We start from the raw sequence: 144,179 nt of genomic DNA, 5'->3' as shown, positions 1-144,179 counted from the left end.
AAGGCTACTTTTTGCTGTGAAATATTGGTTTAAATCATGACTATCTTGTACTTACCTATCTTTGTTTTTTTGAAGAAATTTAATTTACCTTGGATTATAACAACTCTGTGCAATGCTACAGGCTGGGGCAGATAGGCTGGAAGGCTGCTAAGCGGAAAAGGACCTGGGGGTGCTGGTCAGCAGCCGGCTGAACCTGAGCCAGCGTGTGCCCAGGTGGCCAAGAAGGTCAATGGCATCCTGGCCTGCACCAGAAATAATGTGGCCAGCAGGAGCAGGGCAGTGATTCAGTGATTGTGCTCTTGTATTTGTCACTGGTGGGGACACACCTGGAATCCTGTGTCCAGTTCTGGGCCCCCCCTCACTGCAAGAAAGACAATGAGATGCTGGAGAGAGTCCAGAGAAGGGCAGTGAAGCTGGTGAAGGGTCTGGAGCAGATGTTTTGTGAGGAGTGGCTGAGAGAGATGGAGTTGTTTAGCCTGGAGAAAAGGATGTTTAAGGGGAGGCCTTTTCACTCTCTACAACCACCTGAGAGGAGCTTGTAGCAAGGTGGGGGTCAGTCTCTTCCCCAGGCAAACAGGAAGACCAATGTTGTCCTGGGCTGAATCAGGCATAGCGTCACCAGCCTTCCTCAAGGGAGGTGATTACCCCACTGTGTGCAGTTCTGGGCAGCACAATATAAAAAATTAGAGCTTTTAAATCTTTTTTAAAACTTTTTTGTCCAAAAAAGAGCTATGAAGATGGTGAAATGTCTAGAGGGGAAACCATACAGTGAGCACCTGAGGTCACTTGGTCTGCTCAGCCTGGAGAAGAGGAGACTGAGGGGAGACCTCACTGCAGTTAAAACGTCCTTGTGAGGAAAAGAGGAGTGGCAGGCACTGATCTCTTCTCTGTGGTGATCCATGACATGAGGGAATGGGCTGAAGATGTGTTGGAGAGGTTTAGGTTGGATATCAAGAAAAGAATTTTTAACCAGGGGGTATTTGGGCACTGGAACAGGCTCCCCAGGGAAGTGGTCATGGAACAAAGCCTGATAGAGTTCAAGAAACATTTGTACAGTGCTTTCAGGCACATGAGTGATTCGTGGTGTGCCTCAGGATATTCGATGTTTCTGTAAACTAACAACAGAGCAAGAGGAAATGGCCTCAAGCTGTGGCAGGGGATGTTCTGGCCGGACATCAGGAAGAATTTTTTCACTATGAGGGTGGTTAAGCATTGGAATGGACTGCCCAGGATGGTGGTGGAGTCACCATCTCTGGAAGTGTTCAAGAAATGACTGGGCATGGCACTTAGTGGCATGGTTTAGTTGGCATGGTGGTGTTCAGTCAAAGGTTAGACCTGAGGATCCTGGAGATCTTTCCCAACCTTAATGACTCTATGATTTTATGATTCTATGGTTTTACTGGGAACAAGACTAAGATTCCTGTAAGACCAGTTGTGAAACTCTGACATGGCATTACATTCTGTGGAAGCATTCTAAGAGAGTACTGAGTATAAGAATTCATAGAGATTTAATGACATTCTTTGCTGCTAAAGTTAATATAGTGACTTGGACTTAATAGTTTCTTGTCCTTCAGGGCCTTGTTAGGTACTGTTTTAGGGCTCTAAAAGATTTTCCCTGCTGATATATTTTAGTTTCCAGAAAAAAAATATAGAAAACTTTGAGTCCTTTTAGGTGTAGTCATAGATATAGAAAGACATCCTGTATCAGTGGATCAATTACTCTTATGTAGTCAGTTACACATATCTCATGCTATTTTCAACTTTTAAGAACAAATGATTCTGCAAACAATTGCATGAACCTTGCCAAATAGTTTATTGTAAAATCCCTTAGAATGTAAATTATCCAGAGATTTCTAGCGTATATTTTATTATGGCTTCATTTCTGGTACAATTTTGGAGTTTAATGCAAATGGATTTTAATGGTTTGAATTTTTATGGCTTTTTAAATTAATGCCAACTCAAAAAATCTTTCAGAATCACATCTAAAGTAGTTACTGACTTATTAAAAATCAATGTACCACATTTTACAACATACATTTAAAAACTCATCTAACAGTATGCAACAGGTTATCTTACATTTTTGTTGTATAAAACACGGTTCACTGTGAAATTAGTTTGAGCCTCTCTAAAGAAGAAGCTGCCTACAGGTAGGATGAACAAGATATGTGTGTGTAATCATGTTTCCTTCTTCTGAACCAGCAGAATGGTCCTCTTAAAAAAAACACAAGATTAAAGGTAGTATTTGTTCAAAATAATTCAAAAAGCTTTGTAGCTTAAGTGATTTCACTTAAGTGATTTCACTAATCTTTTGGGTTGGGTTTGGTTTGGTTTGTTTTTCAAATAAGCCTGTCTTTAATAAATGTGTATTTTTCCTCTTGATGAGGAACAACTGAAATTCTTACTTTTAAGGAAATCAAGGTAGCTCTTTATCAAAGTGACCACTTTTATTACATTTACTTACTCACAAATGAAAAATCTAGGAAAAACACAAATCAAAATGTAAAAACCCCCACAAACTGTGTTTCTAAGTGCCGATTACAATTGTGGGTGTGGCTTCTGCATGGAGTTTCCTTCAAAGCCTTCCAGTCTCATTATGCTAGATTTTGACCAGCTATGTAGTGAAACTGTAGGATTGTAAAGTCCAAAGCTTTTCTAACTTTCTGATTCATATTGCAGATGTCAGATCGTGTCCTGAGAACAGGAGGAAGAGCAAATAGTGCACTCTGCACCATGTTTTCCCACTGGCCTACACCTTGTTCCACCTAGTGGTGTTCACCTCTGAGTAAAGGTCTGTGATTGCATCCTCCACATGGCAGAGTTGACCAAAATTGTACAGCAATGGGCCTTTACAAATTGCAAGCCTTTTTTCCCAGTATTCATGCATAGCTGGACAGGGAATTGTGACTCCTTTGGGTCAAACCTTGTTTCTGGTACAGTTCCTCACATCCAAACTTACCTTAGGTGATCTCACATTGGAAGATTCATTGAATAAATGTTCTTAAAGACACCTATTAATGCAGGAGAGCAAGTGGCCTTTACCATTTTTATTTTATTATTATTCTGGCAAACACTCTCACACAAATGAAATTCACATTTGAATTGAGATATCTGCTTTGAGAACAAAGAAAATTGTTAAGATCAACTTGCAACATACTGAAAAGAAAAACTTTAATGAAAATCCTGAACTACTTTAATGCACTGTGACACACATTATGTTGGAATAATTGTGTGTGTGAACAAACTGAATGCAACTGTACTGCTGTCTTGCTATCACTAACAAGAGATGGCATTAAATACTTCAGCGGCTTTACACATTTCATCTCTGTTACTAATACTAATGATACCTAGATGGCAACCCAGAAGCATAATTAGTTTGCCATCACCACTCCCATTATACTATATATGAAAGAAAAATGAGACCCCAGCTTTTCTACATTCCAAGCATCACAATACCATGAACATGAAGCATAACTGTGGAACTGAGAAAACATATTGAACAGAATACAAATCAAGAGCTCAATGACATAAACACAGCTCCTTCATGTGGCGAGGAGGATGTCCTCTGTGATGACTTGCACGAGCTGAACAAAATGCACTTTTATTTCCAAATGTGCTTTGCCCAGTAACACAGACACGAATTAAGCTGACTGTGATAATTTTCAGGTATGAGGTATTTAGTGGTACTGCCCATCCAGCTCGGAAAAAATTTAACATTTTTAAAACATCTACCCTAGTGCATGTATTAACTGCATGTCATATTACTCTGAAAATATGCTATTACCTATTGCAAAAGCACTTGCATGCCTTGTAGCAAACATCCCAAGTCACACAGCAAGGCTGAGTAGATGTTATAATGCCAGGGCATGCACTTTGTTGTTTACAACCAAACGTGTAATTTTTCTTGACCTCACTGGCCACTCTGTATGCATGACACTTGATGTAACTTTTCCTGCCATGGTAAAAGATCATATTTGCTGTTCAGTAATAACACCTTTGCACTTTGTGTTTGTGTCTGTGAGCATGACACACAATCTGCCTCAAGACTCCAATTGGGAGTTTTCTTTTCTGCACAGGAGATAATATATAGGTTGAAAACAGCATAATACAGCATATAGCATAGCATGCTGTTCATAGCAGAATTTACTATCAGCCATCTTAGAGAAATTATTTTATTCCTCCCTATTTTTTTTTTTTAAGGAGAAAATAAATGATATTTCTGGTCCAGCTAACGCAGTGGCCAGGACTGTCGAGCTACATTTCCTCAGTTATGGTGAGCCCAGGTGTTAAACATGGCACATGACACCAGTACGCACCATGCAGCGAGGCAGGGGCATTGTGTGCTGACAGAGAATCAATAATGAAGTGGAAAAGACAATGACACTCTATGGCATTGTCTCTCTTCCTGACAGATCTGTTCAGCCCCAGAAGTATTAATTCAATTGCTTCCGTAGCATCAGATCCTGATTTCATTCAGAAATCAGCACTCATGTGGAGTCTGAGTAGCATCTATCATGCATAAATATATTTCATGCTCCTTTCATTTTAAGTACTTAGTTATACAAATTGCTGTTACTCCTGATGAAGCCACAGTGTGTTCCAGTCTTCTCAATGATAACCTTTTCTGTAGCAGAAATTCAATTTTAAGTCAGAGCTACCACCCTTGGCTTGACTCCATACTTGGGTATTTTAGGGAGAATCTAGTGGTAAATTTAGTTAAAAGTTAATTAATTCAGTTTAGACAACAGATCTATGTTACTAGTAGCTATATAGCAACAAAGTAAGTTGCATATGTTCATTCTTCTCTCTACTCTCTCTATTCACTGTAATGACCACTGGAAATGTACAATGCTTTCTACTTTTTGTTCACAAGTACAGTCACACTCAATATTAGTTTACCTCTATGTCCTCGTTTCTCCCAAAATTATGGCACCTATGTACTGAGAAGTCTCAATCAACAAATCAAAAATGGGGAAGATCTGAGTAATATGTTTGTAAAAGACATCTGAAACATATAGTCTGGAAAAGCTTAGACAGTGTCTGCAAACAATATTTTCTTTACAGACATAAACAATATTTTTCTCTATAGATAAATAGACAACTTGATTGTATTCTTTTTTAGCTTGCACAAATTTCACAAATGAATGTTACTTAAATTTTAGATCAAAATACCTAAATTACATTTGATTTTCATTCTTTGAGTTTTCGTTAGTTGTAATGGACATGGCATCCTTTCAGAATATTTTTCTTTTTTCAAATTAAACTTTTCACACAGGTTACTTAATCTTTGGGTGTCTGACGTTTAAGGATCATTCTCTGGATACTTAGGCCTCTATTTTTGTGGGGGTTTGGGCAGAGAAATCAGAATGGTGAATTTAGACTACTTTCATATAATCAGATCTGTTGGCACTTGTGTAATCACTGTGGGCTTCAGCTCTACCATTTGTCCTCATGGTTCAGTTTCTATAGGAGGCCATACCAGAGACAGATAGCATCATTCCCACACTAGGAAGTAAAAAAATACCAGTACTGGATTTGCATTTTAGGATGTGTACTCACACAAATACTTTAAGAAATAATCTGGAATGTAAACACAATTTGTGATAGTGAATCACACAGGGCATTCATAATCTTTACCTGATGTTTTGTTTTACATTTATCTAAATTCTGATGGCCAAAGTTGATGAAAAGGTGTATAAAACCAGCATACATCTATCAGTACAAAATAAATCTGAAAAATGTTCTTGAATCAAGATCTGCTGAAAAATTCAGGAAGGGAGTGTGAGTTTTAGACAGTCATAGAGACTTTAAACAAAGCTAAAACGACACACTGAGGTTCTGAAGGCAAGTTAAGATCGTGTCTAATTGCTATTTTAATTTTAATTGAGTATATTTACTTTCTGTACTGAATATATATTCTACTCTTGAAAGTGAATATCCACAGAGAGACCTGCTTGGAAATAGTATTTCTATTAAAGTTGTTATGTATTTTTGTCTGAGTGAAACTGCCTTAATAAAGCCTTATTCTATAAGAATTCAGAGATTTTAAAACCTGTAATTCTTCCTCATGCTAAACCAGGAACCTTGCAAGATGTGCCCAAGTAAGATACCAATGAAACAGGATTATGAGAAGTTGATGTTTGCATGATTTTGTGAACATAACTCTATATAATGGAGGAAAACCAGATCATTTTTCAAATTAGTAACTCCTTTTCAAAAAAAATTATTCTGCCTTTATTTTCTTTAAAAAGAGCCTCAAAAAAGCCTGTAGCTTTGATCTACTGATAGGAAAAATTAAGATCACACTGGAGAGAGGAAAGGAGAGAGAAAGGAAGCAGGGAAGAAATGTGAGCTGCTATCATTTTCCTCTTGAACAGGTATTTCTTTTTGCAATCTGTGTTCGTATCTGTGACGTGTAAACTACTGAAAATGTGAAGCCACCTTAGGAGAATGCATGTGCAATCTTGATTTTTGTGTTAGAGAAATGAATATTTCTTACAGCAGTTGAAGGCTGGTTGTGCTGTGTAGAGCCTCATGTTGCTCTGACAAGGCTTCCATGTCAAACTGTGGAAATTATATTGTCCCAAATTTTCTCCAACAAGACATCACAGTAGATTATCTGGCTGCCACCACTCACCAGGCTGCAGCTGTTACCCTGCTCTGCTTGCCTGAACCAGCTCCCTGCATCTCTGCTGAAGTCAGATGGGATGCAGACCATGCTTGAAAGCAGGTTGGATTAGCAATAATAAGGAGGCAGACTGTGAAGCCAGTAAAGAGTCAGACATGACTGGTGGTGCAAATCCAGGCTCACCCAGACTTTTGTTTGGTGCTTTGGTCCAAGGGCTAGTGGGGTTTATCCATCACAGCATTAAAAATAAAAGAGTACATTGATGGTCTTGACCTTAACATTATCCCTTTGATTTAATGTTGACCTCGTAATTTTGCACCAAAAGGATGAGGTACTGCTAAAACATGTCAAGAATTGAGAATGTGGGGAGTACAAACAGGAATGCTGTGGTAATGTGTAGAAGCAGTGTACTGTTGAAGACTCTTTCTACTTCAAAAGGTTTCGTAATTCTGCAGCTGTATACAAATGATCCATTTTGTTAATCTGAATTCCTAGGGTCATTAAAATTTTTTTCTCTCCTCTCCGAAGTAGTTTATTACGTTGAGAGAAAAAAATCAGTTTAAAGCCAGGTAAGGGAGGAAAGACGACAAAAACATAAATTAGAGGAAGAACTTAATTTAAAAAGTGTCAAAAAGGATAGATAGTCTTAGTTCAATAATAAAGCCTGGTTCAAGAGCCTTCTATCTTAAAATAAAGCATTCGAGCACTCTATTACCTGTATACAACCAATCTTTGATTTCCAATCTAAGCCTATTTTTGCTTCTCATGTGATTAGCATACAAATGTAACAAAAAAAAAAAATGTGGCTACTCTGATGACACCTAGGATGGGTTTTTGACTTTCATGTCAGTGTTAGTGAGAGATTCTGTATAATTCTGAAGGTAAGTCTTTAATTAAAACCTCTTGTTTTTCTTGAATCTAAATATCATCACTACTGAGTCAAGTTATGTCTACACTTCCTGGAATATTTCATGCTGTGTCTTGTTCTGATTTATGGAGATGAAGAATGCCAAAGAATTTTTATTTTTTATTTAAGGGATTTGACCTTTTCTGAGCTACTATACTGTGTTTCTGAATGTGAATACCTATTGAAGTCGCACAAGGAACTGTACTTGGAGAATAGAAATGCCATCCAGAGTTGCATAAGCAACTCTTGCTTTCCCTAGGATTTAATGCTTGCTGGAGTTCTCCTTGATAGGAAATCCCTCAGGATAGTCCTTTTGAGCTACAGTCATTAGGGTACTCTTTTTTCAAGATATTATATGCAAGTATAATCAAAGCAAGATGCCACAAACTTGAGGAGAGTGCTGCACTTTGCATTATTTTCTTATAAATATTTTGCTTCTTCTTATATTATAGACCAAGCCTCAATTTTTCTCCCAAGCCAAATATCAGCAGCAACCTGTACAACCAGTTATCATAACTTCTGTGCCAAGACAAATCTTGGGTGACTCTGTTGGAGCCAGTTGATTTTCTTTGAATATATACTGATTTCCAGTGATGTTACACAGTAAAGTCATCATATTCAGAATAAGAGATGTAACCCCATTTGTAATTCCCCAACTTGGTGTAAAGGGAGCACTAACGAATAAACAAAACCAGTCAGTGCGAATAGTCAGAACTGTGAATTCCTTCCTACTGATCCATGCCATCAGCTTGCTTTTTTAGTGGCACCAATTGTAAGAGGAGATGTGTATAATTACATCTCTGTGGTTTCCTTTGGCTTTTTGCTGAGACTGGGAACAAAGATGCCTGTTATGATGGTGAGATTTGTGAAGTCTGTCATACTTTGTTTCTACTGGCCTAAGATAATAATTATATTTCACGTAGTTCATGCATTGAGATTATTTCTTTCTTAGTGCTGAGAGCAGTGAGGTCTGAGGAGTTTGCAAATAACTCTAATCTTCAAATCTCTTTCTCAAAAAATAAAATCAAACCTAAAATTAAAGTTGTTGGCTATTTGGTTATTTAATTATCTTTATAGCAACAGCTGCATCATTTGCAAACACTCAAATCTGATTAAAATTAAAGATACTGAATTTACTAGCCAAATATTTCAGTCTAATGATCACTGAAATGGCAGTTAGCCAAAATATTTAACAATTTAATTTCTGGTAGTGCATACTGCTTGAGTTCTTTAATATGCACTGTCTCATTAATATTTCATTTGTGATGAGTTTCAGAAGTTCTTTGTAGTTAAGTTGCACCACCATGAAGTTGGTTACTCTGCATTTTTTCTCATAAAGGAAATAGTCTCCTGGGGGATGATAATTGACTGCTTGGGTTGGTCTCTGATGATATTAAAGGTCCTCTTCACAAGTGCCATTTTTATCTGTAAGTTTTGGTCTTCTAAGACAAGATGAGTGTCCAAAAGGACGTGCACTCTTAAGTTGCTCAGCTGCAGCGAGGTGACAGCTCTCTTGAGGGAATGCTGAAACCCACTCTTCTGAAATACACCTTTTGGTAGGGAGGCACTTCCTCTCTTTGTCTCTAGACCATCTCAGTAGGAAACATAACTGAGAACGTGATTGCCTTCTACAAATGCCTAGGGTCAGAGTAGCTTGCAAGAGTTCCACCTAAGTTTTATTTAGGTGGCTATATTATTGCTACTGTCTGCCTTTGTTTTGCTTCATCATTTTCTTTGGCACAGTTTTGTTCTTTCTCTTGCTTGACTCCCTCTTATTTACTCAGGTCAGGAAATTTGTTATTTTTCTCTATATTATAGAGAGATTCACTGACATTATAAATGTTCTCAGGAAGAGACAAATAGATGTTAGCAATATAGAAGTCTAAATAATGAATAATGACCTACCTGATTTCTCTCTTCAATCCTCTTTTTTCATTATGTCATACAGTATTTAATTTCTCGCATAACTGCATTTTCAGATATTGTGACTTTTAACACTGTTACTTCCTTCCATTTGTGCTGTGGTGCACTGTGATAATTGTTCTTTTCAGTGTAGACATTTTTTTGCTTTATTTCTTCTTTTTTTGTTTGTTTGTTTATTTGTTTGTTTTTTCATTTCCTAAAATTTTGGTTATGGTGGTAAATGTTACCACTTTCCTGGCAATTTGTTTGAAATGGATGGAAAATACTTGATTTACAGTGTACTTGAGTGATGACAATACTTTTGCTCTGCTCTAATCTTAGTCAGTTTACAGTGAGATTTATGCTTACTCTTTGCAATTGCACTAGTTGTTTTTTGGGGCTGGGAAGATGTGTTTCCCTCCCTGATGGACTTGTAGATGAGTCTCCACTCTGTAAAGTTTAGCTGTGTAAATGATGAAGTTATTCAGAATATTGGGTAACAATGACTGGCAGAGATGCTTGATCCTCTCTATATTGCTTTATTAAAAAAAAACAAAAACAAAAACAAAAAAAAACCCAAAAAACCAAAACAGTGAAAAAATACACAAAAAAACATAGCAAACCTTCCCTGCAGCTCCAGCTCATGGGGCATTAGGAGGTATAGTACCTACCTAGCTGTGTATTTCATGCCTTCTACCCAATCATACCAACCTGCAGAAGTAACTCAGAAATTCCTCTCTCTCCAGTATCTTATAAAACAAGTCCATAAGTCCAATGAACTATGAGAAGACTGGTAAAAGAAATATGGTCTTGGAGGGTACAGATGACATCTGCGTGGCTTTCCCAGGTGCTTTACTAAATTTACGGTTTCAGTAAGCCACATTCCTGGCATCTAGAGGTGCTGTGTGGTCAGGCTTCCTGTTGCTCCTATCTTGTAGGAACCTGTGTTGTTTGTGCAAACACCACCTCTTTTTACTGCACAGTAGCTTCAAATTTGTACTAATCCAAAATTAAAAATAAACATGTCCATGTTCTTTGTAATGAAATATTTTAAGGAGAATAAGATCCTACTTTAAGTCTGAATAGTTAAATTTTGTACTGAACGCATAGTCAATTATAGCAATTTCTATATTTGCAGTGAACAAGGAAGTCTGTAAATGTAATAACTCACTGCATGAATACAATACTACCATGAATAGAAGGTAGAACAGAAAAGAGGGTTAATAAGGCAGACATTATAATAAGTATATTTTTATGTGTAAATCAAAAGATCTAAAATGTAAAATATTACCATGCATGAGAATTGGCAGTAGAAACAACAGAGCTTTAATCTAAAGTACACTAATGCAGCTCAAGTATAATCAGGGTTGAATAAATATTCATCACCTGTATTATACTGTACTCTGAAGAGGAAGATACAGAAAAAAGTACAGGTCCCTATTAAAATTCAGTTTTTGGCTTTGCAAGCTTGTTCAAGTCATTAATTTATGTGCAGCTTTATAGCTAAAGGCTCACCGGTGTTGCTGCTCAGAGCATGTGCAGTTCTGTCAAAGTCAAAATGTGTCACTGAAGTGGCCAGTTTTGCATGAATTCTGTTTGAAAAGGGAAGGTGGGGGGGGAAATCCAATTCCATCACAACAAAAAAGGTTAAAACATTAACTTCAAGCTGATTTTTCTTGTTGACATTTGGTATTGTGCCTTAATACAAAATAACACAGTTGCTACTGAATAATCAAAAAAATATATTTAGGTTTTTGTTGTATTAGCCTTTGCTTTGGTTTGGAAAAGAGCTATGCTTAGAGTCTTAAGTTTGTTTACATATTTTGCAGTCCTTTTCAGATTAAAATAAACATACATCTGACCCTTCAAGGATGAAACTGCACTCTTTCTCAAGTCCTGAGAAACAATTTCTGTTATTTTTAATATTTTACAACAACATTGTCCTTTTCTTAATTCTGGTTTCCTGCTGCGGTAGCAGTATACTGCTTCTGCTAAGAGCAGATATCTTGTGCCTTTAGAGTTTGCTTTCTGCTCAGGAGCTGAGAACAGAGACAATAAATTGAAGTGGTTTAAGAGAACCAGGTAAAAACCCTTTATAAAATTCACCCAGAACTGTGCCCTGGAAAGTCTTTCTTGTTCACAGTCTGGCTAATAATAATTAGAAACAAAGCTCAGAGAGAAGATCTGAGTTGTGCTCATCTAGGGTGCAGCTACTGACAGCTTTCCAAGCCCCTACCAAGGCTCTACTGAAAGCACATTGCACCTTCCAAGGACTGGTGTTTTCTCATAGATAAAGACGTTGGGAATTTGACATTTCCAGTACACTGAGATTCCTGACGATAGGGATTTATTCGTCACTCTGCAATCCTTAAGTGAACTTGAAGACTGCATTAATCACCAGTTGCAGATGGCTTCCACAGTTTTACAGTTTACTTCCGACCACTTTGGTTTCATGCATTCTAGGCAGATCATTTTTTAAGGTGAAATGCAACATCAACAACTGCTAAAGTTATTCACACTTAATCATTGATTTCACTCACTGGTGAAAGATCACCTCATAGGAACCCTTGAGGAAGCTGAAGTGAGATGCCTTCTAAGAATATTGTTTCTTTCAAGTATTCCATTCTTCTGAGCCTCAGTTAATTATACACATGTTACTACATTGCCCTAACTCAAAGGTAGCTAATTGTACTTAGTTATTCACTCAACTATGAATAAAGCTCATAGCTTCACCTTTAAGTAGAAGTAATTAGCTCAGAAACAAGTAATTTCCAGCTAAGGAGGTAAAAATCCTGTGAAAATAATTGATGATAGGACTAGGAGAAGAAAACAGGTCATCTAGTTCTTGGTCCTGTACCTAAAATGAGATTATTCTTCCTTCTGTGCTTTGAAATGTCATTCCATTCATCAAGTTAAATATACAGTGGATTAATGATACCAGTGTGTTCTAGCCAAATTATTTCCCTTTTGAGATTCTGTCATTGTAAATGACAATATTATGTCAGTAAGCTTTCATATTCTTTGTAACAATAGCAAAAATTTTGGACAATATTACAGATATTAATCAGATCCTTTTAATGTAGATCTGATTTGCAAATTGTTTGTTTCCTTTCTTCTGTACTAGATGAATATGTTACTGAGGAATAAATGTTTCCATTATTCAATTAGTTGTATAGATAGTCAAACAATGTTTAATTTTGTGACCTATTATCATTTTTCCATCAATTGATACTAAAATACTCACAAGTAATTATTTTCATTATTCAACCAGATTTTTAAATGATCAAATAATATTATTAAGTTAAACTCAATTATTATCAGCAAATGAAGTGTATTAGAGTATTGTTTTTCATTACTTCCTTCAATGCACTTGACTATGCCATGAACCTGGTTTGAGATGTTTCCTGTAAAAGTAAAATCTTTTGTAAACTCACATGTACCACTAATTTAACCTCAGACTGAGGAGTAAACCTGATGGACTGGAAGAGAAGAACTGGAGATCTCACTTCTCCACTGTTGGTAGGGTGGTTGACCACTTCCTTTCAACTGTGCTTCTGTCAGTAGTTTAGTATGTGATTTTTTTTCTACCATATGAGGAACCATAGACTACTATTTAAATAAATACAACATTTATATTTTAGTGATTTTAATATTGTTAGTTGAAATTCATTGTTCAGCCTGGAAGCAGATTTGTTTGCAAGTTACAGGCTTCTTTCTTTCTTTCCAAGCCAGTTTTGGATTTTTACACCACCTAGTTTTATTTGGTATATTTTAAATTCAGTCTAATATGGTGTTCAAAAACCACTGGTATAAACGTGAAGGAATGTTAGTGTAGGCACAAGAACACTGCAACGCACTTGACAGATGGAAAAAGTTTACAGTGATTGTATCATTGCCCTATGGTGGAGAACAACACTGTTCATGGATTAATGTTCATTTTATTACAGTCATATCTTAGCATCAATCTGTGTGTAGAACCCTCTGTGAAGTTGTTGTGATCTGCGTGCATCAGTAAAGGGTAGTATGTGACATTTAGGACCGTATTTTCAAATGTCGGCTCTTGGCATCTGGAAATCCTCTATCTTATATGTCCAAAATATTTATTTATACATGGAATTATTAGTGATTTCAGAATGATTTTTTCAGTGAGACAGTGAACCTGAAGTGTTTGAAAATTTCACTAATTTAGATTTACCTAAAATTGAGTTAAATTGAGCCATAGGCTTAAACCAGCTGGACTCAATGAAGCCAGTTCCACAAAATTTCCATTCACAATGGCATTAATGTAATTTTCACCAGCCTGTATGACAGTGCAATCCCCTTGCCATGTAGCTCAGGATGATATCTATGAATTTAATTATTAAATCTGTTAAATATGGGTCTATATAAACCCAGAAAGCAATGCCACATTCTGAACAAAGACTTTGGGCCTTATTGGGGCCTATGTTAACAATTATTTCAAAAGAGTTTTGCATGATTTGAGAACCTGCATTGTTTACATGTAAGCAACTTCTGTTTATCACCATTTCAGAGATCTCAGACCTCAGACAACAGAAGTAAATATGTGGTCCCTGAAAAAAGTCAGGGATAATCTCTACTTTTAGCATACAGTCAAATGGAGAAATAGTTTTGTCCACACTTGCTCAGTATGACCTCTACATTTTGTGAAATCAGCAATGACATAGGATTGTATTCTTCTAAATTGATATTATTAGAAAAGTCCTCTAACTGTTGAGATTTGAGAAGAATAATTTACCGTCAATATAATTTCCTGTGTCTCCCTTTGTGATGCTCTAATGAAGTTATTATAGTTTGGCCCTTCAGCCTATGACAGATTGAATTTTCCATGACTTGATGATGTGACAAAGTCATTGCTCAAAGGCAAATATACTTTGTAACTGATAAACTAATGCAAATTAATTTATACTTCAAGTAAAGTTTTTTAAAAAGGCATCCAATTTTATTTTCAAGCTCAAATTAAAACCCAAGCACTATCATAATTTAGCAGTCTCAAGAAAGCAATAAGTACTTATTGTGATACAATCTGTTATGGAAAAGAAGTATTACTACAGGATTAGGAAAGTTTCAGAACTTTAATCTTTTATTTTCCATATTGTTCAGCTATGATGATGGCCAATGTCCTTTTAAGAAATTTTAGCTGTATCATAGGCTGATTTAGGACAGAATGGAGAACTGGATGGAAAAGTAATTTTCACTTGTCATGTTCATGCAAAGAATATGTGAATTATTACTCTGAACAACAAAAGCTTTACCCAGATTGTCAATTCACTTATTTCATTGCCTTTAGGCCAGAACTCTGGACAAGGGTTTGGTGCTGTCACATATCCTTTTCCATCTCATTTAAGTGATCTGGCCTCTGTTTTGGGAACACATTTTTATTATGCTGTTAAGCCCAGTGTCCCTCACATGAATATTTCATATCTCTACTAAGTGCTTTCACTGAATATATTAGACCCTGGGTTTTTTGTTAAGTTTTTTTTGTTTTTTTCATGCCTGTTGCCACAAATAAGGTGGTAAGCATGCCCTAAATATACAGGAATAATCCTTTATGTGATGGGAATTTTCAGATGCCAATAATAGCTACTTTGTCAGGTTCTGGGTAGACTATTGAAAATGTTTAAACATAATCTATCCGTCATACTACGTAAGCATTTTTCTATTTATATCTGCTTTACCAGTCCACAACAAACATAATGAGCAATGAATGAAGCAGTGGCCAAAAGACACGTTTATGACTCATGCAGATGCCAAGGGACCATCCTAATATGGGCACTTCTTGGCGTTTCTGCTAGCAACAGACCAGAGTGTAACTCTTATTTGACAGTAGTTTTTAAGTTTACAGTCAAAGCCCCCAGACCTTACTCATCTTAATGTAAATTAGTGTTAAAGTTACAGCTGACTTATTCTGCTTAATATGAGAGACATCAAGGACAGGAAACCCTAGCACTTTAAACCAATATTTTGCATCAAAAGCACAACACAAACAAGAACAAAATTGGTTCTGTATTGTGGTAAAATGACAACATGGAAGAGTGCCCATTTGATACTCTTCAGACAGATCTAAACTAAATTAACACTGGAATTTAGCTTCACCTATTTTCTAAGAAATAAGCTTGGCTGTGATAATGGCAAAGATTTATAACCTCATTTCAGCCATTCTTGTGATGACCAGAATATTTCCCAACAATGAATCTCCTGGTAGTTTATGCAGATTGCATCTACAGAGCTGAAAATATATGTGTACTTCCCATGAGTGATTTTGAGATGAAGATGAAAATAGAGCAAAGAATGAGTTAATAAAAGGACAAGAAGGATACTTTACATGGTGTTAGAGAGCTATGATCTATGTTTTGGGCCTATGTAGAAACTTCCTTGCATGCTGTTCTAACCTAAGGTTTAAAAATAATGTCCTAGGGGACTTTCAACCCTTCTATTTCTCCCGCTTGCACACTGGAGTTATGAGCCAAATGTACCAGTGCTCCAGGAGAGGTTCTTGGGGCTGTCTGGCTGTGGAGAACCTGACAGATGAACTTTCTATCTTTTTCTATACATAACTTTCTATCCAGTAAAACATTTCTTATTTACTGACCATATTTACGTGCCCTTTTGCTGTGGAAACAGGGCCCCTTTTCATCTTCAGAAGGTGCTGCAGGAGCCACTTCACTAGTTTAAAATGTAGTTTAAAATCATGGTAAAATCATTTTTCCCTGCAAAATGCAAGCTGTACATGCAAGGCTTAGAAGTGATACAATGACCTTACCCACGTGCAGCTCTGAAACAGCCTGTTTCTTGGCTACACAGGAGAAAGCCATGCTAACATTCTGAGTCCTTCTCCATTGGTGTAGAACAGCTTCAGAAGTCAGCTATATTGTAATACTTCTGTCTGACAGATGAAGTGCTTTTCATAAAGTCCACTTTTGCTGATACAAACTGCTTGGTTGATTCCCTGTACTTCCAGGGAGACCAATCTCCTTTATTCCATGTGAAAAACTCCTTCATCAAGAAGTTTACGTGGAGCTGTACAGTAGGATGCAACTTTTGTTAGGGAGTCAAGGAAGCAGTGTTATTACCCAGAGAAGAGGAGCCCACATATTTATCACCATGCAAGTTTGGCATTATTGACATCTCTGCTTCAGACTGGAGTCTTGCCACCAGTTTACACTAAAAGCTTGAAGCATGCTGAGTTCAATGGAAGCTTTTTGCATTAAAACCTGAGTGCTGTGTCTCAAGCTCTAGGTGCCAATTTGTTGACTTTTCAGAAATAAACATGTTTAAAACCCTTCTTAAGGATTAGAATAGGCTACACATCACCAAATGAATTTTTTATCTATATGTTTTATTTTATATTTATTTTTAAATAATCTCCATATTAACATCTGATTAGCAGCCGGTTGTTTAAGAGAGCATATCAGGTTATCTGGCTGGAGATAACAAAGCATGTTTTCCATAGAGATTTCCAGACTAGAGGCTACACAGATGTGCCTGAGTTAAAAGGATCTCACTGTGTACTTTGAGAAGTGTAGATGGCTTCTCTATTTAGAGAAAACTCATCTGAAGCATCATAAAATAAAATGTACGGAAAATATAATATTCCATAATTAAGATTTCTAATGAATTGCCTTGTTAATCCATACAGTGTATGCATGTTGCAAAATTTTCCTGGCTTAATTAGTGCACTTGCTGATTATGTTTATTTCCTGATGTACACACTGATTAAGCATTGTCCATACACTGAGGCTTGAAGCGGGATCAGTCTACAAAATAGTACCTAGTCATTTAACTGGAGACTCAGAATGCAAATAGATCAACTTATGTAAAATTAAATTAGTTCTAATAGAACCCATTTTGACTGAGCAGCTGGTGACACATTATAAACAGAATTCTCTTGTTATGTGAAATAAAGGGCTTCTGCTAACAGATGCTTATATACTTTTAAGCCACAAAAAAATATTGTACTATGTTTAAGGTTTAAAGTTAATGAAAGAAGATAATTTCTGAGCTTGTTATGTAACACTTCTGCACTGGATCTCAGCATTCCTACTTGAATACTGTATAAGGTCAGGTAGCCCTTTGCAAGGCTCCATGTAGGAACCTAAAGGTGAGTAATCACTAAATCATAAGTCTCACAGCACATTGAACCTGCTCTATTTAGCAAGGAGTGTCTCCCAGCTGATTTTTGAAACACAGTGTTAAGATTTGGTACTGTCCCTTAAATCATAATTATTTTGTTCTTTTAATAGAAATGACTATTTTTTGTTTGACTTTTTTTTTGCAACACAATTTCAGACTTGTTATAACACTCAAACTAGCCATTACAAAGCAGTTGTGTGCCGTTCCTAGTCCACATTTCACAATGAACTGCAATTTTTTCCTAGGAATGTTGTCAGACATCCTGAAATGTGTAAAGTCCCTGTGACAGGATTTTTTCCTGGTGACAGAACGTTTAGTGTTCTGTATGAATGAGTCTGGTATGTTTAAACTCCTGGATGTACTGTTTATTTATGGTAAATTTCACCCTTCAAGAAACAGAACAAAATAACTACAACAGAAATAAGTAATTAAGCAAGTGAGTAAAACATTAAAGGTCTAAATTTGTATTTTATGGGTGTAATATATTTAACTCTGATCATGGATTTAAGATAACATTTTGTGAAGAAGGCATTATACTTACAGACTCCTTGATTTTTGTTCTGTGTTTGACAGTGCTTACCCTAGAAAAATTTCTCTCCTTAACTGACATACAGAAGCAAACAAATTAAGGCATATGGATGCTTTAAAATATTGTAAAATTAGCCATATCTTTAGTAAGTTAATTAGGAAAACAATCAAATGCTTCCTTTTTTTCCATTCATGGCAAATTTGTGATTGCATTTTGGTTTTTAGTCAGTGGCATCTACTAAGTTGAATTAAAAATATTGGTTGATCCCTTCACACTCTGGTAGTTATTCTGACTTTACAAAGTTTTAATTTAATATCAATGTATTCTATGGAGTTAGAGGTCCACAGAATTTATACTCCAGCATTTTAATCAAAATAGATTAAAACAGATCAAAATAGATATGTGGGCTGAACCTAGATGAGTAAAGACAGATGAAAGTCACAGCAATTTAAATATCTACTTCTTACTATCATTTGAAAAAAAGGGGGAAAATTGACTCAAAGGATTGCATTTGTATTCTTATTGCAAGAATTGCATTTATTTTCTTAATGCAATGTTAAACTATGAAGATGTGGATTTTCAGTGGGCAAGAAACTTGTACTACATTTGTTACTTCTTTTTGACAACGTGGAAGATACACTAGCTTCACATTTGAATAAAATCATTTGAATGTACATTTCTTCAATTGCCTATTTTTTGCATTTTGTTTGAAATTTTAAAATATTTAAAACTTTTTTATTTGTCTTAATTTTTTCATTTAAGGGACTTAATTTTTTATCCTTATCATGTGGCTGACTATTTCTGTGGGGAAATGGGAATTCAGTGTGGTACAAACACAGTCAAACCTTGATATTATAATATATGCATAAATTTATGGTTTAGATACATTATAAAAAGTACTGAAGCATTCTACACTTAGAACTGACTTTAAAACAAAATTATAATGTTTTCCATGTATGGTTGGATGCTTTATGACTAGAATTTCCCATGTTTATTCACATGTCTATTCATACATGGACTTGAAGAAGAAAAAAGTCTTACAGATTCTTCAAGACCTGATAATTCTTTTTTTTTTTTTTTTTGCACTTAAGAGTACCTAAACCAGAAAGGAAGGGGTATTGGGTATTCTTGGATACTCAAAAAGGCATGGTTCCAGTTTTCTCTGCTTGTAATGTAATAAAACCCTTTTCAAGTGTGAAATGCCACACTTTTGTGTTCTGAATAAGACTTTTGAAAAACAATACTGCTGTTTTCATTAATATTTGCAAAGGACAATTTTAACATTAAAGCCTACTCTTTAGAGTATTCTAGGGAAAGAATACACAAAAAATATGTATTATATACTTGGGCAGTAATTTTAGGAGACATTTTGTAAATGTCAAACGTAAATTTTGTCTTTAAATACAGTCCTTTATTCCATCATTTCAATTAATAAATGTGTGTGAGAATTAAATTTTTAAACTAATTTCCTCCATAGTCACTTAGGATTTTAATACTGCAGAAAAGAATTTAAATGCATGAATCTTTTAGCAACCCTCACTGGTACATTATAGTTCTGCTCCAGAGTTTCCCAACTATGCCTTTTTTACAAGTGAAGCTTTTTTGCCTGCTGTCTCCAAAAAGGCAAGAGCATTTCTACCCAGAAATTGTGCTTTTAAGTGTGGTTAGGCCCTTAATCTGCATGCAAAGCTTTTTAAATTGGAAGGATATTCTCACCTGTCATTGTTATGAAAACATTTAAAAGTGTTAGACATAACACAAAATCGAGCTCCATGGCTTTTTGCAGACATAGAAGCAATGGAGCAATAGATATGAATGGACTTAAATCTACACCAAAGTTTTGGAGACCTGACCATATATCGGAATTTATATGCAAATAAATCTTTCCTCTGAGGATGTCCATTTCACCATGTCTCATCCCCTCTGTGTTCCCTTGAAGACACTGAAAAAAACCCACACCAATATGACTTCTGATTATTTGAAAACAATCCCAATTTAAATTTGCATAATCTCATTCTTTTACTTGCTCTTTGTTGTTTGTCAGCAGCCTTTAGTGGTGATAAAACATTCAGATGACTGAAAAACATTTACTGCTGGTCAAACCTTTGTGCAATAGAAGCTGAGGCTAATAATATCATACCTGGGCACTGATTATTATGGTCACAGTTTACATTCCTGACACTGTCTCTGTGGTCTCACCCATTTTATGCCCAGAAAAAAGAAAAACAGCCAGCGTGCATTCCAGACTGAAATTTAAACAGCCAAAAATCATTCTACCGTTAAGCAAGAAGACAATATGAAGCAGGAAAACTAAATCTAAATTTGTTTAAATTGCTGCTTTAGCCTGCATGGCCTTTTTGTATGATTCATACAAATAAAAACAAAACCAAGCCACCCCCAAAAACACCCCAAAAAAGAACACAAAAACCCCAAAAACCACTAACCCCAAAATAATTTGGGATCACAGCTCTGAAAAAGTGCAAAGCTTCATAATTTTCCCTATTTCTAATACATATCAACTGCAAAATGCCAGTGTGCTAGGATCAGAATTAAAACCACATGAAGTGCAATGTCAAACTTTGTGCTCAGAAAAAACTAAGAAAGTTCCCGAGACACAACCTTAATTTAAAGAAGCAAAATTACAAGAAGTCATGCAGAGCAGTATTCTCCTCCCCTCCTTGGAAATGTGCAGCTCTTTATTATGGAAAGGCAGTAGCCCCTCTGTAGTTAGGGTTGCAATCAGCTTCCATTATAAAGCCCTATTTTAGCCCCCTGTAACTTTGGCTTGAAAAAATTGGAATACAAATTGCCATATTTTCTCCAAAAGCAAAGAAGAATAGCTGAGGAATTTTTTGTTTATTTAGTGGGGTAGACGAGTGTGATGATTAGGTTTTATTTTAAGCTTTTTTTTTTTTTAATTGAGGACAAATTGTTTAACTGTAAAAAAGTTTAAGCGAGTAAGGAAAAAAATAACACATTTAAATTTTTAGGTTTTTTGGAGTTTTTGTACACTTGCTGCCATATCTGTCCTTATTAGTTGAAATTATTTTCAAATCATTTAGTAGAAAAAAGATTGGCTTTTCTCTAGTAGGAGGGATGGGCCTAATTTTTCTGCTGCTGCTGACAGTAATAATATTTTGCTGGTGACTTGTATGGACATAGGAGTAGGCAATCTGATCAGTATTTTAAAAATCAAGTCGTGTTTGGGAGCGTGGTGTATCTTACAGAGGAGCATAATTCATGTGTTGATCTACCTGGAGTTTTTGAGCAAGTGATTAGTGTCTGGGGCTCTCTGCATATTCGTGGTTGACATTTCCAACACAGAGGGAATGACTGAGCTTTAAATTAAAAGACTGCTTTTAGAAATGCCAGAAGAAAACATATACTTAGTTACTGAGGGCTAGTGACTAATGACACAGTGGTTTACACTAGCCACTCCCAGCATTCAGCCTTATTTATCACGCTTGGCTCATTTCCTAGGATTAGGTCCAGAATAGCCTCTGGCCATGTAGGCTGCTCAACAAAGTGTGTAAGAAAAGAAAGCAAGTCTAGTCCATGGAAACATAGTTCCCCCTTTTTTCAGATGGTTGTTATCCCTTTCTGGATTTAAGCTTTTTAAATACTTCATGATTAAAGACCAGGCATTCTTGTAGATCTCATTGATTCACAGAGGAAAAAAAAAGACAAAAAACCCTCTGATGGCTCCCCTTTACTTTTATGCAAACTGTTTAGAAAAAGTTTATAGTACTATTTGCCTTCTATTAAAATTAGCTCTTCAGTGTTATTTTTTTTTTTTTGCCCTGAAGGTTTAATTAAATTATGCCTAAAATTTACATATATATATTTATAAGTTTATATTAAGTACATATTTGTATATAGATACTGGAAAGCAGAGATTAATTTGCATATGCCTATTTATAGTGGTTTGGACAGCCAAAGTTTGCACACACTGTGTTATAACATTAAGTGTTATAATTGTTTATTGCATTAAAATGGTATTTTAAAATCCTAATGAGGTGCATAAAATGCAAATTTAAATCCAGTTTTGGTCATATACTCAAAATATTGCATACACAGATTTTAGATCCTTTTCATGCAATGTTTAAGATTTCCTTGTTAGATTACTTGTGTCTTGTGGCATGACTTTCTGAATACATTTCAGTAAAGTTATTCAAAGTACAGCAACATTAATGTTATTAGAAAAAACCCCAATAATATAAATTTAGAAATTTTAACAGTGAAATCTGACAAGGTTTTAAAAATACAATAGAATTCTGTGTACTAGGAAGATGGTTCTACTGAAGAAGTCAGATTGGTTTTAGTAGGATATATCTATAAAATAGATCCTAAAAATGTAGAAGCAGAAGGAAAATCCTGTGCCAAAATCCTGGCGAATTAAAGAAGGCAGAGGATGCCAATATTTTCTTTCTTTATATCCACAAAAGATATGTTTAAAAATACTTCTTTCAACTGGCTCCTTTCATCGTGATAATTAATGTTGAGACCCCTTTGAATGTTGGTTCACCGTGTAGAATTTTTACACCCTATGAACACTCAGATCACTGTTTCTACAGTGTCATTGGGGTTTTCTTTGGAGAATAAGGATGTTCTTTGCACAAGCAGAAAGGAGAAAGGAAAATGATGTGCAGGATTTCCCTGGAGGAAGCAGCTGTCAAGGATCAGGTAAGACATTGCTGGCAATAAGTGTTGAAGTTTTGGGTATGTAGCTGAGACAGCAGCAGAAAAATTTGCCTTGGCACTCTCCCAAGGCATGGCTATCAACTACAAAATTCTGAAGAACCACAGCTGGAAGCCAAGGGAAATATGAGGACAGGAACTTAGACTGCAAGACAGATGGGTGTTTACCTGTTGAATTCCCTAATCTGGAAAACTGTGGAATGTGAGCAACAAAAACACAGCAAGCAGACATGCGTGCCTGCAGACAAGTCCAAATCAGAAAAAGAGTGCTTCCCAAAGAGAAATTGGAATGCTCCCAGTTGCCATAGGTAGGCTTTAATAAAATACGCATAATGAAAAATATGAAGTAATTTGAGGGAAAGGCGCAGTTGTCAGAGATCAGGATATTTACACAACTGTGTTGAGCTTTGTACTTCTCAAGACTATTTAGATTAGGTGAGCTTCACGTTAACATTTTCAGGGCTCATTTGCTCTGGCATAAATAATTATATTCCCAGAGTCAGATGCTGCTGATACTCATGATGAAGTTTTTCGAGGTTAACAGTAGAAGTTAAAGGTATCACACCCCTACTTTCTTACAAAATTTATGACAGTGTGTGAAAGGTACAAAGGACACATACAGTCACAAATCCTTAAAATAGGCAGCAAACAGATCAATAATTTAGAAGTCAAAAGTTCTCTAAAATAAGGTTTACATAAATATAATAATTTGGCCTTTTGAGTCAAGACTTAAAATTTACTAATTTATTACAAGATCCAACATTGCGACTCAAAATAATTTTTCCAATTGATCAGCTATGTAAAATGCAAATGAAAATCTGATAGTATCTAGCACAGAAAGTTACTGCAATAGCAATATGATTATTGTTTTATAATTTATGCATTTAATAATACAGTGATTAGGAGAAATATATGTTTGAGAGCTTTTTTTAATTAGCAGCAAGAGCTGAGAAAATTTGTTACTATTTAGCCTTATTATGAGAGTTTTTGAAAGGCTTAATCCATATTTGACATCACCTACACCTAATTTTCAGTGAATATTAAATAACTGCTTTCAGTTATTTATTAAGGCTATATATTAAAGTAAATAAGACTGCAAAAAGACAATTTCCCCCCCAGTTTTAGATCTGCCTGAATTTCATGAAACTGCAACTGTAACCAACAATATTCTAATCTCGCTTTCAGCGAGGTACAATCCCAACCATAAGCCCCATGAAGAATACTTTTTTATATCCTTTGCTTAGAGAGTTTTCCATAGTCCTTTAAGCATTTTAATAGAAAGCCTAAGAGAATTGGGTGCATGCCTGCACTAGGAGACTTCAAGAAAACTCACCTGAAATGTCTGTTTTCAGCATTCTGTGGTATAATTTATTGGCAGGAAAGGAGTACTTCAAAATTTGCTGGCTTTCTCTAGGGCAATGTTGAGCAAACATTTAAGAAAGAAATTGGCTAGAGAGAAGATGAAATCTCTCAGTTATTTCAGTAAATAGAATATTTCGCAGAAAACGTGCTGAAAACCTCTACATTCCTATGAACCAATATATAATTTTAACTGGAGAACTTTTTCCCTGTTAATATTAGTTCAGGTATCTTTTTTCCTTCCTCCTTTCTGTTCCTCTGAATGGAAACTTTGAAGTAATATGTTGTACAAACATAGTTAGTGCATTTTCTAAATGTAATTTCAAAGTTGAATGCTTAATGATTTGTAGTTTTTATGCTATGTATATATCTGCCAGCTTTCCTCAGCATAAGCTGGCTAAAATAACTCACTCCAGGTTGATTTATTATTTTTATTCAACCAGGTGCTTCACGGGTTTGGCAACTTTGGCAACGTTATTGTCTATAATGACTCTGCACTTGGTGCTTGATGATGTCAACCTGTGCAATGAATTTACTGGCACCAGGAGAGAATATTTCATTCCCTTATCTCTTTGTGAAGCAGCACGCTTCATCTCCCATATTGCTTGTTTTTCAATACGTCTCATGTAATCTCTCTGATTTCTTTGATACGTCTCCCTTTCAGGAGTGTTTAGTTATGATTCTGCTGAGCTAATAGCTGCTCACAGAAGTAGAAATACATTTGTTATGTTGAAGTTTCTTTATAATTATTGTCACTTTCTATTTTTTTGTCTCATGGTGTCTCTTAGGCATCTCTGTTTAGTTTGGGAGGAGGTATAAACAAGTTTTTCTCTTTTAAGTAGATCTGGAATATTATTTGGTAAGATGTGGGGATACAGAGAGTACATCTATTTCTGCAGAGTGCATCTATTTCTACATCTATTTCTACATCTATACTGTATATTGCAATGCACATTTGTTTAATTTGTGTTTCTGCAAAAAGCCATCACTCTATTATATTTCACTTTTACCTAAGTATCAGTTTGAGGGATAATTTAGCTTTTTTTCCCTTTTCCGCATTAATCTTAATTAGTTTTAAACTTGCAAGTTTAAAACCTTCTATCACTTAGAGGATAAAAACAGTATGACTGTTGGAACCTAAAGTTTTGCTAAGTTTTAAGCACTAACATCCTATTAAATGGATGCTAAATACAATCCGATCTGTCAGTTTCCCAATACTTATGGGACTGCAAACCATGCAAAATGCAAAGTTGTGTTAAATCTGAACTTTAATTAGTATTGATTGAATGACAAAAATTCTTTCTTTCTTACTTAGTTGTCTCAGTGGAATGTAACAAATACTTTTCAAATCCTTTTTTAGGATGTAGTTTTCAATACCAATGGCATTACCACTTCAATTATATAGATATCATAGAGGGAAAAGTAACCTGTGTGTACAAATGTTACTCATCCTCCCAGTTGCATGTTCCTCCCATGTTCAAGAGGATCAAGAATATCTTTGCTAAGTGAGCTGTATCTTTAAGGTAAATGAGGTGCTTATACTTGACCCTGGAGAAAATAAAGACAGTGACCTAATTGCCAATCCCTATGATCAATTAAGGCCATGCACAGCAGATCACAAAAAAAAAAAAATAAAAAAAAAGACTAGAAAAAAGGCTCCATCTGGTTCAGAAGACAGTGGCCAGTCCCATAAATAACACAAGCTGTCAGGAAAGCTTCATTCCTGAAGTACTCTCTGAATTGGCTTTCTGTCCAACTACTGCTCCACTACAAGGAGCTCCAGAGCTTTGCATAGGCTTGGAACAAACCTATCTCTTCATCTCACCTCAGTGCCTCATTCATGAGTTATTTCAAATTAGCAAGGTGGAGAATGAATTGTACACAAATAAAGAACATGGACATATACAATTCTAGAATCCAATTGCACATGTGCACATACATGGACACACACAGACACAAAAAGCCCATGTACACATTAAAAACAAAAAAAAGTCTGGGTTTTCATTTCAGCTGAGCTTTCCTGAGACAGGAATACAAAACCCAACTGCAACATTATGTTTGGAAAATGTAATGGCAAACTCCATACGAAAGTGGGAGGTAAAGATTAACAAAAAGCTTTACATTATATTTATTTGTTTTTCAAATCATTGTCTTGGGAGCTAATGACATTTGTACTCCAGTAGTACCTATTACTAGGTCTGAAGGTGAGAGTGCTGGGTGATGTACAATTGTAAGGTAAATAAATAAATACATAAATGTTCTGAAAGTTTATGACATTGGTGCACAATACAAATATACCTGTCTTGGTGGTTTTTTTTAGTTGGAAGACAGGTTTCATAAAAAATGGAAATGCTAACAGAGAACATGAGTAGTGTTGAGATGGTGCTGAGCCCTGACACAGCTGGAGAAGATTCCACAGTCCCAGCACTGCCTCTGTAGCTTTCTATCACTCACTTCTGAAAGCATCTGGTATCTCAATTTTCCTTCAGATGCCACTCGGTATCTCCTCTCTGGTGTTAGATTTAGGGCTCAGGGTATGTGGGCTCCTAGGAGAACATTGAAAATTGCTTTCAACAATCTTACCAATTTTGAGGAATCGTCTCATGTAAGGGGTAGCAAGTTTCCTTGACTCAGTTCTGCATTAAATCTCTGACACATGATGGAGCCACTCCTTTCCCAGAATGTTTTATCAGTTTTACTTAAACATCCTGCCCCCTTCTGCAGAAGGAGACAAAGGATTCTCCATTTTTATAAGGTCTTCCCTGGGGAACAGAACAAAAGACAAATAGTTTCTTTAAGTATATTTTCTTAGTTAAACATACAGTTTATAGCTGAACTGTATTTCTTAGGAATCAAATGGTTACTCCCACACCCAAAGTATTCAAGTATGTAAAAGTTGTGGCATGAACAGGGTGAAGAGACACTGTGGAGATTTCTCTTTCTTAGGGGTAAAATGGAGCTCGGTATTCCTGCCTGTTAATCTGTTGATGATAAATAGCAAACTGCTGCATTTACTTCTCCTTCCTGGTCTGCATTCAGAAGAGAACACACAGAAAATTCACTTTGAAACATTTTCTTAAAAGTGCATGATCAATCCCTAGGGAGAAATTCACAGCCCGGAGAGAACCTTGTGCTGGTGTTTGATAGTGACAGATAGCAATGGAATACGGTACTCAGTGCTCCGAACTAAGAGACCATTATGTGTGCAACTCACAGTGAGACCATGGCAGAATAAAGCTTCCCCCAGCCCCACCCAGAAGTGTGGCTGCCTTTGTAATTTTAATTGGTCTGTGTTTGTGGAGTGGGGCCTCTATTTACTTATGGCTTGGGGCTTGTGTTTACCAAGCCTGGTGGAGGCCAAGTGTCATATCACTGAAGCTTAGTTCCTGCAAGCTCTCCTGCTATATCTTGAGGCACTTTTCTTTTCAGTATCTGTGCCTGTCTAATTCACGAGCTTCTGTGAAACAAGCACAGGAGGGTACAAGGCCTACAGGGAGGAATTACACCTAATTACTCAAATAATTGCTAGGCTGTTGCCTTCTTAGTCACTGAAAATAATTTCCAGGTCCCTGGCTTTTATAGATAGTCTTCTAGAGGCAGGAGGACACAGCCCCCTTTTTAACTCAGCCCATTCACTCACAAAATCAGAACACTCGAGCCTGCAAAATTAATAAGCACCACTTCCATTACATATATTTTAGGTTGTTGTTGCCGTGGCGATAAAGTCAGGGACATTGAATCTCCTCTGTTGAGCCATTGTTATCATCCCTGGCCATCTGCTGCAGAGGAGTGATATTCCATCTCATTTGCATGATGACTGATATATGGGAGGTTTGGAAGGACATATGCCACAGCAATCATGTGATGAAAATTAAAGTGAAAGTTTTGGGCCCAGAGCCGAAAAAAATCTGTGTATGCGCATGAGGCTGTTGATGTGCAAATGTGAATCATATTGAGAAGGTTTGAATAGGGAGGTGTGACGTAAAGAGGGGACACAAACGCAGGTGCTTATCTCTAGGCAGTCAAAGGCGCTGGATGTCATATCATGGGAACTACCTTTCAAAGACACAGCTTTAGTGCACAGTTCAGCACACAAGGGAGGAGAAACATATAAGTTTTGGAAACAAAAATAAAGTAAGTTTAACAACTTTTTCACACTATGATCCCATTGATGTTTAAGCAACTTGTACTGTTAGTAACTTTCTGTCTTTTTTTTTGTTGTTTGTGCTCTAAGCTTGTGAAAAGCAAAAAATCCTGTCCATTTATTGATGTTAAGATCTTCTTGAGAGATTTGTGTTAAGAAGTTTGAGGGGTTTTAATCCATGTTTAAAATGCTTTCTGCAAACTTTTCTTTTTTTTTTTTTTTTTTTTTTAATGACACTAATGCTGTTTCTTCCACAATGTATGCTTGGTCATTATCTTAAATGCTATTTTGGGCCTCAATTAAAAAATAGCTACTTGTAACTGCTTTGAGACAGCTTTCTGAATAAAATGTCATGGTGTAATTGCATTTATACTGCCTCAGTAAAGCCTTTGTTCATATACATTTTACAATTGTGTAAATTTGCAGCTCTAGCTATTTGATTTGAGGAAATGATCACAAGGACTCTTTTTCTCTCATTTTGAAAAGTTACTGAACTTAAATACTGGCTTTTTAAAAAAGAGAGATAAAAAAATGAGGTGGGAGAGGGAGAGTGGGACCAGTGTATTTGTAGGAACTGTTCGATAGATGCAGGTTCATTTGCAGTTCTGTATTACAGACCAGAAAGCTTTCTCAGGATGTTTTAGAACCCTTTAAAATCATGTGTAATGCTTTTGAAATGAAAATTGTTGATCAATATGCTTATTAACTTTACTCAAAGGGGAAAAGAATCTTTCAAAGCATGGCACTTCTGTCCTTTAAATTATTTGGGATTCAGAGAGTGAATTGAGAGCTTCTGATTAAAAAAGCGAATACTGTACTTCAGAATGAATGTATGTGTCAGGAAAATCTTTAGAAAGTTAAATGACAGTAATATCATGTAAGGTTGAAGAATGAAATAGACCTTCTGGGACAACGTTTTGCAGGAGGATAATTTTTATGAAATAGCATTTGATGCTAGAGAAAGTCTGTTTAACACTCTGATCAGCAATAGCTCTCTCTCTCTCTGACTTTCTTTTGTCTTTAACAAAGCACTTAGTTCAGATGTTTGTCTTCCTTCATATGTAAATAGCAAGGCAATTTTGTGCAAGGTGCTGTGAATTTTTCATTTAAGAGATTATAAAAGCACAAATCCCAGATTTTATCCCTAAACTGTAAAACTGTATGGGGTGAACTTTGTTAGTTAAGGATCTTTGTGGGATTCAAAACGACCGTTTACTACCTCTTTTGTCAATTAAATTAGTTAAGTTAATTGCGTAGATGTGTCCTCTTTGGTTTGGCTGTGCAGTGGTTTTGTAATTTTTAAAGAAAATTACAGCATCTGTGATGAAAGCTTTTTCTGAGACAATAATATATTTCTGCTCTAAGGTGACTAATTAATAATACAGTTTTCGAATCAGGAATTTCTAAAAATAGGCTTTGCCTCTTAACTTCCCAGTTTGGAGCATTTTATTGTTACTTGTAAATATCATCTTTGTGTTATAGTACTTTCATGCCTGCAGGCTAAGATTACCAGTCTTCCTTTTTTTCCTCCTCCTTCTAAATATTCAATTACTCAATGGTAATTATTATTATGTGGCCTTCTTGGCTTACTGCATTATTAGATTAATATAGATTTCTTGTGCCAAATTAGCGGAAATCACTGTTATATACAACAACGGATCACTTTTTTTTTAAAGTTTTATTTACTTTGTTGAATAACAGGAAGACTTTTACATCATGATGTTTCATTCTTAAGACTTTTAATATAATATACCTTTGAAAGCTGAGCGGGAGAGGGTGCCTTTTTGTTTTGCTTTTTCTCTTGTAGGTTTCTAATAGAAATTTTGGCTAAATTATAACTTAAATTTTTTCAGAGATGTATGAATAGGGATCTTTGTGAACGAAATTGTAGTTCAAGCCCCCTGATCTCTGATTCTCGTGACAGAGGTGTTTAGCAGAAGTGAGAAAACTGAAAACGAAAGAAGAGGAGCTGTCCAGGGTACTGCAGCTGACTAGTATTTCCTGCTACTGCATCGAAAAACATCTTTACTGAAGTGTTTACAAAACTGCCACCATTTGTTACTTTTTATTTTCCCACTCAGAAATAGAAAAAAACCACCCACCTTACAATGAAGTCAACTATAAAAACGATGCACATGAAAAACTTAAATCAGGAGCACGTCATCTTTCTGTGAATAGCAAATACACACTCACATCACAGTAACTTTCAAAAATTGCTTAGTAAGATTAAATTTCTATGCAAAGTTTTTTGTCAAAGTTACAGACAATAAACTTTACCAGTCTAAATTAATCTATGAGTACAACACAAATGGTTTCTATGGTAGTGCTGTAATGTAAACAAAACAAAGGAAAAAAAAAAAGCAGATCCCAATCTTGCATTACTTGATTGCTTTTGAAATGAATTCTTGTCCTTATGTGACCTGAAATGTGTGGTTATAAAGCTATAGAAATCCAAACGATCATATTTGTTTGATATGAAATGAAAAAAAATAGTTAAATTGAAAGTTTAACATCATGAAATTCAAAATCCCAAGCGGTATATAAACATTAAAAGAAACTTTGGACTGCTAATCCTAGGAAATGAGTTTTATGGATTGAATTCAACAAGGCTTCAGAAATGGTTCCATCTGCTGCCTAGCAGCTGGTGAAAGGATAAATTTAATTCATTAATTCATTTGGAAAAAAGGATCCAAATAGTAAAGAGTTCATTGCTCATAATGCACGTAGGTGAAAATCAAAACTGAAATTAGGTCCAGTTGATCATCTTTGATAGTGAGAAAGATTTTCTTTGTAATTGTTATAATTATCTTGATCAGTCAGTTGACAGTATATTGACTGTTAACAGTTAATGGGTATTTTTATGTCTTAAAAAGTTGAGAATAGTTCTCAACTCTCTCGTCTTCCAGAAGGAACATCCCTTCTTGGACAGTTACAGATTTTGTATGTTCTAAAAGTTAGGTTGTTTCAGTGAAATAATATTGGTGTCTTTCTATGAATATTTGCAGATTGTCTCTTATTAAGTCAATTTAAGAATCCAAAATAGGGGACCACTGAAATTGGAAAATAGACTTATGCGTAGTTAAATCACTGTAATAGTCCAAACCCAGAACATCAAATGCAGAGTTTATTACTTTACTTTTCTATTAGAGTCACAAGTTTTCTATTAAAGTCACAAGCTTAATATTTTTTTTCTTGTCTTCATGTCTGAGTTTCATGTTAAGTGCTACAAACATAGAGTATGAGTGAAAAATTTAAGTTAACATCTGAGAAAGGGTGATATTTAAAAATTCAGCATTTTAAAGGCAAAATTAATTGGACAAATGCTTAAATAATAAATTGACATTCAAGTTCTTGTTATAAAGTTTTCCAAATTACCACAATCTCCAGATAAAGATTTTTTGAAGTGGTTGCCTCTAATTTAATCTAAATCTCAAGCAGTGAGTGCCAAGTTAGCTAAGGCTTTCGAACAGTAAGATGGTCAAGTGGAAAAATCTCTTATACCAGGCACACAGGTGAACCTGTGCCTCATTACATGTGGGGAATACAGAGAACTGATGAACCTGTTATCCTGAAACCAGCTAAATATCTTCCAATGCCTATTTTCAATGTTTCTGCTTGAGATGGTGATTTCATGAATGATATTTGGCTTTTCCCATTTCCTCTGTAGCCCATAGCTCACTGTGGTGGGTTTGTTGGATTTACTATAAAGGTTCTGTTCGCACCCTGTGGGTTGGGTTAAGAATTAGGATTTATGCATTTACTTCTACTGTTGCTTTGTTTATACAGCTTTGGTTTAGTTTTGATCCCTTTTTTTTTGCCTTTGAGGCTCTTCCACAGTGTCAGCTGCTGACTGATAGTAGGAGAACGGCCTCGTGGTGTGAATGAAAGGGACCTAGCGGTTGGTAAACAGAGATAAGGAATAAATAGAGCACAGGCAAAAGGAGATAGTTCTGTGGGAGCCCAGATTGCCGCCAGTCTGTTCAAGTGAGATGCAGTGCCTGTCCTTTTCCCAGATTAAATTAGTGTGCGAAATCTCCAGTGACCTCCTCCCCTTCTCCCCATACTCTTTAGCCAAGCTGAACAGCCTCTGCTGTAAAGTATTCATTTTATCCAGGGACAAGTTGGACAATAGAACTCTCCCTGTTACTTATGGACAGCTGTCGTGATTCATGGGGCTTTTCAGCATTTCATTTTTCATAAGAGTTAAAAGGGTTTTACCTTGTAACTGAAGAGAGGTTAGAAATGCAAAGATGCCAGCCCTGAGGTTGCCTGTAGTAAGGAAGTTAATAAATAAATATCACACACACACACAAACACATCCCCTCCCCAATGTGTGAAAGGCTGTGGTTTTTTGTTAGTGCTGCTCTTCTTATTTAAAGGGGTTTAATTGTGATAACATGATTACACTGAAGCATGAACTGCATGGAGAAATTAACAAGCAGAAACACAGCGATATGGAGGGCCCCCAAGGTTCCCTAAATTAAAGGTGACCAATGCAAACCTAGTGAGTGCCCTTTTCCCTTCTTTGCCCTTGCTTTTGCCTACAACTCCTATCAGTTTATTACCTGCAAATAACTCCCAGGAAAGAGTAAACACTCATGAGATACCTCTGTGGTCCCGTATTTTTTTTTTTTTTTTTGTGATTTACTGCAAATATATTCAGCATTTTGACTGATTAAATAGACCTTCGGCAACCTTGAGGGTCACTGTGTAGAGTATGTACATAGAAAATGCATCAGCCCATTGTACCCTGGCAGCTAATGAGATTGGTCGTTAAGTAAATGACACAAAGCCTACAAAAAAAGCTTAGCAGCTCACTAGAGTATCACAGAGTGTCCCTGCACACCACACAACGACACAAACAGTGGACTAACCTAGCCCACCCCTGCTTTATTCTACATCACTGCTTCCCTGATGTCAGCGTGAGAGGCAGAACAAAGGCTAAAAGGCACACGGTAAGTCAGTCTGACAATTATGCCCTAGGGAGAAAGTAGAGCAAATCTTAGCCTAACCATGGGGTTGAAAGTCCGTTTCTAGACAAGTAGGTCATAATGAAGGGATTTTTTTTCCCCCCTGTCACTTCATGAAGGGGAGAAAAAATGTCTCTGGAATCATGGTTGGGTTTGTTTCTTGTTTGTTTGCTTCCTTTTCTCTCTGTCTGATTTGTCAGTTTACAAAAGTTTCAGGGATTCCGAAAGTAATGTGAAACAGTATGTTTTGTGAACTGGATATTTCAATTATAATCTAATGAATTAAATATTACTTGGAGGAACTGCCACACAGTAATCATTGCCTGGGATGTACATTGCATCTGATGAACTTTACAGATAGAAAGTTTCTTTTTACTTCTCTGTAAAAATCTGCTGAAGATGTGTTACATATATATATATATGAATGCAAATTTCAATCCACTAGACAGCTACTTACACTCCTAAATCCCTGGTACAGTTTTTACAAGTATGCAGATGTAAATGAAGTTGCTACTATAATTTTGGAATTTTTAGAAAAGATTTTTACATGATGTCTTTCTCTATGTTGTTTTTTACACGAGCTGAAATTAGAGCTGAAGATTCCTTTTTAACAGTTGCACAGTCATTACTTATTTTCCTTGCACAACAGCAAAATATTCAGCTGATATCTTATAATAGCAGGTGCCTGCCTGTGTAACCAATGATAAAATCTTTTCTGGTAGTGTTTCAGTGTAGTACCTCAGGACCCTTTATTTTGCTGAAAAATGGCAACAGGAAGTTGCTGGAAAGTCTTGTTTGCATTACTAAAATGTTTCTGTCTGCTTTGCACTTTGGAGGCTCAGGGGATGTTAGCTTCAAAACAACATGATCTTATTGCAAGATGCCTGTGTGCATTAAGTAATGCTTCTTCTCTCTTCCCTACAAAACCACTGCAAACCATGTGTTTTAAGAAGTATTTATCAAATACAGACAGTTAAAGAAGTGGCGTTTAGATACCAGTCTGCATTACAATTGATCTTTTGTTGGGTTTTAGGGGTTTAGTTCTTTGTTTTGCTTGTTTTGGTTTTATTTTTTTTTTTAATTGTTTTGCTTTGCTTTGCTTTGGGGGACTTATATAATTTAGGAAAAAAGCTTGTCAATATACGTGTATTTAGACATATCAGGATAACCTGCTCACTTAATTAAAACTCTTCACAGGTCGCAGAAGTCAGTTCGTTATGATATGTCGCTTACCCAGGAACATCCTTTTTACTTCATGGGCAATAGAATTATCACCATAGCTTACAGACACTAAAATAAGGTGTGAGATTATAACAGAAACATTTGATGATACCTTGTAAAGGGGAATGAGCATATGAATATATGCGTGCATACTTATTAAAAAAGTTCACATATGCAAAAAACTATATTCACCTATATATTAGGTATATCTGCAGTTATATCTGCTTTTGTGTTTCCCAGTAATTCCAGCTTAGAAAATATAATGAGAAAGTAACCAAACTGAAGTAAATTTGTGTATCCCATTTTACTTTCCATATTTTTAAAAGTTGTGTACATCTCAGCAATGCTTTCCCGGTGTTACCTTAGCAAATATGAGAATTCAGGCATCAGAAAGCAAGCTTTCTAAGTCCTATAATTCAAACCTAGATAAACAGAGATTTAGCAAGCTTCAGTCTTGCAACAGTTTTGCTTTAAAATATGCTAACTGATATTGTTTCAGTTTATTTTAACAGAAAATATTCCAAGATATTTGATGTTCAAGTGCAGCCCCACAGTTTTTAAAAATTAGCATATCCCTGTGACACAGTCATGTATCCTTTTTACATACCTACACCAACAAGAGTAAAGAGTATTTCATATTTCAGCATTCACCTTATTAATAAGTTCAGCTATTTATACTGTTAAAAGTAAAGAAGGGTTTTATAGGAGTAATGCACTTGCAGCAGCGTTACAGAAATCATACTGCTGTAATCAGACAGTTGCACTCTGTAATCCGACAGGTTGAGCCTCAGTAAGTTTCAGTAGTTTCTCACAGCTTCATTTTTTTCCCTCATTTTTGTCATTTCTTTACTACACCTAAGAAAAAAGACAAAGAAAACTTGATTTGTGATTATTAATGTCATTCATCTGATCTGCCTGATAAAACTATAAAACACTCCAGATTTTTAGAAACCACTTTTCACTCGACTTTTTGGACATTACAATCCAGCATGAGGCCTCTACCTTTATCTTAGCACGCAGTTCCAGAGTGTGAGCTGTGCATGTGGATCTGAAAAACTTCATGGTACTATGCAGTTGATTTGAACAATTCTAATTCAGTTTTTTTGCATGTTTATAGTTTTTCAAGACAGTAACCTCAAAATATGTGATATTACTGACAAGCATCTCCAAAGTCACTGACAATCCTCATAAAGGCCTGATGCTGTCGCTCCAAAATAAAATACAGAAGATAACATGCAGAATAAACTTTATATTCTACTGTATCCACAAATATATAGAGAGAATCTAGACCAAAGTCTTTTTCTGAACGGATTGATTTTGGAAGCGTACATAAATACCTGGGTTCGGGTCACTTTATTGTTATTATGCGCATAGTTGTGGATTATTAAAAACTACATAAGCAAAGTCAGTGTTTCTGGATTTTAATTATCTTGAAGTACTTAAGATTACAGATGCTGTTCAATTAATAATAAAAAAAATTTTCCTCCTAAATTTTTTTAGTACTTACATCAAATTTCTTTGGAGTAGAGGAGAGTTGCTCTCTTTTATGTTTATGGAAGACTTTTGATGATACTAGCCACTCTTGCCTTTCTAAAGAACAGATTTTCGATTCAAGAAAAGGTGATAACCCAACAGCAAAAGTTACTTTTGAATGAAAAGGATTTGCCTTCTTGGGTAGGTGAACACTCACAAAAACATTCATACACGTGAATGATTCCACTGAGGTGAGGTCCATGGCTCACTTTAATACAGTAAAGCAGGTGTGAAAGCTGCATTTTGAAGATGAGGGTTTTATTGATTTGCTTAAGAGATTCAAATAACATTTGCTACCACATATTTCAGGTTTGGTTTCATACTTGAGCTTTTCCCTTCACTAAGAAACATTGGTGAAAAAGAGCTAGATTTTTATTTAAAGGCATGTATCTGAACTCTGCTCTGTAGGGTTTTAAATTTGAAAATATGCATTAAAACTCTTCCAAAACATTGGTTCAAATGAGGACCGGAGTTCCCAATTTCTTCTAAATAGTGGTCTTCTTTTTCCAGTGGTAGAGTCACTAGGTCAGTTCCCTAAATCTCAAGAGAAATTTTGGCACTTTCGCTGCCCTTCCTGCCCCCAAGTTGAAGCACATGTACAGCATCTGGATTGGCACAGAAAAGTAGTGATGGCTCCAAAGGCACTGTTATGGACTATCAGGTCAATAATCCTTATGTTAAGAAGGATTTACATGGTACAGAGTAATGGCACTGTCATTTCTGAAGTAAAAACCACTTTTTAATGAGCGTGAAAATATTGTTTAGCGCTCTTCGCATCAGAGATACATCGGGAGCTAAAAAGACAAACATATATAACTTCCTGAAATTAAAGCTCTCATTTTAATATTTGAATCAAATAAATGTTAAAATACTGTAGGTAGACAGTTACAGTGTACCAAATAGGGACGTTTTTGAAAATGTATTTATTGCTCTCAAATTTTTTCTTCCTTACTATATTAGAAGAATTAAAGGATGTGCATATCGTGTCTTCAAATAGAATTTTTATGGGACAGTCCAGAAATAAATTTGGCTTAGGGTTTTGTTTAAATTTTTCTACTGTGTGATTTTCTCCTCCTTAAGGCAGAGGTTTGACACAGTCTAGCATACATGATCTTGTTACAAAAGTAAGTTTGAAAGTAAAGTTGGCAGCCATAGAAAACCACAGTAGCGATTTTTTTTCCTATTAAAATGTTTTCTTCTCTCTGATTGAAAAAAATATTTAATTGAAAAAGAAAACCCAACCAAACCACACACACACACAAAACATCTTTCTTAAATATCCCACATTTAGGGAAAAAGTATTTTCCTTACTGATAATGTGGTTAACTCAGATTCCATAAGAGGCATGGAAAGTCACCAAATCCTAAACAGAAAGAATGAGCACTGCAACAAAAATGGAGAGAATGAGTGCATATGACATTTTCATTGCATCTCTAACATTTTATAAAATTAAAGACCATTTTGAAGTATGTGTCTGATGGGAATCATCCTATATATAAGCATTCAACATTTAGTGAACAGAGTGCAACTGAGCACATAAATCACACTAAATAGCATTGACACTTGGTCAAAAGAAACATATATTTATTGCTCAAGTGTATGTCCAAGCTAATCTATGGAGAACCTTGCCATTATTTTTGTGATAAACAGTGCTGTCCACAAAAAGGGTTAAAGAAAATGCATTCTGTTGCATCTGCTTACTAAATCCCTTACTTTAGTAGAAATTCAAATTTTGTAAAGATTATTCGTTTTATTGATGCATATAATTATAATCACAAGCCATCTGCTGATTTGGCAGGCATGGTTAAAATTCTCTAACTCTCATAACCTTTCAAGTACAGTGCCCTTGGGACTCTATTTCACTTTTATATTTTGGAAAACATGTAGGGACAAACAAGAGAGGTCATCTGCCGAAAGTCAGACCTGTAAAACATTAAAAGAATAAAGATCATGTTGACTGCTCTTGTTTTAATAGGGAAAAAAAAGTATTTTCTATTTTGCTTCTCACTTCAGGAAGGATTATACTGGTTTTCATCACACACTTTGGGAATTTGAATTTTTTTCTAGGGATTAAAGCTCTCTCCTAGCACCTCTGGGATCTGGGTTCCAAGTTTAAACTAAAAGAACAAATATTGTTCAGTTTGGTTGCCACAGGTGAATTAAATGTATTTAACCTTGGCCTTAATTTTTCTTTTTTATACAATTCTCATTGCATTTCCATTTGAAATGTTTTAACAAACATTATTCCAATTTTTTTTTTTTAATTTGTTTACTGAGTTTCACAGAGAGGCTCCTATCATGTATTTAGCTTTTTCCTGTGAAGCTCAAAAGAGCATTTTGATTTAGAGGGCTACATCCAATAAGGCATAACATGAATGGCTAACATTCTTTGCCATAGCCCTTTAGAAAAAAATGACTTTATTTATATTAGCATACCACTGACTGGTGGTTAGCCTCAGTTCCAAATGGTTGGGCTTTTGATCTGTGAGAAGTTTTTTTGGGTCCACCACCATGTGTAGCCAAACTATTTTGTGCTTGACTGTTCTTTCTTTTTAAAAAAATCTTTATAGATGCCATTGTGGTAAATGTGGTGTTACTCTGCTGCTTCTAGCAGAAAACAACCACAAGGGGAAAAAAACCCCAACCTCTAAGGTGCTCTCTCTGTCAAAAATAAAAGAAAATATCCCATGTAAACTAGCTGCAGTATATTCACAATGCTGTGATTTAGGAGAGTGTTTTTGAGGGAAAATACAGGAAGATGGAAAAGCTATCTGCAGAATGGGATAGTCCAGTGACTTCCTGATATTAGCGGAAGGCAAAGGCAGTAACCCTTCACAGAGTTCTCTTGGCTCATTCTGTATTGATGTGTATCTTGCAGGGACAAAAGATGCAACTCTCACTTGTGTTTAATTAGTGTATCTGAAGGCCTGTATGCAACATGCACGCTGCTTTACTCCTTTTGGAGGTTTGATTCTCACCCCACACCCTCATTATGAGAAGCAGGAGGGAAATGCACATGTTTAAAAGTGTCTTCACAGCTGAAACTAGGGAAACAGGCCGAGAGTAGCTCTGGTTTATTTCACAACCAATTAAGTATGACATCTGTTGAAACTCAGGAAATAATCTCCCTTCCCCCGTTCATATACTTAAGCTGCCAGACTTTTGTTTAGATATGATGAATTTCACCAACAAGGGTTTTTCCTTTGGGGTAAATACATGAAATAATAATAATAATAATAATAATAATAATGAAGTAATAATAATAGTAATAATAATAGTAATAATAATGATGATGATGATGATGATGATGATGATGATGTAAAATTTTTCTTAATTTTATTTTTTACACTGCATTTCACTGAGTGCATATGACTTAGATCTGTTTGACACTCACAAATCAAGCAAAGAATTGTGTTAATAATTCTTTACCTAAACACTCACATTACATAAAAAAAGGGCATATTTGTGGTAAGCAATGATAATGACATTTTAATTTTCGAAAATCTGGTTCTTAGGTTCTTATTAACTCTAAAAGGCCAGCAAAAATCGTGAGAAAGAATTTGGGTTTCAATTTATTTGCTTACATGGTTGAAAATTTGACTCAGAACTGAAGACACCAAATAAACCAGGGCAGGTGGAATCATGTATGGCTAAAACAAAGCAATACAAAAGAATTAAATGCAAATCCACTGTCACTGGTAAGATCAGGTTTCTCTGGTGTACAGCAGTTTATAGTAAAAGAAACATAGATAAGTTCTATTAGCAACTTTCATTCATATGAGACCCTTTCCATTTATCAGACATTAATCCATGTGATTAATTTACTTTAATTCCTTCCTAAAATATTGTCCAATGCAAACACTAAAAGGATGGTGTTTCAGTCCATACAAACTCTTAGAGTTCTGTTTCTCTCTGTTCTGCTTAGAGCTTGATTGTCTTCTTTCTGCTATATCTAGATAAGAAATATTTACCATATCATGCTGACCTTCTCCTTTGCCTCTTGGCACTGGGTTCTCCTGTGTCTCTGAAACCACACTGCTCACATCAAAGCTATGGCTAACTCTCCTTTTCCGTAAGTTTCACCATCTACCAGTGCTCCCTTTTATCTGCTCATCAGCTTCATGCTGTTTGCCAGTTCTTTCCTACAAGGACTGGCACTGCCTTCCTTCCTGGAGGATGCTTTCCCATCTATTTCTCTTGCCTTCCCAGCCCTACTTCACAACACAGCTCACATGGCATACATGCTATTTCAGCTTTAAGATGCTGCTCAGTGATGGCCATAGGTTCCTTGGTTAGGAATCACCATTTGGTGAAATGCCAGCGTGCACAGTGGAAGTGGCTAGACCTGAGCCAGTCATCCAGATTCCCTTTAGAGTCAGAGGAAAGAGACATTTCTTGTGTGCAATTCATCTCACCCTGAAGGGTATGAAATGAGTAAGATGCATCACACGTCTACACAGGCTCAGAGATGCCTGCAGGTTGCCTACAGGCTACCCAGAGACCATGGGCATCCAGCAGTTACTGCCTCAGAAATACATGTTTGCCTTTCAGGCACGTAAAGTTATGAAGATGAATCCTGTCTTTCCCATCCAGCCTACAAATTGGACTGGATTTCTTCTTGAATTGTCTCTACACAGAAATATTTCTCAAATATTCATACAAGACAGTGATATGGATAATATGATACACGGTAGATCAAAAGTCTCCTCTTACTCCTCTCCTCACATGACATTGGTGAAAATCTTTGTCTACTTAGCTATTGCAGGAGAGCAGAATAACAGAAGTGAGTACTGCTGTGCAGCTCAGAGGACTAAATTTTGCTTCTGAAATGTAATTTTTACAAAAGGGAAGGTTTCAGTTCCTTGTTTTCTTCTATGAAGCCATTATAGTTCCTTTTTAAAAAAGTTTTTCTCAAAACTACTTAAAAAATAAAGAGAATCAAACTGTGAAGATTTATCAATATCCATTAATTCAAAAATACTTTGAATTTGTTGTATTTTTTAAACACTGCTGATAGGAGCATTTTCAGACATTTTCTTTTTCCTGTTAGTCACCACTTAGCATCCAGAGATACTTTTAGGGGTGGTTTTTCTGTCTCCTCAGGCTTTCAAGACTCTGTTTCCTGAGCTTCAAAGTAATAGAAAGATTGATTTGATTATGGTTTTGCACTGTTTCAGTGGGTGATTATAAGGATTCAGTATTCCCCATGCTTTCATAAAAACTATAAACAAGCCTTCAGATTAAAATTTCAGATGCTGTGCATACTTTGCATAGATTTCAACTATTTTCTCTCATTTTTCAAGAGATTTGATGACACAAGTTTAGATTTTTTACAGAATTATTTATCATCCCATGATTTTAACATGTAGGTGTGTGATTTTTAAAAAAATCATCTTTTAAATTCCTAGGGACAGCTTCTCAAAGTTCCTTCAGATCAAGGCAAAGTTGTTAAATTCTCCAAGTGAGCAGTTCAAGATTCCTTCAGGCTTCAAAGTCACATGCAACTCCCCAGATCAGTGCTAACCTTTATGTAGAGGATGGTCCCTATGGGAAGTGCATGTATTTGGCCATGCACTTCCCTAATCCATGCCCCACAAGGCACAGGTGGGTCTTGGAAGCAGGGAGCAGTATCTAAATCTCTGATGCTGTTTTGCCTTTTCAGACTCTTTCCCCAAGGGTAGGATAGGCACAGGAGTAAATTCTGCTGGAAGATAATGCTCAGTTTGATCTTATTTTGAAATGATGAATTTTACAAAGGGTGAGTGACTCTGCACCTCCAGTAGCACCTCCTCAGACTCAAAGTCAATGAAAATCATGCACAAGATCTTGGGCATTTATTGTGGTATAAATTGGCAGCAGTTCAATAAACATAAACCTTTATGTTATAACATTTCTTCTGAAAACTTAAACATAACATTCTCAGACTTTTCTTCCCAAAAATCAAAAATTTAGCGTCTATCATCAGAAATTGTCTTCTTACATATCCCTAAGTCATTCTGAAGAGTATGAGAGAATAAACAGCTTTAGCCCTGAATGCTTTGGGGCCAGTGTTATTTATAGCAACAACATTAGCAAGACCAGTTATTTTTATTGTTATTAATGTGACTTACATGCTACTCTATTGTGATCATGGGAAATAGTACTGGGATATTGAGGAAGTGCAAGCTGCTTTCAGTCAATGATTGCCAGCCTACAAACAGCAAGGTCAGCATTGCAGAAACCCTCCAGGTCACAAGGCTTACTTCCCTGTATATTTGGGGCTTGGTGTCTATTTGTTAGGTGCATGATGATCCCTGTCTCTTACATTTACATGATACTTTAGGAGTAAAAAAGTAAAGTTTGTGAGAAGAAACTGTAGGGAAGACACCATGGCTTTTGGCATAATTTTTTCCCTTCTTCCTGAATTTCCTGCAGAGATCCCCACAATAGGAATATCATCAGCTCAACAGACTCTTTAGGGAAGTTCCTTCTAGCATCCCAGTTCCTTCAGTGTACAGCATCAAGCCAGCTTCTAGCGGGGAGATATTGAGCCTGGGTACTGACAGAATCCAAGCTAAGCAGACCAGATCTCAGAAAGGTGAAACTCATTCCAAAGGTGAAGCTTTTTTATTCACCAAGTGGAAAGGATTTTTTCCCTATTTCCTGCCCATGGATGAAGGAGATATAAAGTTCTTGAGAACTCAGGAAACCTAAGAAAATCCAGTAGCATGAGAAGACTTTGACTGTATGGAGAATAGTCATGCTATCCCTGGGAATTTATTTTTTTGTTTCATGAACAGTGAGTGAGATACGGTGGGTTGGAAGAAGGAATATGGTCAGAGGAAGAATCTGAGACAAAAAGAGCTTTACATAACAGTTTTCCCAGGTCTGACCTGAGTGATAAGGGGTTTCTGTGAATCATTAAACCCAATTAATGTACCTTCAGGAAATTCACTTTCACTTAATCCAAAATCAAGCAGGAGAATTGCTTCTAATGGTGCAATAAATAAATATCTGCTTTTTAAAAAAGCATAACCACACAGCTCACATTTTCTCCCTGCTCAGAGTTGTTTGAGCTGTCAATACAACTTGCACAACCTAGGATGCCTGACAGAAAGAAGTGGTTTCCTACAATAATGCTCTAAGTGCACTACCCATTTCCTAGATGACCACTGAAGTGATCCCTTGGAATGCCATGGTGCTTTGCTTTTGTGTTCTCAAAAGGAAATTTATCATATTTTGAGCTGTCAGTCCTTCAAGGTTTATCTGGAGCTGTAAGCATAAATTTCTTCTTCCCTCTTCATATTAAGATTTCTATGTTCCTGCCACAAATTTGTCGATTTCCATTATCTCATGTGACAGCTAGCAAGGAATTCAGCCTCAAATAATAACTTCACGAACAGGCCTGTTGCAGATGAAACTGCAGCTAGCTGAGCTCACTCTCACATGGCATGTACTCACATGACATGTGTGTGTATGTTGTCCCTTTGGTGTCTGGTGAAAATTTGCTTTCTCTGCTCACATCTGCTGATCTTACACTGAGGAAATCTCCCCAGATCAGGGTAACCTCCACAAAGATATTTTCAGCATAAAATCATTTTATAAAGACAGCACCAGTTTAGAGTCCTGCCCTCAGTTATACGAAAAACATTTTCTGAAGGTTGACACATACAGGGCGTGAATTTTGGAAGAGCTGTCACTATGCCTGTCTTTGGCCATAGTCTTTGTAGCCTCCCACAGGAAAGCTGAAATAACCAGCAGTGAGATCTACTCTTGATCTTATATGATGATAAAAAATACATCCTCTTCAACTTAGCTGGAAATTATGTGTTCTATTTACTTGCTACAGAATTACCTGTTGGAATTACATACAAAACATGAACAGTTTACTGATAGTCTTAAATCATTGTCTCATTTAAATTTGCCACATAAAATAATACAAACTCTCTCCCTAACTGCATTAATTCTTGTGCTATTATCACTTATACTACTCAAACCAATATTTTACAAAGAAGTTTTCTAGTTCCTAGATCAGCAAGCTATAAATAAACTTCCTCACTCAACAATCAGGTAAGATAAGCTAGATGGCTACAAGGATCTAATCTTCCTGATACAAACTGTTATGCAATATTGCAAAAAAACCCCCTTTCATTAGCTTTTCTATCCTTTGATTCCTACTCCTGCTGATGCATTTAGTAATGTGGAGAACGTGGTGTTTGCCCAAAAAGCAATGTTGTTTCCATGAAAAAAAAATAGGATTGGAAGGAGTTTTAAGTATTTCTTTTTTTAAAATTGATTTGCAAATTCTTTGCACAACAAACCTCGCCAATATGTAAACAGGGCTCTAGCTACTGTGTTTGTCCACAGCTAGAGCTACAGATGAACACAGTGTAGTTGTGTGATGACAGGAACAGCTGACTCATTAGTAGAGAGCAGTGAAAGGTAATTAACCCTGGGAAAAGTACAGCTGCCATGCGAGCTGTTCCTTTCTGTAGGATCTGATTAGAAATTAGTGTTAAACCACTGATTCTTTAAAAAAATGTCATTGATAATTCACTTTCTCTCTCAGGTGTAGCCCCTGAAAGGGGCCTAGGATAGAACCAGTGTACAAAAGGTCTTCTATCTAAAAAGGCCTTTTCTGAAAGAAGTGCCCACCTGTTTGGCTGCTTCTGGACTTTTCTTAACCATGAATACTGTCCCAGCTTTCAATGTTTTGAGGACAGCCTCCAAGTACACAGGCAGTGCAGAGAATGCACTGTCAAAATGATTTAAGGCTGTTGGTTGCCATAATGGAGTCTTTAGTGAGGCTAGTTATTTAAAAGTCACAGCTACAACTTCTTGTGTCAGGACACAGCTCTGATGCAAAATGATCAGACCGCTTCAAAAGAAAGCAAAAATCTGTCTCCTGAATAGGTAAGCACAGCATATGAAAATAAAAAGAGAAGAAAAGGATTATGCCCTGAGCACAAAAAACACTCCTCAGCCCATCCCTTCTCCTGCACATACTTTGCTGTTTGAGGTACCAACTCAAGACACAGAGCCCATGATTTAACCAGACCCCAAACAACAAACCAGACTATTACACACAGACACCTGATTAAGGCCTACTTATCAAGAATGAAATAATTATCACCTAAAATAACAAAATTTCATTTAGTGTGCTCTTGTAATTTCCAAACTGCTGTTTATTATTTACAGCTGTCACATGCAAAATAGTTTTGATCACCTCACTTTGTCAGACCTGACCAGGAGTGTGTGTGCAAACCTGTGTGATTGACACTGAGTGTGTGTGAGAGCTTTCACATGCAGGCCGCTTCTACTATTGAGGTCCACCAGAGTGTCCTGGTTCTTTTCAGTGCAGCCAGGCTTACACTAGGCAATCTGAGCTTTAAGTGACAAAGTTTGTAAGACATCTCTCCACAGGATGATTTTTTCATCTTGCCGTAGTCCAGTTTGTTACAATAGAATTATTACTATTATTTTTCCAATATAAAATAGTACTACAATTAGTACTGATACATATTGGTACTAGAAATAGTACTGATATATTCTTCTAGAGTCATTAATACTGTTTAGTGGTACCACAAGTAACTTTTTTACTACACATCTGAGGTTCACATTGAAACAAACTTTCCTCTTTCAAATTCTTTTAAATTAAACACAGCTCTTGTTGTGTGCAATATTTGAATTTAATGTTGCCAAAAACATGTAAATAAATTTAAATACCCAGAAATATATATATTTATAATCACACACACATATATATTCATTTTCACTCATAAATAAATATGCATATACACACACACCTTATTGACATTTTCAGCAATGAGAGCAAAAATATTCAAAGGAAAATATTAAAGATATTTTCTCTGAGAATGTTTCTCTATACAGGAAAACAAACAGATTTTTATGATAAGGGTCTGATGTGTAAAGATTACAGTTATATCCAGATTGCCTAAGATATTTGGAGAGAAGAGAAAGGAAATGTGTTTTAAATTATTTTGCTGTTCACCATATGTTTTTTTTAGTAGCCATCCTTCTCACTGTTGTCCTTTTATATTTCTTTTTGCTTGTTTGTTTGTTTTGGGGTTTTTTGGTTTTTTTTGTTTTATTGGAGGGTTTTTGGGGTTTTTTGGGTTTTTTGGGGTTTTTTTGGTTTTTTTTTTTTTGGTTTTGTTTTTTTTTTGGTTTGGTTTGGTTTGGTTTTTTGTTTGTTTTTTTGTTTGTTTTGTTTTTTGTAAAAAAGCCTGTAGTGAAAAAGGAAACATTTCAAGTTGAGTTTCAGAGGAAGTTAAATGAGCTACTGCTGAACTGATGAATCTATGATGATGAAAATAATATTTGCTACATTAAAGTGTGTTTAGAAATGCACAAAAGCACTTTACAGCACTCTATGTTGTTATCCTCATTTAGCTGAAAGGTGAAAAGACTTGCTGAGGGGCACAGAACAGATCAGTGGCAGAGGCAGGAAGAGAATTCTAGAATCCTTTTCTCAGTTATTTGCTCAATCATGGTGCTTTCTATTTATGCCTACGACAGAAGACAGGTGTCATTTTAGGAAATAATCTTTGTCTCACTTTAGAATCATAAAAGGCTCTGAAAAGAGAATTTGAACCACCACTCCTGGTGACGCAGACCTCTTATCATGTTTGAATAAACTGAAAATGCTTTTCCTTGCTTGATTTACCTGATGCAAACATATGATGAGCAAAACTTTTTGCTTAAGAAGTCTGTCCCAAGGAACATTTGACACGCACATTTTTGTATCTGACAAGTATTAGTCATTTTTTACTTTGATTTGCAAGGTGGTATTTTTATTCTCGGACCTTTTTTCCCTGTGCTCTTCAACGTGTTCCTAAGATCGTCAGGGCAATGCAATAGTGTAAGAAAGCCCCCATTATCTTTAGCAGTTAGGGTCATTACAAGTCTTTTAAATGGTGGCAGACTGTACTTCACATGGCACTCTTGAAGTTAATGAACATATGTGATTTGCATGTTGAGGGAAGGCACACTTCTTCCCTTTGTGTGACTTTCCCTTTCCTGGGACATGCTTGTCATGCTTAATGAGGAGAACTTGCTCAGAAAGGGCAAGATGAGTGCAGAGGATAGCAGAGTGGTAGTTTATATTTTTTAGTAAAAGTAGATTGCATTTTTAGGTTCATTGTTCCTTTTGATGCCTTGTCAGAAAATGTCAAGTCAGCTATTTAGCAATGGTTTTGTCCACAATTATTATGTCCTAATTCCGACTATTACAATATTTCTAAAAATATATGGCTGGAACAGTCAAAAATCACAGGGAATGAATAGAGGAACTTAGATGATGCCTGTGTTTGAGAAGTGACCACCTTTTCTGAACCTAACCAGCTTCAGAACTTCTACAGAGATCCTGTGCAACCATAACAGCACCCCATAAAACCTATCAATTCCTAACCCATCAATTCCTAACTAACTGGAAAAATCAGGTACAATAGAAAGGCTGCCCTTGAAACCCATCAATTCCTAACTAGCTGGAAGAATCAGGTTCAGTAGAAAGACTGTAGCAGTGGCAGCTAAACAGCAGGCAAACAGTGCAGCAAACATCAGAACCGGACCAGGATCTTCCTGCCACGGAAGAGGGCAGTAACAGAGTAATTAAACCCACACAGTTTCGCTGATCTTGGTTCTGCTGATCTGTGTGCTCAGGCATCTCCTGCTGGCCTCAATCCTGCACCTACTGGGCAGCTCTTCCATGAGCAGAGCGTGGCCATCTCTTGCTGGAGGCGGCGGCGTCCTCCCACGCAGCGCCTCACTACAGAGATGAATCCACAGGGAAAGTCATCCTGGCTGGAAAAAAGTAAACATGTTTTAGAAGAAAACAAACCCTGTGTTCCAGAGTCAACGACGCATACTCTTTGAACTTTCTTTTAAAATTACTCTGAAATCATAAGGTTGTTATGGAGTGGTTTTACTCAAAATAATGCATATCATTGTAACACAAGCCTTGAAGTTAAGTGGCTACTTTAATGAAACATAGTTGCCATAGTTACTGTCGGCGAGCAGAGAATAACTTTTAGTTCTTTTGAAGCTATAAATTAGTTTAAGAGGAAAAGGAATAAACAAGCATGCAAAAGTTTATTATTCAGTGTTTCATGCCCGATCAACTCTTAGAAAGGAAAATTCTCCCTAGACTAGGTTATTAACTTTTTCTAGTTGAAATCTATAATTGCCCATCAACAAACACAAAATTACTTTTCAACTCTCCACTATGTCTGTTTTCATGTTTTCCTCCATTTTTTTTTCTCCTGAAGAAACAGTTTTTCAAAGTTCTGCTTGCAGAATTTTGTTAATAACAATCATTTTACAGCATCTAAATTGCTATAAAAATAATGTTCTAAAGGCAATAATGTATTGCTTAACACAACACATGAAACCTATGGTCTAGCTCTATTATTCATTATGAACACTGTCTTAAAGCTGATGAGAGGGAAATGAGAATTTATCATGGTGAAGATGTCTTCTAGGACCAGCTCCATTGTTTTTCAGTTTAGCATTGAGATGTGCTCTCTCCCTGAAGTGTTAATGGAGGTCACTGCTGTTGCTCTCCTTTACTGTGTCGAAGCAAAAGAGTTCCTACATAGTTGACTATTGAGAAACAAAATGATGTTCTTTCCAGTATATCACCTTCAGCTTATGAGCCTCTAGAGCAGTCGTGATTAACAGGACTTTTACAAAGTTTCTGTGTAGTTACAAGGACAGCTTCAATCTTCTGTCATTTTTTTGCATTAGCTATGATTATGCTTTTACCACCAAAATGCATTTATTCTAAAGGTAACAATACCGACTCAGAGAATAGCTTATGTTTCATCTATATTTATCAGCACTCACTGTACATTTGTGTCTTCATTACCAGGAAATATTAAGGGACATTGTGCCATCTATTCCTGTTTACAGTTTATTATGCAGAGATAGGAAACACTTAGCATGTAAAATGAATGTAGAAATTATTCCTGGATAGAAACACGGACATTTCCCACTCGTTGGCTCTTTCTCCTCCATCACCGGATCAGAGTGTAATTGTCAGTAATCAGGCCTGCTTGCTGCTGATAAAACCACTCTGAATGCTAGCAGCCTTCTTTGTGTGATGACTCAATTATTCCAGAAGTGCCTCATCAAATCTGCCCCATCAGCTGGGCTAATAAATAAGGAGAAGAAACTGGCCCCCCAAAGCAAATTATAAATCCATTTGCATTAACCATTTCGCTGGTCCATGATCTAGGCAGAAATAAGCATGGCAGATTGCGTTAAGCTTATTTGAATATGTTTATAATGTTTACAGCTTGCAACCTTTTTTTTTTTTCACAAGGTGTTGGAATTATCGGTCATGAATAGCATCTAAATGCAGTTATGTTAATTACAGCAAAGCCTCCGGCATCTTTGAGAGATAGTTTGTTGCTTAAATCAGGTGAAAGTTAAACTCCTCTGCTTGGTGAAATATGATCTTGGCTTTGGAGTTGCTGCCCTGTTTAAAAGAGAGGATAAGTGGAAGTGAAGTTTTTTAGAGGTACTAGAAGGGCAACTGCCTGGGCTACCAGCCTGTCTCACACTGCTAACGTGACCTTCTGTTCATATCAGGGTAGAACAAAATAAGAAAAAGTTTAGCATTAAAGTTGAGAAAGAAAATGCGATTGTTGAAACAGCAATAATCCTGCTTCCTGTGTACTTTGTACTAAATGAAACAAGGGCAAAGACAAGTACTCTGCCCCAAGGAAACTCCTTTCTGAAGCTCAAATCATACACAAAAAAAGAAAATCCTTCCAAGTAGAAGGATATTTCTTGCAGGGAGTGTGTAGGTGTTGAAATTCAGTTACTCATGAGCTGAACATTTTACATGTACTTCAGGATCTCCCCGAGGCTTGTGCAGAACTTAATGTGTAAAGTCACAGACTTCAGACTGTGCAGGATAAAGATCTTACTGAAGTCCACAGTTATCTTTATTTATTTGCAATGGTATCTTTCTTTCACATGTTATTTTCTCAAATACTAAATACACCGCATTATTTTGCTTTGGGGAAGAGAATTCACTGTCACTGTAGAACCACAAGAAGTGTTCAGGGATCATAATGGTGAGCACATTGGATTTTGTTTCTTAGATATTACTTTTATTCTGAGTTAACAAATCACAAACTGAAGCCATGATTTATTCCCACATTTGCAGTATATCAACCAGAGATGTGGTAAATGAGAGAAAATCAAATTAACCTGTTGGAAATGGAATATATTATGCTTTAAAAAGCTTTTGCGATCTTTCACAAATATAGTGCAGCTTTGAGTACTGAAATTCTGATAGAGAAAACAACTTGGGACTTCCGATGAGATAATTTTTTGGTTGTACAATATGTCTTTTCTCATTTTAAAATCCCCAGGAGCTCTGGTAATCTGACCTGAATGAGTGGACTTTTACCCATAGACGATGGGTTAATCAAAATAGCTGTTTGAAGGGATTTGTCACCAACATCTGATGTAGAGGATCAGGACCTAAACTGTCATTGACATCAGTATCCTGGTATGACTCATGGATCTCAGTAGGATGGCACTTCAGAGTCAGTACAAAATCATGTAGCATTGGAAATGGCTATAAACCAAGGAATGAATTGCAAAGGCTCCAGGTGACTTCACTGAACAATTACAGTGACAAATCAAGCAACTCATATATTCCATCTTTGTGGGTTTATAAAGTTTATTATTCTAGTTGAATTGAGATGGTGGTTGAAAAGGATGGAAGCTTTCTTTATATCCAAGTAGCTTTCACCTTCTAGAATAAAAAATACTGTTCAGACACAGTTGAAGTGTAAGCATAATTTACTGCCTGTAAATTGTTTTGAATTCTTGATTAAAAAAGAGAAATAAGTTAATGCAACTAGGAATAGATTGGGCCAAATGAAGATACATGTGGACCCTAGGGGACTAACCCTCCCAAGGAGCCTTGATTGACAAATAAATAAGTTAGCTCTGCCTCATTTCTATCAACAATGGTCTTATCATCAAAGCCACCAACAATCTGGTTAGATGTACTTTGTAGGCTCTTGTGTCTGAGATCTTATTTTCTCCAGTTGGTATTGTAGATTTTTGTACTTGCAATACCTCACGATTTGGCCCATGATCAATTTCATAACTCATAAAACTTCCTAAACAGATTCAGTATAAGGCCTTGATATTCCTGCAAAATCAGCACCAAGCCTTTTTTTGCTACCTCAACTATCAGGTCCCAATGCTTATATCTGAAATATAACTTACTTCTTGGAGTGAGGACAGGGGTGACACACAGTTTATGTTACATTAAGGGCATGTCACATCCCATGACACAGCATAATCCTGCAGACCCTGTTTGTAGCATGACAGATGCATGGCATTGTACTAGAGTTTTTATGAGACACCCAATCTTCAAATGTGGGTACTCACCCACGAATCAGCTGAATGGCAGCCAGCACCCAGTAATGTGAAAAGAATCAAACCCAGCACATTTAAACTTACTAACCACTAGCAGCTTCTGCTGTGTTTAAACACAGCAGAGGGTGCAGGTTTTCGTGTTTTGCCAGAATTGCCTGCAGTTCTTCAGTACAATTTTAAAACCTGCCCCCCAGACTCACCTCAGTCCAAACTCCTTTTCTTATAAGGAGGACTTTCAATACACTAGCTTATTATGTAAAGCTAAATGTGGAAAGTTTAGTGTGTTTTTCCTTGTCCTTTGTGCACTTTTCCAAGTGGATCTCAGCTGTGCTTTCTTAACTCTCAGTCCCTTAGGATGAGAGAGACAGCAGATGGGGTTAGGGCAGAGGGCTGATGCTGCTGACAGCAAACGGCCTGGTTGTTGAGTGGAAGCTGTGAGCGTCAGGAAGCTCCTTGTCCCCAGAGAACCAACTAACCACTGAAGAAAGTTGAAAATGAGCCCTTTGAGAAACGCTATTAAAAGTAGTAAAAAATTGCAATTGTGCAGATGATGTGCTGCTGTGTGGTTATTCGGATGCTAATGAGTTTGACATCTGGGAACTCAAAGGGTTTGCAGCTACTCCCTTATGTGATTTAGTTCTTTAGTGGCAATCTTTGAGAAAATAAAGGAAAAAATATATTGTTAATAAATACTTAAGTTGCTAGAATTTTTAGACAAAAATCTGTTAAGTTTAAATCTTTAGAAAGCTTTTCTCACCATTGTAGTTATTCTCAGAGGTCTTTTGTTTTATGTTAGTGTGTTTTAAACAAAGAGGAAGAGGAAGGTAGAAGGCTTTGAGACTTCTTTTGTGGTTTTGGTTTTTTATTATGAATGTTGAAACAGAATAGCAGGAAAATAGGGCTTTGAGGATAAACATCATTTCTTTCTAGTAAAATGCAGTTTAAAAAAAAGCTTTAAAAATCCTGTTGGTATTGGGATGGTTTGCTCTGGGTTTTCTCCCATCTTAATCATCTTACACCTGTTGCCTGTTTCATTATTTGATGAAAGTGTACTGATTATAATTAAAAGTATTTGATGGGATAAAACAAGCATCCTATCTATTGGAACACAAGCAGAAATTAGTCACTCAAGAAACTCCAGCTTCCCTGTTTAGAACGAGCCTTTGCAAGTTCAGAAAAGTAACATTCAAAATTTTGTTGAAAATGACATCACCAGATATCATTAAGAGAACAGTTAAAGTTCTGAAACCTTATTTGCAAACTTTGTTCTAATTGGAATATCTTCAATGAATAGATCTATTTTAAAAAATACACTGGATGATATGTGAAACAGACCTCCGAAGTTGCAACTGATAACAAAATTTTAATGTTTTGGTCACTACTGCTAGGAACAACCTCTAAATAAACCTTGCCCTGAGTAACTGCTCATTGTCAGATTCTTCCAGGTTGCAGGTATCTAGAACTTTAAGTGTTAGGAGGATATTTCTGAAAACAAGGATCTCAGTGTTGTACACTCAGATGTGAACTTCTGCAGCTCTACTTCCCTCGCTGTCACTGTTGATTTAGCATAAAGTCCCCCACAGAAAGGAATAAAAACTGAGCATGGAGAAATGTCAAGGATTTCCTTAATTTGGCTTAAACTGAGAACATTCTCAGCTTGCCAAACTTTAAATTTTAATATTTGAAGTCAGAAAAAATAGAACGGAGGGGTTTTCTTCTGCTTTTAAAATGTTTCAGAATGCTTCTCACTTATTTTGCATCATGAACAGAGCCATCCCACTCAGTCAAAGGGGTTCTGATGCAATTAAAATACTTGGCTAAGGATTTCTACATATAGAAACGGTAGATTTTTGTCCACACAAGACGAAAAACTTTTTCTTAGAGCAGGTTTATTTCATAAGTGATCAAGAGAGCATTAATGATGTAAAGAAACTACTTTAAGAAAAGAAAAAAACCCATACTCATTACGCCTTTTAGAAGCACCATTGATGCCTCTAAACCCTATCTTTGTAAAACCGCTGAAGAAAATATTGCACCTGGATTATTTACCCATTTGATTTAAAGAGTGTCTTGTTTTATCTATGTTTTATTTAGCATAGCTGGGTTTTTTTTTGTTTTGTTGTTTTTGTTTCTGTTTCTTTGTCTGTTTTTTCCAGAGAATGAATTTGAGGATTATCTGTTAAATCAGGCAAGGCACCTTGGGCTGTGTGACAAATTTGGTCCTTTGGAATCTGCACGTATTTTCACCTGGAAACACACAAAGGTGGGATGATTTATTTAAAAAAATTAATTTGAGTAGAATATGGCTCTATATTAGTAGTAGAATACTATGTGGTTTCATGTGTCGTACCTCATGCACTAGGATTACTTTTCTTGCATAATATTTGCTGTTTTAAGAAAGTCTTCAACAGTCAGGTATAGCAGTACTAAACAGTAGAAGAGTTGAGAAATTTTGTAAATGCATAGAAATTCTAGTTGTTAAATTTGTGAACTACACTTTTTTAGCCGTACATACTGTCAGTAACACAAGTATCTTTGAATCTATATGACTCCAGGAATGAGAATATATTTCACAGTGCACTGCTTAAATTTAAAATTATTGGTTCATAACTTATTGGTGATTTTTATATATATAAGGTTTATTGGTTTGGGACTTTTTTAACTATATAGCAGTTGGGTGGGCTAAAACTTCAGTGTATTTAAAAAGACCTCAAAGCATCAAAGCTTTTATTTTTTACTGACTCTTTCTTCTAAAAAGTTATGTTTAATGTATACTAGCACAGGAAATAGTGACAACACCTTGAACAACAGAAAAAATATTAGTCTGGGAAGAAAAGCCTCCAAAAAAGTAGCCTGGGCTGAGCTGCATTTCAGCTTAGTATATAATTTTTATATAATTTTTCTCTGAATTTAAAAACTGGCAGTTGCCCCTCAATTTTATGAGGCTGTGACTCTGCCCCCTAAAGCCTTGGTAAAAAAGACTAATAGAAATACTTGGCACATGTTGGTTACCTAAGGGAATAATAGAACTATTTGCTGTAGTTGTTTGGCAAAAGGACATAAACATATGGCTTTGGTTTATATTCAGCACTGCCAGTTGTGCAAAGTTGCATGGATGAAGTATACAACAGCAGTGACAACTCAGAAATCAGAAGTGAGAATCAAAATAAATCATCCTCATTACAAAGCTATTCAAGCTTGCCTCTGATCTAAGGCTTATTTTGTCTCTGCATATTTTCAAGTAGTGAATTCAATATAAAAAAAAATCTACTTCTCACAAACGGATACACCATTCAATCACAGTATAAAATGCCAAATTGTTGATGATTTATATGTGTTATAAACATGCTCTAAAGTTTGCATTTAGTAAATGTACTTATTTTAATTCTCAAGAAATTCATTGAGCTGAACCAATTATTTCCATGTCATTCAACTTTTTCCTAGAGAAATCAGGCACAGCTTTGAGCAAGCTAAAGCAAAATTTTCAAAAATAAAGATGGGATGACTCCTTGGTTAAGAATAGTCAAAATCACCAAAAAAAGGCATAATTTTAGTGATAGTCTTTAGGAATATATTTCTAAATATTTTTTGTTTCTGGTCATCAACATATTTAAAAACAAAAAAAAAAAAAGAAAGAAAAAAAAAGAAGAGCAAGAAACTTTAACCATATTGCAAACAATGTTCTTAAAAAAGAATTGCATTTGGATTCTGGATTATTTTTACAGCCAGAAATGAAAATACATAACTTTTTCTAGAAGCTGTTATTTTTGTTCTCTGCATTTCTTTTTCTCACTATACTTCTCACTGTCAGTGTGAGATTAGTAGTTGATATTAAAAATGTTATCATAGACTAAGAGAAAGATTTAGTCAGCACACATAGACATACAGACAAATAATGATCTGCTCTTCTTGGCAGGCTATAGGAAATCTTGCTGTCAGATTTATTTATTTTTGTTTTTCTCTATGACTTTATTCTCTTTTTATGTGGTAAAATCTTACCTGAGTTAGTGAAAAGAAATATCAAAATATGAGTATCAAAATCACTGAAAATCTTGCTCAGAGGGTTTTACTGTATGGAGAATTATTTACTCTAGGGACAAGTACACAGAGTGTCCTGTCACCTTGGGACACAGTATAGCACAGTCCTGTTCATTGTCCTTAGCAGAATCTGACTTCATCTTTGAAGTTTGTGGCTTGTGTTGGAGAATGGATTGAAAATGGATTTGTGTGCTTTAAAAATCAGTGAGGTTTTGTCTTCTGACTAAGCTTGTGACAGATATAGCTCTTGTCTCAATACTAACTTCGGCAATTCACAAATTAAAAAGAGTAGAGAAAAGTGATTCTTTTTCCAGACATCTCAAAATCAGGTAAAGTTTGTCCTAGTGAAATGATTCACTGAATTTAATTTTGAAAATCAGGTATAACTTCAAGTCAGAAAGTCACAGTGCAACCATAAAGCTTATACTCCTTATCTCTAGATGAACTGGGGATTTCTATTTCTCTAACTAGTTATGCAAAAGGAAACGGACTGACACTCCAGCAGGGTGAAACCCACTCCAGGAAAGCCATGCTTGTGTGAAGACTACAATGGAAATTACAAACTGCACAGCTCTTACACGAGCTCTTTCCAGGAGATGCATTTCACTTTTACCTATGTCAGCAGCACTGGCTTCCCTAAGCCATAGTTTATTTCACAGTAATGTGCTGTAAAACTATCCTACCCAGATAGTAGTGTCAATTCAGTTTCTGAAATTCAAAATAAAAAATGTGCAAATAAACTGAAATAGTTGCTACTATTATTATTGTCATTATTATAATTTATTGCACATGCCCTATTTTCAGCTGTTAGTCATGTTCTTGGATACTATTATAACATCAGTACATGCACATGTGCACAGACAGACTCCAGGCACACAAAAAGCCAAACTCAGAGCCAAATCCTGATTCTCTCACCCAGGGAAGTATTTCCAGGTGCTGCTCTTGAGTCTGTTAACTGCAGTGGGATGATACAAACAAAAGAAGTGCCATTTGGTTCCTGCAGCCAGGAACTCTGAAATAGTTTGCTCAGAAAGTATGATTGCTGCTATTGCACCAGTAAATTAATCCAGAGAAACATGAATATCCTGTAGCAGTTAAAAAGTAAATTTTTTACAGTTTCAGCCAAGCAGAATTTGGGGTACTGTCAGTGACTCCAGTCAGTTCTCTGTGATCCAGTTGTTGACTTACACTTACGTCTCAATCAACATTGAAGGAAAAGTGGAAGAAAGATCAGAATGAAATTCACAGAGTCAGGCAAAGGGCATTCATTGACCTCTGGGGATTTGTTGGAATATGTTTTCAGAAAATAATTCAACATCAATATCTTCAGTAAATTTTGAGATCACAGAAATGGGATGTAACTGAAGCAGAAAGTATTTATTTCTTAGCCTACTTGCTTAATGATTTGGGACTGCAGAGCTGCTGCACCTCTGTCCTTGTGTTTCTGACTGTGTATTTCCCACTAATTCCTTCAGAGTCCATTAGCTAGCTTCAACTAATTTTGAAAAGAAAATGTTTAGAAGAGTTTAAAATCCATCAAATGAGTGAATCTAGATATAAAACACAAAGATTAAGTGGACTTAGTTCCACTATTCACTCGCCATTATTTTTATAAAGCTTGCCCTTAAAAATTATGGGACTATGACCTCCAATAAAATTTTCCTGGCACACATTGCATTCTCCCCATGGTCCTGATGGCTAAAAAAAAAATTAGCAGTGAGATATTGTGTGAGGATTTTGTGCAGACATGACCATTCTGTTTACCCCTTATGGATTCTTGACTCAAGACAACACATGTAGTGTGAGGGAGGGTGACCATCCCCCAGCCTTGACAGCATGAAGCACCTTCCAGAATCCATCCAACCTTTACAGTCACAACAGTAATGATACATGTCTCAAATTAACACCTTCATAACAAATACCTCTAAAAATGTTGGCTAGAATTTCTCAGAATTTAATCCTAATTTAATTCCATGGTTGATTTGAAAGTTTGAATGCTTCTTGCTCCTTTGATGTAATTTCATGTAAAATTATCACTATGTAGATGAAAAACAGAAGTAAGACATTTCATTCACTTTGCATCAGTATCAGGCAGTCTCTAAAAGGACTACCAAAATCCAAAGATAAGACATTTAAATTTTGAGCAAGACAAGGGTTTTTATTTGCTGACACATTTTATAGATTTCAGTTTTATTCAGTTACTTTTGTATTTCAAGTTAATGCATAGTGCTATTTTGTAAGTTAAGGTATCTTTTGTGCGATACAGACATGATGATTATTTTGATATGTATATGCACCAGGCTAAACTGTCTTATAAATTATAGGTTTGAGTTGATAAAAAGATATCTCATAGTGTGAAACTTTTTCAAGGAAAGAAAATCTATGGAAAAATCACCCGCATTGATTTTGTCATTGGTTTTCAATCTTTGTGCAGTTTTTAAATATTCATCACAATGCAAGCTGCTGTTTAGACCAAAGTAACTGCTGTTCAGTAGAAGCAGTGGGCACTTTTTGTTTCATAATTAAAAGAGCAGCACTGTGATTGGTGTGGTATTTATTATGAAATGATGACAAAGGACTACCAGTGGTTTTAATAGTTTTAGCTTACAGGAGCTGTTGTTAATTTTGTCTGTAGAGTTGCAGGTGAAATAATGCACAGTGGATAAATAGTCTATATTGGTTTAACTGAACATAATATATAGTGTGTTCTGGAGTTGTTTGTCTCAATAGACTATAGTAATCAAAAGTAATGAACCTATTATGTGCAGGACCTTGGAGAGCATAGAATGGCAGTAAAAGTGTGGCACATAAAAGGTTTATTAAAGGAAATTAAAGTCCATCATTGCCACACCTGCTCCCCTATTATAAGTCTATGGCAGGTCAGTGCCTTCAATCACAACTCAGCATCAGAGAACAGAGCCATGTTTCCCATTACCATTGCAGTCACATTGCAAAAACTCGTTCTCCAGCTTTTAAGGATAGTAACAAGTAAAGGCTGCCATCAGCCCCACTACATAAACAGAAGCTCTTCATGTTTTTCCCTGCTAATAATCAATATCAGATGTAAATTTAAACAGACAAAAGGTATAATTGTCTGGCTTTGATGTGCATTTCCATCAGTTTATATTTTCATTTCAGACATCATTAACCTGTGTTCTAGAATTAAACTTCTTCAAGTCCATGACTACCCTTTTCAAATGTTTGTGTTCTCTCTTTCAAATTGCTATTTTGATTCCAATATCTGCTTATAATGTTCAAGCATATATAAAAACAAATAAACCCCAGGAAATTAGAGAAATGCTTTTTATCCCCTAGAAAGGCTGACTTTACTCTTTATTTCTCAGGTCAATTTTGTAATATTCTGCAATGTTCTTTCAGATAAGACCTTTGAAACATCTCAGTAATCTGAGTCATATTGAGCTAAAAATAAAGCAAACTCAGATCTTCAGACTCTATATATGGAAAGAGGCACAAACAGGACTCCTTGCATCATTCCTCAGTTCAGTGCAGTTCAGCAGATTCTCAGAAAGAAAAAGTGAAATAATTGACAGGATCTTCTGTTGACATCAGTATTTATCTTGTGACATTTTTCAGGGAGAGATGCCTGGCAACTTCTGGTCTCCATATCTACCTATCACCCAACACAGTTTCATAAGTCAGAGACTGATGTCTGCAAACTGATCTGCAGAAGCCCATGAGAGTTGCTTTGTTTAAAATATACTTATCATCACCATTTTACAAACAGGGAAACTGAAATTCAAGTAAACACAGATAGCAAGCTTCCTTCAGAGACTGCAGAAAAATTCCATAGTTCCCAAAATTTTGCTGAGAAAAAATTCCTGGTGATAGAGTCTTTCTTATGTATAAAGAGTTACTTTTAGAAAGGAGTTTGCCTCCCTGGACATGGTCAAAATTGCACTGTTGTACAATCTGCTATATGTCACTGCAGTTCTCCACACCACAACATGAAATCTTAATCCCTTTGAATTTCAGGGGTTTGCAATAAAATCCCTGGATTGAAAGCCTACCCCTATAATTATGTGTCTGGGCCACATCCAAGACCAGAAGGTGCATATTTCCAGTTTGGGTTTAGATGTAGCCAAAAGTGTAGTGAGAACAGCTGATCTTGAAAGGATTCTCTTATTTCAGTTAGAAAACTTATGATATCAGCTGACTTCTGGGGGACACTGGGGTTTTTGATTGTTTGCGTTTGGTTTTATTTAATATAAAATACAAATATGGACACTAGATTCTCCCAAAAAAATCTATAAATCTGTAACTCACTGTCTCTTCAAGCAAAACGTCTTAAAGAAGTAGTTGATTAAGTGTTGAAGAATTTCAAAGCTGTTTATGTGTCGTTATGCATTGGCAAGCAAGAAGGTTTCATGCCTTAAGGACGAAGTAGTCAGAAATGCAGGCTCCAACATAGCTATGGAGCTATGCCTCAGTTAGAATGAAAATGCAGAGTTCCTGCAGCCATGGCAGCTTTCTGGGACCTTTTGTTTCAGGAGGTGGATGCTGAAAGCAGCACTCATGCAGCATTACTCTTTCTAACCTTATGCCTTCAGCTAACACCTGTAGACCTCATCATTAAACCTTACAGAGTCACTCATAACTATCACTTTATTAAACAAATCTGCATCATTATAGGTATCTCCTAGGTATTTACTAGATATTCACAGATGGCTTTTTATCTCTTTGACAAGATTAATAAGGCATGATTATTCTTTTTTTTCCTATTACTGTCTGGCCTTTGGAAATCTGAAAAAAAATGTATTGGAGTGTTGTTTTTTTTTTTCCCTTTTTTTCCTCTATGGCAAAAGGTATGAATTAAAGACCTTGTGTTAATATTGCAGATGGATGCAGATGGGGAAAATAAAAAGCTGCGCACACGCTCCAAAGGAACCAAGGGTGAGTTAGCAAGCACACGCCACGACCCCGTGCCCAGAACACCATGAAATATCATAGTTCTTGTGCACAGCCCTTAATGTGCGCTGAGAGACTCTGGAGCTTCCTTACGGCTGCTTTTTTTAATCAGGGCAGGACACAAACTGCTGGCATTAAGAGGCACAATGTTATTAGCTATGGTATAAAGAAAAGCCAAAAAAATCTACTGATGCTATTTTCTTTGAGTTATTTTTCAAAGACAATAAAGGCTACACTTTTTATTATCCAAAACAAGCAAACAAAACCACCACCACCAACAACAACCAAAAAAACCCCAAAAACCCAAAGAAAACCCACAAAACCAAAAATCCCCCAAATTATTTTCCACAGTGAGTTGAGTTGACAACATTGAATGGATGCTTTAAAAAATTGTGTATCAAAACTTTTTCTCTGCCATCTGAATGTTTTTTCTGTCTATTGCCATTAATTATCTATAAAATAGCTGTGTAAATGGTTCAGAGGTAAATTTTCTTCAATCAAAAGCTGCAGGTGTATGTGGGAGAAGAAATCTTGTGGGTTTTTTGAAGCGTTGGTGCTCATGTTTCATTTGCAAAGTTATGACATAGTTGTATTTCCCAGATATTACTCTCTTTTTGTAAGGAACAGATGGAAATGCAGTACAGAGAGATAAACAGGCCCTTAATGATCTCAACATCTGGAAAACCTGACTGACTAGCAGTACAGCCCTTCCAGGAAAATAACTTTTTATTTTAATTCATAACAGTTTTTGTGACTCTTGATAACAAGTGAAAAATGGATATACTTAAAAATAAATGTCAAAGTTTGCCTACCCTGTGAACATTTTTGCTTATGACTATTTTCAGAGGCACAAAGCACCCATCCTTCACTCTAATTTTAATGAGAATTGTTGACTCTAAATATTGTCAAAACGGACTACTTCTATTTGTTGTCCCAACTCACTAATTTGAATTGTTAATATTGTGTCTTTAGGTTCAAGTTATGGTCAGAATGAAAGATTAGAGTGGTTTGGCATTAATTCTCTATTTTCAAATGATCAAAGGGGCAAAAAGTGCTAAACTTCACTCAGGAAAAGAGAGGAAAAACGTTGAAGTACTGCAGACTGCATATAAGGGAATAAATTCAGACAAACCTTTCTAAAAACCATTATCATTGTCATATCAAAACTTTGATGCAACCCTCACTTGTGATCTATGAAATTAATATAAAATTCATATATATTTGAAAAGTACCAAACAGAGACCTTGGAAAGTCTCTGATTAGGGAAGTTATTCACACCCCAGCATTAGGGCATGTATTCTCTGTTGGTCAGGACTGTGAGTTAATAGAGTTTGGCTGGCGGAGCAAACTTCAGTTGTAGTTAACAGGGGTTTCATACCCTTTCACTCAAAAGGCTAATAACACAATTTTAAAACTTATGGGATTTTTTCTCCATGTTTTTATGTGCATGTGCATACACTCTTACAACAATTAATATATCAAGAACATTTTCCCCAGAAGTGGAAACAACAAAAATTGCCTCTGCCCTATGAGTAATCCTTAGAGACACCTGTTGGCCTTGTCAATATGCTGTATACTCCTGTGTGGGCAGGAATTTGTAAACACCAGCCTTTGCAATCCCCAAACTGATTTTAAATTATGGAAATTAGAGAATTTGCATTCTATTTTCAGGAAAAACAAGGGTCTTTGCTTTACTTTTATTTCCATTATTTTCCTTATTGTTCCACTGAACATCATACTCCAGGTTTCATGCATCCTAAAATAACTGAGACAATTACACCTTCATTCAGCATTTGTCACTAGTAGCTACAATCCTGTGGTTAGCATGAAATAACCACCTGTGTTTTGATAGCCACTCCTCTGTCATTACACATAGGCAGGTGCAAGGCCGCCGAAAGAACAAATCTGGAAGTGTAAACTAATTAATTCTTTCCTGCTTTTATTAACAGTTCAAGTGGACTCCATAGCTCAAGAGCTCAGGTAAGAACTTACATATTTTATTTTTACAGTTTTATTTTCTTATGATATTGACAATTTTATACCACTGCTACTGCCATAAAATAAAGAATCAAGCAAATGCATTTTGTAAAGCTGTAGCATAGATCTGAAAAACAATAATTTATGCAGATTCACTTTTTAGATATACAAAAAACTACAGCAAAATGTTAGCAATAATTATGCAAGCATAATCAAACGTAATGTGAAGTGGCCAGGATTCTGGTATGTTGTCTTTATTTTCAGCCTGTGTCAGGGCACAAAACAGAATAATTTCTGGTGAATCTTCAGCTCTTCAGTCTTCTTTTTCCTGTCATATATGTTACAGCATTTCAATATCTGAACATTCCAAGAGATATTAATATATTTTACTAGATGGCTTTTATAAAACTGGTCTGGATACCCTGTAAATTCTAAACGCAGTAATGGCTCATTCTTCCTTAAGTATTTGTTGAGATTTCATAATTTATGGAACCAGCAGGGAGTATTTCTCAAGCTTGCACAAAGAATGTCAACCCACTCAAAAACACAAACTACAGCAGGATATTTCAGATTGCAAATGTCTAGTAAATTTCAACATAACTACTTTAATTTACCTATGCATGCACCCAATCCTAATAACTGATCCAAAAGCTTAGATTAAACTCTGGAAAGACTGGCAGATGATTCTGTACCAGTTCTTCAAGAAAGAAAACATTTAGAGGTACCTACAAATTCCTAGAGTTATTAATCAGAATTAGAATTCACTACAGCTTCAGTGTAAATACTGAAAAAAAAATCTTTGGAGTTTTTTGTAAATTAACTTATATTCCCTACACTCACTTTTCATCACGTTACTGAGATGCTTGCTTAATCACAGCAGGCATCCAAAATATGTGCTTGTGGGTTCATCCGTCTTGGGAACAGAAACATCATTGTGTGATTTATTTAACCAACCAAAAGTGCCCAATCTCTTAAAATAGGACATGAAATATTTTCAGCAAGTTATTTGCAGTGAAGACATACAATATTTTAAGGTTTTGTTTTATAATAAAACTGAGGAAATTATAAGCTTCTTATAGTTACTCCATGAACAGAAGTGTAGGCTAACTTTTTGGATAAATTATTCATGGTGAGTCACTCATTCAGCTCTGCTGTGAATCTCATTTTTTTGTATGGCTTCAGTTTCCTGAGATTTAGTGCTTCTCCTTTTTTCCTCTGTGCATCGCTAATTTATGCACCAGAAGGATGCATTAATCCGAAGAGGCAGCCATCCAAAAAAAGGGATGGTCCATGTGTTCCTAAGAGAAAAATGTTTGAAAAATAGAGGATGTGCAAGTTTCTGCAACATCAGGGAAGCTGTGATTTATGTATTATCGATTGCTATCGTTTTTCCCAAGCAACTTTATTTCACTCTGTGAAACACTTACTGTCTTAGGAACTACTGTGCAGCAGATCACTGTGTGGACCTCCTCCATAAGGAAACAGGCATTGGTTTAAAACAGTGAGCTAAACAGCACAGAAAAGCATTATCCAGCCCTTAACTTGGTATTTATAATTTCTCCTGTACCAAATTCCATGTTGGGTATCTCCACAGTCAAGTGACTGGCACACAAGTCAGGTGATCAACTTTTATGGATCTACTTGTCCATGAAAAGGTAGAGGGAGAGAGGCAGGGACTGCTCTTTGGAAATGCAACCATTGGACTGCATCCCTGTTAGTCATACCCACGTTATTGTGAGAAAACCATTGAACATTCCTCAAGAATTAAAGACTGAAATAGTCTGTTGTGTTCCCTGGATACAGATATTGGAACTTTTCTGACCAAGGTTCTAAATGCTGTGTTGGCTGAGAAATTTAAATCCACGCTTAATTAATTTCCCTTTTTCCCCTGGCTTATCCTATCTGACAAAGCACTTTTGCACTCCTTATTGAGTTTCTGTTATGAAGTGCCTTGGGATACTTCTGCATGAAAGACACTACATAAGCTTACATGCTCATTTTGTATTATTATTAATTTCATAACATTGATTGGTTCTAGAGCATTTGTTAGCCTTTTCTTATTCTGTAACTTGTGTTTCACAAAAGTAGAGAATAAAATAAATGAAAAGCAAAACAAAGAGTTTCAACCACCAATTAGATTCAATAAAGCATGAAAATTTCTCTCTTCTAAATTTCATGCATTGAAATCTTACTTAATAGAATTCAATGCCAAAAAGTCTCTTGATTTAAAGAAAGCAAAGGTTTCACTAAGAAAACTGGCTAATGTTGCTGTTATCATTCATCTTCTCCTGAAAGATAAGACCACCTTTCTGCATAAAGTTATTTATTTTTAGAAAGATATTATCATAAGAGACAAGCTGGGTTTTAGAATTTTTTTTCCTTAGTAAAATAACTAAAATTTCTCCTGCACTGCACTGAATTTTCAGAGAACAGACTTTTCTTCTAGGTATACACAATGATCTATGTATCAAACTTACATTTATTTCATATAACTATATGCCCTAAGGAATCCCTTAGTAAAACTTTCAGTAAAATAGAAAGAATTTTCTTTACACATGAACACTATAATATTTCTGTGTTACTAGTTCAAATTTATTAGGGTTATTTTGACAGTATCTACTGTATGTGCTGTAGTGTTGAAGCATAGTACACTAAACTTAGTAAGTCTTTCAAAACAGATCTGTCACTCCTTGAAGTCCTGATCATTTTTATGTTAACGACACGATTTAATTTTTTTATTTAGGAATGTACTGCTGTGGTGTTTTCACTGGTAGCTAAGCTACCTTAAAAAAAGATGAATCTTTTTAACACAAGCTAAACATAGCAAACAACAATGTGTGGTAGAAGTGAGTGTTGAAGCTGGGAGATCTCTGTTCCATACATTCAAGTTTGAATCTGACACATTTTGGGCATAGAAGCTCTGTTGTATCCATCTTCTGTGAGAAGCAGAATGAAGAGGTCTTCTCTTAGACAGTTTTGTCATGGACCACTGGAAGGACCAGGACCTTCAGCTGTGTTCAGGATTGGAATGGAAACCAAAGTAAAGTGAGGAATATTGGAGTGATGTATTCTCATTACTGTGTTTTATTTAACAGATGGGATACAGTACAATGAACCATCTGTAGGTTATGGAGTGGCATCTGGGTCAGGCCAAGGAAGAGGAAATTGGATTGATCCAAGCACAGAATTGCAAAAGAATAGATGGGTTTGGCTAAATCCATATCTGAATAGAAGGGGTACCTTTTCTGAGTTACATACAGGTGAAACCAAGTGGTTTGGGCTTCTGTCGCTGATGATTAATGTAGAGTCCACAAAGGTGCTTCAAATCATGGAGAAGAGCATTGGTGTTTGGTGGGAATAGTTACACTTCCCCTTACTTTCTGCACTGTTGCATGTCTTCCTCAAAAGTAAGGAAAATTACTTTTTTTATCTGGAGCTCTTGTTCCAGGGGTGGTGAGACACTTCAGATACTCAGAGGAGTTGAACTGTTCATTGTGAATGTACGGAGTTATGAGTATCTTGAATACTTTAGCAGAGACAGTACTAACAGAGCAGAGCTATCTGGATGTCTCCTTGTTAGAAGTAGTAACTGGACAATTCACCCTTTTGTGGCTGCCTGTTGATTAGGAGGGGGAGAAACTAGCGAAACAACCCTGCAAGCAATGGAACTGAAGTATCTCGGAAAGTCTGTGTTACTAAAATATATTCCTGTAATGAAGATGTACATTAATATACTGTTGTATATGACAACATGCTAAAAACCACTTAACTAACTGGTAGTTTTTCCTTATTCTAAATTGCCAAATGCTTTCCTGATTTCCTTTAAGAATGATTAAATTGAACATATTCAATTATAACTGAGCTCTGTTTCAACCAGTAATAAAATGAAGGTAGAGATTTTGGTAGATAGAAGAGAGTTTGCCGGTCAGGAAATGCTCATGGCATGAAAGAAAAGGCCTGTTCATGCCTAGCTGCATTTAGAAAGGACTGATTGGCAACTCTTTTTCTGAACTTTATAAAGTAAGCAAATTTTTTAAGAAGTATTTGTGAAAAAAAAGCAGTAGTATGGCAGATGACTCGAGAAAGAGGTGAAAGAGGTACTCAGATGATGGAAGAACTGAGCACATGAAGAAAAATCACATAAAAAGGCTCCAAGGTAAGAGCCTTAGTAAGAACTGAGATTATGGTTGATTTGTGTAGCTATCACCTTCACAATGGTGTTATCCCACAGCATTGCTTAGAAATGAGACAGAGACTGAGAAATCTGTTTGTTCCTAGCTGGCATCTGGAAAACCTGTCGGGTTTGTCCTTTGGGCTTGGCTTCTGTTTCCACAGGAGTTGGTCAGAGACTGATTTTCTGGAAACTGTTGTGGAAAAGCACGTTTGACATAATCCTGAATAAGCACATTTGGAACAGAAACTGAGGTGGACTCTTGCATTTCCTGGTGTCTCATCTGTCTCCACTGGCAGAAAGTGTGGGACCCTTGCAGTCCTTAATGTGCTTTGCTGAAACAAATTGTAAGTCTGAATTCAAACAGACTTGGTATTAAATGTTAAATGAAGATGGTCAGTAGTTATAGCTACTGCCAGACATGTCTGAGCTTCACAGAAAGTCTTTTATTTGCAATTGAAGATTGGACGTTGACAGCATACACTTTCAGCCCTCCTCCCCAGTGCTCCCCATGATGGTAACTGGCTGGGGCAGAGCTGTGCCACCTTGGCATTAAGGTATTTCTCCATGATATTTTGGATTAAGCATTCCACTTGAGTCAAAATTCTGTATCATGCTGTGTCTATTGATAACTGATCTTCAGTAAAACAATGGGCATTAACCTTAAGAGTAGCTATTCCCAAGATCTGTTAACAGAATGAGTTAGAGTATCTCCTGCTTGCTCTTTAGCTTGGAAAAGGAGCTTCCTTCCAGCCCTAGCCATTGCAGAAATTGAAATGATTATCAGGTGCTGAAAATATTAACCTCTGTCTCTTACCGCATGATTTCTGGTACAAGCAAGTCTGTCATGTTATTATGAATCATGCTTATTTAAATTCCCATTAAATCTTGTTCATTTACTATTCTACTATTCTTTTCTGACAACATTGTTAGGTTCCTTAGGAACTTTATCTGATGTGCTAGACCTTACTCTCCTAAAAGAATCTGTTGAAATCTATGTTTTACACTAAACAAAGATGGTTTTGTAGTTGATGTTTGATAGAAAACATTGAACAGTCAAACATAAACATTGAACAATCACTATGTGGTGCCATTTACTGCCAGGCAAAGGTAAGTATATGGTCACAGTATATTGTCACAGTCATAGTAGTGACAAAAATAGTGTTAGAACTCACCTATCCTTATTATATCCTGTATGTCAATATAGTAATCATAACTAAAAAAAAAATAATCAAGCATTAATGAAAATTGTAATGGCAATCAAGTTTATAGTCCATCATGTCTAAGTTCCTTCCTTGTTTCCTTCTTCACCTCCCAGCTGCCCTCTAATTAGCCATCAAACTGTGAAATTTACAGAGCTGTCATCCCTCGTCTCCCTTCACTCAGCCTCTCCACCTTGTTTCTTTTCCTCCTTTCCTTTTCCTAGAGTTTGAATGAGTTGATGGACCCCAGGCTTTTGGCTTTTTTACAGCACCAGATGCTTTCATAGTTCAGAACCAAGTTATTCTTTCAGTACTGTTAAACCAGTAACCAAGACAACAATTAACAGCAAGAAAAAAACAGAAAGAAAGTCAAAATTCAAACATCTCTAAGTTTTCTTCTTTCAATAGTCATGTGACTGGTTTAAGGCCTACATAAAATGTTTGCAACTTGTGTACAGAGAAGACGAGATTTTTTTTTTTCACTCATATTAAAATGTCACTTTGAATGTAAAGTAATAAGGTAATAAGAACCACTGTTCTGTTTCAGTAAATGGTAACATGGTTCTGGGTGACCACAAGTAATAACTTTTAAGATATTGCAGGTAACATTGGGGTTTACAGTTCTTTGACTTAAATAATGAGTGAACTGTTCTGAATAACCACTAAGATGGTTGAAATAAGAACTCTGTCTCATAATTATTTTGAGAAAACTGTGGTTGGAGCTGTTAATTATGCTTAATAGTTTACTTAATTCCCATGCATGTTCAGACCTTTTGATCTGTGTACTGTGATCTCTACCTTTTCTTCCTGGATTTATTTAGAACTTTTAGAGACAGCATTTCATGTTCAGATTTCTATTTTACCTTGCTTTAGTTGATATTTTATGTACATTTGTTTATAGGTGACTTTTATAGCTCTGTTTAACAACAACTGCATTAGATGTATTTATAGCATATTATAGGCCTCTTTTGATGTCTACTATGCTATTTCTAGCCAAAATTCACAATCTCAGTGTCTCTTTTCACTATTATATTTGATTGTGGTTTTACATTTTTTACTTAAAGCCTCCATTTAACATTAAAAAGGGTAATTATAATTTAGTTTCAATTTATGTTTTTCTGTAAGAGGTTTTTTGTAATATATGTCAAATCCACATCATTTTATTGTGGCTGCTAGATTGAGATAGTTATTTTCAGGTTTTTCTACCTGAGAGCTAGTTGTGTCTTAGAATACTCCCTGCCTTGGAGTAAAATTTTTGTGCTATTTAATATATTACACAAGTCCTTGTCTTCCCCATCACAACTTCTGTGCTTATCAGCACATAGTAAATGTTATCCTCCTAAACCTACACAGAAATTTAGGGTTGCATATGCCTTCATGCCTTCTGCTGCCTGACAGAATGCATCAGAACATTACAGCCCCAAATGTTCATTTCCTCTTATGGCAGATCTTTTCCCTGTAGATGACCACAAGCGACACAGAGATGGAAATGCCAGCCCATAACTTCTGCCTCATATATATCAATCATGAGTTAAATATTATGGCTAGCTGAATTGCTGCCTATGACTGATGTCAAGGGTTGATTCAGCCAAGCAAAAGTGAGCAGAAACAGACTGTGTACAGCCTGGAGATAGCAAGGAAAGGGAAAGAATGCAGCCATGGGACCTCCTGCTACATTAAAGGGAGATCCTGGCTGCTGACAACGAGTTGCTTATAGTCCCATTCTCTGTTGGCAAAAAAAAAAAAAAACAACAAAACCACAAAGCTGATTTTTACTTTTTTTTTAACCAGCCTGGAGTTACCAATATGCTTTTTATTTAAGCATTTACTGGTGCTAGCAGGCTGACCACTCGTGTGCAAGGCTTGCTGGATGCAAAGGTTGTGTGGATGATCTGTAGATTTGCCTAGAAACTTAATCCATTCTAAGCCAAATTCTTGGCCCGGGTCCCACTGGAATTTATTGACCTACTGAACCTGGACAGATTGAGTGAGTAAATGAAAAAGAGGCTAGGGAGGCTGGATTTGGCCCAGATCTTGGGCATTCATTCATATTACTGAGTTTAAGAACTTCTTGAGCTCCACAAAATAATAACTAAATTTTCTCTAAACTGGCTCTTACTAAAAAGAACTTACCTGTGAGAAAAGGGTCCAGCCATACAACTTGAACCATGCTGAGTTCTTGATTTATGGAATGAAGAAGTTATCCATTTCCTTGACATGGTATTTCAAATTGAGGTTTTATATACAATATTTTTCATAAGACCTGAATATTCTTAAGATCCTACAAGCTTATTAAATAAAAACAAGAAAATAATAGAAGTTAAATCCTTGCTGTCTTTCTCCGAGTTGCCTTTCCTTTCTGGAGAATCCTGACAAAATAATAAAATAAGCAAAATAAAAAAAATATTTATTTGAAAAGATAAATAAAAAGCCATTTCATTAACATCTTGCAGCCTGGAATTTTTGTCCACAGAGGCAGGAGCTTGAGGCATGGGTGAATTTCACCATAACTGCACGTCGTTTTCCTCTGTTACTGCTGACTTACCATTGTTCCACTGTTTTTACATGTGTCTTTGCATTTGCTCAATCATTTCACAGTCCAGTTGTTCTTTTTGGTCGGGTGGCCTGTAACATTCAGTTTACTGCCTGAAACATCTCCAAGCTCAGTACATAATGACTCAACACCATTACCCATTTCTCCCCAGCCTCTTCTTATGGGGTCTAATAAATCCTCTTTTACCAACAAGGCTATGACAGTTCCTTTGCTTTCCTTAAATGTCTTTTTAAAATAAAATACATCTTTTAATATCTTGCTCTGGCCAGCTTTCAGTTATGATACCATATTTTCTCCACATTATTATCTGTCCAGTTCTGCTCCCTTTTTTCTAGCTAAACCTTCCATTTGTGTATATAGAAGACATTTAATACCCCCAAGTTACTGATCTTTTTTTCTCTATATTAGTGCTCATAAATAAAAATTTCCCTTTTATCTTTTCCCCATCTATATCTCACATCCATTCCTTTCATCTTGGTCCAGCCCTGGACTGAACTTTTCACAACTCTGGCATTTTAGAAAAAAGAGCATTGCATAAAACTTCCATAGTTGTAGAAGGTTCTTTAACCCTGGAATGGTTATTACAGGGCACAGAACAGCCTCTGTCCTTTTCACAGATACAACTTGTAAGCCAAGTGTGTGAGCTACAAAGGGATGACATGAATTTTTTTGTGTGTTTTGTATGCTGTTTAAAAATTATAATCAGTCAGATTCATTTTAGTTACCATTGGAGTAAGTCCTCCAAGTTCTAAGTTTCATTGCAGCCCATTCTCTTTGTCCAAATGAAGAGCAATTTTTTCCAATGAATTTTATTGGTTTATGTTCTTACCATTTTAATGCTTTAAAATGTTGATGGAAGAAAATGGTTTTTTACCTTATGAATTCTTTCACAAATGTATCTTTGAGGAGTTTCCAGCCGGAAAACTTTTCCAGATTTTTCTCATCTCCTAGTCTGAATCAGTAAAATACAATACACTCAGTCATGGACTCCAAATGTTATAAATTATTGAAATAATCCTGTGGCTCGGTTAATTGTATAAAATAGAAGAAGCCAATAATGCCAATAACTCTGTCTCCAGATGAATGTTTGAGGCAAATATGTGTTTAAATTCTTGTCAGTGATGAGAACTCAGTGGTACTTTCCAGGACTGGCCTTCAAAATTTATCTGTAAATCTCATATTAGAGTTAACAAATGTACTTCTTCAATATTTTCACCTATGTCCATAACTTTTTATTTGCATGTTTGGATAATTTTAGCAATTGTAAAAATTATTAAAAATAGCTAGAAAGAAAACTGTTGTTTTCCGATTTAACTTGGTCTTGGACTGCTGATGAATTTTAGCTCAGACTTTGATGGCAATTTTCTCAGCTGCCAAAGTCTTACTTCTTGAAATTCTTCAGGTAGTCAATGTGTGGCTACCAATAGTTTGCAAATCAAACAGTTTTTTCAGGCGTTCCATCACCAGACAGTTGACAAATCTTACTTTAACTTATTTTAAGTAGGTAGGTTGGTGATTTATTTTATCCCTTGCTCCATCATATTCCACTTATTCAGGGATGAATTCATGGACTTACAAAACCTCTGTAAGCATAGTTTCATATCGTGTTGAGTAGAAAGATGTTTGGAAGTGCAAAATTCATTGCAGGATGGAACATCAGAACGCAGTGCAGTAGAAATCCTAACATAATGAATTAACACTTTTATTAATCCATGCAGCAGACAAAAGAGGAGGTACTGAAAGACAAATCCTTCTGAGATTGAGAGCTGAGGGGTAGACAAATGGATTGAAGTCATTACAGCCTTTTCTTAACTGGCATTCTCACTAATGAAAAGCATCACATCAAGAACCTTTCTTAAAAAAATATAAAAGGAATGGGTGAAGAAATCCTTCCTTATTACACAAGTAGTTTTCTTTATATGCTTTGAGAGAATTTTCTTCATTTTAAATCCACCAAATATATGGATTTTATAGTGGGATAAAGTAAGCAGAATAGGTTTAGATATAATTCTTTCCAGGTGTCTATAAACCTTGTAAATTTAGTGTTCATGATCCAAAGTGATGCATTTTATTTTTCTTTCTTTTACAAAACATTCAAATATATAATTTTAAACATATATATTTTTATGTGTATATATATGTGTGTGTGCGTGTGTGTGTGTGTAATCCATGACCAATCTATGTGTTTTAAAGTCTTTCGTATCTAGTTTTCTGAAGCTAGGGTTTGATTTTGTATACAGTTAGATTGTGTGAATTCTTTTATATTCAGTAAGAGATTTCATGGCATTGAAAACACCACCCTAGGCCTTGGCTTTGGAAAAATTCTTGCAGACCCGACTGGTGCAGTGGATTATCAGACTTTGCATGGAGACTCTGACTTCTTGAAACTGCTAATACCATCTTTCTATCTGTTATCCTGTGTAGAGAAACCGATCTGACAACACTTTCACTCTCAGTGAGCTACAAGATTTACATACACTCTTCACAAACAATGAGAGTTAATTAAGAAAGTGGAATATAAATCTGTTTTAACCTGAAGACAAACCACTGAGTCATAGTAACACTCCCCCTTCCTTCCCAACATCTGTTGTCCATCTGAAGTTACTGTAATTAGCAACACCTGTTTTGGTTTCCCATTGCAGTGATGAGACTACAGCACTCTTTTCTGAACTCTGACTTTGCAGCTCCTTTCATGAACCTCTGTCATTGATGGTTGATGTAAATTATATCAGCAACGTAATTTGAACTGACGTGCGATCCATCCTAGGAGCAAATAATCTCCTTTTTGTATCCAGTGCTAGTAAATTCTCCTAATCATCATCAGTTCATCAAAGTTATTCTGTGATTTTAGGTGATCAGATATTTTCACTGCTGTAGCCTTATGCTAAAAAATTAGATAGAATCCAGTTAATCTGTGGTTTAGAGAAAAAACTGATACAAAAGAGAGACTAAGATGGGGAGATGTTCAAAATTTATCTTCCTTAGGTACTTCTGATTCTTAAACTTCTTAGAAGAAAGCCCAACTACGACAGACACTTGGTATGCTACTGCTTCATTTTGAGGGGCAAGTGTCCCTGAATTTTCAAATACCAACTCTTTTTTCCTGTAAGGAAAATGTAGTATTTGACTACATTGTCTTAGGGCATCTGAAAGTTTCATAAAAAAAACTTAATTAAGGTCTAAAGCATCTGGCAATATCTTTAACCACAATATGATTAAGGAGTAGTTAGACTTACCTTCTCTGTGACAATACTAGTGTGAAGTTAAATGCTTCTGCATATCAGAAGATGCTGTCTCCATTCTAATTCAGTAATTAGGCAAACAGTCAAAACCCAATTCATGTCATGAATTTAAAATTATTTTCTCCACAACTAAAAAGTTCCACTAAGTTCTTGCACAAACTCACATAAGGTATGGGATCCTTACATAGTAGTAGAAAATAAATACAAGTGCCTTGATATTCAAAAGCATTTATTTTCTCTCTTGAATCTAAGAAGTGTACATGAGATGTGGTGTATTCTGGTCTCATTATTTGACACGGCATGCATTACAGGCATTATTAAACACCAGTTTTCAGGCTGAATGTATCTCTAGTTTTACCAACTATGGCAATTCTTTGCTCTGTTTTCATGCTTTGCCAATCTGCAGGCTACTGTGAATAAGAAAAATGTCCTCAGAGGTCTGGAAGTCTTGCCAGCAGATTAACTACAACAAATCCTTCCTGGCTATAAAGTGGTTAAAGGTCAGGTTGAAGGCTTGACAAACACATCACTTAGATGAACCAATTACAAAAAACCAAAAAAAGAAAAAAAAACAAAAGAACAAACAAAAAAAAACCAAAAAACCAGAAAGCCTCCAAACAAACAAAAAAATCAAGAAAACAAGCAAACTAAAAAAAAAAAAAAAAACAAAAAACCAACAACAACAACAAAAAAAAAAACCACGAAAAAACAAACAACAAAAAACTAAACCAAAGTTTTTAAGAAAACTTTTATGTGTTTAGGACTGCTTAAAACATCTCTCCTTCTTCTGAGACATTTCATTGTGGTGGGGATCCAATGGGCCGTACTGACTGTGTCTGCAATATGTGATCTGAAAAGAAATAAAGAGAATGGTCCATTAAATTCCCCGAAAATATATTTAGCTATGAAATATCTATGAGGATTTATCTTGGAACTTTTTTCAGTATATCCAGCCAGGTCCTAAATGTAATAGATTTTAAACTCTTGGCTCACACTATGATAATTGACACAAGACAGGTTTGGTAACTGAATCATTGATTTAAAAAAGATGTATTAAAAACTTTGCTCATTCTAGATAATAGAGTCATGATTTTTTACCCATAAAATTTAAGCACAGTTAAACTGGGAAAAAAACCTCAACTATATATTGGCTTTGGGCTCATAAAAAAAGAGCTTCTCCTGTTTTATGAGCCTTGGATTACCAAATAACCTTGACAGCTGAATCAGTGTTCCATGACAACAAGCAGGCCATTGATAAATAGCAACAAAACTATTAGATGTTGAATTTAAGAGATGAGTAATAGAGAAGCTAAATTATAGGTTTACCACTTGACAAAGTACAGCTTGACAAATCAGTGATAACCTACATATGAGTTTATGTATGAATGTATACAAGGAAAATGGAGAAATAGAAACTTTTAAAGACAAAGGTGAAATCAGCATGACATGAATTTTACAAAGGCATAAATATGTTCTTTTCATAGTACACGAACTCCTGTTTTCCATTATCAAATCCCTAGTAAATCATGTGAACTTGAAAAAGCTGCCACTTTTGATTTTTTTCCAGTTTTATTTAAATTTTTCTTTTTCAGCACTGTAAGATAGAAAAGGGGAGGAATTTCTGATATGTGATAGAAATTTAAACTGGTTCCTGCAAACTAATAGATTCCAATTAAAACTCAAAAACCAGCAGTTTAAGGGAACATCAGCAAAAGCAAGAGCTGAAAATTCTCTTCCTGGACAATGGAGAGCAATTTGAATTTCCTATGAAATAAGGGACAACTATGTCTGTGAACTTCCTGAAATCAGAATGGTGTCAGGAATGATTTTACTAAAAGTTGAATCTCCTGTATTTTGAAAAAAATTATGGGACCTATGGAGAAAATCTGGATGAGTGACAGCTCATGTACAGAAAAACATATAATAAGGACAAGTTAACGCATCATATTTCATAGAGGAGAAATTTTCCAACATGACCAAGGTGCTCCCAGAAGATCTGTGGGCCTCCTGTCCCAGCTTTGATGCAGCAGCTTTTGATTTACTGCTGTGAACTGTGGTGGTTCTGTCAGGTGGGATTCCTGTGCTCTCCCTTCCAGAGCAGATCTGCAGGTGGCAGGGGCAGCAGTACCCCCACCCTGCTCTGTGCCATGGTCTGCTGACATCTGGGTTTGATTCTCTTTTCCAGCTGTGGTGAAAAACCAACACGTTGAGTAAGTGTTATGCCAGTCCCCAGTGTGGGATATGCAATATTATATTACTAGAAAAAGACTCTACTCGGTGAGCAAGAGTACAGCAATGAATTTACCATATTGCCATGTTTTTCCTTACCTTTAGGTTAGTCAAATCTTGAAAATATCCAGACAAATTACAGGATTAAGGCTGAAGAAATAGATGAAGTCCTGTGACCTGTGTTCACAGGAAGGCATATTACATGATTCAATTGAATATCCTGCTCCAAAAAGAATCTATTAATTATTCTGGTGTAAGCACCTGCTGTAGTTTTGTCAAAGGGGAATTAAACACTGGAAATTCATCATATCCTAAACACTTTCACAGTGGCTACTGGAGGTTAACTTGACAAATAAGTGAGAGACGTCAAAAGCAAACCTAGTGAAGGTTTTGGTTGACAAAAACAATTGTGTATTAAGAGATTTCAAACTTTTGTCATTTATTCAATTTTCCTGGAACAACAAAAGTGGTATGAAATGCCATTCACAAATATGAACTAAGTAACTGTATTTCCTTAGAAACAAGTTATGCATATTTTTTGACACTGCATCCACCTATCTGTTATATGGGCATTATTTCCATAGGTACACTGATATTACTGTGATTCTGATCTCTATTATGACATTCAAGTTATCCTCTCTTCATAAATAGAGAAATAACACAGAAACCATGTTTTATTCAACTACAGCATATGCTTACCATCCCATATTCCTGGATTCCAGATGCCCATAGCATTTTAGTCTCCAGAAGATCAAGAATATCCAGTGTTTGAGATGTATATGATGATTTAGCATTCCCCCTAAAATGCAGATCTTTGTATTTACATGTCCTTTATGTTTGCAATGAGGGATTGCCAAAATGGTGCTTAGCCAAAACCAGGGGTTTTTTTGTTTTGTTTTGTTTTTATAACAAAAAGCTCAAGTTAGTCCTATGCTTTCATCCAAAACAATCAGAACCTGGGCCAATTTAGTGCACATAAGGTACTTTGGAAGGATGAATTTATGCTGTTGAGCTTGTAAAATGTGTAACCAATAGGAGTTCTCTTCATACATGGCTTTTTCTTGCAAATCTTGCAGCTAAGTCAGTGAGCCAACTGCAAAATCCATCACCTGAGGGCATCGTGCAGATTTGTAATGCACCCTGGGGGTACCTGAGGTGGAGAAACCATTGAGTGGATTACACAGATCCATATATGCAGCTTTTTCATCTCTGACAGATATAATATGAGCAGTATTATTCATACTACAAAAAATTCCTTAGTATACTGTGTGAAAGAGAAAAATAAAATCATGTCAAATCACTTACATGAAAAATTATTAAGAAAAGAGTGCTGAAGATTCCAGCCTCTTCAGGGAAGTGTCTTATGTTGTACCATCTACATGTCGCTGAGTTTTGCACAGTGACAAAGGTTAGGCGAAATAACTCCAGAACCAAGTGAATATTCAGATCAATATATGGGGCTATTAGAAGTTGAAAAAAGTATATTAAACCTGCTAAAGATCTTCCTCTCTAAATTCCTGCCATTCTTCCTCCTGTCAGTCATCTGAAAGTTAGGCATCTGAACTGGGTAAGACCTTTCCCAGGGTACAGCTCCCCCTTTTCTCACATAGAAATAGCTTCAAGTGAAATGAATAGCCCTTTGCAGGAGCCTTTTTTTATTGTCTTTTCAGAGAACTGAGTAGAGCTGAAACCAGGTTTTTATGGCTGGAGTAAATTAAATGAAACCAGTGCTCAGGGCTAATATGGAAAGACAGAACTGTGTTGCACAACATTATCAATGTATAGTGTGTTTCTCACAGGTTTTCTGCTGTTGAACTCCACGTGTGTAATTGGATGTTCATACTGATGTAAAGGTTAAGGACCAAAGGCTCAGGGTAACTGGTGGTATAATTTTCCCTATAGCTGTTTTTCCTGGATTATCAACACAGGCTACGATTTTGTTTATCTTTTCCTTAAGGCTGTTAGGTTATGGATTTTTTTTTTGGTTTTGTCATACTCTTCATTCTCCTTCTCCCAAAACGATTTTGGCACCAGTGAAAAGAAACAACACTTGCCTGTGGCCTGGACTTTCAGTACCTGAGCTAAAATTAAATATCTGCTAGACATAATTTGCTGAAACTGCAAGTGATTTCCCATTTTGTCAATCTTCACTTTTATACTTTGAATTAAACTATAGGATGGTGCTATTTTTAAAACAGATTGCTCCTCACTTCTCCCATTTTTTCTCTGTCCCTGGCAATTGATCGTTGCAGTGCCTACAAATGCTCCATGGCTAAGAAGAGAAAAGCTGAAGATCAGATATCAGGTGTTCCTGTCAACAAAAGGAAGTCCCTGTTAATGAAACCCCGCCACTACAGCCCCAGCTTGGAATGCAAAGAAGAAAATGAAGACAGGACAGAGTTACAGGAAGATATCAGTGTCCTCGAAAGCAGCTCAACACCAGGTAGTTGCTTGAACTCCACTTGAACTTGAATTCCACAGGAAGGGAGATTAAAACCCTGTATTTTGAAACAGGATGCAAGACATGTTTGACTTCTAAGAGAGTTGGAATGGTGCCTTTCTGTCCAGGTTTAATCATCATACTTCCATTTATTTGTACAATAAGTTCTCCTGGGGTCTAGTAAATGCCATGCAGGTCATCCAGAGACAACTACTGCAGCAGGCTGGATAGTGAGCAGCATCTGCTTCTCCAGCACCTCTGTGAAAGAACAAGCTTAAGACCACCACCATCCCACACACTTCTGAAGAGCAGATTTTCACTGGAATATATAGAGCTCTGAGGAGGGAAAAATGATGCTTAGCAAAACATTGTTGACTTTAACATTTAGCAAAGCAATTTCATGCGTGTGACTGCTGTGTGTGTTCTGTTTAACATGATTATTAGACTCAGCACTTTTATACCTGTTATTCCAACACTGGTAAGCCAAACACATCCAACATTTTATAGCAACTTCTACAATGTGTATGCTGGAAAATATGGACAAGGATGAGGGGGCAGAAAGATATAGCCATAGTATGTTTTGATTACTATTCCTTTCTAATATTTTATATATTTATATTCACATTGAACAAAAAGTCTGAAACCAAATAGTTTTTTTCACATAATTGTCTAAGAATTCCTGCCAAAATAGTTAATCAGACAAGTTAATGAGACAAGCAAGTAGATATCAGGAATATACTGGCAGTCACCTCCACACAGCAAATGTTAAAATAAAAGGAATGCGATCTGGCACTGGGAAATTGATAATCATAGATAATATGTAAACTGAATGAACTTAAATGTCACTCAGTTTCTGGTTGCTATCAAAATTAAAAGATAATTTATTTTCCACTCAGTTTCTTCTTATCAAATGTTTTTGAAGGGCAGGGTGGTAGATTATATAATCTAGGATCCCTTTACAGCAAAAGATTGGACCTAGATGGTATTTTAAGGTCCCTTCCAGACTGGGCTGTGCTATTACTTTATCATGAACTGAGATCAGTTATTTGTGTATTTATCCAGTCTAAATTGAAATCCCTTAAAACAAAACAAGCCCCACGAATTTTATAGATATGATTACTATAAAACACACAGACGAGGAAGAAGAATGTCTTTCACATTAAAGAGTCAATTCCAGATTCTACTAAAACCAGTGGATGTCTTTGCAGCACTTCTATAACAGCAAAGTTTTCAGTCATCTGTCACTTGTAAATCTCCTAGGAGGAGATTCTTCCAAAGGGCTGCATCCCATTGCTGTGAAAGCCTAGAAGGTAGCTCCATCTTCAAACAGAACATTAATTAGCAAGGTGATACACAATGCCTCTGTCTTTTGAGTGACATTTTTAAGAAAAAATAATCAAGGAAAAAATCCCATACCTCTCAGTGCCTGTTCAGGCTGAAGGGAGTGTTTCTAGCTCCTAACATCAGAAGCGAATCTGTTGGAGTAAGAGTTCCTGTTCATGTCTTGGGGTTTTGTTATTTTTGTTTTGACTTTTTTTTTTTAGATATTTGGATTTTAGCTAAATTTTTTGTGTTGATTCAGCCTGGTTCCTGACCATCCAGAGTTGCACTCAGTAGAATCTTTTTTCTTCCCCTTTTTCTGTTCTCTGTACATCTTGAAGAATTTGATGAAGGGGAATTGCTATGATGGGTGTAAAGGTAGACTCTGTGGCACAAACCTAAGTTATTTAACTTTTTTAGGTTAAGTTATCTAACTTTTTTTAAAAAAGGGCAATTGTTGGACCAAATCCATTGATAAAAAAGTAGGGAAACCACGACCTTCAGTCAAAACAAAAAAATCCCACTTGATTTCGAAAATATTTCTTTGATACCAACATAATATATTCCAACCTGCTTGTTCAGTGATAATACAACTTACATCTTTTGCATAATTTTTACCAGCTACCAAAAAAATTTCAGTGAAAGCATACATTTGGTCTGGGTATGTAGGTACTTGGGATTTCTTAGTGTAGTATTGCTCCCTTTATTATGAACTCAGGATTCTTTTCAGTTGATCAGTTAATGATTCAGTTCATGGATTGATGCAACTGTAAACTAAGCTGAGTTTTGATTATTTGAAAAGTAAATTTACAGCCTGTGGATGTAAAAAGCAGAGCTGGGACAGCTGAACCATTAAGACTGATTCAACAACAAATTTTTAAAGATTGCTTTAAAAATCACTGATTATTTAAGGAACAAAAATTTTTTTATCATGAACTTATATTATTTTTCATCTTTCTCACATAAAAATAACTAAAAAATCCTTTTACCATTGAACATTTTGTCTGATTTGTTTTCTTTTGATGGGCAGGAGATTTCTTTTAAGATAGATCTTGTTCCTTTTTGAAATTACCCACTGATGGGATTCTGTTATTTTCCAAATGGCAGAAGAGCAAATAATGGAAACCCATTTGACTAAAGTTATTCATAGAGCCAAATCACCATTCTTACTTGCTGAGATGTGAAAAGATGGCACACTTTGTTCAGAATACTGCAATGTGTGTGGTACTAGACCAGCTGCTAAAAAGTTACATGAAGGTTTGCAGACACTTCTTTAAATACAACTTTATGCACACAGTGCAAAAGGCCACCCCTCCCTGCATGAGTGCAATTTTCTGAAGAAGAATAAGAATTAATCAATATTTTCTTTTAACATATAACAAACAGTTGAACCAAACAATTATGTAAACTGGAAATGACCCAAAATGCTAACAGTTTGGCAGCAGTAAAGTGAAATGCATTGTGGTGCACATGTGCATTTTTGTCCCCCTTTTCCCCTCCACAATAATCTGCACTTAATAGGAATATTTTAAACTATGTAGCTAAGCAACAGAGGTAATTGTTGCTTTCTAGAGCTTTTGTTAGGCACTCTAACACAGCCCAAATATGCATAATTAGGTATAATGTCTATAAATCATTATTGTACACATGTGGGTAGTTAAGTGGATTGAGAGAATAGTTCAATGAATTGGACATATTCACTGAAAATGCTTTTTATTTGTTTTCTGTAGTTCATAATACTTTAAAATTATCATAACCCTTTACACTTTCTCTTAATAGCTCACTGTGTTATTGAGAGAAACTTAATTTGCATTTTAGGCTATGCTTAATTTATTATTTAAACCTGGAGTTCTGATTCAGGAAAGGACAGACACATCTTATGAAATAGTGTATGCTGGTTTATTCATCCTCCTTTCTAGGAAGTAAAATGTTAAATTTTTCAGTTTATGTTGAATAGATCCCAACAAAAGAATGTACCCTATAATCAGCATTATTGAAGGGGCTAGTGTTGTGACTAAATTCTTCCCTTCATCCAAAAATGCTTTTAGTTACTATGGCAATATTTACTTGATCCTGGCAAAACCAGTGTTGATTTTAGAGAGATAATTACCAGAAAGGAAGATGATGGAGATGTATTTTTGAGTGTCCTTGTCAGAGGAAATGTTTATAAAAAATTAAATGAGATACAAAAGGCATATTGTCTTCCACACTGACAACCTCTCCTACATGCTGCCTTTATTACCTGCTGGCTGCTGCTTTTCTTCTGAAGAAAGATGTTTATAAAGACAGGATGCATTTCAGTAGTGTCTTTAACAAGTCCTTTATGAGTCTGTACATAACAACCACTTCTGTTTGCCTGTGCATGACCTGATCTATCACTTAGTGTGGCAATTTCAATGGTGACCAGGATCTTGCCCTTTGTGAAGTATTGAGGATTTTTCCATCAAGGTCTTTCATGGGATCCGGGGTGACGGGGAAAGTAATTAGGGTTTATTTTGAGAAAATATTTGGAAATCTTAGATGAAATAAAAGTGAAAATAGATCAGAGGAATTTTAAAATGTGCTTGTGTGCATATATATCTATCTATATATATAGATATATATATATATATGCACGCAGGTTATATAGATTATATGTACATATGTAATATCAACATATTGAGCATTATATTTACATACATATATATGTCTCTGTGTGTGTGTGTGCATGTGTTCTAAGAAAATATCAGTGAGAAATGGGGATATAATTTTTTCTCCTATAGTCCTGGAACATTATATAAAGTATATATTATTTTAGAAGGGTTTTTCATCCTGCTACAATTAGTCATTTCAAACAGATCCTTGGTGTAAATTTGATCATTTCAGAGTACCTTTCTGAGTAATGAAACAGCAATTGGTAAGTCAATGTCTCCACATCACTTCTACAAGATACAAAAAATATTTATTCTTACATATTTCTCTTACCTATTTTTCTCATACAGAGGAGAGTACTACAAAATCATCTGAGGAAACCCCTCATTTGGGTGGGCAAGAAAATTCCAGTCAAAGAAAAGACAACTACTCCAGCTATCAAGATGCCGTGGCCAAATCTTTGATGAACATGGGAAAAGTAGCAAAAGATGCACCCAGTCAAGCAGTGGCAGAAAATCTAAATGATAGTGGCATTCAATCATTGAAAACAGAAAGTGATGATGCTGATGAATGTTACCTGATTAGCTCAGCTGAAGGAAAGGAAAAGACTGCTATCTCTGACCCAAAATACTGTTCATCTGAGGAAAATGAAAGTAACTCTGAAATTATGGACAATGAGTGGGATAGCTCTTCAAATTTCTCGGAAGAAACTAGTGTAAAGCCCCATGTAACTCAGAAATATATCGTAGAGTGTAATCAACCCAGCATCCTGGAAGTCCCGGAAATTAAGAAGGAAGAGGTCGAATATGGTCCTTGTGAAACACTCTGCGACTCAGAAACAGAGCTAAGAGCACCCCAGGAGCCTCACTCTGATCCTTTCGAGAAGAGAATCCAGAATCTCTTCCCTGAAAGTGAAGAAGACGACAACGAGTGCCTGTCGGAAACCACAGACGTGTCAGTTGAGCTGGACAAAACAAAAGGGAACTTGAGTTTGCTAGAGCAAGCAATTGCTCTGCAGGCAGAGCAAGGGCATGTGTTCCACAGCACCTACAAGGAACTGGATAGGTTTCTTCTGGAGCATCTAGCAGGGGAAAGGAGACAAACCAAAGTTATTGACATTGGTGGGAGACAGATATTTAGCAGCAAACGTAAGGAAGTATTTTTGGCTCTTCTTGCTGGCTTAAGCATTTGTCCCGTGACTGATAGAGGATTCTGAGCTGGGTTTTATAGCAACAGTAAAGAATCTGGAATTTAGCTGGTAATTTTGTTAATTATGTACCTTCACACTAGTGCCTCACGTCTAACCAGGTTAAACGCTAGGTACTTGGCTTCCTGCCAAACTGCTATGTGAAATCATCAGTAATGGGCACTAAAAGGCCTGTGTAGCTGGCACTGACATTCCTCCTCCTCCTTTTCCTCCTCCTCTGCTTCCTCCTCTGTAGGATGCTAATACAAACCTCCAAAGTTTCAGCAGCCGAAAGACAAGGCATTAAAACAGTACCCAAGGGCAAGTTTAGGGTGAAAAATTGGCCTCTCCCAAAGATATCAACTGATTCCTAAGCCATGTGTTTTCTGAGTTCAGTCTACTTCATTAGCATCAAGTATAGTATAGTATAGTCAAGAATAAGTATAGTATTATAATACTATACTAGTACTATAATACTATAGTATAGTATTATATACTATATTATAGTATTACTAATACTATACTAAGTATAGTATTAGTATATTGGTATCAATCAATATTACATCAATCAACATTACATTTTTCTATATCTAGCAATTTTGAGCCAGGAAAACACAAGCCATGCTCTTCTGCCTCATTTGCCATCAGCAGAAACACCAATAAATTCCAAAATCTTTATTGTTTCTGAGGGTTTGTGATATCCTACAAACCCGTAGGAACATAATTCAATATCTCTTAATCAGGCTTTCAGAAGTGGAGACTTAAAAGATTTGGGTTTGATTTATAAACTGGGCTGTCTTGTATGAAACTCCTCAATTGAGGATAATTACAGAACATCGAGAGATGTCATTTTATAAGCACACTCCCTTCTGTAGTAAGTAACAATACATTCATCTGTCCTTTGACTTTTCCTTTTGGCCTTGCAAACATCCCGAGGTCACCCTAGCACTGATGTTATTTCTGCTTTTGATGAACGATTTACTTTGGTATTTCTAATGTAACTTTAGAGTAGTCCCTGTGGACATAATAAATAAATATTATAGTAATTTACTTATCTGAAGCATTTAGTGTGAAAGAGAACTGACAGGCATTTTTAGGAGCTGCAACTATAAAATATTTCCTGCAGTATTAAGGAAGAAAATGCAGACATCTCATTTTTGTGTCTCAAACACTGTTTTCATTAGCATGTCTTAAGCTGTCCTTGCATGTACTACATGAACCTTTATTTGCTCAGATGACTTTGGCTTATGCAGGAACTTTATAAATATCTTTTCCTGCCCTGAGAGCAACTGTATTGGCCAGGTTCACATTGGTGTCAATGTGACTTTCTCACAGCACACATAGGAAAGAGCAGCGATGTAGGAATGGCAGAATCTATCCCTTGCTGATTTACCTCATATTATAATTAGCTGTGGTTTCCAGGTGAGTTCAGAGGTAATACCCATGGAGAAACATACCAGGCTTTGTTCGGGTTGTATAAACACCATGATTGTAGGTAATGTTGTATCGGGCTCATAATTTTGCCACTTTATATAATTAACTGGGTTTTATTTCTAAAAAATCTACCATCAAATCCATCAGCTCTTAATTTTCACTCTTGGATGCTAGATCAGAAAAAAATCTATTCATCATAAACCTTTCCAATTACCGGAGAAAACACTAAATCATATTTCTGCGTCCCTCTTTATTTTCTGTTCACTATTGCAGCACTTTCCATTTGCAGTGATTCTAAAAAGCATGTGGTCTCCTGACAATGCTGACTCTATTTGCTTTCCTCCCCATTTATTTATTTTATTTTTTTTAATCTAAAAACTTGCCAGTAAGTTTAACCCTCAGCTGTCCCTGGTGATTCTGTCCCTAAGCATATCCTACCTCATAGTCCAGAAAAAATTAGTTTGAAAGAGGCAGCTCCCTGTGTTGGCTGCAGCTGTTTTCTCCCCCAGCACCAAATGCTGTTGGCAGCCAATCACAGATGGAGCTAAAACCATCCTCAGCAATTTATGCGGCCACTTCCTCCAGATTTCTCACAAGAGAATTCCTGGACCAGAAATCATTCCTTTCTCGCCCAGACTTTTGATCCTGCATTGGAAATCAAATAAAGGTTTTCTGACCAGTGCTTCTTGCACTATTCTAGGTGCTTGAAACAGAATTTGGGAGGCTGTTACAGAGTGGTAGCAGTGGGGCTGGGCTGAGACCTCGCCTTTGAAAGGGTATCGGCTGCTCCATGTTTTCAGCGTCTTTGTGGGCTGCTCCACAAAGCAGCACTGCCATGTGTACCAGAGGGAGCTGCTTGCCTTGCCTCTCAAATGTAAAGGGGCATGTATTCAGTTTCCTAACAAAGAACCTACAGCCTAGAGATCTGTGATATTTAAGGAATGGCTTCTGGTTGAAATGCTTTTTGTTTGTTTGTTTATTTGTTTCACACCTCAGCTTTTATTTGGTTGTCCCAGCTTCCTGGAGTCTGACATTAACAAAGCAAAAGATTGTTTCTCCTTTTTTTATTTATTCCTTTATAGATCTTACTGTTGGCTCATGCTGCCAGTTTTCTGGCTTATTGGATTGTGGCTTCTGTCCTGTTTGAGGCTCTGAATGGAATAAATGATACTGCAATCCTAAAGCTATATAATTTAGCACATAAATGGCATAATGGGAGAGGGAAATAATTGCTTAAGGGACACTATGAAAACCTGAAGTGATCTTTCAGTGGCATACATCCCTGTTAAAACTTTGGACAGGAATTAAATCTGAAGTATAAAATAGAGAATATCATTCAGGTAGGATCACTCAGCTGAGCACAGACAGGGCCTAAACCCAAACAAAATCTTTATCTGATTTCTCTGCAGATTCACCCAGGCCTGAAAAGAGAGAAACCAAATGCCCCATCCCAGGATGTGATGGCACAGGGCACGTAACTGGGCTGTACCCTCACCACCGCAGTCTCTCAGGCTGTCCACATAAAGTTAGAGTGCCACTAGAAAGTGAGTATCACTACCCCGCAGCCCAGAAGAACGACTGGATCTGTCTCAGTATTGTGGGTAGTATGTGCTTATGCTGGAGAAGAATCCCCTTTTTTCAGCATGAGATAGCAGGATGAGGCTGGGAAAGAAGCCATCACCCCGTCTTTGCCCTCTATCTCACAGCACAGCCCTGCTTCCCACACTTGTGCAGCTCAAGTGCTCCTTACAGTAGCATTATCCTTACAAACAGCAGCAGGCTCCTTAGGTAGCCTGGGAAGAACAAGATCAGACAGCCTGTTCCCAAGCTGCCAGCAGACCTGCATGCTGCAGTCCCATGAATCTTCAAGTTGCTCTCTCACACCTTTGCTAAGGCACAGACATCTCCTGCTTGCTCCGGAGCCGAGGCCTCGTTTGCCGCAGCCGCACACGGAGGCTGCTGGCTCTCACTGCCAACAGATGAGAGGCCTGGGCATGCTTATGCAGAGATGTTTTTAGCATCCCCCTTGCTGCTGAGCTCCAAAGGGTTATTTCCATCAGTACATCCCAGTGCTGGTCCACAGCAGGTCCCTGTCTAGTGACAGTATCACACTAACCCTTTCATGCCCAGTCTAGCCTGAATTTCCCTGCTTATTTCTGACTGTGCTGCTCTGATAACATTGGCTTGTGTGTGTGTGTGTGTGTGTGTGTGTGTGTGTGTGTGTGTGTGTGTGTGTTTGTGTGTGTGTGTGTAATCCTGCAACATGATGCAATGAAATGCTGCATAATAAGCCAAAAACTTAATGTGAAACTATCCACTTAAACAACCTAGTTAGTCAGATTGTTCTTTGTGGTGATATGCATAACAACAAATTAAAAGGATATTTGCACTTTACCAAAATCCTCTTCCTAACTGTAGCTCTCCCCTTTTTTAAATCTGGTACTAAACTCTATTCATGGAAACATCTGCTGAATTAAGCAGGCTGCATTTGGAAGTTCTTAGCAACATTAACTTCCTAAAAACTTAAAATTAACAAGTCCTTGTTAATTATCATACTTCCAATTAGATGTGCTCTGTCCTAATGGGGGAAAAAAAAGAGAAGAAGTTAGAATTTGGTTCCTGGCAGAACAAACCTGTGGAATGAACAGTCAGCTTTTGTGAAATACTGTAAGATGTTTTATGTTTAACATAGACATATCTGTCAGTTTTAGCAAAGGTCATCCACATCCAAGGACATTAGAAATATACAGGCAAGAGTTTGTAATCGCTGCTAAGAGTGTAAGCCGATGCTTGGAACTATTACTGATTGGTCCAAGGCAGTTCCAGCACAGCTCAGATGAGCAGAAGGTGTAATGTTCAAAGGGAGATACTCTAAATATCTGATAAAATGAATAAACAGCCTTCCTGTACTGGAGAGATTTCCTTTCCTGGGACAGAAAGGGACTGCAGCTCCATGGAATATGGACTGTGTGGCCCAGGGCTCCTCTGTCACCTGCCTTTTCCAGTGTTAGTGGTGTATAAAGGGATTCATGATTCAACACCTTTGCTGACTTCCACTTGTGTTCTTTTGAAGTCGGTATAAAGAATTTTGTGCATGTGGGAAGCCTCACCACAGCAATATAAGCTGGTTTATGCTGGAGGCACCATATTCACTGCATTGTAGGTCCTTTGCTTCCCCTATTCTTTTGTGATAAAAATGTGAAAGAATTGAGAATCTGAGTTCAAAGAGGATATGTTCATTTTTTAAAGATATGTATTTTTTACTGATGCCTTTTATTATCAACTTTTTTTTTTTTTTCTGTTTAGTTCTTGCCATGCATGAAAATGTTTTAAAGTGTCCTACCCCAGGATGCACTGGAAGAGGACATGTCAACAGCAATCGCAACACACACCGAAGGTAGAGCAGAAAAATTCCTGTCCACTTAAAACGTAACGCGTACTCGGGAGTAAATTGATAGGCACATCTTGGAAATAGATGCTATGTACTACACTGAAAAGTGTCTATGAACTGCAAGGGCAGCCTGTATTATTTATAACCAAATAATTGTGTTTAATTCCTTTACATAAAAAATGGCTGCAGCACAGAGGATGGCAAATTCCACTAGTATTTTCATAGATGAGATTTAAAGCTACAATTTCATCATGGTCCTCACATTGAAAAATAATCATGTACAAGGAGAAGGAATGAAAAAATACATTATTATTGCTACAGCTGCAAAACCCAATGGAAACCAAAACCCATTTATTTTGCACCACTACATGCTAGCCATTGACAGGAACTTCCAATCAGGGCACATTCCTGTTTAGCAAACCAGAAAATTTTAAGTGAACTATTTTGAAATCTGTTTAAAAACTCCACTTATTATTACCCTCAGGAATACAATCTTCCTGCCTGGAACACTCCTGTCTGTTTAACATGCTGCCTGCAGGAGAGAAAGTAAAATTGAGAAAAGACTTCCAGACAGGCAGCTGGGGAATCACAGCTGGACTGCAGGTGAGGCAGAGATCCACTCTCTGTCTCCAGCAAGCCACTGCTGTCAGCACAGCTCTTGTCAGTACTGCTTTCTGCTGGAAGCAGTATATTCCATCATACTGCTGAAATTGGGAAAATATAATGTCAGTCTTAAAATCAAACTTGTGACATAAGAATTTCAAAACCAACTCTCTTTGTTGATCTGAATTTCTGTGGAGATTTTGGGGCTTTTTGTTTATTGATTCATTTGTTACTGCACCAAAATTAAAATTTATCATACCCTTTTAATACAAAAATTAGTAAGTCTTTATCAGACATATGAATAGCTTTTCTATAAAAATATATAAGGAACAAGCAGATATTTTTCCTTTGTTTTCCCTGTTTTAAATCCCTAGTCATCTTTGAAGCACATCAGCTGTATCATGAGCAACCCATGAATAGGATAAGAAAACATGTTCTAATCTAATAAAACAAACAGGAAAATATAAGCTAGCACAACTCAAAATTATAAAATGTGTTCTTTGGTAACAGTCTCTCATATATCCCTGGGTTTTTTTCCCAAATTCACTTTCCTTTTAATCAGCAGGAAGCTTATATGCATGGTTTAGCTGATAAAGTAAATGTCATTTGTCAAAAAATTTACTAGTGACTTGCCAGACACAAAACATCAAAGCTGAACTGTGGAAAACTCCTACATGATTCAGTTTCCAGATATATCACCTAAAATACACAGATTTCACAGTTTTGCATTAAGGATTGAAAAACAGATGAATCTGGGCAATAGCAACAGCAGTTCCCTTAAGTGCACAGACTATCAAAGTCACTGGTTTCCACAGAAAAACAGCACAGATCTCCTCTGCAGAATAATTAATTTCAATGTTTTTTTCTTGTTGTCTCTGTTCTTCACCTTTGCTTTTCAACAGCCTTTCTGGTTGTCCAATTGCTGCAGCTGAAAAGCTGGCAATGTCCCAAGAAAAGAACCAGCTCGAGTCTCCAAAAGCTGGGCAGTGCCATGATCAGACTCACAGGTAGGACCCCTCACAAACCAGTTTCTCCCAACAAACAAACTCTTATCTATGCACAAACTCTGTTGACTGGTCCTCAGATCTTTCACCCACTTCAGCTTCAGTGGTTACCCAGTTTTCCAAAATGAGGATCTGCAAAACCATCTGATTCTCAAAACAAACCACCATTTTTCTGTTGGTTCGTGTGCATGAGGCTGACATTAAAGACGAGAGGTGTATCTTTGGATAAGCAACCAAATATATCCTATTAAATCTTACTTCCAAACAAGTAACCTGATCAGAACAATTAATAGAATTTCTTTATTTTTAGTTTATTGGTTTAATTACTTTAATTTATATTTTATACAATGACATCAAAAAGGAGAAACACTTTTTAGTGCAATTGTATTTTGTCTGAGTTATATGGACCCTACAGACACGCATAATTTGCACATCATTGGCACCATGACCATTACAACCTATTATATTCAGGTCTATTTGGGGACACTTTAATTTGTGGATTATTGACATGATCAGCTCTAACGGTTCCTTCAGAGCCATTACAGAATATTATGTCCATGTGTCTGCCAACTGCACATGCCTTAACTCTACATATGAAAAGTCCTAAGGAAATTACTAAAGACAAGTAGTTACTGAACATTAACTAAATGGAATAACACACCATAAATCATTCGTTCTTCCCAAACAGCACAAGCAATTATTTCAGGTCATCTTATATTATATTTATACCATACTCATTCACAGTAAAGTGAGAACAATACTGATCCAAAAAAACTAAAAGCTAGGAAAAAAATCCAGACAAATTTTCAGAACTAAAGGAAATGGCAATCTAGCGGTGAGTAACTTCCTTGTAAGTAGCCCAAACTGCTATTAAAGAATACTGCATTTTTTAATGTCCCTATCTTTTAGTTTGTGAATTTTTGCATGTGACAATAGCACACTTTTGGATTGTGAGATGTAATCATATCCTATTTTTCAAGACAATGTTATTTAAAGACATTCTCATCTTTCTCCTTCATTCTTTTTCTCTTCTCTGCAGGACAAATTTAACAAAGCAGTCTGAGCTATCTCAGTTCAGTTACAGAGCTTCACAGTCAGTCGCTTCCTCCAGAGGCACCCCGGGGAAAGAACAGGAGAAGTTTGGGAAAGTCCCATTTGATTACGCCAGTTTTGATGCACAAGTCTTTGGCAAACGCACAACAGCACCTGTGACACAAGGTCGAAAAACACCTCAGTTTCTTGAATGTAAGCTCAAAATTCAATTTTCTATTGAAGAAGGGGCAAAATGTCAATGATTTCTTTTTCCTTTTTGATTGTTCTGCTTTCAAACTTCTAGAATTCTAAAAAGGTCTGTGGAAACCATCTTTAATCATGTGTGTCTAGAACGTTAGACAGAATCACTAAATTGTGAAAGACAGAATTTTGAAACACTAAATATCGTCACTACAATGTTTACTTTTTTAATGTTTCCTTTAAAAGCAGTTATCAGTGGAAAAGAGGAGTAAAAGGAATGTTCTATATATTACCTGTTACCTTCTTCCTTGATTAAATTGAGGTATCATTATGGGATGGAAGACAAGTCCCATGGAACCTGTCTGCACAAGGTGTAATGAACTGTAATACAGAGAAATCCAAGTTAAGTTTTAAAGATACTGCAGGTACCATTTAGGTGAATCTACACTGGTATTATTTCTCCTAATGAGCATGAGCCCCAGCTACATCAATTGTGGGCCTGGGGTAAATTTGGCTTGGTACCTCATATTTCTGTACTAAATCATACATATAGTGCAGTCATATTCAATGCGTCAAATTGTTATCAAGATTCCTCTTCTTGCATCATTTACAGATTTTCTGAGGCACTACTCTGTAAAAATGAGATACCACAGTGCAAACACTGAAAGTTTATTGCAGATGCTCTTCAGAATCTGCATGGGAAACACTGGCAAGGTTCTGCCATTGAATTGACCATTATAAAATATTCTTTAGTTTAAATAAACAAATAATTCTGTTCCCATGAGGGAAATGGAAAACAAATGTTTCATTCCACCAAGACTGGGTTCAGAAGAAACAGAACCAGAACAATGTGAAAAAAAAGACTTTTTAATTGGCTTTTCTTTTGTTAATGACCAAAAGGAAAATAAAGTAGGAAAACAAATTTTGTCCCACTTACTCCAACAAAGAAAACCATTCATAGCAAGGTGAACAGAAAAGCAAAAAAAATTTGTTAACGAATAAATTTATATATAAGTTTATTATAATATAATATGCATGTAATACTACAAAATGTTATATATGTTTTATATATTTATAAAATTTTGTGTATTTCTATATTTATTTGTGTACATGTCTGAGTACACAAAAACACACATATATGTTTGTAGGTATCTGGGTTTTGTGTGTATATATACAAATACTCTATTTAAAATTGCAAATGAAAAGTAGATATTTATCTGACCTGAAAAATAGGCTTGCTTAAATGAAAGCAAATATATGCATTGCCAGCTTCTTGGGTGGCAGATTTTCCAATTTTGTTTGTAAAATTGAATATTCCCTATTAGCTGTCTCTTTTGCACAGATGTATGTCTATTTCACAGGTTCATTTCAAGGAAAAAATGATTGAAATGTTTTTATACAAATGCAAATACATATATATGAAATTTATGTATGAAGTATATCAGAACTGAAGTTTACAGCCTGTTGTTCTTGCAAAGATTGCAATGTGCAGCTATTATTTTAATGGAAAGGTGAAAGTAAAAGAGCTGGTGACTGATTTAACTCTTCAGGTATACAAAAGTTGGCAATAAGAAGCTGATTATGCAGTGATGGGTTCAGAGTCCTGTGTAAATATGCAGCCAGACAAAAGCCCATCATTAGCCCTCTGTGGATTCTGCATTTGTAAACTTGTTTGTTGGTTTGATTATTTTTAACAAAACATACACCCTTTAAAGCCTTGGGTGATTTTTATGTTGGTTGGTTGATTGGTTCTTTTTTTGGTTTTTTTAGGATAGGTAATGAAAAAATGCACTTTCTGATCTTTAAACACAATGTAAATTTCATTGTAGTAAGTGTTAAAAATGTAGACTGTCTTGTTTGTGCTACAACGCTGTGCTTACAGCAGGGTAGATAAATCCTTTTTAATTTTCACTAGAGAAAGGGAGGACTGAATCATGAGGCTTTCATGTATTGCTCTACTGAGATGCCTCTAGTGCTTAGAGAAATGGAATATAGCATTCAGCTCCAGTCAAAGCACATAAACCAGCATTTCTTTCAGAGCATCCCAAGTTTGAGGGAAGATGAGTTCTCTTCTGCCTTAGCATTAGAAAGCACTCAGCCAAAGCTCTACATCCAAAGGCATACAGAGCCTTGGGGCTCAGATCTTTAGGGAATGAGCAGATGGCCATATGCAGAAATGTTCTTGATGTATCTGGGTGTAGGCTGAGAAATTGGATTTTGCTGAGTTTATCTTTGTAGGACACTGTGAGGGCTGCAGACAAAAGAAGTGATTATTGCTTCTTTAGAACTGAAACCATGGTGCTGTGTTCTCCCTGCAACAGTTTATGCCATTTCAAGCTCCAAAATCCAGAAGAGAGAGCAGAGTTCTCTCTAACTGTTTTAGAGTAAATGCTGCTGATGAATAAGAAAACAAGGAACCACACACACCACTTTTGTTTGTGAAAGTGCTTTTCTGTTCACCTGTTAGTACTTAATTTTCAACTGACTTCCCTGTGCCTAATAAATCTGTGTATTATTGCAAATATAGCCAACAAAAGACTGTAAACAAAGATCATATGTATGTTCAAATTATTTTTATTGATTAAAGGGTAGATTTAAATTTGTAAATATTTCCACAAAACACTTAGCACTGAATGTTCCTTACAAGTAATGTTTTTATCTGATTTTTCTGCTTCATTCAAGAGCCTGGTTTTGTTCTCCTTAGCCACATAAACAAAGCTATTTAGGTAACTGACTTATTCATCTAAGTAGAGTAAGCAGTATTGTTTTTGCTAAGACTGGAGAAGTCACTTTTGTTTTTTTTTTTTTTTGCACATTAGAGGTCCAAGAGGAAACCTTTATAAGAGTACATTTACAATTGCATTTTTCCATTGGGGTGGTCAAATCACGGTGGATACCACACTAATGCTTGCTCAGTCTTTCCTTTGACATCATTGTTTTTAATGCTTGAGTTAAGGATAAGTAAAATATGAGTAAAAAATCTCAGAAAGGTTTGTTGACAGATGTGTATTTCTCGAGGAAAAATTAAATTATTGTGTTTCTGAAGCCGCAAACCCTTACTGGCAATAGCAAAGTGATTGTTTTAAAATGTAGTCTTGGAATATATATTTTTTTTTATGTATGAAATTGTAGTCTGCGAAGCGAAACTATTTAACGGGAAAAATTTCATACATGCAATTGCTAATCAAATCTCTCTTCAACAGCAAAGCATTTTTCAAATCCAGTGAAATTTTCTAATCGGCTGCCTAGTGCTAGCGCCCACACACAGAGCCCTTGCCATGCCAACTCTTATAGCTACGGTCAATGTAGTGAAGACACCCACATAGCAGCAGCTGCTGCTATCCTGAACCTTTCCACCCGCTGCAGGGAAGCAGCAGAGATCCTCTCCAACAAACCACAGAGTCTGTCTGCCAAGGTAGGGTAGTCCAAGAACCTGGAGGGTGTGCTAGCTACTGAACTGTGCGAATAAACTGTCTTTCATGTTAGTGACTGCATTAAATCCCCCAAAAGGAGGCTTCTGTTTGCATGCTCTTTTGAAGAGAGGCAGAGAGAGAAAAAAAAAAAAAAAAATCAGTAACGCAGTGACCAGTTCTGATAAAACTAAATAAATAGCAGGAATTATGTTGTTAATTCTTTTCATAATTGAGCACTAATTACAAGGGGGGAGTTTTCTGGGAGGAAAAAAGAAAAAGGTTATTTGAAATCCAACAACAATCTGTGGCAGATAATGAGTAAGATCTGTTTTAAGAGGGAATTTTTCTCCCTCTGAAACCTGCCATTAGTGATCATTTTGGAGACTGACTTAAAAAAAATATAAAGATCATATGATTAATCAAGGAGATATTTGCTAGCAATGGAACAGAACTACCTATGGAGTATGTTGTGTTTGGAGCCCCTAACAGTTTGGCAAGATGGAGAGGGGGGAATAACAACTGACTTTGGTAACATTCCCCTTTCTGCTGGCAAGAGTGGAGAATCAGGCCCACTGCGTTTGGAGATAGATAATTTGGGCAAGTCTGTCATAATGGAAAGATGCCTAATTTTGTAGATGTTTGTGTGGCTTTCGTGTTTTGTTTTCTGCTCTGCATTTCCTCACAGATCTTTATGATTTACAAATGGTGCTGTGTGATCTGTGAGCCTTATTTTCTTTGTCATTACATAGTATTATAATGCTGATGAAAATAGACGAGATTTTCTTCTGACGACAGTGGTGTGGGAGCACTGTTGTTTATTATTTACATTGAAGTCACACATGTTCCACTGCAATGAAACTTTTGAAAGCTCTTTGTAGATAATAGGGAGTCATTACAAGAACTTAAGGAGAAGTCACTGGGGAATGAAAAGAGGTGCATTTGTCAAAACACAGCATAGCAGGTGTTCTTCAAAAGACAGATGATCTGTTTTTCTGCAAGTCAGTGTCACTCCGCCTTATTCCTCTGTTATCTGAGCCTCACAAGGCTCATTCTGGCCAGGTGTGTCTTCCACAGCTGTTGAGCTACATTTTGGTTGAGGGTTTATTCACCACTGCTAGGAGGTTAGCTATTATTTTTTGAGTGGAACCATTAATTTTGCCACCAGCATAACACCTTGTCAGGTATTCTGAGCCTTGTGCCTTTGCAGAGTGGTATCTCCTACTTTGCTGCTTTTGTTTTCTACTTGTGTGTGAAGTTTTGGACATTAAAATCAACATTGGGAGCTGCCACAGGGTAAACTTTTTTAGAGTGGTCACAGGTATTCCCTGTAACTCATTATCTGTTCCAAAGATTCTGTAGAACCTCTCCTAATGACAAATCCATCATTGATATCTGCTGCAAAAAACCTTTATCAGTCTTTAATAGAGACTTCTTCTAGTAGGGAAATGGAAACTGATGCCAATGGTTGGATTAAATTGCTGCAGCAGCCTTTGGCTGACCTCAGCAATAGACCTTTCTTGCCAGAGAAGAGCAGTAAAGGGACCAGGCATAACCCAAAGATTTTCTCCTATGTACCTGCTTCACAGTTGCCAAATCATGGGGAAGGATTGAATGGAAGTGAACATAACAGTAATGACACAGAGGGGCACTTGGGGCACATAGCTGACTCCTTTTTCACAGCCAGGAATCCAGCCTGAAAGAAAATCACCTGCCTACCTTGCTATCTGCCTGCCTCCACTTTTGCCAGACTTTCTGGAGGGCATACTGCTACAAAACATCTGACAGAAGAATCAGAATTAGCTTCTGGCCAAAATACAGACAAGTAAGCCCCAAACAGATTTGGTGTCCAAAAGCATACAAAACGGATTTTTATTTGGTTTTGGATATTTATTACCTTGATCGCACAGGATTCAAACCAAAAATTTGTGAATTAAGTTGCCAGACTCTCGTCAATGAAGGCACTTTCTAATTTTAAAATATGAAACAATAAAATACTATTTATCAGTGTTTCTGAATTGTTTTGTGGCTGGTGGTGGCCACAAATGTAAATGTTTAATTGCTAGAATATCTTAAAAATTTTTAGATTATTAAAAAACCCTCTTGAGACTTTATATGTATTTGATCTCAAATAACGCAACACATTACTACAGAGTCAAATATTTCCTTTTTCTACTCAACAGCACACACATTCAACACATTTGAAAATAACTGTGTGGAGCGGCTGTGTTCAGAGCCCCACAGTATCAAGTGTCTCAGCCCTGCCCCTTGAAACACCCTTTTATTCCTTTTTCTAAGAAAACCTGATTAGCATCGTCAATACTTCAGCAGATCAAAGCTCCTGACTTGTAAAGGTGTTTGAGCATCAGGAGCCTCGCAGCAATCCAGTCCTTGGTTCCTTACAGATGGGAGGCTGTGTGGTGGTAGTACAAGGATATGTGAGACTGCAGAGGAATTCTCAGTCTTGCTGGAAATATTTTGCCAGTAGCACAATTGTCAGAGATGTAAAAATATTGTGCTTCTAAGTTTTAAAAGCAGAAGGTAAAGTTCAAACATTTCAAGTAAGTGGCGTTTTCTTGTATTTTCTCAAGGCATGCATATGTTGCCTTGCTTAAACAAGTGGGGAAAACAACAAAATGCTTTTTAGCACAAGTGTGTTCCCAAGTATCTCTTTTTCTTTTTTTCTCTTAAATTTTATTTATTGACCCCCAAAGCATTGTCCCTCTCCTAGAAAGTGAGATGGTTTACCCTGGTTATTCACTCCTTTCCTGTATATGCAGGTAACATTTAAATGAAAAAGTAAATGTATCTTTTAACATAGTTCCAAATTTCAATAATTTGATGGACATTCAAATATGTCCAATATTCAAATGGATATTCAAATATTCTCTACATATCAGTTCAAAAGGGAGAGTCCAAGACAACAGAAGAGAAAGAGTAGCAAGAATAGAGAAGTCACATTTCACATTAACAGTACCACTAGCGAGAAAAACTTCCAAAGAGACATTATGTTCAAGGTGATTTGACAAATATCCCACGTTTAAAAAGTATTAATTTAAAAAATAAGCCATTAAAATAATACATTTATTCTGAAATGAGCAGTAAAATTAATCTTAAACTTTATCTATGAATCATGTGTCAGTTGCATACAAAATAGTAAGATCATCAGATACTTTGATGATATAGTTTTCAAAATAATTAATGCAACATTAATGTTGCACTGTCTGAGCCATACAGCCTGGGACTGCAGTAAACTTTTCCCCTGAATACAATCCCAACCAGGCAATTCCCATGCAGTCAGTACCCCAAGGCAGTCTCCTGGTTGCTCTTGATTTGCAGTTGGTGTAGCTTCATTCAGCTCCCACAGAAGTCAGCAGAAGGGTTCCCCTAGGAGGCTTAGCCTGCAGTTTCTAGCTCTGTGCAAGAATCCACATCATCATAACTTCCAGGGATCTCCCCTGTTTACAGCCCTCGCCACACATGTCTCAGTGAGGTAGCTGCAGGCAATAGTTTATCTGTATCCTCATCACTACTGCTTGCCAAACATTTTGTTGACTGTTTTGGTGTTTTTCCCACCTGTTTAGACAAAATGGCATATGCACACTATGCCTTTAAATAAAACAAGAACAAAAAATGCAAAAATAAAATCACACTTGCTAAAAATGTTTAAAGTTTAAATTCTATTTTTTGAACAAAATTGTGTTATCTCTCCATTCTTGGATACTGATGACAGTGAAAATTGCATCAATTATTTAAAAACTGTAGTTAGCACTCAGCATGTTTGTCAGGCAGTACTTTACTCCAAATACCTTAAAGCCTAAATACAGGATGAAAAATCATCCAAGAGCATCACTAGGTACCATCCTGTAATACTGCTGTGCATATTGCTCTCTAAGTACCTTCTTGGCTAGCTTTTTTTTAATTTGTGAACTGCTTGGGGCCTAAATTGTGACTCCATTTTTGTCTCAGATGTTGTTGGGCTGTTACAAGCTTTCTCATTTTGACCCAAATTAATATTTTAATTTTCTGCAGAAGCACTGAGTTGCTTAAGTTTAGGTGTGAAAAATGAAGGACCTGGTCCATGTGTTTTTGTTGGCTGGGAATAGGAAAGATTGAACCATTTTGGATGGACCTGTATTAAGAATATTATTCAGACACGTGGCAAGATAGGAGTCTCATTTACTCCCAGTACCAGAACTTAAGAGCTCTTTTGAGCTTTCCAAATCAGACTGAACTGCTGGAGGAATGCAAATCATTGATCATGTTGTTCCTTTGGACTTGCTTAGCATTAAGTTCCATGACTGATACCAACCAAAGAAAACATGAATTTTCTTATATGTCATGGCACAATGTCCCTTATGTCACAGGCTTGAAATAAGATACATGCAGACACAATAATTTACTCTTTCTGATCCAGCTGAGATAAAGCTTAACTTGTAATCATTACTGGAGACTTTGGAGAGTATTAAATGTTATGAGTGATCAGATGGTCCAAAAGCATATGAAAAAATGGAGGAGAAATTTGACACAAAAAAATAGCATCCTTTATTGTCCTAGCTGTTGTAATCCAGTTCTAAGTACAGGACTTAATTAAGTACTAGAAAATATTCCCTAATATTTATGTCATAAGATAAGGCTGAAAGAAAGATTGACTTTATTGTAGAAAGCAGTTGGGGAGTATAGAGACCAATTTTTTGTTTTGGTTTTCATATTTATATAAGTCTTCATTTTTGGTAATAAATTACTGTTTGTACCTTATTTTTTTCACTGAATAGCTACTAGAATAAAGAAAATGTGCTCCCATCATTTTTCTTTAATTATTTTTTCTTGAATCCTTTTACCAGCTGCTTGTAAAATGTGAGGTGGGGGGATTAGACTGTCACTTATGAGGTACTAGGTAAGAAGTAACCTGAATTTAATTACTGTGTGTCTCCTATCATGCTCTTTGATTTTTCCTCGTTGTTTCAGTGGATATTTTCCTGGTTTACACCAGTGTAAATATAAATGTGAGTAAGATCAAAATCAGGCTGCAAAGACTTACACAGCTTAAAACAAACATAAGTTAGGAAGCTAAAAAATACATTCTCATCTTTGTTTTGCTTACAGTTTTAAGGAATAATCAGAACAGTTTACATTGTTTTAGTAGCTGTATTTTAAATATGTCATGATAAATGGATAAATATAGGCCTGTTCACACATGCACTAGAGTCAACAGTAATAAGATCTTGCCTTCAGTGAGGAGAACACAGCCTTTACAAGCTTGAGCTAAGCATAGTAAGTGCCATCTTCTGTCAGCATGTCAGAGCACTGCTCTAACATTTTTTCCCATTTGCCATTTTTGCCTTTTTAGTTACATTTAAAAATCGATGTAAAAATAAATGTGGAAAAGCAAGCAAAGGAGACATATTGAGAGGAGGGTGGGATCAGAGTAGGAATGTAAACTGGAGCAATAACTCTGACTTCCCTCTTTTTGCTCTGCCATTTGGAGTTTGCTAGGAAGGCACCAAAGCAATAGCTCTTTTATACCATTCTGAGTAAAAAGCCATGCTGAGAACCTGTGATCAGTTCTGCAGTGGGCAAAGGGGATGTTTTTCCCATGCCTTTATTTAATTGTTGCGTGCATCTGTGAGCTCACTTAAACTCCATCTGCACACTACTTCACAAACACACTTTGGCTACCCAGCCTTTCCTGATTGGAATTAGGTACGTGTTGGAGAACACAACTTCTACATGAATTTCAGGCAAGTGTTGAGAAAGCTTTAAATATCCATGATAGTAAATGTTCTGCTTATCAGTCAGAGCTCCTTGTGGAGGCTATTGGTATCTGTTTCTCAGAGAGAATGATTTTCTGATATTATTCTATGTCAAGTTGCATTAAGAAGGAAACCTTGATTGTTTTTGGTCCTTCTTGCTGCTGCTGTTGCCTTCTGAGTAGCAGATATTTTTTCAGTAGAGAGAATCTGCACTATTTATGGGTTTTGCACTATAAAACTACTGCAGCCCAGTCACATGGCTTCCTTTCCTAAGCCATCTGTCACAGAGGTCTGGAATTTTATGTGAATGTTGGTTGTGCAGACTTAACCCAAGATTTTTTATTATGAAAAATGTCAGCAACTACAATATTTAGCATTTTACTTTACATTGGTCATTAAACTTGATTACTGTAGCTCTGTTTCATTGCTATAGTTACATAGCAACTACAAAGCCAAAAAACACTGGGGCGATCATGGCAGAGCTGTATTGTCAGATCCTGGAGTGTGTGCTTGGCACTGATATAGTTAATATCTTGGATTTTTGTAACTAAGGTTTATTAATGCTGGTATAAAAATGTATTTGATATTATACAGATGGCATAAGATGTTGTGGTTACTAAGTTATTATCCAGGATAAGCTGCACTGTCAAATTCAGGGCTTAAAACTATCACAGGAGATTAAACTATTTACTAAAAAGGGGCAGAAAGATATAACAAAAGCGTCTTAGTATGAACATATTAGAAGTGTATTTACTTCCCATAAATATAATAAAACATCTCTCTCTTTAAGCTGTGTGATTGAAAATGTGAACTTGGCTGTGTGGGAGAAGCAAACATAAGAGGTGCCTGAGTTTCTGAACCAGGGACAAGCAGATGGCTTGCTGGTGCTTCAGCCTAGGTGGGCATCTGCATGGATGCAAAAGGGAGCCATGCTGGCTGAGTGAAGAGAGGTTGACAGGCCTTAAATTGTCTTCTAGCACCAGTATTTTCCTTCTGATTCAGAAGATTTAATCAATCACATTTTACCTTTGAATTATTCGTTGGCACTGGCAGTGGTAGAAGGCCAGGCTGCACTAAGGAAGCTCCACCCTCAGTCCACCCAGCGTGGCCGTGCCACACTTTCAGCAGAGGGGAACCACAACTCTAAAGATCCTCAGGCAAGGACAGGTTTGACTGCCCTATCTTTGGCAATTCGATGGTTGACGAATCATCATGCCCCAGCAATATTTAATGGTCAGAAGAAGAAAGGGGCTCCTCCCGCCAATGTCTTTCTGAGGAAGAGGTCTAAGAAAGACAGACAAACTTGCACCCTGGGCGTGCCTGACTCTTTTCTATTTACAACACAACATCTGGGTGATTCATTTACACCGTGAGTTTCCTATTACTCAAGGTAGGAAATCTAGGTTTATACAGCTGTCTCCTACAGTTACACAGCATTGCACACATCTACCCCAAATTCCCAAGTGTCATCCAAGCTTTGTGGTGACTCAAATTAAAAACAGTAGTGATCACAATGAGCAGTGTTAATTACAGTATTCTATTCGTAGATCTCTGACATGACTATTTATCTCCATAGTCTTTGAATGCTTTCCACATTATTCAGGAAAACACTGAACTAGACTACAAACTAGTCCTCCAGAAGCCACATTTCATCTTTTTCCCTAGGTGCCTTCAGCAAATGTTGGCAACAGCAAGGACTAGTCTTATATTCATCCCTATATAGAAGATATGTCAATATGCAGCAAGCATATTAAGCATGAGAGCAAATTTTTGTTGCTTACATTAGAAAACTGCACTTTCAGCAGCTTTTTACCATTGCAAGAAGAGGAGTTTATCCTCTTTTTTCTGTGATCAAATGGTGTAAGGCAGATCAATGACATTTCCTTCCTTTGTTCTTGTACACCCAAGCAGCATTTGCCCCTTTTTGTGAGCAGGAGAGCTTCTCCCAGACTGGAAATAGAGGTTGGGTCTCTCCCCAGACTGCACACACACCTCTGCAATTAGAGGCTGCTCTTTGCTGTACTCCCCAGGAAACAAAGGGTTTGTTAACTCAGGCAGAATATCTCCATTAGGGAGAACCTCCCCAAAATCCTCCTGTACCTCCCCATCTATTGGTCTCAGTGCAGACCTGTGCCTTAGTGGCCTAGTCAAATTCTGATAAAGGCAGTAGAGCATTTCAAGTGATGTAGAAAACCCAGTGAAAATTTCTCCTACTGTGCTACTTTTAGATGTATTTCTTTCCCCCTCCTTCTCCCCCACCATGATACAGATGTTGTAATGCTTCCAGGGTGTGGGGGGAAGGGAGAATATGTAATAGTAATGCTGTTGATGACCTAAACAATGCATTAATGCTTTTAACTGTGAATTGGGGTCATAGTTCTCTGTAAGAGTGAAAAGATCAAGAAGATTTAAAGCTAAACTTTTTTTAAATAAAACTAGATTTAGGGTGTATAGGTTATGGTTTAGTGGCATCTTATTTAAATTCTACTTACTATGTTTAAGCTGAGATGCAGGGATACCATTACTGAAGCTACCCTTAAGTCTGCCTAAGAGTTGGACATTAACTGACATAAATCGAAAAGCTGGGTTTAGATTCAGATAAATTTAAATAAGAGCGTGCATTTATATTTATCCTTTAAAAGCACCACATGGTTATTCTACAGCCTTACCACGTCCACATCTAAACATGTCTCTATTTCCTGTTGCATGTCAGGGAGCTGAGATAGAAGTGGATGAAAATGGCACACTGGATTTGAGCATGAAAAAGAATCGAAGCCAAGACAAAGTTATGCCTCTCACTTCTTCCAGCACAGCACTTCCCACTCCCACCTCTTCTCCTTTCAAAGCAAGTAGCATCCTGGTAAATGCAGCCTTCTACCAGGCACTTTGTGAACAGGAAGGCTGGGATACACCAATCAACTACAGCAAGACCCATGGCAGGAAAGAAGAAGAAAAAGAGGTATTTTTTCAATTTCTGAGTGACTTTCTCCCTTGCATGAGAGACCATATGATAGTCTTTAGGACCATGTAGTACATTTTAAAGGGAATCAATTTCCACAGGTAGAGGCTTGTGAGCACTGATCTGGTTTTAATGGTCTCTTGGATGGGATATAAAAAAACAAACCCACTACTCACTTTGGAAAATCTTGCTTTCAGAGCCTACTTGCTAATGTCTGTAAGTCTCTAAGGTAAGGGAAACAAAGATTACCATCATTAGAGGCTGCTTTTTAAATTTTGTTCCTAATGGCTCAGTCTTGTAACACAAACACCCAAATGGACTAGCAATCACCAGGGGAAAATGGAAAAACAAAACAAAAACAACCCCAACAAATTAAATCAAACCAAGAGAGTTTTTTCATGCTGAAACAAAAGACAATTTTTCCATACCAACTCTTTAGACTTCTAGATAACTTGATATCTAAGCATTTAAACTCAGACTTAAAATCTTGTCTGTAACATTATTTTACTGGAAAACTTTTTATTTTACATCCTGCAATAAATTTCTGCCACTGAGTGTCAGATCTCCAACTTGCAACTTATGTGATCAGTCTACTAGAGTGTTACTTCCAAATCAATAATTGTCCTAATTTTGGTTTTGTTTCTGTTTTGCTCTTTCATATCTGTTTATCCTGTCTTGAAAACAAGGCAGCATAGTCTACTATGGCCTTTCTCTCTTATTCTTCTACTTTGCTAGCAAGTTCGATTTAATATCTTTTTTTTCATAAGCCTGACTTTCAGGATATGGGTTGCTTTCAGTTTTCTTAAATCAGGAAGGGATCACCAGCTCTATAAAAGGCTGATTAGATAAAAGCCTATGCTACAGCTTTCAGAAAGAAACTAAAAGATGTCCTAGTTGGAAGGTTTTATACTACTTGCTCCTTGTTTGGTTTTACATATCTAGTAATAGAATTTGATCATTATATTAATATGACATTATCTTTTGTCCAAAAATCAAATCTGACACTTCAAGAAAACATAGATGGGGTAAAGCTATTTATAATTGAGGTTGGGGGATCAAGGCATCCAGTTCAAAAACCACCTGGAATTTGAAGATAATTCATTTCAATAAGGGAAACAATCTACCAGCGCTGGGTAGAAGGTTGCAACGTGTCCACTGAAAAAGCTTGCATTTCTTGGAGGCTGGGTTGTCTTGAGCCCTTTGCAGTCTCTTTGGGGCTAGTGATGGTCTCTATCTCACCAATGACAGAACAATCCGTGTCTCAGGGTTTTGGAGAGCGTCTGAAGCAGGAGGCTGAGGGCCCAGGCCCTTTCCCATTCATTCATGCTGCAGGATGAGCAGGCACATCCAGCTTTGAGAGGACTGCCCTGCTGCTGGGACCAAGGGGTGCCACAGACTTGGCAGGGGACCTGTCATGTCACTCCTCCTCCCTGCTGCCATCGCAGCTCAGCAAAAGAGCCAAGACAGGAGCACCTCCGCGCCCCCCAGTCCATGCCTGACTTTCACAAGGCGAGGATGGGTGTCTGGATGTTTCCCTGTCTCTTTCCAGCACAGGGAATTGGAGGCAACTAAACTGCCCAACAGGACATATTGGTCCAATGCACTCAGGCACTGGTGCCCCTTGCACTTGCTGCTTTGACACTGTGCATTTTGTCCCTAATTGAAGATCTGGCCCCAGATCTCTGCTGTGAGATTTTGGTGTCCCAGGGAGCCTTGATACATCCAGCGATAACAGGGCCAGAGGCTTGGTTTTCAAAATCAAAGACTGGCAGTTATCCTTATGCAAAGAAAATGACTGATTATATCTCTTTCTAATTCATTGTTATCTGGTTCATATGCACAACAGTTGCTTAATTTTGGTGGTAATTTCCAGAAAATATTGTCTCTCTCTCTCTCAGCAAAATAGCCTGTCCAGATGCCCCCTTAAAAAAAAAAAAAAAATCCGAATTTGGAAAAAGCTCAAAATCTCTCCAAAAGGAAAGCGCTGAGAAATAACTAGAGCTGTCAGTTAGTTCAACTGTCAGTTCTCCAAAGATTTCAGGGCTTAAAAATGTTAAAAGTGCCAGATGCTATTATCTGTTATTCATGTTACCATTATGTTCTGGTCTTTGCTGAAATCAATATAAACTTCCATCTATACATTAATGGAGTATCATTGCTTGCTTTCTTTCAGTAGTGTGCATGCATGAATACACACATGCTCTTTGCAGGAAATAGTAGTGCTTGGACCAATTGGGATGGTTCTGATTTTTCTTTTAGTCTGAAATTCTTTAGATTTTAATAGCATTTAACTATAAATCCATTCAAATTGAAAAGGAAAAATTATACATACAGTTGGGCTTGAGTAGCTGTGACGATCATCACCCAACATATCAGAAAGAGAGAAGTGCTAAAGGTGCTTTCCCAAAGGATTATCTCTCCCTCTAACGATAAATAGCTGGAGAAGCACACAAGCCAAGACATGATGCTCTGCTTTTAGTCTTAAGTGCAGTGGATCAAAAAGTATTTGTTCTTTATTTCTGACCTTCTGTGTTTCAGACAGATGCAACACCATTTGGGCCACATGTAGTGATGTAATGTTCTAGAAAGGCAGAGTTTCGGTATTCCTTTGCCTGCATTTCCAGTGCACTGTCCTGATTTTCAGCTTCTACACATATGAAGATTTTATGTTGCTTGAATAACACCAAGTATCCCTCAAGGAACTAAGAAAATTACTAAAGGTGACTAAAAAGTCACTCATTTAAATGTCTATATATATCTTCCTTACTCCTGGGAAATATACTAGGAGAAAAACGGTATAAAATTGTTGTTGTTTCTGTATGTATGTGTGTGAATAGCTTTAGTTTAAAAAAATTAGAAATCTTAATAGCTCAATTCAGGAAATTCACTATTAAGATTTTGAAAAAACCCTAACTATTTAAAGATAGAAAACTAAAATACTGCAATTCTAAACCCTCTATATCAGTTATACTGGCGGATATAGGTGTATTCCTGTCAGGCTTCACCATGAAGTCTTGTTTTTATTAAATGACTCAGTGAAATGAAGCTGTGAACTGCAATACTGTAGTGTTTTGTCAAGCCTTGCACATAGATAATTCTCCATCAGTCTGCTCTGTGCAGCAGGTATCAGACAGTGACATGATGAAAAACTCACACACACACTCACACACAAAGTTTCTGGTCCATCACCAGCGAAAGATCAGAATATCTGTCATTATAAACAAAGAACACAAGTTACACATATGAAAATATGAACATAGCCTGCAACACAAACAGTTAGGGCAATTCTGGTGTGCTGCAGGTGAATCCTGAGGTACATGACCCAGATCAGGATCACAGTGGAATGCTAGCAGGTCCTTTTCTGCACCCCTTAATCCAAGCTGCTCTCAGAAGAAGTGGAAGTGGCTGATGTATGGCTAGTTTAGAAACATGGATCCAGGCAAGGCATGCTTTAAATTTTTAGAAACACACATCAGTTCAGTGATGCAGATGTAGCCTGGCAGAGTTACTTGTTAGACAGGAAACTGATGAACCACTCTTCTTTAACCTCCATTAAATTAACTGGAAACCATTTTATCTGTGTTTTTTGAAGTTATTTTGACATCTGATTACTTCTAGCTGGCAACAGGGTATTGGCATTTTTGGTTGTTTCCTTGGGGAACTTTCAGTTTTACAGTAACTCGTACCAGTGACGATCCCTGATTGCACTTATGTGTTTGTAAGAAAGGTAGGTCAGAACTTGTGGATAGAAGTAGTCAGGAATTCAAATACCCATGGCAAAATCACCCCTATGTGCCACTGCCAAAATTACTCCTATATGCCACTGGGAACAAGATTTAACCCAACTCTGGAAAATATCTTTGATGTTTCTTGGGTCTTGAACAAAGCTGACATCCATTTTTCCACTTTTGCATTTTAGCATTTTAGTTTCCATGTCTGGAAGACTTACAATCATTTATTATTGCTGCACTAACATCAAGACCTTCTGTAGTTGCTAACTTTCTCTGTTGCTCCTTATCTGAAGTTCTCCTTTAGAATTATAACTCCTCAAGCCTGAAATATATGAGGATTTTTCTATTTATTTAAAATAATTACTCATTAATTACTGTGAGTGTTTAGTAGAGCTGAATATAGGTATTTTTGCTTTCTATATTTGTATCAGATTAGATTATTCTCAAACAAATTAACCCCAAAAATGTGGTTGAAAAAATCAGTAGTAATTGATACAGCAATAACATGGCATCATTTCTATACGTATGTGAAGTGTGAGTTAGAGTAGGCAGTAGGTAGCCAGCAGCTGAACGCAGAAGAATGTCATATTGAGGATCCAGCCTCCAAACAGGCAAAGATGAGCTGCCAGAATTGAGGACCATATGGAAGCTTTATCAGAAGAAACACCCCTGCAGAGCTTACAAGACCCAGGAGGCAGAAACTCCATTTTCAGTCCAGATTCCACTCAGCCCTGCGCTCTGTGTTAACAGCTCTGCACACAAGCCTGCTCCTCTGTCCTGGCACATTTGTCAGCTGCACAAGCCCAGAGCATCCATGGCACCAGCACTGTGGGTTTAGCAGAGGCTGGGACCTTCCCCTCTCAGCCATGGGCAGCAGTTTCTGCTCCTACAGATGGTAATCTCTAGGAAATACCTGAGTATTGGAATGGAATCACAAAACCAACGTGAAGTCCAAGAAGGGATTCATAGAGGTCTGATAAATGATGCTATAAACTTTGGAGAATTCTTGAATGATAAAATAGCTACTGAGCATCCCTCCAGAAAGGGATAATTATCTTTTATAAAGACAATAATAATTGAAAGCATTAAGTCTCAAAACAGTAGAAACCAAATTATTTTGAAATCATAAAAGAAGATTTTTCAGAAAACAGAAATTCCATTTCCTACCAGGATTCCAACTTTCCAAAATGCCTTCCCAATGGAGCGAATGCTCATGATTCATACTATCCACCAAACAGCATGGTAGCAGTGATGATTTTGATTTACAAATTGTACAAATCAAGAACTACCCTTAGCAGCCTGCTATTAAGAAAGCTTCAAAGTTGTTTTGTTCTTTATGGTTTTTATTTTAACAAGAATCTGCTCTTTCAATAAGATAAAAGGACATTCCATTCCACAGATCTAAACAGCTTTGCATTAGCATTTGCTTATGTAAATAACACTTTTTAAAATTTCTTATTGCAGTTTTGTAATTTATGGTGCAATGGTCACCACTTTAACCGTGTTCAAAAGTCAGCAATGTACTTACACAGCAAATAAAAAGAATATAACTGCCAAAGTCTAGTTTTGCTCCACCAACAACCACTTCTCTTTTCTCTGCGTACATTTCTTTGGCCTTTATCACTGTCTTATTAAACAAACAAAAATTTCTCCTGTATAGTCTCCTTAAACTAGCATCTGCTTTCAGAAATATTTACACAACAGTCTTAAATATCTGCCTGTAAGAGCCTGAAACTATGATATACTAAAGTTTCTTAATTTCTCTCCATCATATCTTTTTAATACTTTTTTTTCTACTTTTCAAGAGGTTGTCTTCTTGCCATGGCAAATTAAATTGTTTCTGGAATGTGTGGGAGGACTTGAAGAGAGAAACCTTTTGTTACATTCTCATTTAATATTTCAGAAAGATCCAGTGAGCTCTCCAGAAAACATGGAGGAAAAGAAGTACCCAGGAGATGTCTCCATACCCAGTCCTAAACCCAAGCTCCACTCAAGAGATCTCAAAAAGGAACTCATCACGTGAGTCACAAAAAATGCTGCATTTTCCTTTGCCCTGGTAAACACTGGGTATGCTGCTGTTCTGACTTCTGTTTTGAAGTAGATTTGCAGGAGCTGAGCAGGGAGAGTTGCACAATTCCCTGCCAGTAGTTAGTTCCACACTGTGGATATGCAGACATGAGGTTTGGAGCTGCAACAAGCCAGAGTGTGCCTGGGGGTCTGGACAGATTAATGACTAATTTATACTGGGTGCCACTCCTTATTCCTCAGATAGATAGGTAACAAGTGGGCACTTGCACTTAACTTCTTCTACAAAACACACCATTTCATAACACGCTACAGATTGCCTCTGCTAATGCTTATATAATTAAATAAGCTTTGATTGAACAATCGTCATTATAGACCCATTGCTTAGAACTTGTGTGGAGGCAGTTAGGATTTCTCAGAGAGAAAACATGCAGAGTTCAAAAAAAGACAACATACAATACAGAATGGGTCTTTCCAACCTGTCGGAAACAGGTTTAAGTCCTTAATCTGCTTCCTTCCAAGCAGAATAAGTTCTTCAGTCCTGCTGAAAATGCAGTGGCTGTAGAAATTCACACCCTGGGACTATAGGCTGATATTTTCTTTTCCCAGTTAGTCTGTGTTAAGTTCCAAATCTTTACTATCTAGAATGAAAAATAAATTCTATTAAATCTGTCTGTGTAAAATAGCCTGCTTCTGTTTAGAATTTTTCACTAAAATTGTCCCAAGCAGCTCATAATTCAAGTCACTCTTTAAAAATCACATCTAGGCTCTTCACAAAATCCCTTTGGGTTCACATCAATATCATTTTGATATTAACATAGAGTTTTCACTGTAATAGTCAATCAGGACTCAGCAATCATTTATGGCACTTTTATTTTTATCCCAAAGCAGACCAGGTCTCTGTGAACAAGTGTGGTTGTGATGATAGCCCACAACTGCAGGCTCACCCATGAATGAACAAGTCACATCACGCCAGCTTGTGTCCTGCTCTCCAGACTCGTGGCACTGAAGCTGTTAGAGCTGCCTCTGTCCCTAGAATTTACATTTCTCTGGGGCAAGCTGCTGTGAAGAGCCATTCTTTCCCCCATGTCATGCAGTCTGCATGTTGTCTACTCACCACATTATATCTGCAGTCATAGTTCATGACCTAAATTGCTACAGGTCAGGTTGTCTTGCCTCTTCTTCTAAAACAAATGCATACAAAAATCACTGAGTTTATTTGCTGAAGGCTAATGGCTTTTCTTTTGTAGTATTTATTCCTTTGTGATACTGACCTGTTTTGAGATACCTGTAATATACTTTTCTACTCTCCTAAATAATAACATCGAAGTATTTACTAGAGCAATGATGAACTTACAGAGGTTCAAAAAGTATCTAAAAGCAGGTATCTAAAATGTAATTGTGCCAAAAATTAAATAAAGAATAGTTTTAATTTATCAGAAGAATCCATAAGAAATATAGAGATCAGACTACATTCCTATGATCCCACTGAGCTCAGATATTTTACTGAAAAATTCAGTACAGTTGGCTCCATCATGAGGAAGCTTTTAAAATGACATAAGCACTTGCAGAGAAAAATTTTGAATGTGGTTAGCACAGTTGGAGCAAACTACTGTATGAATCTCACCATCTAGTATGTGCTTTCTATTTTTCCATGTAAATTCTGTTGGCCATAACAGCATGGCTCAGGTTGAAATGGGCTGTGAAAATGAGGCTGATATCTTCCTAAGGCTTTTTTACAGATTTGAAAAACTTCCTAGCATTCTGCCAGCTCAGAGAAAATAGCCAGGTGAGCATCTCAGGCACCCTTTTTTCATTAGCATGGAGCACTAGCTAACAGTTTTTGTGCAGCATCTGCTTGCCCTTTCTATCCATATTTCCAGTGAAAGAAAAACAGTTCTTTATAAGGCAACTCTCCAGGGTTGGTTAGAGTGTTTCAAAGTACTGTACAAAGGTGTATTTAATTTGCCCCCCCATCCATGCACAAGTTGCATTTCTTGGTATCTTTCCTCTTTTGCAGAGGAATGTATCCCAGCTTGACTTCAGTGTAACAGCTGAAGAATGGCTGAGGAAAAAGAGAAACTATATCTTCTCCAGCATGCCTCCATCTCTTTATTTAAATGAGTATATTTGTTCTGTTAAATGTGCACCTGGTTCCAGCCAGGACAGAGTTAAACTTGGCAGTAGCCAGGAGGTGAGGTGGCTGAGGGTTATTCCATAACCTCACCCAGGGAGAAGGTTTTCCTCCCAGTCACGTTTACTTGGCAAAGGCAGGGGGTGGGTAATCTGTTCTGAGCAATCATTTGCCTATCTTGTGCACTTTCTTAAGGATATTTTTGCTGTTACCATTCATTTTGTTATCTCATTGCTGTTTCCAGTGATTTGTTCTTATTTCGAGATGTGGCTTTCACCTTTTGTGCCTCCAATTCTACTCTCCAACCTGCCATGGGGGAAGGAGGAAGGGAGGGGGAGCAAGCAGCCTATGGTTTACAGAGTCTTGGTGGGAACATTAATTTAAAGAGTACCATTCCCAAACCAAAACAACCTTTGTATCACTTCATAGCTCATCTGAGAAACAGCTTGAGAAAGTTTTGTTCTCTTTCAGAAATTCAGATGTGTAATATTGACGTGCTTTCTCTTCTGCAAGCAATCCAAACATCTTTCTCACTTGCATCAGTAAATAAATATTGATATGTTTCTAAATAAGGTGTCTTATTTTAGTCAGAAGTGAAAGAAATTATTTTAAATATTACTGTTCTCAGGCGTCCAGTATGTTATACTTGAGGTCAGATCAGAAACTTCAGCTCCAGCATTTATGAACTGCTGTGAAAATTTTGTGCCAATAATAAAATAGTTTTTTTAAGAACTCACTTTATAAGCAAAATACCTATGCAAAGGTAACTCTATGCAGATAAAATAAGGGTTTGAATTATTTGCATTGTAGAAATAGGAAAAATTCTTTTCCTCTGTTTGTCAAGTAATAATTAAAAACTAGAATGAGGTTTTTCTAGATTACTGCAGTGTCGTGACAGTGTGTGATGATGAACGTGACTGCCCTAAGGATCATTACATAATTCACTGCAGAGTATGGTGAGCTGTGTGGTGTATTTTATATACCTTCACTTCTCATTCCTTCTTCTCTGCACAGCTGTCCAACCCCAGGATGTGATGGTAGCGGTCACGTAACAGGAAACTATGCCTCACACCGCAGGTAAGAAACAACAGGAAGCCTGAAACAGGAAATAGAGCTACTTGTAGCTCTTGTCATCTTTGAACCCCTTTGCACTAACCATGGATAAGTATTCAAAAACAATTTGCAGAAAATAATCCACAGAGAAACGTGGCTTTTTTCCTGATTTTGTTATATTTGTGAAGGTGTGGACTTAATACACTGAGGCAGTTAAGCAGCATATGCTTATTACTGTAGCTGCATTTCTCAGCTGAGACCTGCAGAAGTCATTTAGTGAAGTTTGCATTTCCCTGAGTGTACAAGCAGTCTCTATACAGATGCTGTTGCGTCTGATTATAAATGAGGTTTCTGCATACCTTTTTATGAACGGCTTTGAAATTCATAATCTGCTATTATAACCTGAGGACAGTAGATACTTTTTTCAAAATAACCTACTGCCAACCTAGGTGTTGAAACAACAATTTCCTACATTTCCATTGGGAGCAGAATGGAAATGTTTTCTGCCTTCTACCAGCCATGTGGACTAGATCCTTTAGCTGTCCTTCATATAGGAAACGTAAAGGATAGATTCTGTGTACCACTGTCCCCTCATAGAAAAGCTTTACAGGAGCTAGAAACCTTTGTCCCAAACTACATACTTTTTTAGTTAAGAACCGCAGCCTTATGTTTGTCCTTTTTGCCGAGAATAAATATTTGAGAGTATAATTTTAACCAATATAAATCATAAATTGTCTGGATGTTGGTGTTTTAGATAAAAATAAATGCTTTTGTTTAGTAAAATATTTCACATCAGGTTTTCTTTTCAGTGTTTCTGGGTGCCCATTAGCTGACAAGACATTAAAATCCCTTATGGCTGCTAACTCTCAGGAGCTCAAGTAAGTATTGACAATAGCACAAATGTTATTGTTCTTTATCTTCCACAAACATGTTCCCTGTGTTATTGAAGTTGTAAATTTGAATTGCTCTGAGCAGTATCTCTGAAACTTTTCCCTGAAAAGTGTAGTGAATTGGTTTGAAAGCTTTTGAGTGAAATAAATAAAGTTTACTTTTCTCCATTTGTCTTTCTTTTTGCTCGTACCCCTTCATTGTCATTAATTAATCAGGGCCTGGGGGGACAAAAATTGTGAACACTAGGAAAGATGCAGTTTTCTCAGTGTTTCTGAATCAGAAAGGAATAGAAAATATCTAATATGTCAGATGGATCTGTCAACTGATTCAGATAGAATTAATTGGAATTATTTAGTAAGAAATAAATGTAGTTAGAATAAATCTAAAAATGAGACCAGAATACCTGCAAATCCTTTTTTATTTGTCACTACCCTATACTATGAGTTTAATGCCACTGAAGCAGGCATCAAGTCATATTTTATGCTGGCATAATTCTCACCATGAAATGTCACTTACAAAAGGACTGTGCAGGCTTTGCTATATAGACAGATGTATAGGGACATATGAATATTTCAAAAATCTGTAGTCAAGAGAGGCACTGGCAACCAGTCATCTAGTTATTGAATTGGCTTTGTCAATAAGGATGTGGGGAAAAGGGAAGGATAATTAGAGTTCTTTCATAGCTTTCCCTCTGCAACTTGTAAATTGGATCCCATAATAGATGGCTTGGAAAAATTCATGAATGCATATAAAAAGGGGAGAACCCCGTGACTGTCCTTTCTGTCCTTTAGGTTCATCCCTAGTCCAGATAGAAGAAAATAAAGTCTGATCATGGCACTATTTTCCTTTTCTAATAATATTAATAGCAGAAGTGGCTACATTTAGGCTTGGAGCAGTGTTTGGCTTCCCCAGATCCAATGTTAGTGGTTTCATTCCCTAGCCTTACAACTTCAGTTATAATTGAAATGCTGAACTGATGGTATGAAGTTGAATGTACAGGAGATGCAGCAAAATAGCAAAGAAAGAACATTTATACAGGCAGCTGTCCAAAGCAGTTCACAAAGCCAGTAGGTAAACTGGCACTCTGGCACAATGCTGCATTTTTTGACATTTCTGATCCCAAAAGGTATAAAATTTGGGTTTAGTTTGTTTTAGAAGAGCAGAACGGTTAGCAAGGAACGGGCTTGCAGAAATGCTGACAAATTCGAAGTCATTTGCTGAGTCATATATATTTGTCCCTGCTTTTATTGGCTTTCTGCCATACAAAGACACTCACACAAATATTTTGAATAGTTGCTCCTCATGCATCACCCCCCCGCCCCATTCATGTGTGAATAAGTAAATTTGCATACCAATATGGTTATTTTTCCACTAAAGCTTCTAGAGTTTTGGTCATGCCATAAGGAAAGAGGAGCAACAGCATATGACTTAAATGACAAACTGCACACTGTACGCCATGTATAATAAGTGAGTTGTGAAAGACAAAGTCAAAGTTCATGGACATTTCACAGACAGAAATATGTTGCATAACGCAGTTAGCATTTAATTTCAATTAACTAGAAAAAGAGCAAAAATCAAAATCTGTTCACAGACAATTTGCAAAAGGAAAAAAGGCTAAATAAAATTACTTTTCACAAATGTACCACCTTAATTTAGGTTCTTGCAAACATAGTTCAGGTGATATTTTGAACAAAACTTTGCTTCTCTCTAAATTAAATCTTTTTCCAAAATGCTGCAATCATTCTTGTTCTGGTATAGCGACAGCAATAGTTAATTGTAGCATTGCTATGTGAGCAGAGGGCATAAATGCTCATAGAATCAGGCCAGGAAAGTACCCTCATGTAGTTAGGCATGAATATGAAAAAGCTGTGTATTTTTTTCCAAATGTTATTCATGTTTAATTTGCCAGAATCAAGATAAGATTTTGGCTTTAATTATGAAACTCTATGCCAGCAAAGATACAAGGCTTCCATGTGATCCACAGTTTGGAAATAAGGAAGGTCTGCTCAGAAAGTGGGCCTGTGACTCAGATTCAAGAAAATTTCTATATGAGGATTCTTGCTGCTCAGAACAATCTGAGGTGGTCAATTTAAAACATAAGTTTGATGATGACTCAAATTTTAAAGCTAAAAGGGATAATTGGGGCTGATATCCTATTTAACCAAAGAGCTTGCTTATCAAGCCTTAAATAATTTTAAATATGTACTTTAGAGAGGTATTTACTTACAATTCAGAAGCTTTTAGGAATAGGTGGTCAGTCCTACCCTTATACTCATTTTTGCAGTGGTTAAATGTCAAGTTTTACGAGAGATTTGAGCAGTTTTTCTACATGGGTCCCACATAAAACATTGATACTGATTTATACTGAGTTATAATGCCTTCCATAGGTAGTATAACAATTTCAGAAAATGGTTTTCTCAGCTGACCTCCATTGGTTTGCCTTGACTACAATTCATATTCAACACCTCTGATCAAAAGCATTTCAGCTTTTGAGGGAGAAAATGTACCAGAAATGCTCCTAAACCTGCAGCTCAGCATTTAAATTTTACTTGTAATTGTAGTTCATCTTCCTAAAGATAAAGCAATCCTCTTGGAGAAAGGGACAAAACAGAAGGTACTCAATGCCCATTTGCAAGTATTTATATGTGAAATCACAGAGATTTATTTTTGAATAACAAATTTGGAAGAATTGTGAAAGAACTTGTAACCTACACCCACCTGAGGGTTGACATCTTTTAATTTGATGTCCTGAGACCTCTGGCCCTTTGATGTAAATCTTATTTTCTTGGCTCTGCACAGGAATTGATTATAGAGGATGACTCCCTAAAACTGGGGCACCAGTCCAAACACCACTTAAAAGCTGATGAAATTCCTCAGCATTACTGATTGAAAGGAAATAGGTTTTTGGTGTATTTTGTGTTATGGAATTTCACAATCCGTACAAAGATATAACCAATATTTAGAAAACCCAATCCAGTTGTCAAGATTAGGAGTCTTGCTAATGAAGCTTTTTACTTGTTTGTCAGTAGCCTACCTGAAATATCCTTTTACAGTTTAATTAGTCCTGACAATATCTCACCCTGAAATCTTCAGTGACCTCAGAATAGCTTGGACTCCAATCCAGTAGGAAATCTGTCTGCTGTCAGAAGTGGTAACTACAGATGGGGTGATATAAAATTTAGTTCAGTATCCTTTATAAGTACATTCACAACTCCCAGACTTTCAGATCTGAATGTCTCACACAAAAAGATTTTCTTGAATTAAAGTCCACCTCCAGTCTATGCAGGGAGCCCTTCCATCTGTGATCATCTGATAAAACAAGTAGCCAAAATTAATTTCCTTAGTTTTTGGCAGGTGTTCTGGATTTACTTGTGAGCATTCACACTCTCCAGACATCTGCCCTTGCTGCCTGCTCCACATGACGTTGTGCCCAGTCCTCGTCCCACACTTTAACAGGTCAACATTTAGTTCTACACAGTCAAGCATGTCCTGGCACTCTGCAAACCCCCACCTTAACTTTTGCTGTCAGTGTGAGGCAATTCATTCCACCAAAAATATAGTTCACTAAGTGTCATCATGAAATGTTTTGATATTATATTTAAAAAAATTCACCCCTTTCTTCATTTGAAATAATGCGGAATTTTGCTTGAATAAATGCATAAATTTGCTCATGTCCAAAAGAAGTCAGATTTTTGACAAATTAATTGTTCACAGAAAATTAGTTTTAAATATTCTGTGAAGAGATGCACCTGCACACCCAGATGTACTATTACCATTATATTTGTAGGTGTTTTCCCTGGCAGCCTACCAATGACAAGATGAAATCACGAATCTCTTTAACTCAGGAAAGATTCAGTAACAACTGGGACCCTTAAGAGCATATTGAAGCCTACAACTGCCCTTAATGGTTCAGTACAACATTATTTGGCACAACTCCTTATGTAATTCTGATACTCTGTAAAAATAATAGCACTTCAAAGTCCCTTAGGGTTGCTTAGTATAAGAACTTTGTGTTGTATAATACAGGAACATAGAAAAGGCTGGCATAACTTCTAAGGCAAATGTTTTTTGGTTCTGCTTTGTTTGCTGAGGTACATTAATCTTCTCTGAAAAAAACCTCAAGCCAAACCACTCCACAAATAAAAACAGCCCTAAATTAAAAAAAAAAAAAAAAAAAAAAAAGAAAAAAGAAAAATTAAAGAAAAAATAAAAAAATAAAACCTCTGTACTTCTGAGATGGAAGGTGTTACCAGTGAGGTCCCACTCCAAACCCCACAGGAGTCAGTGGAAAGACCTACTGACCCAAGCTGGCTTTTGGGGCATAGCAAGCAGGAAGCCCACCCTGCCAGAGTGCTGGCAAAAGCACAGTAACCAGCAGGCTTTTTCCTTTTTTCATTGTATGGATGTTTCAGTATTAAAAATTCATACTTGAAAAGGCTTGTTTGTCTCACATACACAGAGCAACCCCTTAACTATAAGAAATAAGCATAATCCAATTGCTCAGCTGAGCACCCAACTGAATCTCAAGCAAAAAAGAGATGGTGCTGTGGTATGCTTACAGTGCTAGAATACACAAATTATTAAATTTAAATTCTGGCTACTGTCTATTGATGGCCAAAAGTAAAACTGCTTCTCTGCTTTCATTTCCCTTTCTGTAAATACTGGCAAAGTGCTTATTTATATCTCTACCTGAAAACATCATACCAATAATAAACAAACACATAAGAGCAAATTTACCAATAGATCTATATCAAGCTGCTTTTTTCTTCTCTTTGTAATGTTGATTCTGTACAAGGAAAAATGTTTGATGCAAACATTGATATAAACTAAGTAAATCAACACATCATATACAATATATTTCATATTCCGTATAAAAACTCTGCTACTTAAAAAAACCCCCACAAAACAAACAAAGAAACAAAAAAAAAAAAAAAAAAAAAACAAAAAAACAAACAAAAAAAAAAAAAAAAAAAAAAAAAAAAAAACAAAAAAGGGAGTATGCTTATTTAAGGAAAAACACCAAACCAGCGAGAGGTAGGTTTAGTTATTCAGCAAAAGCTCTGCTGTTCTTTCTTCCACTCTAGACAAAATATAGATTGTACACATTATTTGCTCTGTATCTTTGTGACCATATTTTGTAATTCCTGTATTATTCCATAGGTGCCCAACACCTGGCTGTGACGGCTCTGGCCACGTGACAGGGAACTATGCATCCCACAGAAGGTAATAACCATCCCATCACATGGGGCTGCAGTGCTCAGGGCTCTCGGCTGGCAGCAGCAGAAAGAGGTGGCTCTTACTCTGTGTGCTTCTTTCAGCTTGTCTGGCTGCCCTCGTGCCAGGAAAGGAGGTATCAAAGTCACTCCTACCAAGGAAGAAAAAGAAGACCCTGAACTTAAGTGAGTACAGAAGCAGGGGTGGAGGGGGGAAATGGCCTGGGAGAGTTCAGGACTTGAGGAACCATAGGGAGATGCCCCAGTTAATCTCAACACTGCGAGAATAGTGCCCAGAGCTGGAACCAAACCAAGTATTTCTGCTTCTTGTGGAGTTGGTGGAGTCCATCACCTAGGAGACTGAACAGTGAGGAAGGATTTCTATATCTGCTTGTATTGCTCCAATCAATTTAAAAAGTGCTATGCCAATGGGTTGAAAAATTTGGCAAAATGAAGGAAAATTATTACTGACTGAGGTGAAACATGTCAGCTAATTAAATCAGAGTGACACCTTAAAAATATCTTCCAGAGAACTTAAATATCTGTAAGTCTCAAGTCTTTTCTATATCTATGAATGAAAATTTCAGTTAAAGTGAAAACTGGAAACTCTGTAGAGATTCACTACATTCCTGGCTTGAATGCATATTCCATTAAAATTTGTAAATGATAACTGCCAGAACATAAAAGTGAAGACTTCATTGTATGGAGAGTTGTTTTAATACTTGCTAATGATATGTGTGAAACTGCATAACACTGACAGAGCAGCACAAAAACTTCCCTCTCCTGTCTTTGCAAATATTTGGATGGATTTCCGTGCATGTCTTCCAGTTACAGGAACCCACCCTCTTCTTCATACCAAAAACCAAGACAGAAATGAGACAATGTTGACTTTCCATACACTTGAAGAAGTGCGATTTATTGCCCATGATAGAATTTCAATTTTCTTTTCCAGTAAAATATTATCTAAACAAATGTCTTATTTTCTTAGTCTCTACAGCTCTATTTTAAATTTCCTTATTTTAGTATGAGCTGAACCCCCACAACCCAGCTTGACAATAGTTGGATGCTCTGGTACAGTGTGCCAACAGGGACCAAGTCTTACTCCATTAAAGCAAAGCAGCAAAGGCAGCTGGAATGATTTTCTCGGGATTTTTTGAGAATGTTTTTGCCTGCTCTCTGCAGTGCAAATGAGTGTTCTTTTGCTGTGTTTCTGTAGATGCCCAGTGATAGGCTGTGATGGCCAAGGTCACATATCAGGTAAATACACTTCCCATCGCACTGCTTCTGGTTGTCCTTTGGCTGCCAAGAGACAGAAGGAGAGTCCTGTCAATGGGTCTTCGCTATCCTGGAAACTGAACAAACAGGAGCTGCCACACTGTCCTTTGCCAGGCTGCAACGGGCTGGGTCATGTTAATAATGTTTTTGTCACCCACAGAAGGTATAACTTTGTGTTTTCTCTTTTCACTTTTCCTTAACATTCCACTCTGAATTGGCAACATGTGAGTTTAGAGTCAGAATAAATTGTGCTAAAGTCTTTTGAGTAATAACATTGCAGGTAAAGTAATACAAAACAGAATTAATTTGAGAGACTTAAATTTTATGTCTTTTTCTATGTTCCCATTGAAGCATGACTTTCCAAGGTGTTCAGATTGGTACAGTGTCTATGCACTTTAAAATTAAGTAGAGTTCTTTCCTAGGGAAATACGGAGTTGTATGTCTGCATATCTTCCAAAGAAAAGAGAAATATCACCAGAAAATGTCACCAGAAAAGCTTTAGCCAAGAGTCACTCATTTCATCTTTCTACCAGTGGAAAAGTTATACTTATAAACTTTGTATTTAAGCAGCTTAAGTTACACAAAGAAGAAACAATAAGCATGCAGCTCTTATGTGGATTAAAAAAGTTTAAAGTTATAACAATCTTACAAAGAAAATTATCCTTGCAGAGAAGTCACACATAAAACTAGCAACAAACACCATCTATCACTGTGAAAAATAATAATCTGACTATATTGAATAGAAAATAATTAAAGATTCTGATTGGCAAGCTTGGTTTTCTGTCTTTAATAGTAATTAAGTCTACATTCTCTGTCTCCTTAGCTTTCTTCTTAACACTTTGAGCCAACTTCTCCAAAACAAGAAATGCCCATGGTCATTTGAATAAATTCAGTCAGAGTCCAGTGTTATCCTAATTTTATTTCCTACATCCCATCTAAAAGTCTTTTCATTAGGACACTACTGCAAATTGTGGGTCATTAAGCAAGTAGCAAAAACTGTATTTTAGCTGGTAGCAATTCATAGTACAGATGATTCCTATCCTACATGAGACTGGGTCACTCCCAAGATCACATTAGTTAAAATGATGTAGCAGATATAACTTTGTTTTATATCCTTTCCTAGGATGTTAGAAACCTAACAAGTAACTCATGGCTTTCAAACAATCTCCCAGTTAGATATCTGCTCTGGGCAGAGATAATAAGCAAAAATTTAGAACTGAAGAACTAGCATCTTTCTGTATAGCTTTTATCCAAGCTAATGAAAGCTTAGGTTTTACTGCTTTGTTGTTTTTGGGTGTTTTTTTCCTATGTGGAAATGCCATGTCTGTTAGGATTCTCTTTTTGTAAAAATTTTTACATGCACATACACACACACGTCAACCACTTTTCTGTGGAACAAAGTTTTCCCTCTCTCCTTACTCAGATACACCTAAAAACAAATCCTGCTGCCAGTTCTTCGGCATATGGATATTTCTTCTTTGTTATTTATAAAGATAGTATTAAGACAGTGCAATTCCTCTTAGCCCTTTAGTGGGCTATAAAAATTGCCTCAGATAATTACCAGCTGATGAAATTGTAAGCTTTGAAATAGCAAAATGTAATTTAATGTGAACAGTGGTTAAAAAGCCAACTGACTATATAATGGAACCATTCAAAAAAGCTATTACAGCCTATAGGGTATATCCAGAGTTATTATTGTATTGATCATTATTATGTATCAACAAAGTGATACAATAATTGGGCACTGTGGACATCATCCCATTAACTAATTTTTTTTAGGATAGTAAACTTGCCATTTTAAATACCACACTCTCCTCTCCTTTGGAGCACAATCTCTTGATAAAAACAGCTTATAAGTGTTTGAATTTAACGAATTCTGTAAATGCATCTTCATATAGCTTAACAGTAGCTGCTACTGCAATTTTGTTTATTTTGAAATATGCTTAAGAGTTGTTTACTCATAGACTGAGATTTCTGTGCCAATTTTCAAGCTGGAATATACAGCTAAATGACTCTTTATGAGTTATGTCATTCCCCGAAGCCATGCTATAATGGAGATACTGATGCGACCTTAGGTACAGAGGTCTGTCCAAGTGCATGATAATATTGCCTGAAAGGATTGTTGCCATTTTCAAGTGGGTGCTAATGTTTTTTTTTGCTATCTGTTTCAGCCTGTCTGGTTGTCCTCTGAATGCACAAACCATAAAAAAGGGCAAAATTTCGGAAGAATTAATGACTATCAAGCTTAAAGCAAGTGGCGGTAAGGAGATCTGTAAAAAATGATGACATTTATTTAGATAGAAGGGCCCTGACTCCCATTTATACTTGTGCCCCTATATGCCATTCTGGCATTAATTCTCAGTACTTTGTCTCTAGCAATAAAAAATCGTGACTAACAAAAAATATTTGCATGAGAGATTATAAAATTATTCTCATTTACATCTTGATAACTGAACATTGAGGATATGCTCTTGTTCCAGAGCATTTTTTTTATTAGGGTATCCTTTCAATATTGTTTTAATTAATAAACAATTAGTTACAGATCAGGAGGACTTAGCTATCTGAATAAGGTAGGAAGGGAGAAATATCGTCAGCAGAAATGGACTCATCTCTCTAACTTCATTCCTACATGGTTTAGTATCTATGCAGTGCTTGTGCAATTTAGCTAACCTAAGTGCAAAGCAATAATTACCAAAGAGTTGCAGGGGAAAATGTGTGGGAGTCTCCCTTCTTATACTATGTGCTTTAGCAAGTTGGGCATTGAGCCAGGATTCAGGAAATTTAGTCTTTAGCCTCCAACTGCTGAGGAAAACGGTTGCATTACTGCTTACAGATTTCCCATGCTGGCTCCCCAGTAGACTCGGTTCTAGGCTTTAAAGCAGTAACAACAGTGGCACAAATCTCCAGGCAGAGCTGGGCTCAGAATGATACTAAGCAGAAACAGGAACATGCATTTGCCAGCAGCTGCTACAGCTCAGTATATTTCAGGATAAGTCTTTCATTAAAGAACTGAAGCTCTTTTACTTTGCTATCTAACTTGTTGGGATGAAAAAGCCTGGCTTCTTAGGGTTTTGTTTTGTTTTGTTTTGTTTTGCTTTTTTTTTTTTTCCCTGTAATACTTGTTAGCTTTCTGAAAATTTCACCCTTTCCTGTTATTTAAACTTCACTATTTATCAGATATATCTAAGGCTGTGCTTATGGAAGTTTTCTGCACAGGAGCTTGCCCCCACAGAGATTCTTGCAAAATCAGAAACAGGTACAGATGAGTGAACAATTATAATACTAAAGAAGATGTTGCCCTGCTGTATTTTCTGAAAAAGAAGGGTTGCTGTTGCATTCCTTTAAAAAAAAAAAAAAAAGACAAAACAAAAAAACCCCAAACCAAAACAAACAACAAAACCCCCACACCCAAGCACCATAAAAATCTCCTCACATTTATGATAAACTTTCCTCTTTCTGGGCAATTTTTCCTTTCTGTACCCTTCAGCTTGTACTTGCATGATGCAATGAAAAAAGAAAGTGCGAAAAAATTAGGACTAAGATAGCCCCATCTATGTTTCAGCTCATATAAATGTTTAACAGGAAGGAAAGAATTTTGATAGTAAAATCAAAGAAAATATAAGGATCAATCATTTGTTGAAAATCTTATTTTCCTAGGGTTAAGTACCAGGTAATACAGCTGGTTACTTATACATCCATTGTCCTGTGGACACTTTAAATCTGATGTTGTTATTTTCAACTATTTACAGGTATTGAGAGTGATGAAGAAATAAGACACTTGGATGAAGAAATAAAAGAACTGAATGAATCCAATCTTAAAATTGAAGCTGACATGATGAAACTTCAAACTCAGGTATGCCATAAATGTGAAACCTTTTCCTATGCTATGCATAAGCACGATAAATAAATTAAATGCTATGTAAATGTTATGTTTAAAAATAGCTAGTCTCCTCTGCACTTCTTTTTTCAAGCTCTTGTTTGCTGTTTTTTGTAAATGAGCAGCAGATATTGTCCTAAAGATCTGCTGAATGACAAATTCAGGACAGTTTGTAGCTAATCTTAGCTAGCAGACATGAAACATACTTACCAAACAAAACATCCATTTTCCTTTGTTGACCAAACATCTGCTTACCAAACCAGGGAGGTCCTATGACTTGAGTTTTCAGGGATGATAATTCCTCTTACAAACCCACTCCAAGTCTTAATGAGTACCAAAGAAAATTTTCCTAGTTTAGCTCACCCACTGCCAATTATTCAAATACTTTGAATTTTGCCTCCAGGCAACCGCTGGTAAGGAATGTATACCTTTTGCTAGCTTGTGTAGAAGAGGATTTTGATGGAAGTTATGCAAAAGAGTCATTCTCTTTCATTATTTTCTGTACTGGAGAGATTAAGTTGGTTTTAATATGCTGATAGCGGTTCTATGGAGTGAGCTGTGTAGCATCATCCCTTCAGACTCTCATGTACACCTGGAAGTTAACCTGGGCAGATTGGGTAAAAGCATGAGCAGAAGCTTCAGAATTTTCAGAATAAGAGTGAAATAAAAATAAATTTGTGAACTGGATATAGATCTAAACCAAACTGAGTGTAACCATACCCCCCCCTCTATTTGCACCACATTTGAATGAGCAGCCTTGTCTCCTGCTGTTTTTTCAGCAACCACTGCGTGTATGGTCTAAACAAGGTAGAAGCCTGTGCCACCTGTGCTGGATCTAAACAATCTGGCTGCACACCACAGCAGCTGTGGGGATATCCAGCCCAAACTGCACTGCAGGGGGGCTGTGCTCACTGTCTCAGGACACTTGGTTCTCTCCGGTGGTCACTGAGCCATTTACATGGAGATAGCCCTGTTTGTGCAGTCAGGTTTCTTCTCCCTAGACTTTCTCCCTGGTGAAGGCAGCTTGACCAGCAAAGCCTGAACTGAACTACAGCAGAAGCCATAAATCTCCTACCTCCTTTTACTCCACACCAGCCAGGTGTTAGACTGCTACGAGCACCCTGCAGAGGAGGGGTTGAAGCGGACGACAGGCACACAAAAAGGGGTTTCTCACACTGGGGAGTTTTGCTGTGCGGCTGTGCCTGAGCAAAGGAAGTAAAGTGGCCACAAGCAGGAAGCAATTAATTAGTGCAAAGAAGCGCATACTAATAAAGAAGGGTGGGCATGACAATTGTGGGTGTGACTGCACTGGTCAGTGCCCTGTGGAGCTGTGGTGGGGCGCAGGGATGGCAGCCCTTGGTTCTGCCCTGCTGAGCTGTCTGCTCTTGGGACAAGGAGCAGGGCAGGAGGGAACCAGACCCTGCCATTGCTGGTTTTGTTTTTTCAGCACTGCTTTTGACATCTAAGCTTTCAGACCTGAGCTCTCACTTCAAAAATATACCATTTTTTCCCTACCTTGGCTGCTTTTTCCTGCTCTTTCCAAAACCCTCCTCTCCATTCTGTTAGTCAGAGACCATCTTTGCAATACAGTGCTCAGTCTCTCAGTTTCCTTTCCACTCTATTTTTTTCTCATTGTTCCCAGCACCAGGCCTGTTGCTAATCCCAGCCAGCCCAGAGCTCACCCAGGAGCAGGGCAGGAAAGCAGCACAACAGCTAATACCCAATACCCGTGCCCTTGCTATTGTGGCTGAGCAGCAGGGATGCTGTAAGAGCAGGACAGCAATGAAAACATCAACCTCCTTTCTCCTTCCTCCACCAGCCCTGAGGCCACACTTCATCTCTGCTCCATACTGACCCTCCTCTGCAAGCTCAATTCCTTCCTCCCCCTCTGGGGCACTCTCTAGTGCCTTGCTGCCACAAGGTTTCTCCATGAACCAGCAGCAAAGTCCCTCATTTCAGAGCAAATACAACCTCTTCTTTGCTCTGAATGCTCTGTGGAGAAGTTATGTCCTAAACGAAGCATAGCTGAGTTTCAGATTCATCATGGCCTCTCTCATAACCACCCAGCTGATATTTTGGGTTCAAACTGCAGTAACAATGCTGACAAGGGTTTGTCTGTCTGTGTTTGTGCCTGCCTGTCTCTTTTAGATCACATCTATGGAGAGCAATTTGAAAACAATAGAAGAGGAGAACAAACTCATAGAGCAGAACAACGAGAGCCTGTTGAAGGAGTTAGCTGGCTTAAGCCAAGCCCTTATCTCCAGTCTCGCTGACATTCAGCTGCCACAGATGGTAAGCCCACAGCCAGCAGGTTAACACCTTCTTTTGAGACTGCCTTGCCAGCATTCAAAGCAGATGAGCAAGCTCAGGGACTGGCAGGAGCACTGGAGCTGCATTAGCAGAGAGCACTTTTAGGCTGATTTGCTTTGCAGAGATGCAGGATCATGAAGTCTGTGTGGCCGTAGGTGCAGTTCCTTTCAGGATTGAGCCAGTCCTGGTATCTCTGCCCTGTACCTCACCATGCAAGGCAGGCTTTTCCCTCAAACCTCCCTGTCTGAATACCCACCCTGCACAAAGAGTGAAAACTTCACTCTCATGAGTGCCCTCATTTACTCAGCTCCCAGATCAAAACCTGTTTCATAGAGATAATTCTTCTGGAGAAAACCAAGCTCCATATTCTCAAGAATTTCACATCTGACTTTCAAACAAAGGCCAAATCCACAGAGGTGCTCCTGTTTCCAGTCCCCTTTCCAAATGTCAAGAATGCCACTGGAAGATTAAAAAAGGACAGTTAGGGAGAATATCAGTCACAATCCCAGAGATGACAAAATGACAAATAAGCCACAAAAAAAAAGAAAAAAAAAAAAAAAAAAGAAAAAGTTACACTAACCATAATATCTCCAACTCCTTTTCTTGCTTGGAGTCCCCCAGGATGTGCAACTCCTGTAATTTCCACAACCCTTCCATTAATTTGGATGGCTGCCCTGTTCAGGACTTCTCCCCAGTTGCCATATCGCTCCTTTGGCGTGCTTTGGGGTTGGGTGTTTGGGTTTTTCAGCCTTAATTTTACCTCCTACAATTATAATCTGTTTTGTCTCCATTTAGGGGCCAATCAGTGAGCAGAATTTCGAAGCATATGTAAATACACTCACAGACATGTACAGCAATCTGGAACGGGACTATTCCCCCGAATGCAAAGCTCTGCTGGAAAGTATCAAACAGGCAGTGAAGGGCATCCATGTGTAGGATGTGAAAGCTGCTGGGCAACAGAAATTACTTAACAGCAGTAAACTCCAGATGGATCTGTTAGGAGTTCATGTACTGCTAAGGGGTGTAGGTTGCCATGCTGCATTTACAATTGCAACATTGCACTAATTTTTTCCCAGCTGACATAAAAAAAGAATAAAACCACAACAGACTATTTGTATTAACAGCAATGCACTCTGTTAGTATATTGTATTTATTTCAGTACAATTTCTTTTTTTTTCTTCTTTTGCACTCAGTTTTTGTAAAGTGAATGTAAAAAGTGTGTGCGACTATTTTTTATATTTTTTATTTATTTCTAATCAAAGAGTTGGTTTTTTTATCTTTTAACAGCATTTTTGCGGCCTGCCATATTTTTACAAATGTGTTTATTAATTTATTTTCCAATGGGATTTTAAATAGACTGAAAGCTATACTGTAAATTAAATAACTTGCTGGGTTTGTACAGGAAGAAAAAAAAAACCTATGAAAGTAACAAATGACTGAACCGTGGTTCTAGTTTTATTTTCCTCACATCCTGCTTTTTTATAATGGCTTTGTATCAGAAATGGGTTTGCAGTAACATGAGATGTGAAGATGCATGGAATGAGAAGATAAATAGTGCCCACTAGTGGGGAACTTGGGCTCTTAAAAGCACAGTATGCTGGAAAACAGTGTGTTAAAGAATATGTTAGCAATAATGAAATATAGCAATCAGCAAAGCACTTGACTTGGCTGTGTGATTTAGCCTATGAGAATGATTATTTAAAATGTTTCAAGAGAACTTCAGATTTATTTTACCACTGCAGCTTTTGTTCAGAGTTAGCTCATGGAGGGAAATGACAATTATCTCTAAACAAGAAGGGTAATTAGGTAGGTACTGGTACTTTTTTAGTATGAGACGTTGAGGTTTTAAGCAAGTGACCAGTATTGCAATGGATTTGGATTGAAAAAACGCAAACACATCCCAAGCTAAAGGCTTTGTACATAATGAGTCGAACACATCTCCCCTGAAATGGCATTTAATACTGGTTTGAAGGTAATGGCAGCTGAGAAGGCAGCGGTCTGTCTGGAGGGCAACAACACCCCTCTGGCACCACGGTGGTCGCTTGTCCCTCTGAATGACCGGTAGCAACACCGTGACTGGTTTCTCCCATCCTTCTTCACTGAGACTAGGCTGATACTGAGTTTGTCACCAGTCTTCTGGTAGGGTCCCAAGTGCTACAGAGCAGACAGACAGGCGGAGGTGTGGACAGACGAGCACTTGCGCAAAGGTATCCGGTTAGCCTGGGTGTGGAACTTCTGAATCCGTCAGAAACTAGCGGTTGCTATAACAGAGGCAATGTCTATTTCAGGGATTGTAAGTAATTAAGCATTGTTTCAGAAGTTTTTTTTATATTTATTTTTTTTAAGAAAAAGGTATAAACAACCAGCTAAACTGCCTTTTTTGTATGCACACACACCTCATGTGCATATGTGCCTCAGTGTAAATGTATACATGGATCTAGCGTGTGTTTAATTTTTCCGTGCTATAATGAAAGTGTTTATTTTTATTAGCCGCATTTATATTTAGATTGAATATGATGGCATTCACAGGCTTGACATATACAATTATATTATTACTGTTCCTGCACAAAAGTACTATTCAGAAGTGATTCAACTCTCATGCACTGTGGTCACTGTTCTGCATTAGGTGGGGCTTGCTTTTTGTTGGGGGGTTGATTCAACTCTCCGATCTTAGTTTAGACAGGGGAAAATGTGTGTTCTTAGGAGCTGTGTTTATTTTTAAATTGATTTTTCAAAAGCTACCATATGTGCTGTCTAATATAAATAGGAGAACACCAAACAAAAATTTGCTATTAAAGGTATTGTTCTTGCTAAAAACTCAAAAAGCAAACATTTGTTATACATGTTAAATGCATACAAAATGAGTTCACTCATTACAAAGACTAAAGTTTAATTTACTAAATATTTTAACAAATTTGTTATATATTTTATTTAAGTAAAAAAAATTCTCTTACTGACCTATGTATTTATTATTATGATTTACTATGGCTTCAGGTTAATTTATCTGTGTTTGGTTGTTTGCTGAGGATGTTCTGTGAAGTATGTTTGTATTTATTTGCCTCCCTCGTACTTGATGTGTTTTGTAATGTGCACTGTTTTTTTTTTTTCTTTCTGTTTTTCTTTTTTTTTGTGTTTAAATGCATTGATGAGCTATACTGTAAATTAGACCTTTTGTAAAGAGCAATGATGTATGCATTTTTTAATTTGGAGTAGTTTGTATACTGTTTCTTCATACAATTAATATTTCTTACATCAAAACAACAAAATTGTGTTCTGTGCTGTACATTTGGTGTATGGTAGGAAATAAAATTGATAATGAAATATTGCAGCAAGTTTGTTGGGTTTTTTAGCCTCTAGATGCTGACTTATATTACACTTTATTAACTTCACCTGGCACTATACGATGTGTCATATGTTTCACTTGCTTTGTGTACAAAATGTGTCACCCTCATAAGTAAATTTCTGATATAAATAATTTAATTAATGTTTTACTTTGTCAATTTGAAATAAGGACGAGAAAAATAGAACCGCTTAAGAGGTGCCTTTCTCTTCTGAAGGGAAAAAAAGATTGGAGATGATAATCACTGCATTATTTAATGCATTCTTTTCTTGGCAGTTGTAGACTTCATTTATACTGATAAAGTACAGGATTTGTGCTGACCTTTAACAGCTGCTAAATGATGTTTAAACATAAAAGCCATTGTAAAGTTTCCAGCAATTTGGAACCGCCCACTGTTCCAGTGCAATTTTCTGCTGAGAATTGCAGTGCTCAGACATAGCAGAAATAAAAATCTGCTGGTTTTAGAAAGACAATATTTCCATCTAATGGACTTTCTTTTTGCACTGCTTGTTGTAGAGAATGTAGGAAACAGTTTTATTTAGGATGCGTGCTAATGGCTTCAGGAGCATTTCTTGTCTCAGATTCCAACTTTCCACATATAGAGAATGATTTTCATTTGGAAAATAAGTCGCATTTAAATGCCATAAAGCAGCTGATAATTATTTATTTGAATAGACATCTTCAGATAAACCAAAATGGACTGACACATAAAAAATTGCAGGAATGCATTTAGCTAGAAGGGAATTTAAAAATTTGTATCACATGAATCTGGGATGCTCACAAATCTTGCCAGGTTTGAAGCTGTAGAGTCAGCGAAGTGCTGGAATGAAGACAGACCGGTCCTGGGAAGCTCTGCTCCAGTGGAGTTCAGAGTTTGCTTTGTTCTAGGACACTTATCCAAGGGCACCATGAACAGGTTCTTTTTATTAAGCCAGTTATTTGTTATTTATGTCATATGACAATTAATATTAAATAGTATTTTAATGGTTCTTAAAATTTACTATTAAACTTCTGCTGTGGATCTTCATATCATGAGACACTAGTGGGACACTCTCTCCTCACACATCACAGACGAAGCAGAAAACAGGTCTGTCCTAGCAATATGCCTTAAGGCTAAACAGATAAAGACCGAGGCCAATATTTTCATTTTGTCTGGCTGCCTAAATTCAAATCACAAATTTAGAAAGCCTTATTGTCAGACAGACAACTCTTCTCATGTAACTTTCAAAGTTCTATAATAAATACGATTATCTGCTGTTTATAAGATTCGGGAAAGGCAGTGCTATGAGGATGTTGGACTCTACATAGACCTAAGAAAACTATGCTTAATCTCAAATATTTCCAATGATCTGAGACAAGGATTGTGAGCAGAAAACCACTTTTCCTAGTGGTTTTGGATAGGAATATGATATCCACAGTTGTGATGAAATAATTATTATTATCTAAAGACTATCTACATTCATCTTTAAACAACTTGCTCTGATAATTCTTTGGTGTTGAAATTACGGCCTTTTTCCATTAGAAAAGAAAAAAAGGAATAAATACTTAAGCTATACTCACTATTAAACTAATATAAGCTGGGGGGTTGGGGGGTACCCCAAAACAACCAAACCCATTGTGCTTGAACAATGTTTCAAACCATTTTCATCTTCTGAAGTTTCCATTTTTAACAATTGTTCTTTAACTATGCCTATAGAAGGGGGAAAAGCACTTCAGAAAAAATACATAAATTCCAATTTTTTAATTAATTTGAGAAGACGATTTAAATATGAAAAAGAAGGAAGGGGAGCAAGAACAGTCAACATCTGCTGTTCTGACAGCTCAGGAAGCCTATCCTCTCTCTTAACTAACCATGATAAAGAGCTTGAGTCTGTGATGTAGATAATAGATTCTGTAGAAAACAGATTCTGTTTTCTACTGGAATTTTATCTCTGTTTACTAATTAAGCATCTCTTCTCTCTTGCTGACTTAGTGTATATATCTAACTGTGTAATGGCTTTTCTACTCAATGCCTCTTTGTCCTACTGTACTTTTATTAGGTCACAGGATTTCTTGATGGGAATTTGTTATCATGCAGTGACATAGATTTATGACACAAGTCCTCTCCTTGCTTTCCTCGCGTGTTCATTCAGTCCAATACATTCTACCTGTCTTGGAAATTCTGCTATGCCTAAACTTTTTTTATGATTTATGCAGCTGTTTAACTTGGATGCTGTCAGGAGGTCTGCACCAGACAAAGTCCTTTGTTCAACTTGCTCAGGATACTGTGGGATGATAGAGCTCCATTTAGCTTTTGTGTAATGTAGGACAGTGACCTACTTTCAGTACCTTTCAATATCTCGTTCTGGCTTGGTTTTCTTCTGTCTCTTTTGCTCTAGTAAGTCTTAGACAGCCAAGCTTACACATAATTGCATCAGGGATTAGTCTGATTTCCTGTCTGACTTCATGGTACAAATTGCTTCAACTGCATTTCATTCTTAACGAATGTTCCCAGGGACATTGTCTAAGTAAATCTGAGGACTTTTCAGTTATGTGATAGCAATTACTATTTAGGTTGCTGCTGTCTGCTCCTGAAACTGTTACTGCACAAGATTTCTTCCAACCAGCTTTTGGTGCTGAGCTTCACATCCCTTGGAGGAACCTAATTTTTAGAAGCTAAATGCACAGCTGGTTTTGTCAAGCAGGGTCTTTTCCAAATTCTCTTCTCTGGCCAATCCAAATTACCAGCTACTAAGTTTTCATATTATTTCATAGCATTGTTATATATATCTATATATATCTATATCTTGTTAATACTTGTTTGCACAAACAATACATCATAAAATTCCAGGTGGGTACTTGTACCCATCCCAGGTATTGAAGAAAACATCTCTTTTGTTGCCCCAAGCCTGGCTCTAAACCTTACCAAACTCTTTGTTTATTGTTTGTAAGCACTTTTTTATTTTTTTAAACTTCTTTTTCCTTCTCACAGAAAATAAAAAAAAAAAAACAATAAAAAAAAAACAAAGGAATTAATCTCATTCTTTCTTTAACTGATGATATTTTCTGTCCAAACATTTCTCTGAAGCTGGGGCTAGGGTTGAAGATATCTGGCTAGCAATATTCTCTAGTTACAGTAACATGTAGCCTCTTACGTGCACCCTCTGCTTACTTCTAAAACAATTAAAAAAAGTCTGAATCAAGACCCAGGTGCTAGACTGATTTCAAAATTATTGGGATGAAACTGATCTGATCCTTTAAATGCAGGATGAGGTTAGCTCCTTTGGGAGGGAAGTGCCTAGAATTAGGAGTTGGTTTCTTTAATTCTGATGTATGGTCAGAAAGGTTTTGGGGAAAGAATGAAGGTTTTAAAAAGCTCATGAAAACTTACCAGAAGAATGGGTGTAAATTGAATTCCTTCAGTGGAAGTGCAGTGCCATCTCCACAGACTGAAGAGCTGAGCTCTGCACAGACACATGGCAGAGGTACCGCACGTGGAGCACCAGTGCTGAGGACTGTGTGGGGACAGCCTTGTGTTTTCCAGCTGCCAGGAGACAAAACAGCACCTCAGAAACCCCAGACTGGGGCCTTACTCAGGCTTCTAGGTAACCCTGAGCAAGATACTTGATTCTAGCTCTGTTTCCACATCTGGGAAATGAAAATCACTCCAAAAGTGCATTGAGAACGAGTAACACCAGTCTTACACAGGGGCATGAGGTATGACATGTGTACAGTGAGGGAGAAAGAGCCAGAGCAGATGTGTAAGGGCGTATAACACCCACCCCCTTTTTTTTTTTCATAAGACATTATTATAGTCTTCATTCTATTGCCCTGGTTTTTATTTTATGGTTTCCCTTGAAGATATCTTCCAGTTAGTGCTGCAGGCCAGTCTCAAACTAAATTTTCAAAATGCAGAAGCTAAATTTCAAAACAACAGAAGCAAAGGCTATAAAAGCAGAAGTATTTTTATTGAGATAATGGAGCTCCTACAGATTTTGTGAAAAATCAGCTGATTGCTATGAGAGCAAAATTATGATTCATGAGAAGAGGGAAGAGGAGGGAGGTTCAGCTGTTAGAGCTTCTGTTTGGCAAGGGCCAGCTCCAGATCAGCATGACGTACAACTCAGAGTAGCAGCAAGAGTTAGCGCAAGGCTGGCCAGAGAACTGTGCTTGTGTGCTTGGTGCAGCACCAAAGGATGTAAATAGTGCAAGCCTCATGCGTGAGTGTAAATATTTCAGCAAGAATGAAGGCAGACAAGCAGTGACTATAGGACTGTGTTTATAGTGACAACTACAGGCCTGGAGTACAGGGCAGAAAACCATGGGAGCCCCTTGGGAGCTGCACTACATCAGCTCCTCCCAGTGCGGAACAAGCCTGTTTTCCAAATGTGGGTCTTTGCCCATTTTGTCACACTAAATCCCTCTCCAACTTTCTATGGGATCATCAGGGGTAGTGTTATTAACCCTCCTTCCTGGGGAAGCACATGCTACCTCCAGCTTCTGGTTCACCCTGGGATGAGTTTATATCTGAAAGAATAAAGGTATTACCCAACATCAGCAGGGCAGGCTGAGCCTTGCTGGGAAAAATCCCCAGAGGTGCAAAACTCCAAAGGCCAGCAGATCTGCTTTTGCAGGCTGAGGTTTGGTGCAGGTGGCTGGTGGTCAGGAGGAACCAAGGCGCTGGCTGAGTGCCTTTTCTCCTCTCCTGGTTGCACCTTCCCACGCACTGCCAGCCCCAACCAGGTAGCCACCATCCGGCTGTGTTTCCTCCCTTTTCCCCCTCCATACCCAGGCCAGGCTGGAGGTAATCCTTGATGGGTTTTTTTTCCTGCAAGAGGTTTAAATCTCCTTTCACCATCTTGGGAGTGCAGCGTGCCTGCAGCCCTGGCTGGCTGGCCTGGCTGCCACCTCTCATGACGCCCTTTTTATTGCCAGATTAGGGGACATTGTCGTGACGCGCGTGAAGCCCTCCAGATAAGGCGCTGTACAAGTTCCAGCAGGTTCCAAATACAACAGCACGGCTTTCACATCCAGCCCACAGGATCAGAGTTTATTTCCCCAATGCAGACAGCTTTGCACTGCCTTCCTGTTAATTAAAGTACTGATTACAATACTACACTGTTTACATGCAAGATTTTGCATGGTCTTGGCCATTCACGTGCAAATGAACTTGTAAGCCTTTCTGTGCCCTAAAATCTGCTGATGTCAGTCTTCCAATTCTAACTCTATGTTGTAGGACATGTGGCTTTCTATAGCTTAGCTTTGATGCCCCCAAGTCATATTATCTCTATTCTGAGCTTCATTATGATAAATCTTTCACTGGTTTTAAATCGAAAACTTTAATTGTACTGTACTTATTCAGCTTAGGTTTTGGCTCCTGAAGGCAGCAGTTTTAATTGCATCATTTGTATAGTGGCCCAATATGTTTTGGTGTGAAAAGTGCATTATCACTTTTAATTTTGCATTATTTTCCCCATATGTTTTAGTTACACTAAAACTTCAGATGGGAAGTGATGAGGCTTTCCCACTGTTCCCTCATTCTCTCCTCAGTGTTTTTTTAATGAGCTAAGACCACACTATTTTCTTTTGTTCTCATCAGTTGAGGTTTTAGGGAGCTGTTTATTTGTAGGGTAATTCTTGTATTTATGTAGAGCAAGGCATTAGACATTTTTATCCTCTACTTATTAACAAGCCAGATGGTACCGGCTGCTACCCACACAATTCCAATTATCAGATGGCAAACTGAAATATACGTGGGGCAAATGAGAAGATGTATATTAAAGAAGCCTCATGTAGAATTGGCTTCTCAAAGATGTTGATTCACAAAGGGGTACAGGCAATTAGGGTATGACAGCCTGCTGCTGAATGTACAGCATTGGCCTGAGGGCACAAGCGTTCAGCTTCCAAAATTTTAATACTCTCTCTCTTTCCCCTGTGGTATGAGTACACATCTTTGAAATCTGATTCAGGTCTTTCATCCTTTAGACTTCTTGTCCATTTCAGAGTGATATGAATTATAAAAGCCAGTCGGTAACTTAAGATACCCCAGAAAGATGCAGAAAAGCTGAAAATCAACATGAAGTCTGTTCAACACATCTCCTAATATCATCCACTATCATGCACCCCTTGGCATGTACCTCAGTAACACAGAATAGCTCTAACACTGAAATCTAGGATCCAACCAAGTATTACTATTCCAGGTCTCAAATTTACCTAGAAGTTACAATATATACATGGATTTTTGTCTTAAGAACAACTCTTAACTTCATGTTTAAATATAAGGAGGTCTGGTCATGTTGATTATGGCTGGCTTCATGGTCTTTTAAAACAGCATTTGAAAATTCAGAACCTAGACCTAGTCCTTACACAGGGATTCACCCTAGATCATTGACACAGGCTGATAATAAAGAATGAGTGTTCTGATGGGAGGTTTTATATTGCTTTGTTGTGTTGGGAGTTTCCTTTGGTGTTTGTTTTTTTTTTTTTTTTCTGTCCAGAAGACAGAATAGGAAAAGTGTTTGGATAAAAACTGTGCTCTTATGCCTCCTTTATTTTGACACAGAAATAACATACAGGAGTTGGCTGGGAAGATGGTGAATTATGTGGGAAACTTTTTTTGTGACATTTTTATTCCTTTTCTCTAACGGCTCAAGCCGAAGTGCTAAGCCAAATCAACCTGTGAAGAAACTGATGTCCTCAGGTCCTATCCACTAAAGGAAAAGTTATTTAAGCTAAAGTAATGGCTTTCTAAAATTCTTCATTTTCATATGGGCTACTAGCAGATGAATCATCTAGATGACTGGATTTTGCAAAAGTTATAATGTGAAGCATTTTAGATTGTTTGTAGTTTCTGTTTATAGTATTCAATCAGAACACCTCTTTGAACAGCTGTTCTCACAATTCAAGGGGAAAGGTGCTCTCCTTGCAGCTGTTCCTGGCTCTAACACTTATAACCTACATGTGTTGGCAAAGTGTCTTAATGGAATGAGTTTGAAAAGCAAATCTGCATGGTTTAACACCATTTACACTTCAAACAGCTGACCACATGCAAATGGCACATGTGCAAATTCTCACTCCTATTCACGGAGGAGTGAAGGATGTGCACAGGCATTTGTCTGCCATTTGGTTACACAAGTGTATGAATCCACAACTGTGAAGAAGCTGCTGCTGCTTCTTTCTCACCTTCCATCTGTGAAATTAGGGGCTAATAACATTCCTTGCACCTAGCTGTTAGCTGTAGACTTGAGCAAGACCTGCAGTCGTCTCTAGAATGCTCTCAATGAAACCCTAAGTGTAAATCAGCGGTACAGCTATTCACATAGTCTTGGGGAGTTCAGACACAGTTTTGTGGTTGGCTTAATAGATGCAAAAAATCCAAAACCAAACCCAAACCGTTGTCTAGTATACTTGTTCATTCCAGTGAAAGAAGCTGACTGCCTTCTTTATGTTACAGATATTCCTCAAAAGGGTTAGGCAAAGTAGAGATGTTCAAAATAAACATCTCCTTGTAGATCCAAGGTGCAATTGCCAGTTTCTCCCAGTCTACATAACCATCAGTTTTTGCTTCAGTACTCTAAAATCCACCAGGTCAAAGTTTAATTTGATTTCTCAAAATAAGAAAGCCAACACTGGTCAGGTGCTTGGAGATCGCTGACATCCTAATTATTGTCAGGTCTGGATTGCAAAGAAGTGATTCAATAGCTGAACATCTGTGTACTTGCTCACAGAGTTGCTGTTTCACCCCAAACAGCTGTGGAGTAGACAGGCAAAATTCTCTGCATGGTGATAATTACAGTGTGCATTACAAAGGAGGCATAGACATAAGAGCATGCAATCAGATTGGGTTTTTTAACTTTGGAACAGAGAAACACTGCTAGATCCAAGGCTAATATACATAAAATAGGTTTCTCAGCCAAAAGAGAGGAACATTTAGTTAGATATTAAAGAGGAATGAGGAAATTCACTTACTAAACAGGAAACTTTCTCCAATCTTAGTTTTGCTTCTGTAGAAACATTGGTTAAGAACTACCCAAGCACACAAACTCTTTCAGATCCTGAAACACAGCTGATTGCCTATAAAACTGAAATTTCCTTTAATATGCTTTATTGCTTGCTACATGTGCCTGCCTACTCTGTCCTAAGCAGTGGTGTCAGCTATTATATTATCATTACTGACCACCATGGTAGTGGTGACAGCTGAGTACCTTTATCAGAGCCCACCATCTCTTCACCCCCTATCTTATGCTCTTTCAGCCTGTCAGTCACATCTTTAGATGAACATTACTGCAGCTCAGAAGAGAAAAAAAAACAGTGAAATCTTCTCAGGCAATCTTTCAAGGCAAGCAGCTATGTGCTGCTGAAACACTATAAAGTAGAGCTAAAATGAAACAAAATGGAATTTCATGAATACAGCAGGACTGTCTTATCCCTATATTCTGGATCTGGAAATTCAACTTTCTTTTTCCTTGCTAGGAGCTGAAAGGCATTCAAGTATGAAACAGTGCCTTCCTTGGGTAATTCTGACAGTTTGAATTCTATGATCCAAGGTTCACATAGGAGTATGAGTGTGCTAGTGTGGTGTTTTGGGGATCACTACCCACAACAAGAGAGAACACTCTCTGTTTACCTCAGGTAAACAGAGCATCCTGGATGGTGGCAGGAGTGAATATATTATAAACAGAAGTATTATGCCAAAGTGCAAGAAAATTAAATGGTGTTAGGGGTACAACATTTACTGCAAAATGGCTGCATTTTATTATCACAGGGGTTTCTGGTATGATAATGACTGCACAGCAAATTCCTTTCCTAAGCAGTAGTTTAGTCCATGTGTTTACATTGCATTTATGGAGAAGAGAAATAGAAATCAAGTTTCTACTGTTTGGTTTTGGTTTTTTTTTTTACAAAAGCAAGTCTTGTTTTTGCACCTGAAATATCCAGGAACTGTATTTTGTTTGTCATCTGACTAGGTTCCAAAATATCACAATTTTTTCTCCAAGGGAAGATATTAGGCACACACAACAAGATTTGTGACAGAACAAAAAAGATACGTTACTCTATAAAAGTAAACCAGCTGTCAAGGTTTTGGTTGTTCCCTTAATAGGTAGCTGTGGAAAAGCATTGTTTGGATAGAATAACTGCAAATCTGGGATTGTGGCACTAAGCAGGGTGCATGGGAGGAAAATAAGGAAATGGAAGATTTAATTTAAAGTAAAAAATTTAAGGGAAAAGCCATTGGAGATTATGAGGGGTAACAGGAGCCCCCCTCCTGCCTGCAGTCAGGGCCAGGTAGAAGACAAAGGCTGGGCACTGACTGAGTAGAATGTTTCTCTGCTGAGATTAAATATAATATTCTGACACACCTGGAACAAAGCTGTGTGAGGTCAGTGGGTGCCTATCAATGGCTCTGGTTGCTTAAAACACAGGGCATCCAGCACTGATGGTGTTGTGGGTCCCCTACCAGGGAAAGGTGGGGATGGGTGCAGGCAGTCTCTGGCTATGGGGAGAGGCCCTCTGGCACAGGAACAGACCTGCACGGCCCAGGTTGGGCCCCGATGGCAATCCCCTCACTTAAAGCCTGCAGAGTTGGTTCATCATTGCCTGTGCCCCTGAGTGGCACTCAACACTCTGGTGTCAGCAGTCCCCAGGGGGCTTGTAACAATTTATACTAGCTGGGGTTCATCCCCTTGTGTTTTGTATCCCTCAACGGAGAAGGAAATTTCAGCAAGAGGCTTAAATGTGTTGGTGTGAGTTAACACAGTTGTTCTGCTGACCTTAATGGTGCTATTCACATGCTCAGAGCAAGGCCTGCACTCAAGTACACTGCTGAATCAGCTCTTGTGTGTGTACTGAAATACAACAGTGATTTCTGCAATCAAGGCCAGTGCCAAGCTCTGGTACACCCCTGCCTAGAGTCAAGATATTAGTCCAATGCTGCTGTGTGTAGTAGCTGGCATTGCAGCTCCTCTTCCCAGGGCTGCTGAAGATGAGCAGGAAGCATCCACACAAATTGGCTCATGCTGCTTCTTTAATAATTCATGTATTTTTGCTCTCTTCTATAGTTAATGAACCTCCCCCACTCTCACCCTTGTTCTCTCTCCCTCTCCCATTCAGTCAGTTTGTTGTGGTTTCATGTATCTAATCCATCTGTCACTCGATTATAGCTATCGAGCACCTGTTATGGATTTCTAGAGTTTCATTCAAGCTGTTGACAAGTTATTCACAAATTGGCCCTTGTCACACTGTCATCATGTGGAGTGCACTTTAGTGAATTCTTTTGGGTACACAAAATAATGAACAGAAGACAGCAAGGCTTCTGAATTAAGCAGTTTCCCCAATATTTAAAGAACCATTAACTAATTGCAAGTTTCTTGTGGGTGATATATATTTTTAAGCCCTTTTCTTAAAATATTTTGTCTTTTTCATGCAGACCCTTTTGCATGAATAAGCACAACACAACTTGATTGGGCTGTCAGGGCAAGCTTTGTTGACAATGATGCCTTATTCTATACAGTCTGTGGTTGCAGCTGTGACAAGTTGATCATTGCTTCTTCTGTACAATGCTACTTTGCCTACTCTGCTTTGGTACCAGCAGGGAAAGCAGAGGGCTGGTTGACTGATTAGCCCTCAGTCTCCTCTCCTCAGGTGGTTATTTGTTTTATTTTGCCCTGAAGGCTACCAGGCAGAAATCAGGCAGTGGAGGTGACAAAGGTCACTGTCCAAAAGTGAAACATCTCCTGAACAAAACGTTAGGAAAAGTTAAAGTTAAAGTTAAAAGCAGGTTCAGCTATGTCTTGAAAAATCCTCACTTTCAAATATCTCAGTACCAGAAGGTTTAGAAATGCATTTTTTCACCCAGCTTTTACTTCTGCTCCCATATAGGTGATACTTACTCTTAGACTTTTGTCCTGCACTGTTCATGTAACTCTTATCTTCTGTCTGTGCTTTGCTTTCACTACCCAGATACTCTTATTAATGTTAGTTTTTAGTATTATAGTAAGGATCTTGAAAGTAATGTGGTAGCAGGATAACATTAACATAAGCTACAAGAGGATTCTCAGATATTCTCCCAGTGTAGTGTATTAGTGGTAGAGAAGGTGGCATTTGCAAATACAGGCAAAGTGATTGATCTGTTTGCAGCTATGAGAGAAGTTATTTACGCACAATTTGGCTCAAAACAAGTAAATGTAGTGCATGCATATCTGTATATTTAAAAACTATTTTGCATCAATGAACATATGCACATTTTTCTAGTGTAGTCTGCAAATCCTTTGAATAAGATTCCAGGGCTTCAGTGTTTTTGTCTTTAAAGAGGATTTTTTTTTTTTATAAATTCAAAAGGAGAGAAATTAAGGTTTAGCAATTGCCTTGTCCATATGCGGTGCAAATATAGCACTACCAAATTATCTGGCAATTGCAAAGGGGCTAAATTACTTCTGCTCACTTGTTAGATTTCTCAGTGCTTAGGGGTTTCACGCTGTAAGATCCATTTTCCTTTGTAGTTTCACAGGGCGACACCCAGCTGCCCTGATCAGTGCTCTGATAAACCAATAGGTGGCAGGACTTCAAAACAAACTGTGAAATAATAAAGCCATGTTCCATTATAAAGAAGTTTGAAATAGAAAGTGCAGCTGCCTTAATAGTCAATAGCTTAAGAGTTATCTCATAAGAAACTATTTTTAGAGGGTTTTTTAAATATGTTTACAATAATTTAATGTTCAAATCTGTGAACTGCAATTCAGATGCTTGGAACAATTTCCAATTGAAAAAAACCCAGAGTTTCAGGGAAGTTATGGGTTATGTTTGAAAGGACATTTATGTATTAGAGGATGCTGATAGACATCCATTATTTTTAAAGCATGTAAGATTCAGATTCACACAAAAACTTATATACCGAAATATTTAGTCACTTATGCTGTGCAATACTGTGACACTGATCACCTTGAGGGATCCCAGCATCAATAGGTTATGATGATAAATCCCATTTCCAAAAACAACTTCCTCTGGGCCACGTCATACAATCAAACTGTGCACCTGAAGAGGCTTCACTGAACATTTTAAAACCAGATCACGGTGAATCCATCAGTGCAAATCAGTAATGATAACTTCTCACTTGCTGCCATCCAGCACATTCAAATCAGCCCAATTTCTACCTCAGCACCACAGTAATGAGCTGCTCTGAGCCCTGCCTCAAGCAAAGATTCTGCAAGCCCTGACACCAGGGTTTTAGCCTGGACATCTAAACGTATATATCCTTCTATCTAAACAATATAATTCTATGACTGGCTTACCCACCCAGCAGTGTCCTCAGTATGCCTGAGGCTGGCTATCTCCCAGCACCATGGCAGAAAAACAAATACAGGGACACCTCTAGATGGAAGAAAAGCTCAACTCCAGCCTACCTGACAGCTGAGGGATAATGAGAATAACAGAATAAGTGAGCAGAGACAGCCTTCAAGACAAGCAGAGGTTCTGACAACTAGGGCACAGGCTGCTTAAGCAGTTGACTTGGCTGCAGTGCCCACGTCCAGCAGAGCTCCCAGCCAAGGATCCTGAATGAGGGGAGCCACCTCTAAACTGGCATCACATCAGTTGCTAAAACACATAAGCCCCATTCTTCAGCCTTGCACTATTGGCTAATTCAGGCAGCTTCCTCGCTCAGCTGTTTGCCTTAAAAAGCTGAAAATCCCTTTCTTACAAGCTTAGCAATTCCCATGTAGGGATCCCAAGCTGCAAACAGACACTCAAGTTGGTGCTGAAATTCCAAGCTGTGAGCGGTCAAAGAGCTGTGTTGTGCATCTCTGCCAAACAATGCTGAAACCCATCTAAATAAATCCCTTCAAATCCTAAATCTTTCTGGCTGTCAGGAAACTAGGCTGGGGGGCTTAAATCACTTTTGAAAATTAGTGTAGGATCCTAAGTCACTTATGTGCCTTTGAAAAATTTATCCTTAAAAGTTGGATGCTCAAAAGTGATTTTCCTTCACAAGTACCACTGCTAACTTCAGAAGTCATCCCTGAAGTGAGCATAAATAAAATATTATTCATAGAAATAAGGGTATCACCAGCTGTCTGAGAAAAAGGGAAGCATAAAACAGGCCCAACATCATATTGGTGTTCAGGCTTTTTCAGTGAATTGCTTTAAAACAAATTGGTTTTCATTGGCTTTAAAAAAAACCCAAAAATTGTAATGTATTCCTTTTAATTTTTTTAACATATAAATCCAAATGTTTTCTGAGTATCCCTCATGGGTGCTGTGAGCCTTTGATTACAGGATTCTGGTAATGAGGATATTTTGGCCCTTTGAATTGTTTTTTTTGGGTGATGCCAAAAAGAAGTCTCAGGTTTTACAGCTGCTGAAGTATTGTACTGTAAGAACAGTCACAACACCTCTAGTCTTATTTTTGTGTAAAAAATAAATAAAGGTTTATAAAAATTATATGTTTTACCTTAATTTTAATTGTTGCTAGTCTTTCGGTGTGATTTAGGGTTATTCCTTTCTACTCTGAAATGGTTCAAGGAGTGAATAGCTTTAAGGAAAAGAGGTATCATTCCAAGAAGCAACCACTGAAGATTTGGGTAGAATTGTATAAATCTGGGCTAGATTAAATTATTGGTTACACCAATGAAAAATCAGCACAGATCTCATTTTTATGCATGCTTCTGATGCTGCTGCATTTCTATAATATGCATGTGTAGTGAGACATGAGGCTGAGCAGAAGACCTTGCCTTAGTTGTCTTAGTTGCCTTTTGCTCTCTTGAGCAAAAGTAGCTTTGTATTATCTACTCATTTCCTTCAAATGTTTTTCTTCTCAGCAGCTCTCAACCATTTTAAAAATGGGCCTTTTTTCTTTAATAATTTGGGCATTTCTTATGGTCATGTATGGGAGTGTTCTACGTGTAGTGCCATCTCTAGCACACCGCAAACTTTACATCCCAACCTCCATCTCGCGTCCCATTTTTACAGTCTGATCCCTCCAAAATAACTTTTTTCCATACTTAAAGAAGCCACCACTGACAAAGCAAGTCCACATGGTCTCAGCAACCCAGCCCAGAGCTTTGGAAAACAGAAACCTGCGAGAAGGTTGTCAGAGCACAACATGGGGGGAAAGTGAGCCAAGATAAAAACCAAACCAAACTAATTAGAAAAAAAAAAAGGCAAAAACCAACAAACAAACAAAAAAACAAACAAAAAAAATCCCTCAAACCAAGGAAAAAAATCTTCAGATCTTCTCCTGCTCTGAAGGTTTATCGAGTCTTTCCTGTACATCAGCATTTCAAGCACTGTTGGTTTGAGTTATCTCTTTGAGCTATACAGGCAGTCGTGGGGCTGAGGTGGCTTTGTGGCAGGCACTTGTGCTATTTCTTCCACTTGACAAGTATAATCTCCTGCCATGTCTTTTTCCATTTGCTTCTCTTGTTACTGAAGAAATGCTCAGTTTCATAAAAGCTGACATGCCCTGAGAAATTCCATGTACTCTTTCTTTTACAAAGCCTGTGCATGTAGATCTCTGAAGGCATGCAGGAGATTTTTGACTTTGCATGGAACAAATGCTCCCAAATTCATTGCTAGGGAATACCTGTGGGGGAAAGAAAAACACCAACAAAACCCATCCTACTTGCCTTTTGACATGTACTATAAAAAGACTTGAGTTAGTGAGAAATAGCTTATGTGCCCAAAATAAAAATGCACTGTATCAGCCTTTTTCTTTGGGGATTAGGAGAATGAAAATTGATTTATTTTTGGTGGCGTTTTCTCCCCTGGGTCTAGAAAAAAATCAAAACTCTAAATCATCCCAGGTGAGGGTTTTAAAAAATGCACGAGTGTACTTTTTTACCCCTTAGTAAATATTGTTGAATTTAAAGCTTGCACTAACTAATTGCTAAGACTTAAATGTGGACTATTTCCTCACAAATTTCTATAAACATGTTAAAAATCTTATTATAATTTGAATAAACATTGAAATAAACATTGTGCTTATTGCTTAGTGCTTGTTTTGCTTTCTTTAATTCAATGATCAACCACAGTCTTAGATGGAGAGGTTTATAGTAATGCAAAAATATAGCAGCTGAGGTCTAGAACTCTTTCTATGCAGATGGCAGGGTGGATCACTGCTCACAAATACATGTATTTGTATGCATATATGTGTGTGTGTATATATATATACACATAAATAACTTGAGCAACTATCAAATATATATATATATT

The 144,179-nt window shown here is 37.0% G+C and overlaps 1 protein-coding gene across 1 annotated transcript; it reads left to right on the top strand.

Annotated features, from left to right (window-relative positions):
• The first annotated feature begins 53,603 nt into the window (after window positions 1–53,603).
• ST18 (ST18 C2H2C-type zinc finger transcription factor) lies at window positions 53,604–126,592 on the top strand. Its single transcript, XM_058808707.1, has 21 exons — window positions 53,604–53,707; window positions 60,339–60,393; window positions 62,358–62,388; window positions 78,036–78,226; window positions 82,525–83,322; window positions 86,204–86,338; window positions 88,101–88,191; window positions 89,691–89,795; window positions 90,832–91,037; window positions 94,229–94,440; window positions 102,902–103,147; window positions 108,782–108,897; window positions 112,052–112,114; window positions 112,900–112,968; window positions 118,142–118,204; window positions 118,300–118,380; window positions 119,411–119,632; window positions 121,641–121,729; window positions 123,219–123,322; window positions 125,495–125,638; window positions 126,452–126,592. The coding sequence occupies exons 2-21, from the start codon at window positions 60,339–60,341 to the stop codon at window positions 126,590–126,592; spliced, it is 3,162 nt and encodes a 1,053-aa protein (XP_058664690.1). The 5' UTR covers window positions 53,604–53,707.
• Window positions 126,593–144,179: the final 17,587 nt, after the last annotated feature.

The sequence above is a fragment of the Ammospiza caudacuta genome, chromosome 1 (genome assembly GCF_027887145.1).
Source record: "Ammospiza caudacuta isolate bAmmCau1 chromosome 1, bAmmCau1.pri, whole genome shotgun sequence".
In the NCBI taxonomy this organism is placed as follows: domain Eukaryota; kingdom Metazoa; phylum Chordata; class Aves; order Passeriformes; family Passerellidae; genus Ammospiza; species Ammospiza caudacuta.
The sequence above is the reverse complement of the archived record's forward strand: the minus strand, read 5'-3'. Positions and strand labels throughout refer to the sequence as shown.

Excerpts from the sequence above, each read along its gene's own strand:
- ST18 (XM_058808707.1), top strand. The coding sequence starts at position 60,339 with ATGGATGCAGATGGGGAAAATAAAAAGCTGCGCACACGCTCCAAAGGA. Across the intron at positions 86,339-88,100 it reads AGTTAGAGTGCCACTAGAAA|TTCTTGCCATGCATGAAAAT; the intron begins GTGAGTATCACT and ends TTTTCTGTTTAG. Across the intron at positions 123,323-125,494 it reads TGATGAAACTTCAAACTCAG|ATCACATCTATGGAGAGCAA; the intron begins GTATGCCATAAA and ends TGTCTCTTTTAG.